The 144,179-nt window shown below is 32.8% G+C and overlaps 5 protein-coding genes and 2 long non-coding RNA genes across 9 annotated transcripts in view; 1 reads left to right on the plus strand and 6 right to left on the minus strand.

The window, feature by feature from the left end:
* LOC139482020 (fibropellin-3-like) overlaps positions 1 to 2,274 on the minus strand; it is a 10,186-nt gene extending 7,912 nt beyond the window's left edge. Inside the window, exon 1 of the mRNA XM_071265655.1 lies at positions 1,733 to 2,274. Within this exon, the coding sequence (XP_071121756.1) occupies positions 1,733 to 1,853 (121 nt within the window). The 5' untranslated portion in view covers positions 1,854 to 2,274. The remainder of the gene's footprint in view (positions 1 to 1,732) is intronic.
* Positions 2,275 to 13,596: 11,322 nt separating this feature from the next.
* On the minus strand, positions 13,597 to 21,203 carry LOC139483346 (tenascin-like). The gene is made up of 8 exons (XM_071267369.1): positions 21,094 to 21,203; positions 20,079 to 20,326; positions 19,463 to 19,520; positions 18,488 to 18,523; positions 17,613 to 17,711; positions 15,960 to 16,058; positions 14,225 to 14,317; positions 13,597 to 13,613 (listed from the first exon to the last, which is right to left on the minus strand). The coding sequence occupies exons 1-8, from the start codon at positions 21,131 to 21,133 to the stop codon at positions 13,597 to 13,599; spliced, it is 690 nt and encodes a 229-aa protein (XP_071123470.1). The 5' UTR covers positions 21,134 to 21,203.
* Positions 21,204 to 28,201: 6,998 nt separating this feature from the next.
* On the minus strand, positions 28,202 to 49,575 carry LOC139482021 (uncharacterized). The gene is made up of 6 exons (XM_071265656.1): positions 49,522 to 49,575; positions 34,207 to 34,221; positions 31,409 to 31,597; positions 30,320 to 30,424; positions 29,763 to 29,880; positions 28,202 to 28,371 (listed from the first exon to the last, which is right to left on the minus strand). The coding sequence occupies exons 2-6, from the start codon at positions 34,208 to 34,210 to the stop codon at positions 28,317 to 28,319; spliced, it is 471 nt and encodes a 156-aa protein (XP_071121757.1). The 5' UTR covers positions 34,211 to 34,221; positions 49,522 to 49,575; the 3' UTR covers positions 28,202 to 28,316.
* A 767-nt stretch (positions 49,576 to 50,342) lies between these two features.
* On the minus strand, positions 50,343 to 59,281 carry LOC139482022 (uncharacterized). 2 transcript variants are annotated; one of them, XM_071265659.1, is made up of 5 exons: positions 59,159 to 59,281; positions 54,794 to 54,979; positions 52,896 to 53,000; positions 51,762 to 51,879; positions 50,343 to 50,486 (listed from the first exon to the last, which is right to left on the minus strand). In XM_071265659.1, the coding sequence occupies exons 1-5, from the start codon at positions 59,163 to 59,165 to the stop codon at positions 50,435 to 50,437; spliced, it is 468 nt and encodes a 155-aa protein (XP_071121760.1). In that variant the 5' UTR covers positions 59,166 to 59,281; the 3' UTR covers positions 50,343 to 50,434. The 2 variants fall into 2 exon arrangements, with proteins under 2 accessions (XP_071121760.1, XP_071121758.1); XM_071265657.1 differs by having other exon boundaries at positions 59,138 to 59,272.
* A 2,965-nt stretch (positions 59,282 to 62,246) lies between these two features.
* LOC139482023 (WD repeat-containing protein 76-like) lies at positions 62,247 to 82,672 on the plus strand. The gene is made up of 15 exons (XM_071265660.1): positions 62,247 to 62,424; positions 66,464 to 66,646; positions 67,131 to 67,211; positions 68,784 to 68,860; positions 70,557 to 70,674; positions 71,526 to 71,618; positions 71,877 to 72,025; positions 72,365 to 72,518; positions 73,419 to 73,583; positions 74,424 to 74,554; positions 75,616 to 75,717; positions 76,289 to 76,441; positions 77,189 to 77,239; positions 78,125 to 78,227; positions 78,817 to 82,672. The coding sequence occupies exons 1-15, from the start codon at positions 62,341 to 62,343 to the stop codon at positions 78,964 to 78,966; spliced, it is 1,794 nt and encodes a 597-aa protein (XP_071121761.1). The 5' UTR covers positions 62,247 to 62,340; the 3' UTR covers positions 78,967 to 82,672.
* Positions 82,673 to 85,901: 3,229 nt separating this feature from the next.
* On the minus strand, positions 85,902 to 98,452 carry LOC139482024 (uncharacterized). Of its 2 annotated transcripts, XR_011654751.1 has the most exons (3): positions 98,339 to 98,452; positions 86,902 to 88,380; positions 85,902 to 85,938 (listed from the first exon to the last, which is right to left on the minus strand). It is a non-coding gene; the product is annotated as an uncharacterized lncRNA (long non-coding RNA). The 2 variants fall into 2 exon arrangements; XR_011654750.1 differs by lacking the exon at positions 85,902 to 85,938 and having other exon boundaries at positions 86,894 to 88,380.
* Positions 98,453 to 135,359: 36,907 nt separating this feature from the next.
* On the minus strand, positions 135,360 to 139,550 carry LOC139483595 (uncharacterized). Its single transcript, XR_011655042.1, has 3 exons — positions 139,504 to 139,550; positions 137,181 to 137,345; positions 135,360 to 135,801 (listed from the first exon to the last, which is right to left on the minus strand). It is a non-coding gene; the product is annotated as an uncharacterized lncRNA (long non-coding RNA).
* Positions 139,551 to 144,179: the final 4,629 nt, after the last annotated feature.

A 144,179-nucleotide genomic window follows, 5' to 3' on the forward strand; every position in this document is an offset into this window, starting at 1 on the left:
AATATTTTTGCAAATTATGATTAGTTTTGGTTGTTTTTAATTTTTTGAAATTTCAAGGGGAGGTAACTCTAAAACGGTGCATTTTCTGAAGGATTCTACATGAAATTTTCCTATTTTGTATTTAAGCCGGAAAAAACGTACGGTGACCCTATCTTTCCTTTTGAAATTCTCAAAGCATTGTCTGAAAGCTATCTTTTCCTCAAGTATTTAACAATTCTATGATTTTGTTTAGTTTCTAATCACAAAATGTTGTTTTTTCTTGTATAATCCATACAAAATGTGTTATTTTGTCACTTCCTGTAGCTTGAGAAAATGCACGGTGACCTATCATTTTTATTATATTTTTCAACATATATCAATAGATACTACGTTTTGGCAAAGTATGAACAAATTCTATCATTTTTATTTTAGACTCCCATACCACCTTAAGGTTATTATTTGTATTCATGATGAATATCTGCACTGAGAAACAAAGCTAATTACATAAACTTAAAACTGACTGATGAACCATAAAAAGACCAAGGTCAAATAACCCATTTTGGACAGCAGGTTCACCATACACCATTCCATAAACCAACTGTAGGAGATATATTACTTGTGTCTGTGATACAATAATGATAAACCCTAACCAATGAACCACGAAAATGAGGCAAAGGTTAACAATTCCTGCCAGACAAACCTGAAAACCATGCAATCACGACCACTTCACATTGTCAATTTAGATATAATATAAGTTCAAGGAAAGATTAAACATGCCAGTTTGACGGTACACTTTTTAATCATTCAACCTATCAAATTTACAGACCCATTGCATATAGTATATGAGAAATAAACTACTCCATAAACACAAAACTGCTTACAATTATATAAAACACCAAATACAGATGATCTAGTGTTTATTAGATCTAAACATCAAACCGAATTTTCAAAATAATACATTGACCAATCAACGTGGAAAGTAAAGTCGAAGGTAGATGAAATTAAAGTCGGACAACATTCCCTATTCCGAATAAAATTCATGCAAACGTTACCGTAATGATTGGTCAATGTCAAAATCAAAGCAACATTTTAAAAATTAAATATACCTTAAAAATGATCTGATGTAAAAAATGTGTTTATCCTTTTACTCGTAATTAACTGAATTAACTATGAAAATAAACCCATCATAGATACCAGGACTAAATTTTATATATACCCCAGACGCGGGTTTCGTCTACAAAAGACTCATCAGTGACGCTCGAATCCAAAAAATTTAATGATGTCAAGTATATAAAACATCTAAAATTGAGAAAGGAAATGGGGAATGTGTCAAAGCGAAAACAACCCGACAATAGAGCAGACAAAAGCTGAAGGCTACAAATTGGTCCTCAATGTAGCGAGAAACTCCCGCACCCGGAAGCGTCCTTCAGCTGGCCCCTTAAAAATATGTATAGTATTTCAGTTATAATGTAATTCAAACTAAACTCCGAATTATACACAAAAGCTAAAACTAAAAATCATACAAGACTAACAAAGGCAAGAGGCTCCCTACTTGTGACAGGCGCAAAATAAAGTACTTCGCATTCATAAAATTAATATACGACACCGTTGCCGCCAGTTAGTTATCACAAGCGTATGTCTCCATTTTTGCTACTTTTTAAAAGGCGAGAAACAAATTTAAATGTTGTTAATATTGTATTGATTGTAATTAAAGAAAAAAAGGGTTAATGATTTAGTTGGTTTCCATGCTCACCTGAAACACATGTGTGACCTGTGTATCCGTTGTTGCATGTGCATGTAAATCCTATCTGTGTATATTGACAAGTACCATGACCATTGCAGGGATCGGGTGAACAATCTAAATATAAGGTCATCCATTAGTTTGATAAACATTTAACTGAAATACCGTTTTCGGCGTTGCGGAGTTATATGCATTTGTTTATCGATTGAAGATTAGACTGTTAAGTCATGTAAATTTTTAAAATGATATTGGATTTATTTAGTACTAAGATCCGTGTTTGTAGATATAAAGACTTCAAGTTACAAATGTAATTAACCCAATCACGTAGTAGGAACTAATCATCACTTTTGAAATTGACTTATCAGATTTTCACTGCGGGTATAAAATATTTGTACTTTCATTATTTGCTTTGAACTTTTTTAGTACGAAACAAAACAAAATTTATTTTAATGAATACATCGATATTCACAATTATGAACACTCTGTAACTATGCATCTAATCATTTAAGTATACGTTACGTATTTCGCTACAACCTAGAAATCTTCTTCAATCAAACTTACGCTGTGCACCTAAAAGAGTACAACCTGGATGTATTGTTTAAATAAAGGAGCTTTGGACGTTTTAATCATTATTGGTCTAATAACCATTACAACAAATGTTGATAGAAATATTCAAATGTTAATGACTTGCAATATTAGATAGAAACTACACTGATTACGTTAGTATGTATAATAATTTTAATCATCAATAGGATGTATGATCAATATAAAATCTATATCTTTTGATAAATACTTTATAACGCAGAATTGACAAAACTTGATTATTTGGTCATTTTTTTTATATTTAGCTATAATTTTAAGTATAGAGTAATATTTTCTTACTATTATTACAACTTGTTCCTGTATAACCAGCATTGCAACTACATAAGTAACCAGTTATACTGTTAAAACAACTCCCATGTCCGTTGCAAGGGTCTGGTAAGCAATCTACACACATTTAAATAGTAAGATAGGTAAGCCCATGAATATGATAAATAAAACTTAATACAATTTCGTGCGTTCGCAGTCCTTAAAACAAGGTATTTGATAAAACTGGAAATCAACATCAAGTTTAGAAAACCTGTATTACTCCCTATCGTTATATTTCATGATGTTAGTTGATTATTGTTTTCATTTTATGTAAATATCATTTTTTCATCTGAAATGATTTTCGTATATGTCACACTTAAAAACATGTTTCTATAGACAAACATTGGTTACTTGGGATCGTGTTTGTTCAATCTTTATTTTTATATGTTAAGTTTTCTACACTTTTGTTTGTCTCTTGTTCAATTTCATTTTGGATTTCAGTATTCCGTTGGTATCGTCAGTCTCTCTGTAAGTAAAGAGTCAGTAGGAATTTATTATTACTTTGTAATCCTATTACCAACCATAATACTGACTATTTATATAAATTGTTTAATTCTAACTCGTCTAAACATCAACCCAACAATGTTAGATCTGTAAATTTGCTTTCGCAAATTTTTTGTTCTTCCCTCGCCGGGATTCGAACCCATGCTACTGAGATATCGTGACACCTAATCGCCTGCACTGTAGCAGTCCCGCTAGACCACACGACCACCTGGGCTCTCAAAAAAGAGCTTTCGCTGGCCATGTGTTACCTTTCCACGTCAGTTTTAATCTAGCGGCGTACTGCAGTACATGATATATAAGGCATGGAGATGTTATGGTTACAGATCAGCTAAATTATCTATAGTAAAGGATCCTACAAATTAATGTAATATACAGTCACAGAAAATAATTATATTTATAAGTACGTCTGAGTCAGTGACAACTCTACAACAGATGTATCCATCGGATCTATATATAGATATAAAAGTCTATAAAAAAAGACTAACCAGCATATTTACTATGTACCGGATCGTCTAGAATAGGCGATACTATGCAGATAAGGACAAAATTATATCAGTCTAAAGATTTGCACAAGGGTACTGATATAAGATGTTATAATACGAAAATGTTGTTATTAAATCGTGTTGACAAATATTTCGGCTCAACAAATGGCCTTCTTCAAGTGTCACAAGTTTTAACATCTTATATCAGTACCGGTGTGCAAATCTTTAGACTGATATATATATAGATATATATATATATATATATATATATTAAAAATTAAATACACAAAAAGAGTTTTAAAAGCAGCATTGTCTAGCGCTTTCATCCATCTTGGGACTTTTCAAGACTATGAACGTCATTATGGGGAACACGACGTTATTGTTCATGTAACTACTAAGCATTAAGCTTGGCGTCAAACACTTTTATGAATTTTCACTCTAGTTCTTTACGGTATTCTTCTGTTGGTTCCGTACATTTGAAGAACGGGAAAAACTTGAATTTTCCTCCCGCACAAATGTCTAAATGTTCGCTCAACGGAATTTGTCTGTACTCGGGTTGCCGTATTTGCTGTTTACGGATCCTGACTCGTTCACACACACTATTGCCTGTTTGACCTATGTAATTTTCTTTACAGAGACAATTATAATTACTTAGAAATCGTTAGTACGAAATATTTCAATAAACAGCTGCGCCATGAGCGCATGATACGCCCGACGTCTTGTGTGGAAGTTTTATGCAATACTCATAAATAGTTTCTGAGAAAGTTTTAAGCAATAACCATATATTGTTTTTGAGACACGGCGAGACATGTGAAACCCCCAACCCTGATTTTTTTTTACAAAAAACTAAATATCACTAAAATTCAATTTTGAATCAAAACCAAAAAGTATACAGATCTTTAGATTAATAAAACAAAAAAGTGTGTAAAGTTTTAAGCAATAATCATAAATTATTTTTGAGATACGGTGCAACATGTAAAAAAACCCTCCCCTGTTTAACAAAATACTCAATAACTCCAAAATAAAGTTTTGAATCATCACCAAAAAGTATACAGATCTTTAGATTAATATAACAAAGACGTGTGTAAAGTTTTAAGCAATAATCATCAAATGTTTTTGAGATACGGCACAACATGTAAAAAAAAACTCCACCTTTTTTTACAAAATACTCAATAACTCAAAAATGAAATTTTGAATCATCTCCAAAAAGTATAAAGATCTTTAGATTAATATAACAAAGACATGTGTAAAGTTTTAAGTAATAATCAGAAATCGTTTTTGAGATACGGTGCGACATGTGTAAAATACACACCCCTGTTTTAGTTACAAAGTGCCGTTACTCAAAAAGTTTTAATCTTATTTTTACCAAAAAGTATACAGATCATTTGAAATTTGGATAAGTCGTTCTCAAGTTACGGTGGGACATGTTTACGCCGGACAGACGGACGGACGAACGAACGGACGGACGGGCGGACGGACACCGGACATTTGTATACCATAATACGTCCCGTCAAAATTTTGACGGGCGTATAAAAACGGTAGGAAATTTACAGTAAACGCAAACATGACTTGCAAATCAGAAAATTTACTCCATTGTATAACATGTGTCAACTGTAAAGAAAATTATATAGGTCAAACAGGAAATAGTGTGTGTGAACAAGATGGATGAAAGCGCTAGACAATGCTGCTATTAAAAATAATTCTGTACAACCGCTTGAAAAGAAACCTTTATTGTATATATTTCGTGTACATGCATCAAAATGAGTGGAAGCAGATCAAAAAGTGGGGAAAATTCAGAAAAAGTCCTTACGGAAATATCAGGTAAAATGACAATGTTAATTTCTAAATTGATGTGATGGCAGGATCATTCCAGGAAATCGGAACTTTATTACGAACACAAGGTTAGACCTTTGAAAACATATTTGATATTACAAGGAAAACAAGCGAAAATAAAAGTCTACAAGACGGACAAATTGCTTTACCACTACTGCGTGAAATGAATGAAATTCAAGCAGATATAGAAGCCAGTCGTCAAAAGGAACTTATTGCTACCTTGTGGAATAGATCTCTCAACGGAAGAAAACAATCTTTTTGGAACATGATGAGATGCAAACATATTTCTGTGATCTACCAAGAATGGAGATCGAAGGAAAATCCAATACTACCGGAGAAATTTCTTAATCGCGAAATCGAAGGTGATGCCAAGAAGAGACTGAAATCCGTGCAAACCTAGCATTATCGCGATTGGATGCAGAAATTTCACTACTACAGACCAGAATGCAGAGATACGAGGAGAAAAACTAAGCTTCGTAAAAACAATTATAAAAGTACAATCAGAAAAATTAAAAAATTGGTGGAAGAATACTCAGAATCATTTACGGATTATGAAATTGCTTATTTGTGTGACTTTACTCCGAAAGAAGCTAACTTCTATGGATTACCAAAAATACACAAAAGCAATACAATTCAAACAGCTGTAAAACATCACAATAGAAAGTACATTGAATCTCCCAAAACTAACTATCTTAAACGGAGACCAATAGTTGCTGGCCCTGAATCAACAACTCAGAGAATGAGTCACTTTGTGGATCTAATATTAAAAAAGTTATGTCCGCTAATACCAAGTTACGTCAGAGATGATATAGACTTTTTGAAGTATATACCTGAAAAAGTTACGAAAAATACACTCCTTACTACATTTGATGTTACCAGCTTGTATACAAAAATACCGCACGATCTAGGAACAACGGCAATAAAATATTGGGTTGCAATAAACCGAGAAATTGTCAACGGCAGATTCGATACGGAATTCATTGTAAAAGCTTTGAAAATCATCCTTGAGGGAAATATTTTTTTATTTCGATGGTGAATACTACAAACAAATTAAAGGAACTGCAATGGGAACAAATGTTGCGCCTACCTATGCCAATTTTGCTATAGCTTACTTAGAAAAAATATTATGCGAAAAAGTTGGCCAGATATTTGGCCAGGAATTCAAAACTTATGTTTATGAACAGTGGAAAAGATTTTTTGACGATCGTTTTATATTATGGAATAAATCAACAGACGACTTAGAAAAATCCATGAAATTCTTAACTCATTGCATCCGTCAATAAAATTCACTATTGAAAGTAGTAACTTGGAACTCCCATTTCTAGACATTTTGATTAAACTCTCCAATAATAAAATCATTACGGATATTTATTACAAGAAGACAGATACACACCAGTATTTATATTTTGAATCATGCCACCCATCACATACAAAAAGAAACATTCCATATTGTATGGCAAGACGAGTATGTTCAATTGTATTTGATAAAACTCTTCGCAAAAAAAGGTTAGAAGAACTGAAGATGTGTCTCTTACAACAGAAATATCCATTAAAACTTATAGATGAAAGTATTGAGAGGACAAATAAAATGTCTACAAATCAACTTAGAATACCGAAGGAACAGACAACCGATGAAGATGTCCTCCCGTTTGTGACTACTCATGATCCGCCATTACCAAATGCCTTCAAGTTTATAAAATCGAATTTTCCGATTTTACATCAAAGTGAAATAATGAAAAATTTGGTAAAAGAAGAATCGATCATTTATAGTAGAAGACAACCGAAAAATTTGAAACGCCATCTGACAAAAGTATAGTTGAAAACTTATCATCCGTACAAATTTGTGGCGATTCACGCTGTAGAATATGTTCCAGAGACAATTATAATTACTTAGAAATCGGTAGTACGAAATATTTCAAAAACGGTAGGAAATTTACAGTAAACGCAAACATGACAGAAATCAGAAAATTTACTCTATTGTATAACATGTGTCAACTGTAACGAAAATTACATACTAGGTCAAACAGGAAATAGTGTGTGTGAACGGGTGAGGATCCGTAAACAGCAAAGTGTTTGACGCCAAGCTTAATGCTTTGTAGTTACATGAACAATAACGTCACGTCATACTACTTATATGTTACGAAAACAATGACGTTACGTCATAATACTAATGTGTTCCCCATAACGACGTTCATAGTCTTGAAAGTCCCAAGATGGATGAAAGCGCTAGGCAATGCTGCTTTTAAAACTCTTTTTGTGTATTTAATTTTTAATATATACTTCTGTACACTGCTTGAAAATAAACCTTTTTTGTATACATATATATGTGTGTGTTACTGAATGTTTATAAGGTTCACAACATTACTTTTTTACTTTTTTCTTTTTTGTATTATGAATATTGTATCTTTATTATTGTACACAAACCACTGTAATAGTCTTTGAGCAAAACGAAAATGTTGAGATATGAAAACTTGCATTTGTAAGTAAATCAACGTTAGAAGATTTTTTTTTTTAAATAAATAAGAATAAATAACTCCCATTCAAAACAAGTTTAAACGAATCAGACTATTTGTTACCCTTTTTGTTTGAAAACTGTCTCTTACTTTTTAAATACTTACGATCAGTCACTGAATATAATTAAACATATAAAAATTAACTTATGTTTCATTAAATTCTTAATTTAGGCTAAACAAAATGCAGGTACTACTTCTATTACTATATAATTAAACAAAAACAATAAATGACAAAATTATTTCGAAATTCTAATGGAATTGTCGATATATATGCCTGAATAGCAATGTGTAAATATTTCTGGTGAGAAAAAATATGTTAAAGAAATCTAAACAGAAAAGTTCACATTTGTTTTTTGGCTTTTTGTTATTTCCTGCGAATACTGCCAGACTGGTAACTTTTTTGTTCTGCATGGGTTTATTCTTCTTAATATGTCGTTTTCGTTTTGTCTTTGTAAGTTTAATTGTTTTCAGCATAAACGAAGATACGGGTTTTTGTCTATTGAATGATATTTATGGGCTTTTTAGAACTAACGACTATGGATTATGTATTACTCATGAAATTCTTTGATAATGTCTGCTCGAATAACAATGAAAAGTATCAAATATCTATAAAGATAAAATATTTACAAAATAGACGGAAAAGATTGAGAGGACTGCAAATATTTCCTGTTAAATTAATAATATTTTGGAAACCATAACTATAATCTATTCCGAAAAAAGAAAATATTGAAGAAAGAATTATAGTAGCTTATAACTTAAAATATGTTATACCATACCTTGGTCGTCGCAGAAAAAAAAAGTTTTTGTTTCTAGTTGATAAAAAGGAAAAAGGCTTATTGGAAATTATATATCTGCTATTTCTTCAAAAATAAAAAATTAAATACTCTACATACCTTTTTCGCAATTCGTTCCTTCATAACCAGTATTGCAAATACAGCTATATCCGCTTCTACTATTGTAACACTTTCCGTGTCCATTGCATTGATTTGATAAACAATCTGCATATTGAAATGTGCACATCAGTTTCGTTCATTTATCAATATTATAGTGAATATCACATGTATCATGTAACATAAAAATACAGTAATTCCTTAAAAGTGTTGTTGTCAAATTGTACAGTTTTGACTAACCGGTTACTCGTATAATTGTTCGACCGATTAACCGGTTAACCGGTACTTTATTTAAGCTTATGTTTGAAGGCCTTATCTATAGTACCCTACAAAAGTACGTTTTTACAATACGAGGAATTGAAGTTTGTCCTTTGGCATTATAAAGCTTGTTTGTGATGATTCCGGGCAAAGTTTGACTTTTGATAATCCAAAACACTCTATCAACTATGGCGTTTGTACTAACTTCAGATTACAAAAAACAAAACACAACTTCTTGATCTTGTCGAATTAAAAATGTGTGAAACCGATAATTCTTTCATTTTCTCTTGATGTCTCAGAAAATAATGTGGAGTGTTTAAATTTAAGATGATAAAGTCTGTTACTCGTACCATCTAGAATACAATAATTGAATTTCCGTAGATTTGCATTTCACATTTTTATTTAAGTTTATAGTATAACAAAGCCTTGCACGATAGAGGTTGGACATTCAGATATATGTCTACGTAGTGCCGATATTAGATCAAAAATAATACGATGAAGTAAAATGTAAGATTTAATCAGATTACTGATTTGAATTACTGTTAAAAAACATGCATACTAATTATTTAATGATTTCAATACACATTTATATCAAATCTATTCAAATTGAAAAAAAGTCCGGTTAACCGGTTAGCATGTTTTGGTATTTGGTATTCGGTCCTTCCGATGATTAACCGGTCAACCGGTTAACCGTTGACAATACTACATAAAAGATATTAACAGCACGTTCACAGATGAAAGCGGATAGTTTCTAATGTAACTAAAATCTCGTACCCTTTTCCAAAATGTGACATACTGAACTAGTCTTATTACGGGATTTGTAATAACATGAGCAACACAATTAACGCCACATGTGGAGCAGGATCTGCGTACCTTTCAGGTGCAACTGAGATTACTCCCAGTTTTTTGGTTGAATTCGTATTGCTTAGTTTTCAGTTTATGAGTTTTCAGTTTATGATGTTGTGTTTTTTGTATTATTGATAGGGTTTTTTTTCTTTTTAATTCATGGCGTTGTTATTTTCGACATATGAGTTTAAATGCCCTCTGTTGTCATTCGCCCTTCTTTTAAACGGTTTCATATCCAAGGACTTAACTTCTTTTGCAAATGGCAAAGCCTGAAAGAATTTTAAGTCCTCCATGTACTCTATTAGGCTCTATAAACCCTCAAATTGAAGCGTAATTGGTGAGTCTATTGTAGACGGAGAACATACATAACCTTCGATAATCTAGTATTATATTTCTGTAATTTTAGAGTTATATAGCAACAATTGGAAAAATAGGAGACAATGTACTTATAATAAACATTTCCATCATCAACCATTTGAAAACCATCGAAAAATTTAAGGACTATTTTCTATCATAGATAGAGCTAAAGTGGACATATCTAACTGAAAAGAACTAAGAATAAAATTAACGTAAGAATTGTTTCATGGTAATCATACTAGATCTTTTTAGCTTTTATGTTTATATGCTTAACCAGACAAAAAAAAATATTTGTAAACCCTAACAACTCTTCAATGCAAATTATATTTTTTTATTCTGTATCCATGAATTTGTTATTTGTTTGAAAAATGTTTTATTGGTACCTTAAACAAAAAAACAAAGAAGTTTTGGTTTGAACAAAAATATTAGCAAAACTATATTGGCACTTACGATTTATGACTGAAAAAAAGACAACACAGAAGTTTAACAATATTCGTTTCAGAAAACAAAATATATTCATAATACCATCATATGCATTGGTTTTACATTGAATTACTGTTAACCTGTTAATGGTAACACAGTTAAATTTGAATACGTGTATGACCGTAGAAATCAAAACCAGTGGTGGTCCTTAAAAACAGAATGTAAAAGGAAGATAGAATGCCTGTTTGAAAAGGTTAACAATCATGATCATTGTATTTCCAAAAATGATTATAACTTGGTTACACGAAACACATCTATTACATTATCATGATTATCGTCAAACAAAATATCACAGAAATATGAATACAATCAAATCAAACTATTGTGTTTCTGAAAAAAGTTTAAATATGAGATTTTACCAAGAAGATATTAACATCAAGCAAGAGGTTGCCAAGTTCTAATATATTTTACAACAGAAATTCGAACATGTCCATTTTACGATATAGCCACGGAATTTTCGGTAATTCACTGTAAATTTTGCATATCAAATATGTTGACATTATTTTGTTGTACTATTTTTCGTTAGTATACACGAGAACATAACGCTTTTTACGTACATAATAATGCAGTATAAATACTACCAATATTAATTTTTTTTCACCGTATTAATAACAATGATATTATATTTTATAACAGGGCTATGAATCAATCAAATTAAGGTCATCACTCAAGAAATTTTACGGTCGCCATTATGAGCTGATTGGCCATTATGATCATATCTGATATTCTGCCTCAGGCATAATAACCTTCCATCATTACCGACCTAAACAAAGAAATAACACGACGGGTGCCGTTAACGGTGCAGGAAATGTTTACCCTTCCGGAACACTTGATTATATTACCGATTTTTAGTGGAGTTCGTGTTGTTTCTTAATTATTAATTATAACTGTTGATGTACATGTCCTTTGGTTTTTGAGTCTTTGTTTATTCCTTGCTTTTTATTGTTATTGTCTTATTATAATAATGAATTGTGAATCAAATGAATTTCATCCAATGTACTCAAACGGATAGTAGCTAAGAGTGTCATTATTTTTTTTTTTTTTTCTAATCTATATGGCGGATGTTTTACAAAAGTTAATTTAGTATCAATATAACCATTATAACTTTAAAGTTTACTCATTTTTTCTAGAGGTTATTGATGTGTAAACCGGGCGATTTACTCACAAACTGAATAAAAGTCCGAATTTGCTGAAAATCCCGGAATTCCTGCATGCATGTACATCGCGCATGAATAGACCATTGAAGGCTACGAAAGTTGTTTTAGAAAATGGTTTATCGAAGTGTAATCCAAGAGAAAAAATCTAATTGACCAATCCAATGGAAGTACTTATAGATATGCAAATCATATAAGAATTATCACGGTTTAATTTCCTTAATGAGTTCAGAGGTTTTTTGACGTTTTTCACCTGAATTGGATTTTGATAAAATTGTAGCTACTAACCGTTTAAATATAAATTTCGTATAAGTCTAAAGCGAAAAAGTTCATAGTGTTTGAAAATGTCATCGACATTACAGTACACAACTACCATTTATCTAACTAGTGTGTCTTACATTTTTTCTTTATCGCCATGATGGATTAAGCCTTTAACCTACACTAACCTTTGTTTAATGTGATTGTATTTACCTTGAGCACAATTCTTTCCACTATAACCAGCATAACATGTACACGTATACCCTGATGGACTATTACTACATGTTCCATGGCTATTACAGGGGTCAATAATGCAGTCTAGGTTAAGGAAAGAAAATGATTAAAAGTGGTCCTGTATTTCAAATTTAATAAATGTCTCTATTTTTTTCATTTAAATTATGCTTATATTGAATATCAAAATGGTACTTTAAAGATTTACATGTTCAATAAATTCTTGTCATTAAAACTTTCAAACTTGGCCCAATTGGCCGTGTGATTTAAGCTCGCAAGCATAATATGACGAATTCAAACCCTCTTCAACATACACCACAAAGGCAAGCAAATATGGTTATGATATAAGTCAATCTTGAGTGTTAATTCATTTTTTGGTACATTTAAAATATGTAGTTACTAATGGGTACACATAGATTAATAATTTTCAAATAAGATTTTAGTTTTCCAATGGCTCCTTATTTCTAATGATTTCTGTTATATTAATAAATACATAACATGTATGTTTCAGAAGAATCCGTTATTTTGATTGGATAAAAACGATTGTGACTCATACTAAAAGTCAACTTTATAGCCCAAGGAAATTTAATATACATGATGACACGTGATATCAAAACTAGGTGCAAAGGTTTTTTAAAGAAATAAATGATCTATATCAATTTTTTCATGATCATAGCAATAAAATATAATTAAAAGTTTTGAATGCTTCTTTCAGTAATTTCAAAGGATTGTTAAAGCGTTGACCGTGTGCGCGTTTTTAGAATGAACCACTTTCGGGCTTCATACAAAATGTCCTTGGGTTAACACTTTTTCACCCCAATAAATTTACAAAAAGAAGCATTCTATTCTTAATGAGGAACATGTCGTTTATGACAATGAATACTTTCGTACCATTAATATTAGTGTTCTAAATAATGAAAATAATATCGTATTGTATAAAATATCAAATGCATAAGCGTGTATTTATTACAAAAGTAAGGAATACATATAGATATTTTTGTCGTTTGTGTTACATTCAATTTTAATAACCGTTTAAATAAACATCTGGTGAACCAAAATGGTTAACTGTAAAATGTTGATGTTTTTCAACATTATTATATTTTGTCAATGTTTGCAAAACTGAGACATGATTATTCTTATTAATTTAGATTGTATATGTTACTTACAATCATTCACTGAAAATAAAAAAAGAGAAATGAGTTATATTATATTACTTAAGTGTCTAAATTGAACTAGAAAAAAATATATGTATGTTATGATTCAGATTAAAATCAGTTAGATTGTTCACGGATAATACTTTTTTGTTTTTGTATAAAGCTTTTTAAAAACAAATGAAACCTTGACTTTGCCTTTAACTTTCAAATTGTGTTCTTTCATAATAAAGCATACAATGGTTTTACATATTTTAAGACAAAGAAATTCAATGTCAAACAGCTAATGTTGATCTAAGAAGAACATCTGGTGTGACAATTTGTTTTGTTTTCGATCATGCATAGTTATCAAAGGTACCAGGATTATAGTTTTGTACGCCAGACGCGCGTTTCGTCTAAATTAGACCCATCAGTGACGCTCATATCAATATATTGATAAAGCCAAACAAGTACAAAGTTGAAGAGCATAGAGGATCCAAAATTACAAAAAGTTGTGCTAAATAAGGCTATGGTAATTTATGCCTGGGATAAGAAAATCCTTAGTATTACGGAAAAGTTTTGTAAACAGGAAATTAATAAAATGACCACATTATTGATATTCAAAAACTTTTTAAATGATTTTATTAATAACTTACTTTCACAATGCTGACCTGTATAACCAGATTCACAAGTACATGAACCATTCGTGCAATTTCCATGTTGACAGGTTACTCCATGACAAGGATATTCTATACATTCAAGATAAATTACGTTTCAAATATCTATTTTTATCTGATGAAAGGATAAGAAATATGGTAATAGATCTGACAATGGCAATTAATTTGTATTGTGTAATGTATTATCGATTTGCAAATGTAAATTTACTTTTTTTAATCTAAAAATGCCATTACGGACCTCACTGTGCATATGGTACATTGAAAAAGAAATATTCCTTTCTTTCACTTGAATTTCTGTTTTACTGTGTACGCTCCTTATATATCGCTTTATTCGTATATAATTTAAGCAATTGAGTCTTATTCCTGAGTGTGTTTTCTTGACTGATTATAGGTTCTTATGACAGGTGATATGTATTGCCAAAACTATCGAAGCATCTGTCAATTTATGTTTTTGAGTTTAATATGACGTCCGGGTTTTTTTTCTGAACATATTTTGTTTTGAGACTAGCCGGTGCCAATCTTCGGGTGCGAGTTTTTTTTATTCTCGCTGTGTTGAAGACCACTTGATGGCCTTTGTCTGTTTTCTTATCTTTGGTGGGGTAATTGTTTCTTTGACACATCACTTATTTTCATTTTTTCAATATAACAAAAATAATAGTAGTCGACGAACTGTTGAACAGCATAAATTTAGCTTTTTGATCAGTAAAAAATATTGTCAAACAAATAGCAAAAAATTTACATAAAAATAGCATAACGATATCACCTCTCAGTTTTTACATTAATTAATTAATTTCTCTTTATTGACTATCTCGCACAATAATATTATTTTAGAAGATAGAATTCATAGACCTAAAATTTTATTAAAGGTATGTTATAAATGAAGTTTCGTTTACTGGAAAGGTGATATTCCTATTATATCAAAGTTTAGTTAGCTATAAAAACAAGGTTTGATCATTAGTTTTCTTCATAAGAAAATTCCTTTACCAAATCAGGTGTATAACAGTTGTTATCCATTCGTTTGATATGTTTGAGCTTTTGATTTTGCCATTTGCTGAGTCATTTTCGTTTAGAATTTTATAACCAGATTCACAAGTACATGAACCTTGAGTGAAATTTCCAAGTTGACAGGTTACTCCATGACAAGAATATTCTCTACATATTTTATAGCATCTCCTATGATTTGAAGGCACGTTGTATCAATGGCAATGCATTTTGGTCCTCAATGCTCTTCGACTTCTTACTTCATTTTTATTTGGGCTTTTTATCTGTTTTTTTTTTATTCGAGCCTCAGACGTCTTTTTCAGACGAAACGTGGGAGTGGTGCAGATACACAATTGTATTCGTGGTATCTATGATGAGTTTCTATACATTGCAAATTTGATTAATTAAAAATTTCAGTTTGTAACCCGGATTTGTTTTCTCTCAATCGATTTATGACTTTCGAACATCGATATACTACTGTTGTCTTTATTTACATTTATTATTTCACAAAGTATGTGACGAGAACATAGATATTAATAAATGCCTTTTCAAAATCTAAAGAACTATCGGTAATCTCAATGTTCGTACACCAAAATTAAAAAGATGTTACGTCGTTAGTTCAATTTCGATTGTTTAGAACGTTTCAAACTAATCACAACTTTTTGGTGTACCCTTTTTAAAATATCACCATGAATGCATATATTCTGAAACGGTGAATTGGTATGTATCTTACCATGTTCACAATGGTGTCCATAATAGCCATCTGGACATATGCAGTTACCTTCACTACATTGTCTACCATTATAGCATGTCACATGATGACAAGGATCATCTGTTAAGAAAATTACAGTTTTTTATCCAAAACGGAACCATTTTATTCTCTAATCTTATAGATTATCGTTTGTATTCTTAACGACATTGATGTTATTGTATGAGCCGGACAATCACGAGATTTTAATCAGTACAATTTTGAGGGAAAGTAAACAGTTTAAAGTTTTTTTATACATGACTGAAAAAAATCGGAAAACAGAAACCCTTCGTCCATCAAAAAAATTTAACTATTTTTATATTTGATTTCTTTTCTTTCCTGTCGTTGCTCATAATTGAACCAGTAACAAAATGTGTTATTTCCAACTTATTTTTTTTACAGTTTGCTCATATTTTGCGCTGTTACATAATTGTCCCAAGTTGATTGATTACACACATGTTTAACCTTTCTCCAGTCTATATTCAACTGTCCTTGAAATAGTCAGGAACCTGTTATTCTGTGGCTGTTCTCTTTCATATCGATTCTTTTAGTTTATAATTATGCAGAAAATAGATACTCTGTACGTTTGGTTTGCGTCACATTTTGTAGCCTTCGTAACTGGGGATAAGTTTTCGAGATTTCTTATTGTTGAAGGCCGTATTGTGACCAATGATTTCTTAAAATCTAGACGACACTCCCTCTACATTATTTATTTCAGAAAAGATAAACAGTATGAAAAAACCCAGAATTCATTTGTACACATTTTTTTTTTTAATTTATTTACTCTATAAAACAACAATGCAAACTAGTTTCATATCTAACAGAGAGAAAGCAAACTGTCTATGAAGAATGTATGGATAGATGGCTATAACAATAAAAACCTAAAAACCAAACACTTCTTAACTTCTTAAAATGGTGTAACTAGCCTACCCTTTAATGAATGGAAGCAGTTAGTTAATTGTTACTTGTTACTAGTGAATGTATATTATAAGCGAGAACAAAATAATAATCAACACACTACGGTGCGTTTTTTATTTCGTAGTTGTATCAGAATGTAGGGCGGGACATGTCGAGTGTCACTGAAAATTGAAAAATATGGGTATGATGGGACATACATTTGTATATCTTATAAAACACCTGGCCATATCCCGTTCATTTTCGTGTCTCTGTGACTTTTTAATGAGTAGAGATCGTGGTACTTATTCTACAACATTGATCAAAACTAATATCCTTTTGCTACTGGGCGTGTCTGGTAAGCATCAATGTAAATATAACGGAATTTGATGAGACTATCATCTAAGTGAGAGGGTTAGCGCTATAAAACCAGGTTTAATCCACCATTTTCTACATTTCAAAATCCCTGTACTAAGTCAGGAATATGACCGTTCTTGTCCATTCGTTTTTGATGCGTTTTGTTATTTGATTTTGCCATGTAATTATGGACTTTCCGAATTGATTTTCCTCTAAGTTCAGTATTTTTGCGATCTTACTTTTTGGTAAATAACCTATATAGTCAACGTTTTATGGTTATACACAAATCGATGGTTTCTAAGTTAGAATGTTTAAAGGATTGCGCATTTACAGTAACGTGAACTGCGTATTTTTCAAATTGTCGTATTTTTTGTTATTATAACATACGTTTTCCACAGTAATGTCCGTAATAACCATGTACGCAAACGCAATAATTATTGTGACAATATCCACCATTATTACAAAACCAATTTCCATTGCATTTAGCTATCAATTAAAGTCAAGAATTTGTTATAAATTATTTGTATGGTACTGACAAATTATTTGTATAAATAACAAGGACAAACACGTTTAAAACATGCACTAACGTTGTTATAATTATTCTTAAACATGATTTTTACTATACAGGAAAAGACTGAAATATTTGTTTGGACACACCAATATAGGTGTTGCAATCTCATATTAATATAGCGCATTTTGGCGAAACAAAAAGTCTTGTAGTTCAATAAAATATCGGTGAACATTACGTCGATAAGTTAAACAGCGAGTAGATGATATGAAAAATTATTACAAAAAAAAATCAAAGGAAAAATGCACAAAATAGCGATAATTACACTTATTGTTTGTATTAGTATGTGCATGTGTGTTGTCATACTAATATTCTAGACTCAAAACCAAAGGATTAAACCCCAGATTCAAAAAATTAACATAATCTTGTTAAAATCTTGAAGATTGTAATTAACACACATTTCGTTCAATGCGTTCACGTTGAAAATGTTTTGATAACATTCCTGTGAAGTCTTACCGCTAAAAAACAAAATCACTTAGCATAAACATTTGTCTATGTGTTGTAAGATTTTGACATCTGTTATAAAAAAAAATACGGCAATTAATAAACTGGTAATATGTATGTAATTTTCTTTTTAAAAAATCATAAAGTATATACTTGGACAATAACAGGAGTGATCTGAATATAATTTCATTGATTATGTTGGTACATTACCGTAATTTGGTAGTTTGACAATGAAAGTGTATGTTCTTACCATCCACAAGAAACCTTTTAAATTTTACTGGATCATCTGTAAATAATAAGACATATAGCATTATCAAGGGGTACAATCAAAATCACGTGATGGATATACACACACCGGATGTAACAGTCAGCAGACCGCTTGAAAGGTAAGTAGTCGTATTTACTTGTTTATATCAATAAAATTTAATAAATAAGGTAGTGCACCGAATGTCGGATACTATCTTGTTTTGAAATACACAATTATCCTTTCTGGAAAGCGTGCAGTTAATGCTAACACTTCGACACAGTACCGATATTTCACCAGATAACTGTGTCGAAGTGTTTGCAATAACTGCACGCTTTCTAGCAAAAACAATTGTGTATTTTAAAACTACAAACTATCCGACATTCGGTGTGCCAACTTATTAATAAAAATTTAATTGATATAATCAAGAAAGTGCAACTACTTACCTTTCAAGCGGCGAGTTCAACTGTAACTTCCGGTGTGTGTATATCCATCACGTGATTTTGATTGTACCCCTTGATTATATGGAAGTCTGAATCAAATCATACATTGCTGTTCAAAATAAATGTTATATTTTTTTTTGTCGTTTACAAACATAATGTGTATGCTAAACTTTTTTGTAAAAAAAAACAAATCAATGTTTTATTAAATACAGTTTAGTTAAGATATGTCTCCGAATTTTTTATTTGCATTGACATCTATTTTCATTGAGGTCTACGGAGCAGTCCTTTTTACTTTCTTTTTTTTGTCATGACAAGAGGTATTTGGAGGCAAAAATATCTTTAGCTGTATAATAATCACCGGTATAGATAAAAACAGGGAATTTTGTCAGATCGTTAAAAGAAAACCTGACTTAGGATCTACATTTATTCAAATCGATATCCATCTTTCGAAGATAAAAATAAAGCTTTCCTGATGTTTACGACAATTTTTCAATTCTGTTATTGAGATTTTCTGAAAGGCGATTTAATAAGCACTTACAGCAACAGTTGTGTAAACAAGTACCATCTTTTCTTTGGACCCATATTTCAAAAGTCTCCTAAAACATAAAAGCATACAGATTATATATATCTTCTCATGACTATACTTTCTTCAATTTTAAAACTTATGAGACACCTTGTAAAAGGATAATTGGGTTTACCATATCATTCAATATCAGGTCGAATCAGCTACCGATACCTATAGTATATGTCACATATTGTTTCCGATTGTAAATATTCATCTTATATCTTCCCTCCCTCGTCATGAGTACCACTACTTTATAGTGTGGTGTAAAAGCCAGGTTGGGTCCCAATGAGACAACTCTCAAAGTCACGATTTGTAAAAACATAAACCATTACAGGTTAAAGTACGGTCTTCAACACGGAGCCGTGGCTCACACCGAACAGCAAGCTATAAAGGGTCAACACAATTACTAGTGAAAAACCATTAAAACTGGAAAACCAACGGTCTAACCTTAAAAAAAAGAGAGAGGGAGAAATGAGAAACACTTTTGAACCACATTAACAAACTACAACTAATGAAGATCAGATTCCTGACATGTGCAAAAATTGTATATATTCAAAGGCTTTAGACCCCGTTATATTTCTTTACTTACCATAGTTGTATTCTCAGTGAAGTTGACTGTTATTAGATATTCATTTTTAAAAATCTTGGTCCTTCCAGTGAACTCTAAGTCTTTGGGTGAGACAATACAGCCATTGGTCATATCACTTGTTGTCCAGTATTCCAAACAGGCATTATTCTGTCTTTGGGAATCGTTTGGAATAAACATGCATGATTGGAAAACCGCTTCAGACAAACAAAGCATTGCTATGTAGAAAAATACCACTGTACTCCATTTCACTAGATGCAAGTATGTTTAACGAGAATGACATGACAATTAATTGAATAGAATATTGCAATTGTGATAACTATTAATGTATAACATAATTGATTACATGATAATGGGAACCTCTCTGTATTTATGCTAAAATGTTAATAACAAAGGACAAACATTTCATTCATTTGTTTGACGTATGATAATCTTTTCATTTAAGAAATGTACTAACTCATCAACTAAATGAGTCAAATGCATCGTGGACTCTTTTTCAACGCTGCTGAAACCGGGGGATTGTTTGAATGACCTTTACAACCTATTTTCCGGTAGTTGCATAGTTCTATGTATTTTATAATTTGTACTCATCTTTTCGTTTGCATTTACATTGTATTACCTGTATGTATAATTGGTGCTCATGTAGCTCAGTTACTTTGTCTGAGTTTGTTGAGGAAAGTTCCTTAACTGTGTATCTATATATAAACATATAAAGTTCACATTGGAATTATTCGTGTAAAAAGTAAAATAAAAACTGACCATGCTTATATCTTACTATTATGGTTATGTGTATGTGTGTCATACAAATATTTGATGTACAAATTGAGTGTAAAATCAATAACCACAAAATTCTAGTTGTTCCTCTACGAATGTTTTTCAAGATAACAATAGTTTCTCCACAACATTGACAGTTTATATTTTCAATGTGAATTATGACTTTCAAAAAACGAATTTAATTCGATACTAATAACAATCATGATCAAAACCATTATCATATATATTCTCTGGCATAACTTACGAATACGGTTGTTGAATAGATTTGCTAGAATTAATTCCATTCTTAATTATGCAAGCATTTGTTATAACATTTACACAAGAAAGGTCAAAATTACTAAATCGTTATCTTCACATTGTACTATAAATTTCTAAATTCATTATCTCAAGTACAGTTTATCTTGTAGAATAAGTGTCATAAACAAGTGTTACTATTTAAAACTCATCAATCCAAATCAACAGACATAATGTCGGTATTATCAATAAAACCTCAAAAAGTGTGATTATTCGTCACTCTTTTTGGCATCAGTTATATCTGAGTACGAAATACGAGTCTATTAGACTCCTTTGATGGTTCTAGTTATTTTACATTCAAGAGCATATTTTAATGGCACCATTTTATAGACTGTTATATATACAGAAAATATATATGTATCCATACAAGTGTACAAAATAACACCAATATTAAAAAAGAATCATTAAATATAAATAAAAAATACATTCGTTAATATTTGGATAACAGATATCATTCATCAACGTGCTGATTCTGATTCACGGTGGGTAAGGTTGTCCTGCGAGAAAACGTTCTGTGCTGGTGATTCGATCCTGACGGGTGCTGGTGATCGATGTAAAAATGTAAGCAAAGACAAAAATGATGATTTTTGACGTTTTCTCTCATAAAAAAAAGTAAAATCACAAAAATACTGAACTTTTGGCTGACAAAATGGAAGGAAACAGTTGAGATTTTTCAATTTTGTTTCTTGTGGGTACGTAGGCAAACCATTAAACAGTCGACCCTCTTAACTGTTTCAGTAAGCGTAACACAAAAGTGCTCATTTTCAGAAAATCTAGAAATGAACAAAATAAAACAAAAATGCTCATTGAGTCCGCTTTCTATACTCAAATGCAAACGACAAAATTATATTGTGAAAAACCAGTACAATTAAGTAAAATTTAGCATTTTCTCAGTTTATTCATGTCCTGATACTGTGTTGGTGGGTCCTGTCATTGTGCTGGTGAGTCCTGATACGGTGCTGGTGATTTTGAGTAAAAAGTGTGTCATATTTGAAACAAATGTTACAAAATCAATAAAATTTGGCTGATAATTGTATTCAATCGGAGCTGTGACTCCTACTTTTACTTTTGTGCATCCTTTGGCTGTTTTATAAGCGTTTTCGAATAATCTTTACTTATATTACATAAATAGGCAACATCTTCCGTCCAATATCAGATGAAAATAAATATAATTAAAATAGTTTTATTTAAGATATTAATTGCCCTTGAATTGATGAATCTCTACATAATATGATAACTTAAGGATGTACTTTTGGTAAGGTGAGGTTTTGGAATTTGTGTCAAATGTTTGGACTCCTTGGTGTTTTTCCATACAATACAATGTAAAATATTTTGCCCCATAACACCCATTTATTTTTTCTTATAAGACTTAATAGCTCATGAAAGGTCATTTACCAAAGTTTTAGAAGATTCTTGATTTTCTATTTATTGTTTTGAGACCCAAATGATATCAATGCAAATATAAGGTAAAAGTCCGAGTCAGCCTTTTCCCGCCATATTTTAAATCTCAAATATCTGGAAAAGGAGGTCCATGAGCAATGAATATGTTTAGCTTATCTTTATCCTTAATTGATGCTCTACCAGCTTAAAGTATCAATTTTAATTTCTTAATTTCTTAATTTTTACCTAACCTCACCTAAGTACAGCCTTAAACAGTTTTAAAAGGTTCATAGAATAAAGTGACATTTATAAGAGGGGTCTTATATTGACATTCAGGTTTGACTGGTTTATTTTAGTTAAATATGTGTTCCACCCACCCCTCGCAACTCCATCCAACCAACTCCTCCTCCTTCCCTCCTTCATTGGTACAGTGGTGTAACAACACCACAATTTATCACATTAAATAATAACATTAAGACACAAATTAATGAACAACGCATACTCGCAGCTACTGAAAGCTAGTTCAAAGCCGCATTTTCAACTAATACCGGTAGATAAACCAAGTTCTCTTAGATGAAAAAATCTCAATCGTACCGATCATAAAGTTCATATTTTAATGTTTGATAAAGCAGAACTTTAAAAGTGTACAGTGAATCTTGTGCTCACAACAGTTATTTCATAACTATGTATAAACAAGACATTATAAAGACATTTGAAAGATAACAAGAAGTATTTTACAGTTAATGATCACCATGATCACGAAGGGATGGAAATTGCATGGAATCTAACATAAGATAAGAAGAAATTGATAGTATGTTTTGGCAAAAGACTTTAAATCTTCTAAACAGTTTTCTTCTTGCCGTAAATGGATGAATTTTCAACAATATCTCAATAACTTTGTTGGAACCAACAGAACAAAGGTGACATATAGTTGTTGATTTCTGTGTTATTTTTCTTGCGGAGATTTGTCATATTGGCAATCATAAGCACATCTTCTTTTTTATATTTTAATCAATTTTCCATGGAGTCTGATGTACCTTTTAGCTTAAACCCTGGTGAGCCATGTTAATCGTCAGTAGTCTGTTGCAACCATCGCATGTAAATTGTCATATTTCCATTTTTTTTTCTGATTTATTTAACCCAATTCATACGTGTTGGGATTATTATCCTAGTAACCGGTGTTACCAAGTGTATATATTGAACATAAGTTATAAAAATTCAACAATACTATATCTATTGTGTGTGTCAGTTTGTTAAGGCAAAACAAAACTACAAAAATTTCGAAAACAAGAGAGATTTTTTTTTAAATGTCATTATTATCTGTCTAATTCAAGAGCTATGCTTAGAATTAACTTCAGATGATAGGGACTTCACACCCAAGTGACCCTGCTGTCTTTCAAAATTATATTCATATAAATATATAAACTGAGACTACTATATATAACACAGAGATTGGTCACTATTGATTTATCGTATAATGTGAGTCTCCTTATAGTCAGCTACGTTATTTTAACGTAGTTTCATATTTAACCGTAGCAGACGACAAATATCACCACCTTATCACTCAGACAACTATCTGTGTTATAGTAGTCTCATATATGATTAAACAAACTTGGTATATTTGCATTTTAAATTATTTGTTGTTTAAATATAAGATGCAAAAGAAACCATTTAAATAAAACACCTACATCTAACTTTCAAAACCGATAACCGTTAAAAATCAAAGTACTGATGTACTGAACATCGGATGACCGCATGTTGTTGTGAATGGTTCGACAATCATCGGATGTTCAGTACATCAGTACTTTGATTTTTAACGGTTATCGGTTTTGAAAGTTAGATGTAGGTGTTTTATATAGTTGGTTTCTTTTGCATCTTATATTCTTGTATAATTATACTCAATTGGTAGTATGAAGCTACGAGATATTTTAATTTTTGAAATTAAAAGCATGTTTAACAAACCCGATTTCTGCCAACGGTTGATGCAAACAAGTATAAATTCAACTGAAAAAAAACGTACACAAAAATTGATTTTAATATGCATATCTGACCCTCCCTCTCCCTATCCGGCAACAGTTATTTTGTTTCCGCGGGGGGCGGGGGTAAAAATGGGCTATCATTTTATCGCATTTTACTTCCAAGGCGTTTTTGAGTTGATTGTTTTGTCCTGAAAACACATATTAAATGAAAAAAAAGTTTGATATACATGGCTTAAGATTCGATTTTTTACAAATATATATACAAAGTACACATTTTAGCTGCTGAAGACATATGATTCAAACGCGCAGAAACACGGCTAAGATTCATTTGGTTGAATGAAAAGAAAATTATCTACAGTTTCGTATAAATTTGTCAGAGAAACAATATTCAGGAAGCTTAGATTACACTTAATTTATTACCTAAACTCATCTAAGAGGTGTTCAGGCTCACCTAAATCTGACTGTTTGCCTTGATCAACTTTGTTTGTGTCTGATTCGTACAAAACATTCTAAATCCCGAAGCATTTAAGCGCCCGGCCCAAGTCAGGAGACTCTTGGCTTTGTAAGTCTTGTATTTGTTTTTTTTTTTTAATTTCAGTTCATTAAAATATTAATAAATGATAACAGCTTTTTAAATCATTCTAAATGAGAAAAACAGAAAACAGTTAATTGAAAAAATATGGGTTATTTTTTTCATTATAACAATAAACAGAGTCACAAAAATATCAATTTTAGGAAAACAGATTACAGCTAGTTATAGTCAATTATTGTTAACCATCAATGATCTTGAATATTTGCCACTTTTGACTTGATTTTGACACAGAACCAGGACATAGGAGCACAGAACCAGGACCGTTTTTCAATCAGCAGCACAGCGTCAGGACAATTTCGTTTAGCGAACTTACACAACTTATGCAATAAAATATTGTTGTAATATGCCATGCACAGTACTAATGACGTATGAGAGAAAAAATAAGCAACGAAACGGTTTTTTTATTGCCATTGTGATACAATGTAATCAAACCCACAAGCACAGAATCAGGACCCACCAGCACCCGCCAGGACTGAATCACCAGCACAGAACGTTCTCTCGCAGGACAACCTTACCCGCCATGTGATTTATCTAAAAATAATTATTAACCTAAATCAAATAAAAACACTAATCACACTTTGTTCTTAAAGTTCACATGAATGAAGTAATACAACGGGGGCTGTGTATTTATCCAACTTCTATTATTATCACTCCCCAATTTGATCTACTCCCTTTTAGTTGATCTCATTTGGTGCTAACTATCTTCTATGTTGGTCAATGCTGCGAAAGTGAGACAGAGGGACCTCAAAGGACAAGGTACACTAAGGGCCGTATTTGGCCCCCTATTTTGTCAAAAAATCATTTTCATCTTATAAATGAACTGAGCATCATAAAATATCTTAATATATTTGTTCTTCAATACCACATGCCCAATTTGTCTTCTAGTATGGCAGAAACCTGATTTTGGGTTACTAAAGTGTGTTGATAACGTCAAAAGATAGAAAAATGTCCATTTGTGGACTGCAATCCTTCGTTTTTAAAGGCCTCCGCCAACGTGAGCCACAGTAATAATTAGTGATAAAGATGGCATACAAACGAGGTTTTCCGAATATGAAAAGAAATCATTGGCTCACGTTGACGGAGGTGCTCGAAAATTAAAAAAATCTCTCGTAAAAAAAAAACAATTTGTGTCAAAATAGTAGAATTGGATCGAAATCGGAGAAAGAGCTGAAAATATCCGCATTCGGCTGTTACGACAAGAAACCCTCAACTAAAGCAAGAATACTTCGATAGGTGCTCAAGGTTTTAAGTTGTATGATTTTGCCATCATTCAGTTTCAAATTGTATTTTTTTCTTATCTTTATATCAAGGTGGAGTGTGTTTTATCGATTTAAATCAACACCTTATACATAGTGAAAACATATGCACACGGCACACACGATAAACAGGCGTTTTGCAAGTGTCACCCTCATAAAATAAAGCGAAAAATGTTTGAATATTTTTTCTTCTTTTTTGGGTTCTTTAGAATAATGTGTAAATTCGGGACAAGATACCTTTGGTCGAGTCTGTAATTGCATACGACTTTGCAAAAGACCACCGCCGAAAAGAACAAGGTAATTCTGTTTAATATTAACGTGAATCTTTTTTGTTTCGAGTACACATCGTCTCATATAATCGGACCCAAATATGAGGGTTGAAAAATCCCTAGACTGTCCCTCAGGTATCTTTCGTCCCTTTTTTTGATGTAATTATTATAGGGCAAAGGTTAATCATTATGTTTATGATGTCATGAGTTCGATATAAATTCAATTTTGGATAAACACTTTTTTCGTATGTCATGTTTATTTATTTATTTATCTGCTAATTTTTTTAGGAGAAAAGGGGGGGGTTGTTTGTTGAAAGTGAACACCAAGCTATTTTCATCTATAGTCGCACAGAGATTAATCTAAAAAAGCTCATTTAATTAGACGACAAAATACTATTAGAAAAATACAACATCAACATAAATCATAAATGAAAAAGGTTGTTGCTATGCAGTTATTACGGTTGCTAGGTAGTTTTTTAGCGAGCGAAAAAAACAAGCCAAACAAATTGTAAGATTTGTACATTTGTCCTAAAAGTACCTAGCAATAGAAACATAGCTTTGGTTAACATATTATTGTTTACATGAACCATGAACATATACCAAAGTCTACTGTTGCTTAATATACATTACTGTTGCTAAGGGCCATATTGGTGGTTAAGGTGTTGATAAATACTCGTTCAATTAATATAGATAAACAAAACATTACTGCTTTAAATTTCCATATATGTATTTTACAATTATACATTTTGATTCATATGGAAAATACGTTTTTTGTTAGATAGGTTAAAAATAGCATATTATTGGCAGGTTTCAAATCTGTTGCTAGTCACCCAAAGAAAATGCCATTTTTTTAAGCTTCTATACCTAGTCTATTGAAATTATAAAATTTAATGTCTTTCAAGAGGGGGCCAAAAATGGCCCTTATTGTACCTTGTCCTTTTAACCGGGAGGAAGGTCTGGTTTACATTCAAAGTCATTACGATGGCCGTTCTCTTTGAATGACTGTTCTGACTCATTTGCATACTGTTTACCACATTAACACTGTAGAAGATGTGATTTATTTGTAGTCTTGTAGCAGGTGTAGGTAATATTGGTGTTTGGTGCCAGTCGAGAGATCGCTAAAAGTCATGTCATTAATAAACATAGAAAACAACAACGATATAGTATGATTTCTGATAAGACAACCATCAAATCATTGCCCGATTGATATAGATGTAAGCTGCCTCATGTCATTGAATTTTTTTTTTAAATTAGCAACACCTGAATATAGTATACTAGTTAACTTATATGTACCAATATGAAAATCGTGAAATAATTCAAAGAAAAAAATAGATTAATGTATAAATCAGCAGCAAAACACAAATATTATTGAAACCAAGACAATCAGATAGTAACAGGTTTTCTGTCGTTAACAATGTACATACACAATTTGTGGAGTTAATTACGTTTTTTAACCATCCAAAAACCTGATACAGTAGTAGAAACAGCATAGTGCAATATAACAAACTAAAATCAATTGCCAAGGATAGATAATAAAGCTCCCAATCAATGGATGTAGAATCTAGATAATAATAATATAGAACAGTGTGTCAAACAATTTTAATTTTAATTTTTGCATTTGTGTAACTTACAACATGAAATTAAATATTTGAAATGTTGAATAAGGTCCTTTATGCAAATGTTCCTTTCTTTATCTTTTAATAATAGTTTCGTTTCGAACGAAAGGAACATTCTGTGTTGTACCAGGTTCTCCTGAAATATACAAATTATATAAATATAAAAAAAATAAAAGCTTGGAAACACTCTTTTGGTAAAGAGTACCAGTTGTGATAAAACCCCTTTTTGTAACATGGTTTGAAAAAGAATTATATGGTAGATATGCTATTGGGTAGTATTCAAATACTTTAAAGTATCTTGGTCTCATGCCAAAGTCTATGTCAGAGTATCGATATGGATAATATATGTTTTATATCAATACGACAACCACTTATCCGACCAAATGACATCGTAGTGTCACCATAAGTCTACAATTATTAGCAAGCGTCCATACAATATCTTCAGCTACTTGTATCCATGATTCCATTATCTAAAACTTGAGTAAAATATTTCCGTGTGCGATGGATCATCAATTTTACTTAAGCATACATTTCAAATTTCAAATTGACGTCTCCCAAAAATGGGTTGAATGGGGTCATTGAGTGCAAAAAATAAGTTTTCTTTTACGATAGGGTTGTTGTATATCAAATGAAAAGTCATGATGTGTACATTTGAAATATCAAATTATCAACCTCCAAAAATTGGTTGGATGGTGAATTTAAGTGCAAAAATCAAACTTTTTAGAACATGGCGTTGTCGCATATCAAATGAAAGCTCATCTACCCTGTGTTACATATATCATACTTCCGATCTAAAAAAATGAAGGAGGATGAGGTCATTAAGTGAAAAAAAGCGAAATGTTTCAGAAGGTATGCTTGTCGTATATCAAACGAAAGGTCGTACAAAGTACATTAGGAAAACATCACTTTTACAGGAAAGACCTTTCAATTGTTTTACAAACAATTGAGATACTAGTTTATACGTGTTTCTCGTTTCTCGTTTTTTTTTATATATAATTAAGACCGTTGTTTTTCCCGTTTGAATGGTTTTACACTTAGTCTAGTAATTTTGGGGCCCTTTATAGCTTGTTGTTCGGTGTGAGCCAATGCTCCGTGTTGAAGGTCGTAGATTGGCCTATAATAGTTTACTTTTAGAAATTGTTATTTGGATGGAGAGTTGTCTCATTGGCACTCATACCACATCTTCCTATATGTATTTAGATTTACATCAATATGTTCGTGCATGCGTTGTGTTTCCCTTTTAACTGCTACTTTCTATACAGCTGAACAAACCAATATATAATCCTCTTTCTTTTTCGAAAAAGTAAAAATATAAATCTCTTTCAATTAATAAATAAGATGATGCATGGCTTTTATATTCAAGTCAGAGCTACAGCTCTGTATCCTCTTGCAAGTAAATCAATGTGTATGTTGTATAGTTGTCCTATCTCTATTTTAAACATGTTAATTATCTGATTATTATACCATTAAAATCCGACGTACAATACACTATATATAAAAAGATATAATGCATTAAATTATACACACCCTCCATCAAAGGTTTCCGAACCAACCATCACTTTTCCTTTACATATTCTGTATGATCGCCCATTTATCAAATCATTGTTAAGTTGTACTGTGCAGTCTTCCGTTGAGTATGTGATATCTGCAATATTTGTTATGAAATCTAAATGTTTGTATGATAACCTTCTACAAATAGTTATGGAATTGTTTTAAATTGCCAGTTATTTAATTTGTTCTTGATCTGCTATACGTGCATTAAAGAATGTTTTGTGTAAAGTTGATTAACAATCAATATTGCATTTTGGTTTTGTTTTGAGTGTATGTGTTTGCTCCAACTAGCAGTACAACCTTAAAAAGTTTGTTCTATAAAAATGGTATCCATTTGAATATTTCACCTTCGATTAGGAATGTTTGGTGATGTTACTTGTACTGGGTCAACAATGTTTATACGTATATCTCGATAATTATATTCACTGTTCACAACGACCCATTTACGACTAATATATTTATGCTGTGCCGCTAAAAGACCAACCAAACTGTTTAAGTGTTATTTTTACTATTAATATACAATGTTTACATACCTTTGTCCTGACAGCAACGAATGTTCTCGCCATATCCAATAGTATACTCAAAGCCACTCATAAAGCTGTTTCCTGGACATTCAAAATATCCTTTCAAATTATAAACTACAACAAATAGTAAACAAATTAATGTAATTAAAGGGGCGGCTTTAGCTGTCAAATGTATGTTCACCAATTTGGCTCAAATTCTTAAATTGTATTTATAACATACACAAGGTCATGTTTTTCTCTGACTGTTTATGACGTCTTCACACTAAACCCATTGAATGTTGGATGTGTACGGATTGATAGTTTAGTCTTAGATGGATGATTTTTTTATTAATTGTTAGTGGCTTTGAACTAGCTTTCAGATAACTGCGAGTACTCTCAGATCTGTTCCTAGTGTATTTTTGTTGTCGGGATGTACAAGTACCGGGCCACGTCTACTTGTAATTTTGTCCATCACCCTGTAATTCAGTGTTTGTCGTTTATCTATGTGTTACATATTTGTTTTTCGTTCATTTTTGTATACAAATAAGGCCGTTAGTTTTCTCGTTTGAATTGTTTTACATTGTCATATCGGGTCCTTTTATAGCTGACTATGCGGTATGGGCTTTGCTCATTGTTGAAGGCCGTACGGTGACCTATAGTTGTTCATGTCTGTGTCATTTTGGTCTCTTGTGGACATTTGTCTTATTGGCAATCATACCACATCTTCTTTTTTATATTAAACGTTCAAAATAATCAATTCACGATGGGTCGATTATATGTATCAAGATTTTGTGTTTATTTTTCTCTAGACGCCTTCTAATTAAGTATCGATGTGACCTCCGGGGATCTATTCATACCTTTTACGGCAAAATTGAACCAAACTACATTTCATTATTTCACTAGCATTTATGTTTGAGGAATTCACTGTTCTTCCAAAAAGTATAAGTACTGGTTTTCAAAAGTTTTGTTCAAATCCCATTCTCCCTAAAAGCCTATTATAACATTCTTCTTGTCTTCAGTTGTCGTCTGTCTGGGTAATATAATTTTTCATTTTTTTTTAAATTGTGTATCCAGCTCGTAGATGTTTTACTGTTGTAACTTACTTTTATCTATACTTACATATAGTTTGGCATTTTACATTTCTTCCTGGTCCTGGTTTACAGGTGTATCTGATGGGATTAATAGATATTAACTTGTCATGAACTTCTCCGTCCGGACAGAACATCACATATTTGAATGGATTTCTTGAATAACTTCCACCTTCTGTGACGCAGAGTAAGCCCAGCATCAACAATGCTAATATTAAACCTACAAGTAGGAATAAAATACTGGAGTATTTTAAAATTAAATAAAGAGCTGTCAACGATCCATATGGAAACCTAATGATATTAAACCTGATTTTATGCAATGTTTCAACAGGCGTATTTGGTGTTGAGAATTAAGTTTGATTGCATTACCTCGAACAAAAATAGAAGGTCTTAATTGTTAATTTGTTTCAGAGAAACTATATCCGTTGCATAGCTATGGTTAACGATGTATAGTACTTTCATATCAAATACCTTACTGTGTTGTATCTATGTGGAGTTTCACAATCGAATTGCTCCTGAACAATACTGCCTTAAAACGACTTTTGTTAATGTGTAATGAAACTTGACAAAGCTGCTTTCTGTTGAACTTTCTATGCAAGTGCATATGTTTGGTGTACGTCTGGTGAGATTCAAATTTATGTGATATGATGACAAGAGCCGCCGATTAGGTTTTTTTTTTGTTTCTTTACATTCTGGGAATTTATATTTATATACAGTCAGGGGATGCCAAATTTCTTCTTTTGGTTGTTTTAAGATCACGGACGTTTCCATGATATTTGAAAGCGGATAAATCGGGGCGTAGAATACAATCTTTTTTCGGACCTTTTTTTGGCTAAAAAACGTAAAATAATTGTGAAATGCACTAATGTAACGGTTCCTGACTTGGAGCATGTATATTTTATAGTTAAAGTGCCAGGGTTTGATATTTTTTATGCCGAATTCTCTCCATTAAATGTCTATGGTACATGTATATTAAAATGATTAGATGGATCTTAAAAGCAGTAGACCAATAACGAGAAATTCCAAATTCTAGGGTATAAGGCGTTAATTTACATTTCAATATCCCTAGACCAGAATTTTATGAACGGGAGGCGTAATTCCAGTTGCCCTGATATAGGGTCCATTGGGAAGGTCAGAAGCGCCTTGATTTCAGCAATTTAACATCAAATTATCAAGTCTTTTTAACAGACCCCATGATAGACAAATTGGTGAAAATAGTTTCTAAATTATGTATTGATTAACATGAGGAAATCATATATTTGGAAGAAGTTTTAAATTCAGTTAAAAGGTTAAATGAAATTGGCATGACAAATGAAAAATAAATCTTTAACGACAGCTTTTTCAGAACTTTTGATATATATAATATATATATATATATCTACTTGTTTTTTTTAAACTCACTGTTTTGGTCTTCTGAAAAATGATGTTTGTGCTGTATTTAGACCCCTTTTCCAATAAATTTGTTTGACATGCACACGTATAAAACTTGCGGTTTTTATCCAACTCAATCATATGTTTGAACGTTGTTTTCAGTTTTAATTAGTAGATATAAAAAGATGTGGTATAAGTGCTAATGAGACATCTCGCCATCAATTTATAAAAGTAAACCATTATAGGTAAAAGTACGGTCTTCAGCACGGAGCCTTAGCGTATACCGAACAGCCAGCTATATAAAGTGCCCCAAAATATTACTAGACTAAGTGTAAAACCATTCAAACGGGAAACCCAACGGTCTTATGTACATACGAAACGAGAACCGATAAACACTTATGAAACACACCAACAAACGACAACTACTAAACATCAGAGGTCGATTTCACAAAAAAACTTACGACTAAGATTGATCGTAAGCATACTGATTTGTTCTTGATTTAAGACCAAAAATTACAAGCCGATTTTCATGGTGAGTTAAGGAGGTAGACCTAGGTTAAGGGAAATAACTTTTAAAATCATCAGTACGTTTGTGTCAACCATTTTTAAAAATATATTCTAAGCTTCTATGTTACATAGATTATTTTCAATCTGTTTCAGGTAAATGCTTAAAATACATTGATGAACTTGACTTTTACAAACGTACTGATGATTTAAAGAGTTATCTCCCTGAACTAAAGAGGATGTCCACATAAAAACTGACAAGCTCAAAAGTTATCAACCAACGAAAAAAAGTGTATGACAACTGACATTTTACAGTACAGGCATTTCCTGAAGAAAAGATAGTGTAAAACCTAGTTTGCAACTACCCTAACATCCTTCTATAAAAGACATTGGTTTGTTTTAAAGATATAATATTAGGAAAAATTGCATACCAGGTGTTTTATTAAATAAATGCATCTTTTTTTGTTCATGTAATTTGGATATTAAATCGAGGTGAAAACCATTACGAAATCTTAAAATCTTTTAAAACAAGAATGATTTAAATTAAAATGTTAAGTTAAGAAATAAATGCGTAACATGGGTTTCCCTTCTCTTCAGGCTAAATTGACGAGTTTGACTTAAAGAGAATTGTATCTTTGAACTGAGCAATCATCAAACAAAATATGAACTATTGTAGAATATTTTAAACCTTGGTTTGAAAGTTTTTAAAGGGGAGGCAAGCTTAAGCGTATGCGAGTCCTTTTTTATGTACTTTTTGACATTTTCGGCTGGTTGCGATTCATGTCTCATAAACTTCTGCAAATTAATATCTTAACTTTAAGTCATATAGCCTGAATAGTTTTTTAATTTCTCAGCAGAAAATTCAGCATTGCCCAGTGTAACCAACACAAAAATTGTAAACTTTGTAGAATGTTTATAAAGTAATAAATAAATGATATTAATCGACGAACTTACCCATTGCTAGTATTACTGAAACAAGAATAGCTGTTAGAAGTGTCCGAATTGCCTTCTTTGTATACCAAGTGGAAACAAAGTGCAGTCACTATTTAAACAAACCAACCAGACAGACAGAAAATAACTGGTTGTTTACAAATCATAAGCAAGATTAAATGTTAAGCACTTTGCACATTCATGCACATCATGTAATTACAAATAAATCTTTTCACCAGCATTTTGGTAGCAATTATATTTTTCCATTAACATTGAAGGATATTATCGTTAATCGTTGTAGTATTGTCCACGTTTTAGCCATGTTCATTCGATAATGCAACATATGTGTGCTTAAAGGTACATTTGTACTGAATTACAAGGTAGAAAATTACTTCAATATAAATTTGGTTTTTACTGCATTAAACTAGTTTACAATTACGCAATAATAGCAAAAAATTACAAACCACATAGTATAATACAATATATATATATCATACTTTGTGGTTTGTAATTTTTTACCATGATAGCGTAATTATTCAACTAGTTCACAATTACGCTATCATGTAAACTTCAATAAAACTGGAAGTTACACAAGGGGACCAGGAAAATAAGAATATATTGCATCACTTACGACAACCTTTAAATTGACCAGTGACTTTTTTATTTATTACTGACCAGCCACAACGAGATAATCCAACGAGTTTTTAAGGGTTCATATGAAGTGTGGACCTAAATGTTCTTTATCTTTAAATATAACGCTTATTCTGTAAAATCCTCAATAAACAATTTTGTAAAATTCTTCTATCATTAAATGATTTCTTAATTCTGTACATGCATGGTTCTTGTCTGTGTCTACACTGTTGTATTAAATTATTATTTTATTTTCTGTTGTTATTCTTTATAATTTTGCAAACTTTTTTGTTAAATTTTCACATTCGACAGTATCCGTTATTCTGCAACTCCCTTTGAGATCTTATTATATGTGACAATAAATTAATGTCCTTCTCTCTCTGATTTTCGCTTTCTCTCAAGACATTGCACGGTCTTTGAAGCACGGTGTATTTTCCAGAAGATACATCGTGTAAAACATTTACAAGGAAACCAAACCTACGGAGATTGAGATATAACTTAAAAACAGATGTACAAATTAATGTTTAATATGCCTACCAAAATAACCCCCCCCCCCCCCCCAAAAAAAAAGAAAACATAACAAAAAACAAAAAAGAATACAATCGCACACAGGCTGAGACATGACTCGTAAATGTTTGTTTTGTTATTTAGTTCATCCACACAAATGAGGGAAAGGGGGGGGCGGGATCGGAACTCCGGGATCGGGTATTTTCAAATACGGGATTTCGGAATTAATCTTTTCGGGATCCGGGAATTCTTTTTTCGAATTTTGGGATGGCGGGATTTATTTTAAATTACTTTAAATTCGGGACCTCTGGATTTCATTTTTAAAAGTCCGGGATTTCGGAATCAGGACCCCTCCTTTTTTTTTAGTAGGTATATTGTAGTAGTATGATATAGAGATGATCGATATAATCTCGTTCTCGACCTTCAAGTTTTATGGGTGAAATAGAATTGAGAACACTCAGTTCTATTCTATATTTGAGATGCTACTTTCAGGGTACATTTTAATTTTTTATTCGGTTAATTTTTACCCATATATATATATATATATATAGAACAATTTCCTTTGAGGAGACAACCATACGAATCAATACTAGTAAGAAAATTCTTTTAAGGATCCACTGAATGTTCTTTTATTAGGATAATATTCCATGTATAACTCTTTAAACCATTAACTATTTATACATGTATCTATTAAAAAGATTTGTGTTCTATTTTTAACATCGAAACTTTCAACAAAATTGCGGACGCGAAAGAAAATACCATTAGAAAAAAACAAACACGTCAGAATACAAAATGTAGCAATGGATTACTGATCGTGAAACATCATTTTTGTTTATTTTTCATTTGTTATAGTCTAAAAACTGTTGTATGAATATTAAATTATTGTTCCGACCGTAAAGAAGGTTAAAATTTTAAATGTATTATAGTTTAGTGTCATCTATATGACTGACTGACAGCAGCGGATAATTTATGACCAGTATTAATTTATGTGGTTCATTTCCTTTTCGCTACTTTGAAAATATTTTTAATTGTTCCGAATGGTGTGATAATTTTCAAAATAGGGGATATCTAGTCTTACCGTACAAGACTAAGTTTAGTATTAATGTCCCAAACTTGCACCCCATTCTGCTTATTTCCTGCTACACGATGTCTTTTCCTAGTGAATATAGCATGTATAGGGTTTTTGTATGGACAGTTTTGACATACTACGTATAGAACACAGGGGTGGATCCAGGATTTTGCAAAGTGGGGCGAAGTTTTTTTAATTCGCCGAGCGGAGCGAGCCGAACAAATTTTGGGACATTTTTTTGGCTAAAAATCATAAAATAAGTGTAAAATGCACTTTTTAAACGGTTCTTGACGTGGGGCATGTATATTTAATAGTTGCTGTTAAGTGTAAGAGTTTGACATTTTTGATGTTGTATTCTCCCCTTAAATTGTCTATCATAAAATTATAGTATGGGTCAAAAGCTATGAACTGATATATTTGATGTGGGACTTGTCAGTAAAAACTAGACATTGAAAATTCTCGCTTGTTGTATGTTAAGTTAGCATAAACTCACAGATTTCATGTTGTAAACAAGATACACGCCGCGCTATTCGATGAATTTTACAATACGAACGACACGAGTTAAAAAAGACAAACAAGCATATTTTATACAAATGTTTGGTTGATATGTTTTACCCAACACAATTGAAAATTAACCAAAGGCTACGAATGAGTCTGAAATGACAACGAATTTATAAATGACGGTCGACAAATGGAGACATAAAGGCCACACCAGCAGGCAGGTTGCAGTCTGATCTTGATAAAAGTATTCGATATATCAGTTCATGCAAACCCCCGTCCCGAAAAAAATACGCCCGTTTTTTATTCATTATGTTCATTTAATGCTATATTATTCTGTTGAAAATTTTCGTTTCTATTAGCCAAAAAGTGGACAAGATTATTGTTTTCAATCTAAATACGGCCAGACTCTCAGATCTCAGACTGCCTCCTCAAACAATGGCGCGAACCTTGCACTTTAAATCTATCCAGAGCTTATACTGACTGGGGATAATTATTCAGCTATGTTATTTTAAGATAGGCGCGGGCGTTTGGGGTTAAACATAATTTCGTAGGTAGATAATATTAATGTGGAACTTCATGAGATTATAATAAAGTATAATATTTTTTGGTTGAATTGTGAAATAAAAGTCAATACGTTCTTGCTCACTCCTTTGTCGCTTTGAAGGTGTCATGATTTTTCATGCTCAGAATTGCAAATGTGTTCCTGTAATTTAAATTTCAAAATGACTGAGTGACGTTTTTTTCGACGAACTGGTCAACTCAACCATACCGAATCACTCTACTGTGATGCGACTGCCATATAAGTGAGAGGTTTAGCGCTATAAAGCCAGGTTCAATCCATCATTTTCTACATTTGAAAATGACTGTACCAAGTCGGGAATATGACAGTTGTTGTCCATTCGTTTGATGTGTTTTATCATTTGAATTTGCCATTTGATTAGGGACATTCCTTTTTGAATTTTCCTCGGAGGTCAATATTTTGTAGTTTTACTTTTGAAATAATCAGTAAATACTGGCGAAAAAAAATCTGTATATGAAAAGAATTGTCTCATAAAAATTAAATACACCGGGAAATGGCAAAGTTTACGAAGTCTAGTCTAAGTCCAAGCAAAAAGGGGGGCGTACGCCTTCATGCCCCCCTCTGTATCCGTCACTACACGCAGTTACTGACAGCTTGTTCAAAGCCAATAACAACTAATAAAAAAATCAAGCATCTAAGACTAAATTCTTACCAAGATTTCTGTAAATCAGTGTTGATTGAGACCCACTGGAAAGAAATGCACCACTATTATTCTGTGTAACAGATTGTCATTGTTGCGTCAACCAGATTGATTTCTTGTTTTACTTCATTTGAATTTTAAAAGTGTAAGAAAATTGATTTCTTGTCCAAAAATACCGTGTGTTGCACTTGTAAACATTTCTTCCTGTTTGTAAAACATGCTAAATTTTTATAATTACATGATTGTGTAAATTTACATTCAAACATTAGATGAATTGCATTTATTTCAAACGTTCCAGAAAACATGCTCATATTCGAATAAGCTGACAATAATTCAAGTGAAACAGGGATGGGGATATACAAAGTACTGTAAAAGAAAAGTTAGAGTATCTATACTAATAAACGAGAAGACCTAATTGTGTGTGTCGCTTCTCTTCCTTCTACAATGAATTAATCATCATGCCTCTGTGTTCTATATAGGTATAGTCGCATTGGTCATCTTTTCTTATGATTATTCAGTTTGTGTTATTTTGGGAGGAAAACGAAAATAAAGGTGTCAAACCACCAATTAAAAATCTCTATCTGTTCAACCGAATCTTGCAATTTTCACAGCTATCTAAATATTTTACCTTAAGTTTAACTTCAAGGAAACCAGGTATATCCTGAATTGTACATGTATCACCTTTCTACATGCCAATTTTCAACCAATGTTTAAAGTCTTATATGAAATTTCTGATCTTGAAAACACAGGTACTACCAAAATAGCTCCCTGTTTTCTTGAAATCTTAAATTAGTGTACTATGTAGCGCATTAATCCTGAATTTTTAACGCAAACTCATAAACAAGTGAATTTCGACTCAAAATGGTCTAAATATATTTCCCTTTCACCAAAAGTTTCATTTCTGCATATTTGTTGGTTAGTTTAAGTAAACAATGACATCAAAAGTACTATTTTGTGTCAGAGTTTAATATACTGTCGAGACCGCACTGTTTTTCCTCATCACAATTATGTAGAAATAGTGGTGAGCAACAGTGATCAACAGTTTTCACACTTGTTTTAACTGGTCGGCAGATATCCAAACTCAAACACCTGATTTTTGTTTTGAAGGTCGTCTTCATGACTTTTCATATTCATTTTCAAAATCCTGTAGCATTTCTTCAATTTTAGCAAACAAGTTCATTCTCCTAGAAGATACATACTTTCCGTCAGATTTACCGTTGTCCCATTGAAAAATCGCCGGTTGAAATTTTAACATTGCAAAATCTGGTCAAAGGGACGTTATTCGTACAAAACGTCGCAATATTTCGCGGAATCCGCTTGACGGCGTTCATTTACTGTTACTTGACCTTAAAGGTACATTTTTCTGCGTTACAAGGATGAAAATAACTTCATATAAATTTGGTTTTTACTGCATTTAACTCGTTTACAATTACGCAATCATAGCAAAAAAATTGCAAACAACATACTATACAACATGTACAATGTATATTTATCACATATGTTGTACTAATATGTACGTTTTTGCATGGCCAATGATAACCGGACGTGAGGGTTGGTTATTTGCCCTCGGGACGAATATCGATAGAAGAAATATTTGAAAATTGATGAATTTATTTATATTTGGATATTTTCGACCGTTACTGTTTAGTCCGTTTGGCGTGGATCGGTATCGATACATCCCGTCATAGTGTTTTTTGGCTAAAGGTCGTTCTTTTTTTGTTGTTTTGTTTTTGCTTATGTGCTTTATCAATTGAGTGTATATAGCTACTTGTCATTTGTATTTCTTTGTCGACAGTTTGTTTGTGTAGTGATTAATTTGTATAACACAATGTTGACTACTTCACCCCACTTTTTAAAATTATTACCTAAAATGTATATAAAAATAAGAAAATGTGGTGTGAATATAAATAAGACAAATCTCCAATTAGACCAAACAATAAAGAAATTAACAACAATAGGTCACCGTACGATATACAGTAATAAAAAAGCACATTACACATAGTCGACAACAAAGGTCCCGAAATAAAAAAATGTTGAACATTTCAAACCAAAAAACTAGCAGCAAGATATATATAGAACATAATGAACGTGAAACGAACATGATATACAGCAACAAACCGACAACAACTGAATTGCATGCTCCTGACTTGGAACAGGCACAAACATAAAATGGCGGGGTTAAACTAGTTTAAAAGGGTCAACACTCCTCTAACCTGGGACAGTACAACAACAAGAGAATTAATTGGTGCCTGCACTAAACAAATTTTGCCGGAAATATGGAGGTTTTTGGTGATTTAGTTTAAACATAATTATTGTATTGTCTAAATATACAATAAGATTGGATACAAGTTATAACAACTTATGATAATCCTCTCCATATAAGTACAATATACAAAATTTCAAGATGACAGCAATTATATATTTCAGTACAATATGAAAAATATATAAAATAAATATATTATGTTTAAACAGTATAACAGTTGGATACGAGTACATTTTAAGATACAGCAATATTAATCAAAGAACCTTTTTGTATGGCGTATATAACTATGTACATTTCTGAAAAGGATTGTGTTTTGTTCAACAGTAATTTCGTCTGTTACAAATAAAATATGTTCTATGGAGATATCAGCTAAGTGTTGAATGTTTTTAAGGAGCTGATTTCTAAAGTGTATGTAGAGTGGACATTTTTGGTGTAAAAAAAAGTGCAAAGTATTATATAAACAATCTGTATACCGAGATGAGTTTAATCCTCAATTGCCAGAACTGGTCCGATCAAATTAGTTATGATAATCCTATATAATATAGATTAATTGACCGCGCTGAAGTACGTCCATTATTCATAGTTCATTATTCAAAATTCAATAATGAATAATGAAATAGTTCACCATTCACTATTCAATGTTTAAAAAATGAATAATGAAGTAGTTTATGTTTCATTATTCAACTTGAAGCGGTGATAAGTGAAATAAAAAAATTAAAAAAACAGACTGTGACACTATAGCAATATCCCGTTTTTCTATATTCGTCTTTTTGGTGTTAACTAACAAATATTCAAATTAATATCAGCAAAAATAAATAAAAACACTCTTTGAATTTTAATTTGATATATTTATTTAGTTCCTACTTTTTTCGGAGGATAAACTAGTGGGTTTTCCTAACTATTTTTAACAGAAATTCCTTGGTTCCTAAATACTAAAACATATTTGTTTCCAAAACTGAAATACGTATACTCTACGTAGTCTTTTTTTTTTAATTTTCACTTGACCTTTGCTATTCTTCATCCTTTAATAAATTATAGATGAAACAAATCCATTGTGCCGCAATGACCATTACAGGGGTAACGGAGGACCTAAATGCCAAAATACGCGTGAAAATTATGAAATAGCAAATTTTGAATAATAAAATGGATATTTTGAATAATAGAATGGACTGCTGCCACCCTTAATTATAGATATACCTTATACCTCATTCGAAAGCTTATTACGAGAGGAACAAAATGTATACTAGTCAACATGTTCCGCAACGCAAATTAGAGGAGAAACGAAGGACCTTAATATCGAAATACACTTGCATATGAAGAAATAGCTTATTTTTAATAATGGAATGGACTGTTGCAACCCTTCAGTCCCTAATCAAGGCAAAATTTATGCACCAAATCAAAGCTTATTGATAGAGGAATAAACTGAGAATAAACGATATGTGCCGCAATGACCATTAGTGGGATTACGGGGGACCTAAATACCAAAATACGCGTGAAAATAAGAAATAGTCAAATTTGAATAAGGAAATGGATATTTTGAATAATGGAATGGACTGCTAGGACCCTTCAGCCCTTAATTACAGATCTACCGTATACCTCATTTGGAAGCTTATAGATGCGATGGAAACCCAGTTAGCACTATCGTCGGGAGAGCAGCGGAAGGAATTGTTACCTGTATGCATATGAGTTAATGTTAGGGATGAAGTTGTTGGTTTCCAGGTTCACCAATGCCATCTCGTAGGTCTTGGGTTCCTTGAGTTGCAGTGGGGGTTGAACCGGGTAAAGATTTGGCTATCGTTTCCAGAAACTATGAAGGGAAACCCAAGCTTGGGGTTGATGTTATTAGCAATTTGCTGCAACCATGTGTTATCCATTTATATATGGTACACCATTGTCACATATTTTTGCTTCCACTCTTCGATACCATCATACTTCTCAGCTGTTTAATTACCTTCACCACGATCGCGTAGATTTCGGCAGAGCTGCTTGCAAAGAGGAGTTACTTGTAGGTGAATTTAATCCATTTTTTTTACTTTTTGTACACGACACGACGTTTATCTTCTGACCATCGGATTCAAACTGCAGGATTCTGTCGGAAATCACAAGTGCAAATGCCTCGGTGTTTGCAGGTACTTTGCGCTCGAACTCGATCAGGATCTGAATGGCTGGGGTTCCTCTGTGTTCAGATATTCGTCATAGTTCCATAAAGACATCTTCGGGCTGATCCATTCTTGATCTTATATATACCTCATAGAACTCATTTACTCGTTTCACAAAGAATCGTACGACAATCTTAGATCGTACGTCGGTCGTAAGTCAAATCGTAAGTTTTTGACCGTTTCATAAACAATCGTAAGTAGAATTTTATCGCAAGTTTGATCGTAAACTTACGAGTATTAACAGGCAGTCGTAAGTCAAATCGTAGTGATTTAACCTGTCGACAATTTGTAAAAATCAACAACAATACATTATCTTAAAGAAAAATAAGTGTCATTGGATCATTAGAATACATGTATTTATGTTATATTGTCCCAATCATAAGTAACTGAAAATTTAAATTTCCTAAAATAATCGTATTTTCCAGTACATTTGACTTTTTTTCCTTTAACTTAACCCAATAGTCCAAATATTTGACCATAAAACATAGAAGTGAGTACGCTAGCACAGCACTATATATATACGGAGCCCGGATAGGGAGAGGGATCGGTACGTCGTGTCACGGTGCTTGTACTAACTGTGTACTAAATACTCAGCAAAAAAAAGAAAATTATAAAAGCTTATTTGCTAGTTCTACAACATTTATCACTCATGTTTTACACGGACTTTATGAAGATAACAATAAATACATAGATATGTCAAGTCACTTAGATATTAAATTACAATCCTAGTTATGACCCCTTCCCACCCTTTTTCCCCATCTATCAATGCATGTACTGCGGTTATACACTACAGCGGAGGACGATGTTCTTTTTTGATAGACATTTTTGAATATATATTACGATTATTTTAAAACAAATAACAGTCCAAAACAAAAATTGAGAAAACAATCATTTATAAATACATTAATGTATTGGTATTAATCCATAGTTTCAATGTAATTTACTAATAGACCACTTTCGAGTTCATCCGTCACCGGAAAAAACTCGTCAATTATACGCGCCTTTATGACGTCATTTACCAGATAGAGGGGGTCGCCTGTATCCCTGCACTATTTACGTTCATCAAGCGTCTTCGTGATCGTCATTGTGCAGGATAAACTAGAAATAATGGTTGTTCTGTAGGTACTTAATGACAATTCCCTAATGACATCAATGCTGATTGTCAATTTTGATAATTCAATTTGTCGTATAACTCGTACAATATAGAATTATAGTTTTCCAACCATTCGCTCAACATTGGAATGGAAGTGACGACGCCCCTAAACGCACAAATGACGTTCACTAAAACCAGAGTTTTTGACGGAAATGCATCGAACTCGAAAGTTGTCTATTACACAGTTGTCATGCGCTCTATCAGGTTCGCGTTTTTTAGGTATAAAATGTATGCTTCAACCCCGTACTCAATACCTGCTTGGATCTTTCTAATATATGTAGGTTTGAAAACTATCTTAATTCACTTTGCCATTATGGGATTGTTTATGTCTATTAATATACTTATCAAATTTCATTTTCAAATTAAGAATATTGTAAGAGTCCTAAATTTTCCAATCCTAAATATGTTTAATTTATTCATTCTTAATTTTATTTTCTTTAGGTGACGAGATTCTTATTTTTAAGTATTCAAGTGGATGGAAGGAAACATTAGAATTTCTTTGATTTTTCAAGTTCCCACCTTGATGAAAGAAAATAAATTCAACTATCTTTCAAATACAAACAAAAAATCCTTCACTCCATTTCAGCTTCAGATAAATATACTCTCCTCGAAGTCAATATCTTGTTGAAAGTTAGAATTTGGGATCTTAAAGTCATAATAAACGAGTGAAAAATAATGTTATTCCAACTCTTGAACTAATGCATACAAACGTCATAAACTTACTAGTCTTATGTGCACGATTTTATCATTTTTTTCGCATAAATTTCGTATAATCGTCATTTTTTTTTTCAATCGGTCAGTGTTGTTGTGAAAATATGGCAGGTAATTAAAGTTCGTGTTTTGAAGCCGAAGTTTAAATATAAACGATTGTCACCTGTTTGTCAACAATCAACAAAAAGCATGAATATTGAGCATGTATTTAACATGTACAATCAGATAATAGTTTATTTTAAGGACATTCATGCGTATTGCGATCACCGGATTTTTACGAGATGGGTCACACTGAGGCACTTTGCATACGGAAAATATGTCGGGGAATTGCTTCCTGGAAGGAAGCAATGAAAATAAAGTAAACTTCTTTTAAATATGAACAAATTAAAGAATTTACTTAAGAAAAAAGTATATGCACATAATGAAAACTATCCATTCAGTTATAAAAAAAAAAGCATATGCATTATTTTTTTTAATTTGAGGTTTCTTAAGACTTTTTAAGAAATGAGCCCGAGCGAAATTATTTTCTCTGTGTCAAAATATTACAATTTTTTATTGTATAGGCAGCGCACGGTAGGTTGTCTCTTGAGTATGCATCTCCACGTAAAAAATAGTGTGTTCATTGTATACAGAATTGCTAAAATATTTTGAAAACATTTCATTGCCTACCCCCCCCCCCCCCCCCCCTTCCCGATTACAAGTGCAAACTTTTTGGCATTTGTTTTTATATTCTAATTTGAGCATTTTCGAATTAAACGGATGCTAGCAGATACATGTGGTAAATATACTAAACTAGAAGAAAAATGTCAAAGATAGAGAAACGTGGCGTTAAACATCAGCAATAAATCAAAATCAATACTATATCATAAAGAATACAAAAGAAAACACAAAAAAAAAAACAATTGCACACAGGCTGAGACATGACTCGTAAATGTTTGTTTTGTTATTTAGTTCATCCAGAATGAGGGAAAGGGGGGGGGGGGGGGGGGATCGGAACTCCGGGATCGGGTATTTTTGAATACGGGATTTCGGAATTAATCTTTTCGGGATCCGGGAATTCTTTTTTTAGAATTTCGGGATGGCGGGATTTATTTTAAATTACTTTAAATTCGGGACCTCTGGATTTCATTTTTTAAAGTCCGGGATTTCGAAATCAGGACCCCTCCAGTGGCGTAGCTAGGTCATTTTAATGTGTACGCCCGAACCTCGGCAAAGGGTATGATCACCCACAAGATACCATTTCTGTCATAAATAAACTTCTCAATAGCAACATACTTTGGAAACTAAATGTTTTAGTTTTTCTGTTTAATTTATTCGATGTGTCAATTCGGAATCTTATTTAGAGAAAACGTCTAAACTGTGTGCAAATTTCGTTCATGAACATGAAATAATCGATTTTCAGAGATGTCCAGGTGCAGTATTACAATTCGTAAAGGGTTTTCTCGAACCCTGGTTCTAGCCTGCGATGTCTTCCCGCAAAAATTGAATTTATTCATCATTCCATTTAATTCTATATGATTTTAAAATAATCAAATATTTTCTTTAGATATGTTTTCCTGGATCCGGCTCTAATATTAAAGTATTACCAAGTTTTATGACAATCTATAATCTTAAAACAATCCTGGACCCAATCTAATTAAAATATTGATCTCTGATTACGTTTTACTACATGTTATTCTGAAAGTTAAACTAATTGTTTAAAACTGCAAAAATGAACGAAAAAAATCAACTTTCAAAATTGTGCTTCTGAAATTAATCATTAAAAAGCTGCTGCCAAAAATTTATAAAATTCGATGAAATGTATTTGACGTGCAACAAACTTTAACCCCAGACGTAACTAGTAGTTGTTAACTGCAAAATGAAATTTCCTTTTTCCATAAAATACGGGACAATTACATGTTATCATAATGCTCTGGATACTCGTTTTGATAATAAACAGTTTCTGTCCATATTCTGTTAAATTTCTCGAAGGTTTGACGAAGTTCTTGATATTTAAAAAAAACCATAAACCACATACAACTTTTTTTAATTTTGGGTCCTAAATGCTCTTCAACTTTGTACTTGTTTGGTTTATAACTATTTTCATCTGAGCGTCACTGAAGAGTCTTATGTAAACGGAACGCGCGTCTGTCGTATTAAATTATAATCCTTTGATAACTGAACCTAAATATTGAATCCACGAACAAAATTTGGAGCAGGATCGGCTTACCCTTCTAGAGCACCTGAGATCACCCCTAGTTTTTGGTGGGGTTCGTGTTGCTTATTCTTTAGTTTTCTATGTTGTGCCACGTGTACTATTGTTTGTCTGTTTGTATTTTTCATTTTTAGCCATGGCGTTGTCAGTTTATTTTCGATTTATGAGTTTGACTGTCCCTCTGGTATCTTTCGTCCCTCTTTTATGATCGCTATGTCTCGTTTTCGCGACATATAAAAGTGTCACAGGTTCGACAAAAATGCAAGCCACATATCGAATCTTAGTAGATAATGAATTGTTTTCAACATAAGGAAAATGAGTAAATTTCACAGTCTGACAGAAAATGGAAAAATATATAATTTGATACCATTTTGTTGAAAAGTAACTTTCGTCATTTTTATTCGCAATTACATGCCATCTAGGAAAAAATTACAAGGCTATAAATGGCTTTTAACCAGTTCTTTGTATTCTATTTAATATTTATATAAAAATATGCTTTTTTTTTTTTATCAAAATTCAAGTGTACGCCCGGGCGTTTTGACGTAAACGTAGCTACGCGCCTGCCCTCCTATTTTTTTAGTAGGTATATAGTAGTAGTATGATATAGAGATGATCGATATAATCTCGTTCTCGACCTTCAAGTTTTATGGGTGAAATAGAATTGAGACCAGTTCTATTCTATATTTGAGATGCTACTTTCAGGGTACATTTTTATTTTTTATTCGGTTAATTTTTACCTATATATATATATCATTTTTATATAGAACACTTTCCTTTGAGGAGACAACCATACGAATCAATACTAGTAGGACAATTCTTTTAAGGATCCACTGAATGTTCTTTTATTAGGATAATAAACCATAAGCTATTTATACATGTATCTATTAAAAAGATTTGTGTTCTATTTTTAACATCGAAACTTTCAACAAAATTGCGGACGTGAAAGAAAACACCATTAGAAAAAAACAAACACGTCAGAATACAAAATGTAGCGATGGATTAATGATCGTGAAACATCATTTTTGTTTATTTTTCATTTGTTATAGTCTAAAAACTGTTGTATGAATATTAAATTATTGTTCCGACCGTAAAGAAGGTTAAAAATTTAAATGTATTATAGTTTAGTGTCATCTATATGACTGACTGAAAATATTTTTAATTGTTCCGAATGGTGTGATAATTTTCAAAATAGGGGATATCTAGTCTTACCGTACAAGACTAAGTTTAGTATTAATGTCCCAAACTTGCCCCCCCCCCCCCCCATTCTGCTTATTTCCTGCTACACGATGTCTTTTCCCAGTGAACATAGGGTTTTTGTATGGACAGTTTTGACATACTACATATAGAATACAGGGGCGGATCCAGGATTTTGCAAAGTAGGGCGAAGTTTTTTAAATTCGCCGAGCGGAGCGAGTCGAACAAATTTTGTGACCTTTTTTTGGCTAAAAAACATAAAATAAGTGTAAAATGCACTTTTAAACGGTTCTTGACGTGGGGCATGTATATTTAATAGTTGCTGTTCAGTGTAAGAGTTGGACATTTTTGATGTTGTATTCTCCCCATAAATTGTCTATCATAAAATTATAGTATGGGTCAAAAGCTATGAACTGATATATTTGATGTGGGACTTGTCAGTAAAAAATAGACATGGAAAATTCTCGCTTGTTGTGTTAAGTAAGCATAAACTCACAGATTTCTTGTTGTAAACAAGATACACGCCGCGCTATTCGATGAATTTTACAATACGAGCGACACGAGATAAAAAAGACAAACAAGCAATTTTTATACAAATGTTTGGTTGATATGTTTTACCCAACACAATTGAAAATTAACCAAAGGCTATGAATGAGTCTGAAACGACAACAAATTTGTGAATGACGGTCGACAAATGGAGACATTAAAGGCCACACCAGCAGGCAGGTTGCAGTCTGATCTTGATAAAAGTATTCGTTATATCAGTTCATGCAAACCCCCGTCCCGAAAAAAATACGCCCGTTTTTTATTTATTATGTTCATTTAATGCTATATTATTCTGTTGGAAATTTTCGTTTCTATTAGCCAAAAAGTGGACAAGATTATTGTTTTCAATCTAAATACGGCCAGACTCTCAGATCTTAGACTGCCTCCTCAAACAATGGCTCGAACCTTGCACTTTAAATCTATCCAGAGCTTATACTGACTGGGGATAATTATTCAGCTATGTTATTTTAAGATAGGCGCGGGCGTTTGGGATTAAACATAATTTCGTAGGTAAATAATATTAATGTGGAACTTTTTCCATGAGATTATAATAGAGTATAACTTTTTTTGGTTGAATTGTGAAATAAAAGTCAATACGTTCTTGCTCACTCCTTTGTCGCTTTGAAGGTGTCATGATTTTTTATGCTCAGAATTGCAAATGTGTTCCTGTAATTTAAATTTCAAAATGACTGAGTGACGTTTGTTCGACGAACTGGTCAACTCAACCATACCGAATCACTCTACTGTGATGCGACTGCCATATAAGTGAGAGGTTTAGCGCTATAAAACCAGGTTCAATCCATCATTTTCTACATTTGAAAATGCCTGTACCAAGTCAGGAATATGACAGTTGTTGTCCATTCGTTTGATGTGTTTTATCATTTGAATTTGCCATTTGATTAGGGACTTTCCGTTTTGAACTTTCCTTGGAGTTCAGTATTTTGTAGTTTTACTTTTGAAATAATCAGTAAATACTGGCGAAAAAAAATCTGTATATGAAAAGAAATGTCTCATAAAAATTAAAACACGGGAAATGGCAAAGTTTACGAAGTCTAGTCTAAGTCCAAGCAAAAAGGGGGGCGTACGCCCTCATGCCCCCCTATGTATCCGCCACTACACGCAGTTACTGACAGCTTGTTCAAAGCCAATAACAACTAATAAAAAAATCAAGCATCTAAGACTAAATTCTTACCAAGATTTCTGTAAATCAGTGTTGATTGAGACCCACAGGAAGGAAATGCACCACTATTATTCTGTGTAACAGATTGTCATTGTTGCGTCAACCAGATTGATTTCTTGTTTTACTTCATTTGAATTTTAAAAGTGTAAGAAAATTGATTTCTTGTCCAAAAATACCGTGTGTTGCACTTATAAACATTTCTTCCTGTTTTAAAACATGCTAAATGTTTATAATTACATGATTGTGTAAATTTACATTCAAACATTAGATGAATTGCATTTATTTCAAACATTCCAGAAAACATGCTCATATTCGAATAAGCTGACGATAATTCAAGTGAAACAGGGATTGGGATATACAAAGTACTGTAAAAGAAAAGTTAGAGTATCTATACTAATAAACGAGAAGACCTAATTGTGTGTGTCGCTTCGCTTCCTTCTACAATGAATTAATCATCATGCCTCTGTGTTCTATATAGGTATAGTCGCATTTGTCATCTTTTCTTATGATTATTCAGTTTGTGTTATTTTGGGAGGAAAACGAAAATAAATGTGTCAAACCACCAATTAAAAATCCCTATCTGTTCAACCGAATCTTGCAATTTTCACAGCTATCTAAATATTTTACCTTAAGTTTAACTTCAAGGAAACCAGGTATATCCTGAATTGTACATGTATCACCTTTCTACATGCCAATTTTCAACCAATGTTTAAAGTCTTATATGAAATTTCTGATCTTGAAAACACAGGTACTACCAAAATAACTCTTAAATTAGTGTACTATGAAGCGCATTAATCCTGAATTTTTAACGCAAACTCATAGACAAGTGAATTTAATTGTTTTATTTCATTTGCATAGATGAATAAAAAAGAACTACAGTTTGTACGATCAAACTATTTTGGTGTGGTAGAATTTTTTTTTTCTTTTAATACTTTCTTTTTGGGCGAAATGAGCACTCCGTGTTGTACCAGGTTTTCCTGAAATATATATGTATCAAAAATTATATTCATGTTTACCATGTTTAATTTTTTTTAAATGGAAATTACTAAAACCTGAGGCCAGAGAACCTTCCACATGTGGAATTGGAACTAACACCCTCAAGTGTTGACAGGCTATCTACACAGTAGTTCGACTAATTTTTCATTTCTGAGGGGGGATAGGAGGGGTCCTGATTCCGAAATCCCGGACTTAAAAAACGAAATCCCGAGGTCCCGAATTTAAATAAAGTAAATCCCTACGTCCCGAAATCCGAAAAAAAGGATTCCCGGATCCTGAAAGGGTCAATCCCGAAATCCCAAGCTTAAAAACACCCGATCCCGGAGTCCCGATAAAGGTCCTATCCCCCCTCATTTCTTATGAGGTATTTAAATATGTACATTTAATATTCACCAGACAATACCGACTACTAAGACCTTGTAACACATATGACAAGCAAATGTATATTTAAGGTTGTATGTAAGTGTTGTACTTGAGATTCATATAAATATTTTCGTGCATGTTTTGTGTTTATCTATTACAGTCCAATCAGCTGAAATTCTAATATGTAGTAATCTGTTCTTATACAAAAAAAATCTCTTCCAATATTGAGGGGGAGGACAGGGGGGTACCCTTCTCCCTTCTCCCACTCCTCTTCTCCTTTCTCCTACTCCCGTTCTCCTTTCTCCCATTAGAATAAAACATCTCCTTTTGAGATATTTTTTCTTGAAATATTAGAAATTTTTTTAAAAGGAGAGATATTTTATTTTTTCTCCTTTCTCCAACTTTTTCTCCTTTCTCCCAGCCTTCCTCTCCTTTCTCCTACCCCCTTTCTCCTTTCTCCCACCCCTCTCTCCTTTCTCTTACCCCCTTTTTCCCTGTCTCCCCTACCCCTGTCCTCCTCCTCAATATTGCAATCAGATGATGCATTTTATATCCCATGGCCAGTAACTGATGACGTTTGTATACTAGTATCATCTTGTATGTTTATATTGTATATTTGTCATACCTTTATTTCTAAACATGTTAATTATCTTTAAAATGATAACACTAAAATTGTTCGTGCTGTTGTTTTTTGTTTTTTTTTCATTTTTTTTGTTTTTTTTTTCATTTGTATTTTATAAATTATCTCATAAATGTATGATATTTAGTTTATTATGTAAATAACTACTTGTTTTCTTTTTGTACGCAAAGTCTTCATATACATGGAGGAAATAAAGATTTATTCATTCATTCATTCATACATAAAACGATATAATGCATTAAATCATACACACCCGCCATCTAAGGTTTTCGAACCAACCATCACTTTTCCTTTAGATATTCTGTATGATCGCCCATTTATCAAATCATTGTTAAGTTGTACTGTGCAGTCTTCCTTTGAGTATGTGATATCTGCAATATTTGTTATAAAATCTAAATGTTTGTAATATGATAACCTTCTACAAATACTTATGAAATTGTTTGAGAATACGACAGTTCTTTTCTTGACCTTTTATACGTGCATTTAGCCGACCGAGGGGGTTTTTATAGCCAGTGAAGATCGTTAAAAAGAACATAATCGTACGTGCATTTAAGAGGTCTCATTGTTGGGGGTTCCAATCCCAGATCCCGCTTACTGTTTTGTCAGATTCCCGTATCCCACTTTATACTATGTACGTAAGCAATTCTCATTTTTTTGTCATTTCCCGGGTCCCGCTAGACCTGTTTTCCTGTTTTCACGACACAACGATTTGACTTTCACGTGTCACGCTTACAAAAAATCGGTAATCCCGCATCACGCATAGACCCCGATGAGACCTACATTTAAGTGCGTAAAGCTGACTAACCATCTATTGTGACAGATATTTGACATAAATATTGGACATAGCTGATGTTACAAATATTATTTTCATGTTCAGTTTTTAGTTCAAGTAAACTTCACGTTGGTCAAACTAACTTTCTTTGGTCAAATAACTTTCTGATAGAACAAATACTACTTAAATCTTTGTTTGAAAGTAAAAGATGAACAAACAAGTCATAAACTTCGGACAATGGTTGACATGGTCAACTTACGTCAATAATTTAACTTTGATAAACTATAGGGCACAAACTAGTACCAAAGTCATTAAGTGATTGCTATATAAGTAGAAATTCTGCTTTGAGACGTTCCATTTGTTTTAGTTTTCTATTCCTGTGTGTGCTTCTACTTGAAGAATTACCTTTGCTCGATAACAAAAGGCTTTCATTTGAATATTTCACATTCGGTTAGGAATGTTTGGTGATGTCACTTGTACTCGGTCAACAATGTTCACATGTATATCTCGAATATCATATATTCAATTTTCACAACGACCCATTTACGACCATTGTATTTATGTTGTGCCGCTAAAATGTGTTATTTTCACTATTAATTTAGAATGTTTATATACCTTTGTCCTGACAGCAACGAATGTTCTCACCATATCCAATAGTATACTCAAAGCCACTCATAAAGCCTTTTGCTGGACATTCAAAATATCCTTTCAAATTATAAACTACAACAAATAGTAAACAAATTAATGTTATTAAAGGGGGATTAGCTGTCAATTTTTTTTGTGATTTATAACATACATGTACCATGTGTACTAAAAAGTACAAAAATAAATATTTTACAATTCATTTCGTGTTTATTCTAGTCAAGACGCCATCTAATTAACTATCGAGGTGACCTCCGATCACTATTTAACCCTATATAAACGCAAATATAGATATAACTAGATAACGAACTTTATGCAGGAACTTCTTAGGAAGAAAGATAAAAAGTTAGCAATATCCTTTAACTCTACTTTCCGCTATATAGATGATGTTCTTTCACTAAACAATTCAAAATTTGGTGACTATGTGGAACGCATCTATCCAATCGAACTAGAGATAAAGGATACTACAGATACAGTTAAGTCGGCTTCATATCTTGACTTACATCTAGAAATTGACAATGAGGGTAGGTTGAAAACAAAACTTTACGACAAAAGAGATGATTTCAGCTTTCCAATTGTGAACTTTCCATTTCTATGTAGCAACATTCCAGCAGCACCTGCATACGGGGTATATATCTCCCAATTGATACGATATTCCCGTGCTTGCATTTCCTATCATGATTTTCTTGATAGAGGGTTGCTGCTTACAATGAAGCTATTAAACCAAGAGTTCCAAATGGTGAAGTTGAAATCATCCCTTCGTAAATTTTACGGACGCCATCACGAGTTGGTTGACCGTTATGGAATAACCGTTTCACAAATGATATCGGATATGTTCCTTACGTCGTAACTACAATCCCCTTCCCTTTCATGACCTACCAAATTAGACTATTTACCGGATTTGTAATCACATAAGCAACACGACGGGTGCCACATGTGGAGCAGGATCTGCTTACTCTTCCGGAGCACCTGAGATCACCCCTAGTTTTTGGTGGGATTCGTGTTGTTTATTCTTTAGTTTTCTATGTTGTGTCGTGTGTACTATTGTTTTTCTGTTTGTCTTTTTCTTTTTTAGCCATGGCGTTGTCAGTTTGTTTTAGATTTATGAGTTTGACTGTCCCTTTGGTATCTTTCGTCCCTCTTCTAGGTCTTTTTGATTTCATATCATAGATTAAAAATCATCGTTTTTACCTATATAAGAAAGAGTTTTTGTGGATCGAATTAGGAAAACATATGGTTTACTTTCGTTTAACTTTCAATGTTGACATTCTTATCTTTTAGCATGTTTAGTAACTGAACACGCATAATTCATGCGTAACCTATCTCTAGCTAAGGGGTTACATTGAAGGTCACATGACTACGATTTCAATGAGGTCAAATTATTCGCTTGCAAGTGAATTGTTCACCAGCAATGTTTCTTAGCCTTTTTTACAAACTGGCTGCATGCTATTTATTATTATTTATTTCATTTTATCACTTGCACAAATGATTGAAACAAAAATCATAAATTAATTTCTTTGTTTATCTCGTTGCTAAAGCCCCTTAAAAATGTGATGGAATAGAAACAATTGTTAGTTAAATTTTCGAAAGCGTTTGATTTTTTTCCTTCGAAAAAGACAAAAAGTTCTGACTTTTGTTTTGTGTGTTTGAGGAGTTTTATTTCTATAGAATATTTCTCATTTTTGAATTCAGTGTTGGTTCTGTTATTATGCTTTTCAAAATTTGTACAAATCCCATTCTCCCTAAAAGCCTATTATAACATTCTTCTTGTCTTCAGTTGTCGTCTGTCTGGGTAATATATTTTTTTTCTTTTTTTTTAAATTGTGTATCCAGCTCGTAGATGTTTTACTGTTGTAACTTACTTTACTTACATATAGTTTGACATTTTACATTCCTTCCTGGTCCTGGTTTACAGGTGTATCTGATGGGATTAGATAATAACTTGTCATGGACTTCTCCGTCCGGACAGAACATCACATATCTGAATGGATTTTTTGAATACTTTCCACCTTCTGTGACGCAGAGTAAGCCCAGCATCAAAATTGCTAATATTAAACCTACAAGTAGGAATAAAATACTGGAGTATTTTAAAAGTAAATAGAAGAGCTGTCAACGATCTATATGGAAACCTAATAATATTAAACCTGATGTTATGCAATGTTTCAACAGGCGTATTTGGTGTTGAGAATTAAGTTTGATTGCATTAACTCGTTTTTGAGAACAGCATGCTTGAGAACAAAATAGAAGGTCTTAATTGTTAATTTGTTTCAGAGAAACTATATCCGTTGCATAGCTATGGTTAACGATGCATAGTATTTTCAGATCATCAGGGCCGTAAATTACATAGAGGCATGTAGGCAGTTGCCTCCTATTGCAAACCGAGAAAAAAAAGAAAAAATGAAGAAAAAAACACTGAAAAAAACCCAAACAAATGGTTAAAATCATGCTTTATTTTAATAGTACTGATTGTTACTCTTACGTCTATTAAAGAGGTTGGGTAAAAATATTCGATAGAGCAAGCATTAGAAAGCAATGTCACGCAATTAAAACATGGAACAGGTGAACAATGACGGAAAGCAGATTGTGTATAGTCTCTCTATGCAACACATACATCTACATAGAAGTCACAATGTTGCAATATTGAATGCATATATAAGTGCTAAAGAGATTGGATTCGACCAGGCACAGAAAAATCCCTTTAGCATTTGACAAAGCCTAACCGAATAAAACTTTCAGTGTAAACAAACTGTGGTACGCTGTAATAATTTGAATTTGATAATTAAAGTTTTGTTAAGTATGCGTTTTCATTTTAAGGTTTGAAAATTGTGTCTCTGAAATGAAGTAAAATAGCTCCATTTGGACAGCCAAAAAACCTGATAAACCATAAAAAAAAATTATTCAACTTCAGGGGGCATTTCATATAAGTACGCAAATTGGTTTCCTAAAACTTAGTAATAATAGCTTTTGAAAAGTCATAAAGCAGGACAAAGGATAAAAAAATCTTACTTTACCCGCACACGTTATCTAACTTTGAATAATAAATATTTTCAATACATTCCATGCGCTTATTTATTGAAATATTACATAAATTTAACAAGAGGTGAATTCTTGGGAAGTACATTAATTGCATATTCTGCATAAAAAGGTCCACAACATTTTTATATAATTAGGGAAGGCAATTTACGGCCCTGATCATATACCTTACTGTGTACTGTTGTATTAATGTAGAGTTTCACAATCGAATTGCGCCCGAACAATATACTGCCTTAAAACGACTTTTGTTAATGTGTATTGAAACTTGACAAAGCCGCTTTCTGTTGAACTTTCGATTGAAGTGCATATTTTTGGTGTACATCTGGCGAGATTTTAACTTAAATTTCATGAAAATAAGTTCATGTTACTGGAAAGGAGGTACTTGGGTATACATTAAAAAAGTCACAAAAGACTTATTTATTTTATCAATGAATTGACACATTTGTTGATATGTTCATTTTTTTCATTTTCATGACAACGTATTATTCTCTTTCAAAACAAATTTACGTGATATGATGACAAGAGCCGACGATTAGTTTTTGTTTTTCTTTCTTTACATTCTGGGAATTTATATTTACATACAGTCAGGGGTTGTCAAATTTCTTCTTTTGGTTGTTTTAAGATCAGGGGCGTTTCCAGGATATTTGAAAGCGTATAAATCGGGGCGTAGAATACAGTCTTTTTTGGGACCTCTTTTTGGCTAAAAAACATAAAATAATTGTGAAATGCACTAATGTCACGGTTCCTGACTTGGAGTATGTATATGTTATAGTTAAAGTGTCAGGGTTTGATATTTTTTATGCCGAATTCTCTCCATTAGTTGTCTATGGTATATCAAAATGATTGGATGGATCTTAACAGCAGTAGACCAATAACGAGAAATTCCAAATTCTAGGGTATAAGGCGTTAATTTACATTTCAATATCCCTAGGCAAGGATTTTATAAACGGAAGGCGTAATTCCAGTTGCTCTGATATAGAGTCCACGGGGAAGGTCAAAAGCTCCTAAATTTCAACAATGTAATTAACATCAAATTATGACTTTTTTTAATAGACTCCATGATAGACATATTGGTGAAAACAGTCACTAAATTATGTATTGATTAACATGTGGAAATCAAATATTTGGAAGAAGTTGTAAATTCAGTTAAAATGTTATATGAAATGGGCATGATCTGAACTTTTGATTTATATATCTACCTGTTTTTTTAAATATACATATTCACTGTTTTGGTCTTTTGGAAAATGGTGTTTGTGCTGTATTTAGACCCCTTTACCAATAAATTTGTTTTGCATGCACCCGTATAAAAATTGCAGTTTTTTATCCAACGCAATCATATGTTTGAACGTTGTTTTCAATTGAGTAGATATAAAAAGATATGGTATGAGTGCCAATGAGACAACTCTCCATCCAAGTCACAATTCATAAAAGTGAACCATTATAGGTTAAGGAAAGGTCTTCAGTACGGAGCCTTGGTTTATACCGAACAGCCAGCTATAAAGTGTCCCAAAAAATTACTAGACAAAGTGTAAAACCATTCAGACGGGAAAAACCAACGGTCTAATCTATATAAAAAACGTAAAACGAGAAACACTTATAAACCACATCAACAAACTACTGAAGATCAGATTCCTGACTTAGGAAAGGTGCAAACAGTTGCAGCGGGTTTAAACGTTTTAATGGTACCAAACATTCACCCTTATGTGAAACAATAGTGTAAACATTGTATATTTAAAATACCCCGTTATAGATAGTTAAATCTGGCCCCTTCCAATGCAAGGCGAGAAAAAAACATAACCAAATTCAGACAATTTTGCTGAAAATGCAACCCCGTTTGTCGGAACATACCCGGTATCATATAAGTATATATAGCGAGTACCCCCCCCCCCCCCCCCCCCCCCCCAGACCCGTGTAGATGTAGAATAGCCATTGGGGAAGTGTCACACAAAACAACCATTTCATGTATAGATTTATATTGTTGAAAAAAGGTGTCCAAGTCACCCATTGGATGGGGGAATCAGTATAAAAAGAAATCAGAGTATATGTTTAAGTAATGAATATGATAAATTGCCATATTCAATACAATATTAGCAGATTACGATATTTAAAAAAAAAATTGAAAAGGTACGCCATTACGCCCTTACCTGGACCCACCCCTGACGATTATAAAATATATTTACGGCATAAAACAAACTTACAAAGTGTTACAATAATTTCAATAGACTGACAATTCATTTAGTTTTGTCTCACTTGTTCTAGTTAAAAAACGTAACAATTTTCTCTGTTGAGTTCTGGAAAATATTTAAAGTTTAAAGTAAATGTGTTTGCTTTCCATTTGATATTGTGTTGACCAACTGACCAAGGTAAAACGCCTTTTTGTATCTACCAGGACATGTTAAAACAAAGCAGTCACTAAAAAAGTGAAAAAAAGTCAAAATATATAATTTTCGAGATATGATTAATTTAATATTTGATTGAATTTGTCTTGTATTTAAAATAATCTATACATAATTGTGCCTTTCAAACATACAACTTATGCGTTATGATAATAATAATAGAAGGTTTTTCCTCATGGGGGGGGGGGGGGGGCTCGGATGTCTTCCTTCATCTTGGATTTTGAAGTTACAGATTAGTCTAGATCTGTAATGAAACGTGCAAATTTCTAGAGTGGTACGTAATTCACGTGTAAGACTTTTGATGTAAATAAAGAAAATTATGTGTTTTATCATATTTACCACTGTAATTTTTAAATAAACACCAAGTTTGTTTTGATTCATTTTTTTCAACTTTGCCAAATAAGGGGAGATAACATAGATAAAAGGAGGGATAACTGGGATAAAGTGTTTTATAATAGAAATTATGAAAAAAAAACTATGGATTGACTTTAATTGTTCAGTTTCAGATTTACCTTGGTATACAACAGGGACTTTCTATACTAACGGGACTGGTCACTTATAACAATTTATATTAAAAACTAATAATAATTATATCATTACAATGTACTGTGAAATACGCAAATAACTACTAGCTTCGTATATCAGAGATACGAAACTAAGTTTATTGTTGAGTGGTAGCTTTAAACAGGCGGCTTAGTAATCAGTCAAAATCAATAGAGACGAGTCCAGTTAGCATAGAAAGTCCCTGGATACAATAAAACTGAAAAAAACCTGAAAAAAACTTACCTTTGTGGTTTTTGTAATTACCAGACATTTTGATTCTGTTAGAAAACACTTTAGCACAAGTCTCCAAGAAATAAATGAATAGCCAGAATAGAAATAATTGTAGTTTTTAAATGTTGGCTATTAATTTGATGAACTTGATTATTCATGTGTTGACTTTAAAATTAATCATGCAAAGGCTTGACTTTTATGTTATAATTAACATTGTAAGACTTGAATATCTAAATTGGAAAGATTAAAGATTAAAGAAATGTAAATTAACTATCTAACAGGAATGCAGTTGCTAACCTTACTCCTGAATTACAAACTATATATAAAATAGAAGACGTGGCACGATTGCCAATGAGACAACTCTCCACAAGAGACCAAAAGGACATTAACAACTATAGGTCACCGTAAGGCCTTTAATGCATGTTTTGATAATATAATTATAACTGAAATATTACTGAACATAAATTACCGTTCTTGACATAGCACACATATTTTGACACTTGCGCACACCATATATATATACATTCATATTAGGTTTAAAGTCTGGGGTATGACACTTGTTTTCCATTCGTTTGATGTGATTGACCTTTTGATAACTTTTCACCGAGTTTGTGTCAAGACATTTCACAGTTTTACGTGTACAACACTCTGTAACATGAACTGAATACTAAATTTAGGGATAACTTCTCGTACGAATTCATTTTGACCTTTCGGCTTTAGGTCGGTTAATCAAAACATGTATGCAGTTTGTCCTACAAATTTGTATTATATATCCATAATATATTATATCATGTCAAGGTATAGATTGGCTTGTCCTGTGTGTATTATTTAAAAAATAAATGCATTTAGAATAGCGGACAACAGATTAAGTCTTTTTTTTTTAATTCGTGTCATACATGTCAATTAAAGTATCGAATCTGTTAATATTGCCAACATCTGTTTTCTAAAGCGTAGTTACTTCTAAACTAGCCGTATTTCTTTAAATTTTAAAAATTGGTAGATTTGCGGTCATACTATAGTACTTGTTGGTATCCTTAAATCGAGCACACATAATTAAGCCACCTTGCAAATTTACAAATTGTTTTCTTCATCAAGATGTGTTGTGATTGCCATTGAGAAAACTGAAATGAAGAAAAATAATGCCATTCTATTTATCAATAATCTAAACAGTAAATGAAAAATTAATAAAGAAATATCATGATACACTGAAAAACCCGACAACCACTGAATTACTGCCCATCCTTCTGACTTAGGACTAGATCGCACTTACAAAATGTAACGGTGTTAAACTTAAAACGTGTTAGTGTTTGGTTATCCTCCTTTCAGAATGATATAAAAGTTAGGAGAAGTGGTATGTTCTCCAATTAGATAGACACATCTCCACAAAAGACCAAAAGACAACGTCACGGCGCGGAGTTACCAACTTAGGTCACCGTACAGTCTTCAACAATGAGCAAAACCCACAACGCAATGTCACGAAATAACGAATAAAAAACACAAGAAAAACTAGAAAAACTAACGTTTTTTATACAAAAATAATAAACAAAAAAAATATATGTGAAACAGCAACAAACGACATCCACTGAATTATAGGTTCGTGACAGGCACATTTTACTGTGCGTCTTGGTGTGTGTTTTCTTCTACATTGGCTAGAGAGTTTATTAAACATATTACAATAATAGATTAATTGCGATATACTTTATGTATGTAATGATTTGGCAGTTAAACTATTTTTTAAATTAGGTTATAATATTGAACGGAGACCGTGTGGTTCCTCGTTTTGTGGCACATTTTATATATCGTATTAATGTTAAACTACTAATAATCTGAATAATCATAAAACAGAATTTGATTAAAATTTGAGTATTCAAAAGAGGGGAAAAAACACCGGGCAGTTCTTACAACATTCTTTTTCTCTAAAAATTACAAAATCTTCCAAAAACAAAACTGATGTATATAATAATATAAATGTATGATAATTCAAATGTATAAAGGTTAGACGTATATCATATTTAATTTATGCAGTGGGGTGCACGGTCACCGGACGTACATACATTGTAACACCTCTAGGTTGGAAATCATATGTCAATGATACAGAAATCAATAAAAAAAAATCCATATATATATATTTTACCAGTTATAGTTTTTTTTTCAGTTTGAATTAAGAAATGTGTCATTCTTTTTCCAATACAAAAGATTAACCTTGTGGGTATGCAAATACATATTTTTTTTTAACAATTAACTCAGTGTTATCAGAGTCCCAATCGGTGTTGATCCTTTTATTTAGATGTTTGAAATAAAGTGACCATGGTGACAAAATCCTGTTAGATTTTCAGCTGGAAATTCTTGTTAACTTTCTTTTTGTTACTCAAAATCAAATTTAAATCTATTATATCTCACTGAAAGTTCCGGAATCCGCAAAAATCATTTAGTTAATTATAGCTATACATTAAATGACTCGCCGGAATAATTTGTTTATTAAAGTGTCACATATTGAGTGCAATAAAAAGAATTCACACAGTCACATAATAAAGTACACATGTATAGTAAGACACTATTCACATCCTTGGTTTATTAAATCTATCTTTTTCTTATAGTAACATTTGTTTACCAGACATTTATTTTGAAGAAGATATTTAATTTTATATTTTGATTTTGAAATAATTTCAACAAAATTTCTAACGTGAAAGGCTACTGTCCTGGCAGATTTTTTTACCTTTAAAAGATGAAAAAAAATATTAAACCATAAATTTTTAGAATAAATATTCCATAAACTTTATAATCGTACAAAAATATTATGCCAGACAGTTGTTTTGGAGAAAATATTTCATTTATAAGTAAACTTTTCTCGGCAATTTCAGCCATTTTTTTCATAATATTAAACTGTCCTGGCAGATTTTTTTTTAACTTAGTTATTTTTTATTTTTATTTTCTTTTACAGATAATATAAGTAAATATCCTGTTCTTTATTATACAATTTACATTTTAACAATATGTTGAGTAAAACGAAAGTTACAGATAAAAACGTATCGAAAATAACTGTCCTGGTTTTATCTGTCCTGTTCATAGACCTTCCCTGTGTGAGGTGTTCCTTTCTGGGGATATTGATACGAAAGAAGAAGACGAAATAATGTTCCGAATAAATTCCGAAAGTACTGGCGGGAACTGTTTCATAACAATTTTTTGACGCGGTTTGTAGAGAAAACATCAACAACATGCCAACCTCTAGGAATTTTTCAATGAAGAAAAGAAAAGCTGCAACATTATCTCCTCCCGTCGTTATTTCAAAGCGGAGCAAGGTGAGCTCAAAATAACATATTTAATTGTACCAAGGATTTGTATAGTAAGACTATACAAAATTTTCCTTGATCAGGTCAGGAATAACCACCAATTGGTGGATTATACCTCAATTGACGTATAATCCACCAATTGAGGTATATTGGTATAGACCAATTGACGTATAATGCAATTTTTTTGTAATAAAATGCTAGTGTGAGAAAGGAGCATGATTTTGCAACTTGCAACATATAATTTTTATGACCCTTATAATTTGAGTCCTCCGAAAGTTTCAGTTTTGTCAAAGCCTGCTGCATCTCTTGAGAATGCATGTGTACAACAATTCTTTTGTTGAAACATTTGTCCAGTCTGGGTGCTTAAAATATCAGTACATCAGAAGGGTGATTTTCACCCTCAGTGTTCCAGCTAGGTTTTCAAAAGGGCAGGGTGTCAATCCTGAAAAAGGGCATTTAACGCGCGATATGATAATATGAAAAGGGCATATTTTAATAAAAGATGTTAATCAAACATTTGTGTTTATTCGTTGAATCACAGGTTATACAAGAACAACATCTTTAGCCCATATAGAACTCTATCTTTCTACTTTTAAGGCTGAAAAACTTGTCAAGCAGCTTGTCACACAAGTTTTTTTATCATTGCTTGGCACAGTTGAACTTTATATGCAGTATGTTTTGAAAGGAGATCTGTTTCATACTGTTTCTATGGTCTACCACATTTTACCAGTTTCACCTTTCTACCCCTGCTGTGCTTGATAGCAATACAGCACAAAACAGCTGTGCTCAGGAAATTCACAATTTTAGGATATAAAGCAACAGTGAAAAATAGTATCAAAAATAAAGAATACAGAAAAAGATGACCAAGGCACCCTACCAACACTGCTACTAAGACCCTCTTTAACTTTTCCCATAACTCAAAATAAATACCTAAACATATATATTCTTAAGCAAGAAGTATGGAGACACATTTTAGAATATGTAAATGGGTTACTCAATGCTAGGAAAAAAATCAGATTGAGTTATCTTTCTTTATTCGGGTGTGCTCCTTCTTTGGAGGATTATAAACAGTACGTAAATATGATGTAAATATGATCACAATATGGCGGCCGATTTTGTTATTTTCGTATCAAAAATGAAGGCAGTCAATCGCAAATACGTCTGAATTTTCTGTTTATTTTACAGAAAACAAGTAAAACAATGTCTTCAACGAGTTTATAATGGTTTTCCAACTTTCTGTCATTACGTTTCTTCCATGAAACTACGGTAAACATCGCAAATTGTGCCCAAGTTGTTGTATGCACATTTCTTCAAAGATAATTGCCGACTGACCGATTCTATTTGAACGAATTAATGTTGATGATCATTAATGACCCATCCGATAAACGGATTACCTATAACAACAGATTATGACACCAGTTGTAACCATTGATTAGCTTGGGGTGGTAAACAAAGTCATAATCTTTTCCCCAGGTAAAATTTAGTAATTAGCGTATCATATCAATACGCAAATTAATATGCAAAAGGCAGGGCGCCCTGGAAACTGTAAAAAGGGCACAGGGCGCCACTCGGAAAAGGGCGGGCGCCGCGCCCTCTGAAAACGGCCTAGCTGGAACACTGACCCTCTCACACACATCTCTGGTACCCAGACTGGAGTTTAAACTAGAATGGGTACTTTGGGGGCCTCAGTTGGTCAAAGTTGTCCCCTACTTTGACCTGGAGATCAATCTTCTGATATCTCTCTGGTTTGTCGTGTTTCCACCGAGTGGCCCGGTGTTTCTTTCCGAGTACTTCGGCTTCCTCCACCATAATAACAGACTTCCCTGTGTCCTACACTCTCCCTTGGGGCGGTGTTGGGTGGGGATTGTTCTGGTGGTAGGATAATATTGTAAAGGACACATCTCCATTAATCCTTAGGGAGTGTACATGGATCCGCTGTACCCTTGCAGTCAATCAAGGGGTGCGTCTAAATTGGTGGAATCTCGAAGTACATATATACATACATACATACATTGACAGGTGATTACAGGTAAATTTGCCAATCAAGAATTGACAAGATAACAATAGAAGAAACTACAAATACAATTATTGATTAAATTCAATATGTTATGTCACTATACTAAACTAGGAATGTTTGACAAGTTTTCATACCATAATATGGTTTTAAGAAAACAATGCTCCATTTTGGTAAAATAATTTGTTTTGAAAAACAAAAAAAAATACACCAATTGGTCTATATCTTTATATGTCAATTGGTGGATTATACGTCAATTGAGGAATAATCCACCAATTGGTGGTTATTCCTGACCTGTTGATTGTACTAGTATTAATTTTGCAGTAGTTTTCTTTATATGTTTAATGCCTATGGTTGGCAAATTTTCTGAAATACCATCATTACCTGCTTCAGTGCTAGTTTATTAGTTTGATCCTTGGTAATCTTTCAACGGAATAATCTAAATCTAGCAACCAATTCATTTTAGAAAACTGTCTAACCAAAAGTTGCTACTATCATGACATGACCTAGTCCAAATAATTATGACGTCTGGCAAGGCTATTTTAATTTTTTTTCTGGGACACCTTCCTACGACGCCATAACGCTGAAGCCATGTTTTACGTCTGGAGTTTGAGAGCAAATTTTGGGGGGAACTTTTGACACCTAATAATTTTTGACATGAAATTTTCATTGCCGGTTAGAAATTTTTACGTAGTTACAAAGCAGTCTGCACGGTTAGCTACATATACTAGTCCATTAAAACTTCATTCGGACTAGTAAGTTTTTGCAAAACTTTGTTTGGACAATTAAGAAAAATGTCAGAATATTGGTCTTCAGACTAGTAGTTGAAAAAGTTTTTGGCGCAGATTGACAAAGTCCTACCTTTTTTGTGCTTATTGATGTAAAATATATCCAGAAATATCCAAAAGAAAAGATAAAATAAGCTACGAAATTCCATTTGAGGTGGGCAAATATTTATTTTGTTTCAAGATGTATATGTTTTCCCACAACATGCACAATTAACAAAGAAACATCTTGAAACAAAATAAATATTTGCCCACCTCAAATGGAATCGTAGCTTATTTTATCTTTTCTCAAATGTTAAAATTCTAATGCTGTTGTTACATCACAATAAGAAAGGGTTGTTTGAAATATAAAATGAACAGCAAAGATTTGGGAAATTGGATATCAAACATTTTTTAGATACATCAGGCCATAAAAAAGAATAGGTTAGTTTGCCCAAACGCTACCTACCCAGAAAAAAGCTGCCTACTCAAATTCTTTTATTGTCCTGATTTAAAGAAGTTTCTTTTTAATCAGATAGGCATGAAGACTTATAAACACCCGATACTTCAATTTCTCTTTTTGAAAAAAAAAAAAGAAAATGCCTACCTACCTACCCACGGTCTCAACCTTTGGGTAGGGTTTGGGCAAACCAAAATATTTTTAATTGTGGCCTCATGTACATGGACATGATCTATGAAGTAGCAAAAGCTCCTTAATTTCACTTGAGAAGCATTTCTGGCATACAAATACTGATATAAAGGCACAGCCTGTCAAATGAAAGACCAATATTCCAACATTTTCCTTCTGTGTCCAAACAAAATTTTGCAAATACTTTCTTTAACTAAGAAGATGCGGTATAATTGTCAATGATACAACTCTTCACAAGAGACCAAATGACACAGAATGTCTTCTTTTTTATATTGGTTAAAAGCTCATTAGAGCTTATGTTGTCTCTGTTTGTTTACTTTGCCGACTCTAAATGAAATTTATGTACATTTTCAAAATGTATTTATTTATTATTATTTATAGAATACATGTAGTAAGTCGGCATAAAATTTTACTAGTCTGGATAATCAGACTAGTGACTAATGGTGCAGACTGACAAGCTAAAGCTATTAAAATATTCGGCCATTCAAATCTCTTGTAGATGATGTCAAATGGTTGTATTTCTTATTGGAAGTCAAATGGTTGTGTATCTTATTTTCTAATAAAAGATATTTTAATATACATGATATACACGTAGTACAATAGCTATACTTGACATTGCAGACAGAAGAAGATGCCACAAAACCAAAGAAGCTGGAACCAAAAGATTATAGAAAGAGACTTATTCCTAGAACCACTAAAATTTTGGAGGTGAAAACAGAAGAGAAAATCTCAGTGAAGGAAGAAAATATTTCTGAGATTCCAGCTCCATTAGCTGTCCATGCTGGTGAAAATGGCATTGATAATGTAAGTTAGACTAAATCTACAACTGAAAGGGGATCTTTGATATTAATTAACCATATTCAAATACATTGTATAAACTGTATGCATGATATGTACTTATGAACTTACTTTATATATATATATATATATATATATAGCAAATTTGCATTGTTTTAGATGGTCTTTATCTGAATAAATGTATATCTCCACATTTTATTTGTTAATCAGTATCTTGGAAACATAAGTCATTCAGTAACATTAATTTAACACATGTACAGTCATGACAGTTCAGAAGTTGTAATTTCATAATTTACATGATTTATATAATTTTTAAGAAGCATTGCTATTTGAATCCCTACGTGCTCTTGGGAAATTTTAAAGAAAATTGTAGTTCATAAACACGTACATGTAAATTATGTTTTCATACAAAAAAATTTAACATGCAATCACTTTTATTTTGTTCTTTCTTTTTTTAAGGATAGACTTTTATTTTCTATATTGATTTTAGGGAGTAAGCAGTTATGAACAACTTCGATTAAAGAATCTACAGGATAATGCTGACTTTTTTGCCAAATTGGGTATAACAGAGGTATATCTTAAACAGTTTTCTAAGCAAACTAATTTCTTAATATTTTCTGTATAAAATGTATAAACATGCATGATATATTAATCTGATGATAAAAGATCTATGTTTTTTGGACTTCCATCAATTTATGATTTTGATATGAGAGGATACGAGGAGATCCCGACCACCAACATTCTTTCTTTGTCATGTACATACAAACTAACACAGCCCATATTCTAAACATACATGACTTGTAGACTTCCCTAGTCTGCACCAAAATCTTTTCCAAAAGTCAAAAAGACCAATACTCAGACATTTTCCCTAAGCTGTGGTCACACCTTACCGGATAGCACAAATGGACGCCTAAAGGATGAAAAAAAATGTCCGTTGACAAATTTGTTATCCGTTGAGAGTCTGTTGATGTGCTGATCATGACCAAAAAAACGGATGCGTAACAAATGCATTGGCATTTCTGTCGCAAAATTTTCATTGGCATTTATCCGTTTCAGATCTGTTCATCATCTGTTTTATTCGTTAAACGTCCAGTAGAAGTCCGTTTCACATTTGTTTAACATCCGTTTTATATCTGTTAAACGTCCAGTAGAAGTCCGAGGTGAATTTGTCTACCAGACCTCAAGCCGATGTATAAGAAATAGTAACAGATATAAAATGGAAACTAAACAGAGGCCTACCGAACGTTCAACGGACACTTCATCCCTTGGACGTCAAGGTTTTGAACATGCTCAAAATTTGTTGAACGGATGTCGACGGATAAAACGTACGCTAAACGGACATGAAACAGATATGGACTGACGTCTAACGGACATAAAAAAGGAAAAAGTTATCCCTTCAGCATCCGTTTGAGCTATCTGTTAAGGTGTGACTGAGGCTTTATGCATGTTATGTCTCTAACCAAAGTGTTGCAAAATTGAAATTAAATTTACTAGTCAGAATAATATTTATCTAATCTAGGGCATAGGATGATGTAGTCTGCTTCAATTTGTATACTGAAACCTGTTTCTCCACTCAATTTCAAATCAATAATATTTGCAATCTCTACATGCATTTTTATAGTTTACAACAATGGTATTAAATAATACATTGTGAATTTGAAAACGAAAAATTCTGTCTATCATAAAAATTATGAAAATGGAAATTATGTAATGGCAAAATGAAATGCTTCAAACATTAAACATGTTAAAGACAATGTTTATAGTACTTGATTGATTGCTTATAATCCAGACGCAAAAGAGGGACGAAAGATACGTCAACTTCATAAATCAAAAAAATAAACTGACAATGCCATGGCTAAAAATGAAAAAGACAAGCAGACAAACAATAGTACACATGCCACAACATAGAAAACTAAAGAATAATTAACATGAACCCCACCAAAAATGTTACATTTATTTTACAGGATGAATAAACGTGCGTTAGATTGCTACATAGCCAAATTATATAATATGGCTAATGAAATATATATTTATTCATACTATTCCTAACAGTTAGAATGTCTTCATTTAATGGATCCGGATATCTGTACATGTGTAATGAATTTTCTATACATGTATATAGTTAACTTTTTTTTTGTTGTAGATGAAAACAGATATAAAACAGTCACTGAAGCCCTCTAAAACAACTCAGCTTAAATCTAAGCCAGTGAAAAAGGAAAAGTATGATTTATAATTTATATTAATCTGACATGGCGATATGTAGTATGAATGATCAGTAACATAGCTCAGCATTTAATTTACATACATCATGTACATGAAAATTTTATTTTATTTTTTCATGATTCTTGTTATACGACCGCCAAAAAAATTTAGGATCGTATAATGGTATGATGTCGTTGTATGGTCGTCATCCGAAGACACATCTGGTTTCCAGACAATAACTTTACTTAAGTGAATGGATCTCTGAAATTTTTTTAAGAAGGTTCAATACCACACAAGGTAGGTTGGGAATGATTTTAGGGATGATGGTCCCAACCATGTAGGAAATAGGGGCCAAAAATGGGCCAAAAACGAGCATTTTTCTAGTTCCAGGATAATAACTTGTGTATAAGTATTTTGATTGCTCTGCAATCATACCAAAATGTTTAGTATCAAAGGAAGAATGGTTGGGATTCATTTTGGGGTTATGGTGCCAACAGTTATGGAATTAAGAGCCAAAACAAGCATTTTTGTAGTTTCTGAACAATTTCTTGTGTGTGAGTGTATGGATCTGTCTGATATTGTACCATAAGGTTCCATATCGCAAAGGGAAGTCTGGGATTAAGTTTGGGGGTAATTGCCCCAAACATGCCGGAATAAGGGCCAAAAAGGGCCAAAAACAAGCATGTTTCTAGTTTCCAGACAATAACTTGTGTTTAAGTGAATGGATCTCTTTGAAATTGTACTACAAGGTTCCATGCATACTACTAAGGCTTGAATTGAGTTTGGGGTCATTGCTCCAAGGAGGGATTCAAGAAGTTAGAAGGGGGGGGAGGGTATTTTTCCCCAATTTTTTTAAGAGGTTCATATTTTTTTTTTGAAAGGTTTCAAGAAGAAAGAAGAAACCTTCACTTGCACAGTATTGCACAATAGTTTTGTAAGATCTTCGATCAGAAACCTATATTATGTCAATGATTTGATCACAATAAAAATTCAGACAGTATATCAAGCTTGATTATTGTGTCCAAATTTGCCCCAACTGTTCAGGATTCGACCTCTGCGGTTGTATCAGGTTGCGCTCAGTGAAGCAATTTATTGTTATCTTAATTTTTAGATAAGATGGTACATGTAGCTAGATTATCAGCAAAACATGAAAAAATAAAGTTGTGTTAATCGCGGGTCTAAATCATTTTTTTTTTAAATATAGGAATTAGCTATTTTTTTCTATAAATAAACTTTATCCCATACTTAATAGAAAAATTAAATAGAAATATGGGGTCACAAATCATTTAAGCTTACAATCTGCCTTCCAAAGAAACATGCATTTTTATAAAGGTATTTTTTTCTGTTGAACTAATAGGAGAAAAAAAAAGTAATATCAAAATAAAAAACGAAACTAATACACATCGTGTAGAACGCCACATGGGGGTGTCGGCTATGTTTGAAACGGTGGCAATTTCATAGTGTAGAAAATTATCAAAGTAAGTTCAAGTATCAAAATTTCTTTTTTTAGAATTCTTAGTACCATATTATAATGTATTGCACGGAAGGAACTTCAAAAAAAAAAACGCTATATGGGATCGCAAGTTATGTTTATGTAATTTTTCTAAATTTGCACCAATTTTTTTAGTGGAGTACCTTACTGTTTATGAATGTTGATTAGCTGTAGAATAACAATGATAAATTTAAATTTGTAATGATTATTTTTTTGTTTTAGGACAAAAGCTCCACCAGAGACAAGAAGGGCTAGTTTAAGAATAGCCAAAATGGATCCAGATGGTGCTCCTTTGCCAGAGGATTTTTTTAAACAACCATTTGAACCTGTGGAAGAACATGTAATTATATCAGTCACTTTTTCACTGTTTCACATATGACAAACTTTAATTAAGTGATTTAATGAATAAACATGTATAACACTACTGCAGAACTGAGGTTTTGAGTTCGAATCCCGCTTGTGCTAGTGCACTCTACTCTAATCTTAATTGACAAAGATTGTAAGTTTTCCTATCCAAGGTTGTGGCTTTCTCTGGGCACTCCGGCTACATCCATCAATAAAAACTGGCTGCCATGAGATAGCCCCAAAAAGCGGTTGTTAAAACATATAAAAATAAAAATAAAATCAATCACTATTGCAGAATAAAAGATTGAAGAAGGGAGACATTTCTTTTTATAAACATCTATGATTTGAATTAAATATTTTCAAAAACAATTTTTTTCATGCTCTCCTGTTATAGGATGTTCACTACTCTTGTCATCAAGCTTGCAACTTTTGTCGCAAAAACAAGACATAGGGATCCTACATTCCGTCAGCCATGGCAGCAGCCACAAATATTCTCTCTGTGGTTGGAGCTCTTTGAAATTTTAATAACTTTCTTAAATTATTCTTAATTATCCAAACTCGGACAGAAGCTTGTTTATGATCATAAAATAGTATCCAGAAGTAAATTACTAAAAAGTAATCCTGTTTATACGTATTTTACTTATAAATGGACTTAGTTTTTCCACTAGTTAACATTACATTCACTTTGTGGTTACAGTTTTTAAAATTTCATTAACTTTCATAAACTATGCTTGACAGAGAAAATATTCATTTCTGTGTTTTTCTTCAATGACAAAACACTGTCATGACTGTGATACTCTAGTGTAAAGAGGGAATTGTGAAAAAAATGTGTATCTTGACTTGTAGTTCAAAGTATGGAGACATGGCATAAAGAAAAAAATATTGCCACTAGAGAAAACGAAAGAAAGTAAAGAAGAGAAAATTAATTATTTTGATAGGGTATGTAAAACTTTTATAAAAGGCAATGGCAATGAAAAGTAAATATGCAAAAATAAAAAAAAATGGACTTCAATATTTTTTAATTACCTATCAAATATTTAGAAAGAAAACACATTTTCATCTTAATTATACATGTATTATGAAAATAAGAAAGACTAGAGTAGCACAATGTTTTGTCAAGAAAAACACCGGAAGAAATATTTTGACTTTTAGCATGTGTAGATTAAACAAATAATTTCATAAGAATTTGTTTTCCAGCCAAGAAAACCATCAGGAACACTAGAAATGGCAGAATATCTTGGATTTAATAGTTCTGATTCAGAACATGATGACTTGCTGTCTAAAATGAAAGGCTGTTTTAAATGTAAGATTGAGAAATCAACAGAGGACCAAACATCATTTGATAGGTAAGAACAGGGATATATTACAATTGTACCATTACTTATCAACTGCTAAACATGTTATAGAATGCTGCTCAGAACATTTTTAATTATTAGACAAAGATCTGTGAAAGGTTTTTTTTTATATCAAAATTATAGAAAGAAAGTAAGTCATACATATTATCATGATTAAATATACAAAAAAAGATCTCTAAAAAGAAAACACCATATAAATATATAGTCAACAAATAAACTTCTTCAAATAAATATGTAGTGGCTATTTAAAAAAGAATGTCTTTTGGAAAGATATGTTTAATAGAAGTTTAGTGAATATCATTTGAATTTATAAAGCTATTTTATTTTCAGTTATGTGAAGAACTTGAGTAAACTGAAGATAAACATGGAAAGAGTGGCAAAGGTTGTGCCAAACAGAGTATTCTCACTTGACATCCATCCCACCAACTCCAAACTAATAACAGCAGCAGGTGACAAGTGGGGTTTCTTAGGAATCTGGGATGTGGTGAGTTCATATGATTAACATTAGGTATACTGTGGATTCATTTATTTTTAATGGTAATAACTTTGGATTTAGGAAAAATTGTATTTCCGTAGATATTTGATTTTATGGTCTTGCAAAAGTCTGCATCCAAGTTCAAGAAAATTGTCAACTTTGTCTAATGTTATAAAATTTAGTAATACTAAGGCTTTTCTACCTCAGGCATAGATTACTTTAGCTGTATTTGGCAAAACTTTTAGGAATTTTGGTTCTCAATGCTCTTCAACTTCGTACTTTATTTGGCCTTTTTAACCTTTTTGGAATCGAGCGTCACTAATGAGTCTTTTGTAGACGAAACGCGCGTCTGGCGTATATACTAAATTTAGTCCTGGTATCTATGGTGAGTTTATTTAGTGGTTCACCTAAACCCATATGACATCTTTGAAATAAATGAAAAAAAATGAACCCACAATAATTCATGGAGATAGCAACTCTACAGTAGTTATTAGCAGTCTTGCAGAACAAGATTGCAGCAACCTTGCAACACATAATTAAAAAACCAACAAAACCTGAACATCACAGGGAGGCTATTCAGCCAAAGGCATAATCAGATGTATATATCTAATCATATCTGTTTCATTCTTATTTTGACCATTTTCATTTTGTGCTAAAAAAAGAGTTTTGTGGGTACAGGTTAACCACGAATTCAAAAAACTCTACATTAGAGAATCAAAAAGGATCAAAATTAATCTTGCAAATCCTAAGGCAATACATGTTCATGAGACCACATCAGACACCAAACATCCAACCTTGTGTGGTTACTTCTCAAATGCAAGAAAGGAAATTAAGCAACTCAGGTTCTTGTATCTATTGAATATTTAACTACTGAAACTGATTATAATCCAACTTATTTTGTAATTTCAGACGGCAGGAAGAGAGTTCCAGACAGATGGCGTTGTTGTGTATGTACCACATTCTCGACCAATCAATTGCCTAAAATTCTCACTACATAAACCAAATCAGTTGTATTCCTGTAGTTATGATGGAACAGTAAGATGTTGGGATCTACAGAAAGGGGTCTTTCAGGAGGTTTGTTCTTTTTAAAAAGAAGATGGAAAAATCTTGTCATGTTTTGAAATTATATATTTCTAGTAATTTTCTGGCCTATTATACATGGAACCTTGTTTTTTTAATAATTTGCACAATTTTATTTTTAAACACCTTATATAGAAAAAAGAAGATGTGGTATGATTACTAATGAGACAACTCTCCACAAGAGACCAAATGGCACAGAAATTAACAGTTATAGGTCACCTTATAGCCTTCAACAATGAGCAAAGCCCATACAGCCTGGTCGGATACCATTTTATTCTCACATGTATATATCATAGCACCAAAGTATTTTGAGAATTTTTTTGCTGAACTAGTATATATTGATAAAGAATGGTTTTTCACTAAAAATTAAATAGGACTTTACTCAAGACTGATACCAAAATTTTCTGATAGGTGCTGATTGTTTTAGTGATTTTGGTGAGGTTAGTGTTGCTCAGTCTTAAGTTTTTATCCTAAAGATAACTCAGTCCATCCGTATGTTGTAGGGAGTAAGAAATGTTTACATTGGCCATGAACATGATGAAGCCACTTCCTGTTTGTAAATTGTTGTTCAACTGCAGCTTGATGATGTTCAGTGGTAGCAAGTAAGCAATTTTTACATTCACTGTCCAGCCGTTTCCTGTGTGCTGTGAGTTAGAAATTGTACATCGAAAATTCATGTCAAAGTTGTCTTGCCTTCAATGAAGTAGAATGATCAATATAAATACTTCAGCATACATTCAACCTCAGGCAATTACACTGTGTGACACAGGTCCATATATTGGATTAATCTATGTTTTCTTAACAGAGTTGTAATGAACATGTTCAAATATTTAGGGGCTCAGAACGATGATTTATTCCACACCTGATGAGGTACTGTTGAAGAGTTTTGACTTTATGACAGCAGATACATTACTAGTGGCCCAACAAGATGGTTGTATTGCTTTGGTAGACACCAGGACTTCTAGGTAAATACACATATAAAAATGATTAATCGTACTGAAATTATGTAACAATATTTCTACATAATGGTATTTCTTCCAGCATTTGTTTCTCCTTCCCTGTTTCAAAAAATAACAATATTATGAGAGAAAAATCTGTGACCAAATTCTGTTTATTTCTTTCTTTTCACTGATATAAGATGTGGTATGAGTGCCAATGAGACAACTCTTCATCCAAGTCACAGTTTGTAAAAGTAAACCATTATAGGTCTAAGTACACTCTTTTGTCTACAAAAGGTTCTTGATAGTCTGAAATTGAAATCATACCACATATTTAAGGTGGTACCCAACACCTAAACTAAAATTAATTTGGTTCGTTTAATTTTCTTCAAATCTTGACAAAATATTTACTTTGACCCTTTGATAAAAATATAAAAATTTTAAAAAATTGAACCAACCGTTTAATCAGAAAAATTACACTGGTTATATAACAGTTTGGCAAACACTTATTTTGATCATTGAAAAGCTTAATATTCCCTTAACAACACAACGTCTTTAAAACAATCTGATGATTTTACAGAGTTATCTCCCTGTAGTGTTAGGTACCACCTTAAATCAATAGAAATATTTCAAAAAATGTGATTTAGAAATTTGTTAGATCCTATTTAATGTATATGTTAAACAATATTATTATTATAGAATGATATTCTCTGATTTTCTTTTTACAAATTGGTGTGCATGTTGTACCATACATGTACTTCTCTGACTCAAGAAAATTATTGTATTGAAAATAACACAAGATGCAGGAGATGTTTGAATCAGTCTTTTCTACCTACCACTTTACAAAGGGAAATAATTCAATTCACACTATTTTCTTAATTTGAGATTTCAGTTTTCAAATTTAAAACAATCTTCACATTATTTTTCATTTATGTTCCATGCATATGGACTCCTCTGAGTTTATAATACACTCTGCATGTTTTTCCTTGTTGGGAATAAATAATTGGTTACTAGCTGTGTAAAGTAACTTTTATTATACTACATATAAAATAGAAATTTTTTCACTCTGAATTATTTTATCATTTTAGAAGTACTGCAGAAAACTTGTACCAATTACACCAGAAATCTCTACGTTCTGTCAGCGTACATCCTGTCCAGGATAACATATTTTGTACCAGTAGTACAGACACGTAAGTATACTTAAAAATTATGGGTGAAAATTACTTAAATATGAAAAAAGAAGATGTGGTATGATTGCCAATGAGACAACTCTCCACAAGAGACCAAAATGGCACAAAAATTAACAACTAAAGGTAATTGAACAGCCTTCAACAATGAGCAAAGGCCGTACCGCATAGTCGGCTATAAAAGGCCCAGAAAAATGACAATGTAAAAGTATTCGAACGAGAAAACTTATGGCCTTATTTATGTACAAAAAATAAATGTTGTCCTTTATCAGGCAACAAATAATTAAATCTACATTATAACTGTGCTAGTTTTATATGCAATTTGTTAGTTATTCCTACCTTTACCCCTTCACTAAGTAGTTTGATAAAAACCTATTTTGCTGGTAGATGAATAGAACATTTATCATGTTTATCATAGAACCCAAACAGCTTTTTGGTCTATGATTTCAAATATATTTAAAAAAACAAAAAGAAACCATGGGAAAACTTTTTATTTTCTTAATTAAGTCAAACACAAAGGTACAAATGTATTGTATATTGTTGTTAAACTGCAAATTTCATGGTATATTTTTAGCACTGTTTGTATATGGGATTTGAGGAAGCTGAAAGAGAAAGGAAAAAGCCAATCTTTAGATGAATTAAGTCATGATAAATCAATAAACAGTGCGTACTTCTCACCAGTGACAGGAAAGTACATTCTATCAACATCTCTTGATGACAGAATAAGGTATGTAAATACTAGTACCAAACTATATCAGTATTATTGATCTTATTGTTATCATTGTTCTTATTGGTTCCCAGGGATCCTTAGGCGTGGGTCTCATTGGGGTCTAAGTGTGTCGCGGGATTGCCAATTTTTTGTAAGCGTGACGCGTGAAAGTCAAAATATTGTGTCGTGAAAACAGGAAATGAGGTCTAGTGGGACCCGTGAAATGACAAAAAAAATGAGAATTGCTTACGTACATAGTGTAAGCGGGATACCGGAATCTGACAAAACAGTAAGGGGGATCCGGGATCAGAACCCCCCAATGAGAACCCCTTAGGCCTCATGATTTGGAACCCAACTGACTACATTTTTTCCTTGTAAAAGTTGAGATATGTAGGTCTTATTAAAACCAAAAAACAATAAAATAGTGCGCAGTACTTCATGTTTTGGAAATTTCTTAATTAACAACCGGTTTCTTAGTTCTGTCTGTCTTCTATTAACTCGGTTCTGCTCCACAACCTGGGGTTTAACGAATTGCAATTCTAGAATTTGAATGTTGAAGTCTGTTAAAACTCAACTCCATAAATAAATCGTTGTCTACTAAGTCTAGATGAGGGTTCTACTCCATTTATAAATTGTTGTTGGGTGATATTTTTTTTTCGTGTTAAATTATAATCTATTATCATTTTACATTCTCAAATGAAGGTCAATAGTTTGAATTTTTTTATGGCATTAACAATTAATCAGAACTATTTTTGTACATTTCAGAATATTTAACAGTGAAAATCTCTCTAGTTGTAAAAAAGAACACAGCATTGTGTAAGTTTGTTATACTTGGATGTGTTGTCTTTAGATATACAAAAGGTTTATAAACCAAACAACTTTTTCCATTAAATTTGATTTAAGAGATATACTGTACATGATGTTCGACTTACAAATATTCTTTGGTGTAAGATTTTGTGTGATTTAAAAAGTTTCAGGCACATGATGTTATATTTTCCTCCTTTTAAAGAATTACCGTATTTATTCTATTTAAAGCCCCCCTTCTAATTAACGCCCCCCGAACGGAAAGCGTGCATTCAGAACTTTTGACTTCTAATAAACGCCCCCATTTTGTAGTTAAAAAAATAAAATTGAAACTTATCCATTACAATATTGCTAAGACATCGACCCGGTCACTCAGAAACATGAAACGGAAAATCAATAATGCCCATGTTTTAATCCACTCTGATAATCCAACACAGTGTGAACAAGTTCCAAAAATAGATCTGTCAGTTACACAGTACGCTGTTGAAATTATGTTCCATTGATGTGCACACTTGTTCATTCGAAAATTTAAACAAATTATTTGATGAGGTCACATTCCTGATAAACGCTATTTATAGATTATGGAGACAATAAGAAACATGTGTATGTTACTATAGTCTGTTTCAACAAAATTCAGGTAAAGGTCAATGAAGTAAGGTACGAAATTTGTTTCTCTAATTGACGCCCCCCTTTCGGAAATTGTCTGGACTCTTCGCCCCCGGGGCGTTTATTAGAATAAATACGGTATGCTTAATTTGAATCATCAATTTGTAATGACATAATTTAAGATAGAGAGGAAAAAAACCCAGTATAGACCTTGTATAACAAGGAAATTTAAAAAAGAACAGGAGTGTATTAGACTGTAAATGTTTAAGAATCCTTAATGTTACATTGCAGACATGATAATCATACAGGCAGATGGCTGACAGGTTTTAGAGCTAATTGGCACCCTACAAGAGAAGACCTGTTTACTGTGGGCAGCATGTCAAGACCAAGACAGGTAGAAAATAAAAAAAAATTGTTTAGTCTGCAGCATTATTCACAGAAAGGAAACATAGAGAACCTACATTACAACAATGTTGAGTATCATTTGGAAAATACTGTAAAGTTTTTTCTTCATTTACACTACTAAGATAATATGGTTCAATGTGCAAGCCAGCATGATGTCAAAATGAAGAATTCAAGAATTCAACTGTATCTACACCTTAGAAGGACAATGGTGTTCTTAAAAATGACAGCCTGCCATGCCCTTTTGTTTTCCACATAAATAATATTACAAATTTAAAGTTGGGGTCGAATCTGATACTGATACCAATAATAATAGTATTTGTTACATGTCTCCGTTTTAAGTACCTCTGCAGCAAGAAAACCAAGACAGACTCAAACAGAAGGGTTTTGATGCACCTAACAATTAACAAGAACAAAACTTAATCAGATGACATTATATATAGCATAATTACTGTAATTCAATCATAAAACCACAATGTCTTTTTTTTTTATGATAAATGGAAAGTTATCTACAAACACATGACGAATTATACAAATTTTGATTCAGTGAATTTCATTTTAAATTAATATATATTTTGTAGATTGATGTATATGGTGTTAATGGCAGAAAGGTGTTAGCAATGAAAGACGAAGAATACCTTGGATCTGTATGTTCATTAACTGTACTTGGACGTAACCAGGACGTTATGGTTGGAGCTAACTCCAGTGGAAAGTTACATGTATTTAAATAATGATGAAAGCTTGTTAAATTACACGGGTTAACTGTTATTTTTCATATACACAAGTTATATTTTACAAGTTCTACAATCTGTTTAATACATAATGCATATTACTGAAGATGATTCTAAAGTTATGATTTTTTTAACAGGAAAAATAAGTCAACTTGTTCAACAAACTGGTTTACTGCTTCAAACATTTTCTAAAATAGGAACCAGCTATTTAAATATAATGTGTAATCTAAAAGTAGCAGTTCTTTTTGGTGAAATGAGACTTGAAACAAAGAATACTTGTAATCTTACTGTTCTGTGTACTTTTTATGGTATAAGGGATTATACTTCAGGGTGATAATTATAATAAGGGATCATAGATATTTTCACATGTGGAAGCTCCAAGCATGCTTGGAGCTATTTACATAGACTCTTCTCAGCTGTTTATGTGACAATGATTATCACAATTAGTGATTACTTTCCTTTTTATAGAAGTGGTTTTAGATTCGATTGACATCTTAATGGATCATGATAATTATTGTCACATAAACTGCTGAGAAGAGCCTGCTTAAAAAGCTCTGAACATCCTCTGTGAATGCTCAGAGCTTAATCATCAGAATAAATCTATGATCCCTATAGGTAAATGCATGCCAGTTTCTCCTCAAATTTCTTATGTTAAAGATTTTGCACAATAATACTTTTATTCCTCTGGTAGGATAACATTGATAGTAAACCAGTTTGTTCAACAAGTTGAATTACCTCCCCTGTCAGAAATTAGAAGAAGTAGAATTAACTTTAAAGTTATAGAGATAGGTTATATCTTAATTATTACTTACAGTGTTATTTTATATACCTTTGAGTTCAAGAAGCTATATTTTCTTGAGTGAATATTTCATTATGAAAATGGACAGTTCACTAATATTGAGGTTTTCATGTTACTTGGTTTTGTAAAATAGAATGTTGTTTTCATTTCATATTTTCAAACATTGTTCCATTTGTGTTTGTTTATCAAAACCATTTTGAAATATAAGTTATAAAAACATTGTATAAGTAGATTTTTATGCCCCACCTACGATAGTAGAAGGGCATTATGTTTTCTGGTCTGTGCGACCGTCTGTCCCGCTTCAGGTTAAAGTTTTTGGTCAAGGTAGTTTTTGATGAAGTTGAAGTCCAATCAACTTGAAACTTAGTACAAATGTTCCCTATGATATGATCTTTCTAATTTTAATGCCTAATTATATTTTTTACCCATTTTCACAGTCCATTGAACATGTAAAATGATAGTGCGAGTGGGGCATCCGTGTACTTTGGACACATTCTTGTTTTATTATCAAAGCAGTTACACATTCACTGTTATTATACCATTTATAAAGAGTTATTTCATAGAGGTTCAAATTTGCATTTAATAATGAAAGGACCAGGTTATCAAAATTTTCAGAGAAGAGACCTCTAAACATGCTAAAAGAAACCAATTTTCTTGTAGAATGGTAGGTCTTCATCTTATGTAATTTAAAAATGAAAAGTCATCTCCCAATGCAAAAAGGACAGATCCCTGACCTCAGACCCACACTAAATTGAACCCCTGTGATATGGTATGAGAAAAAAATCATTTATGTGACAGGATCATGCATGATAAAACAAAGAAGCCAGTTATTTTATCTATGTATATAATACTGTAAATTCAGAAATTATTGTGTGCATTTATAATTGCAATTTTGTCATTTTAGACTAAAATGCAATTAAAATGTTTGCGATTTTGAGAAAAATCCTGTTCGAATTATTCATATAAAAAATTTGAAAATGCAAGTTTTAATTATTGCAATTATAACCCTGGCCTGTCGCATACATTGCAATAATTTCTGAATTTACAGTTAACATCAATGTCTTTAAAATTTTTATGTGTAAATGTCAGAGTATATAATGTGTTCATATGAAAACAGAAAAGATTATTCTGTTGAAATGGTGCTATGTGTGCTCAAAACACCAAATCCAGTTATTTTATTGGTTGAATTTAAGTACAATAAGCATATTCTAAATGTTTATGACTGCAAAGCCAGAGCATATCAAGTCAGTTCCTGGATTGATCTGTAGATTGTAACTACATCTTTTGATTTTGACAGATAGGGCTTTTTGAATTAAAATTTCATATTCATTACATGCACCAAGTTTATAGTGGCTACCAAAAGTCCAGCACTGATTAGTTTTTCATAGTTGAATTATTTTAGTAGTTAGAATCTCACACCAAATTGTATTCTGAAAATATTTCTAATGAAGGGACAAACAAGTTTGAAATACTGTTTGTGAGTACTTTATACCACATATAGTTGGGTTTTTTATGCCCCACCTACGATAGTAGAGGGGCATTATGTTTTCTGGTCTGTGCCTCCGTTTGTCGTTCTTCTGTTCGTTCGTTCCTCCGACTTGAGGTTAAAGTTTTTGGTCAAGGTAGTTTTTGATGAAGTTGAAGTCCAATCCACTTGAAACTTAGTACACATATTCCCCATGATATGATCTTTCTAATATTAATGCCAAATTATAGTTTTGACCCCAATTTCATTGTCAACTGAACATAGAAAATGAAAGTGCGAAGTTCAGGTTAAAGTTTTTGGTCAAGGTAGTTTTTGATGAAGTTAGAGTCACAACTACTTGAAACTTAGTACACATGTTCCCTATGATATGATCTTTCTAATTTTAATTCCAAATTAAAGTTTTGACCCCAATTCCACGGTCCACTGAACATGGAAAATTATAGTGCGAGTGGGGCATCCGTGTACTATGGACACATTCTTGTTTTTCATGCAAAAGTGTTTTTATCTTTTTTAGTAATCTGTGTATTGGTTAAAACTCCTGCAATATATCATAAATCTGCATTGCTTAAATTTTCAGAAATATAATATTGATACAATACCATTTCTGCAGACTTTAGGTATATTGTATTGTACATGTGTATACATATTTCATTTTAAGAGGTTTTATTTTCTCAGGGAAAATTTTATATGTGAATATTTTTATTTTGTTTTATGTGTATATTGCTTATAAAAGAGAGCCAAGATAAAAAGAGATAATCATTTAGTATGGAGGTAGAAATCTCTCAAGATCATCAAATCAATCAATAAATTCCAATTCATATATGTTAGCAATGAGTTTATTTCGTAGAACATTTCATTCACTTATCACTGTTGAAGAATTGTGCTATATTGAGAGAACATTAGAAGTTGGAAAAATGTTTGAAAAGATATTTTTTGCTAATTTTGCAAAGATGATAGCAACAAAAGATTATGTTTCAAATTGTGAATTTTAATGCAAAATTACATATTATGTGTGGTTGAAATATACATTGCATTTAAAAACACTATTGAAAGTACTTTGTAAATGTAGAAGTACAATATGTGTAACTAAATTACACTGATGACCCTCAATTTTCAGTAATTTTCTGCTCAAAATAATTTATATTTAGAAAGAGTAATTTAATTTGATTATTTGAGAGTTTATGGAGACAAATAGAACTACACAAATTTGTTCAATCTTACCATAAGCACAACCACACTTGTAGAACTGAATACAAACAATTTATTTCAATGGTATTTTTAAATATGGTGTACATTTATTAAACTTAGTATCAATTGAACATGTTATTATGATAGATCTGAGCTATGTTTATTTTGATAATAAGTAGTGATAGCACGATGCAATTACAGTTATAAGAAGAAGAAAAAACATTCCAACATCATACTGACTTAATTATTATTTCTTTGCACATGATATTCCAGAATATGCTTTTCTTTTCAAAAATGTCATGATAAATGCATGAAATGCATTTGCTAGCTAACCGCTTTAATGAGAGGTTGGCACAGGAGTTAATTCATTCTTCTCTGATTTAAAAGAACAGCATTATGATTTGAATGAAAGATTACAAAAAAAAAGAATCATGTAACTAAGAATATCAGAAGACTCTTGTAAAACTGCAAATTTGAAATTACTCTTCAATATGTATGACATATTTGCCACCAGAATTTAAGAAAGCAACGGCCTTAATTATTTGAATAAAGCTTTATATTCAGAAGGTAGAAGACCTGGATGTTTCATATCTTGTATGCAGATACTTTATGTTGCAAAGTGTCTGTCAACCAATTGTCCTTTGTCTTTGACTCCATTTTCATGGTTTAGCTACTGCTTGAAAATTAATTTTAAGTTTTTTTGTCATGTGAATTTCTCACTTGCTTTTAGTAATTGGTTAAATATATTTGGTATATTGGTTCCTTACTGTGTATACGTGTCCTTCAGACAGAGTTTAAGACCTTGACCTCATTTCATGGATCAGTGATCAAGGTTAAAGTTGCATGATTACGTCTTTCTCAAATACCAAAAGCAATTTGGTATATGGAATGGTTGTACATGTAATAGGGACATCTTGCAGCTTTCATCTTAACTTTACCTCATTTTATGTTTCATAGGTCGATGTAAAGTTTTTGTGCTTTAGTACGATTTTCAAGTACTATAAGTAAATACTATAAGCAATGAGAACTAAATTTGGTGTATGGAATGATTGTTGGAGGAACAAGATTGCCCAGCAGGTATAAATTGCCCTTGACATCATGAAGTCATTGGTCAATTGTTGTGTATTTAGGTCCGTTTTTCATTGTGTGGCAGGTAAAATCTGACCTTGGCCTCAATTGGGTCCCTTTTTCAGTTTCCAAATTCAAGCAACAGATCAACTAAGCTGGGTGTATGGAAAAGTGCACATGTCTCTGGCAGGATTTTTTCTGACGAACTTATTGTCCTGGATATTTAAAAATATTAAGTTCATGTGATACTTGTAGTTTAACCGTTATCTTTAGGACTTTCAACCTGAAATAAATGGTCAGTAAAGCATGCTAGACATGTCAGTGTATGCAGTCTTGTTTTTATACGACCATTTTTTTTTATTTTGGGTCGTATAATGCTATCATGTCGTCATCTGCGTCCAAAGATGCATTTAGTTTCCAGACATTGACTAGTTTTAGTGAATGGATGGATCTCTATAAATTTTTACCAGAATGTTCAATACCACTAACGGAAGGTTGGGATTGATATTGGGGGTTATGGTCCCAATATTTTAGGAATTGGGTTTTATACGATCGCAAAAATTGAAAATTTTTTGGTCGTATATTGGTATCACGTTGGCGTGGTCGTTGTCAGTTGTCTTCTTCTGAAGACATTTGGTTTTCGCAATCTAACTTTAGTAAAAGTAAATAGAAATCTATGAAATTTAAACACAAGGTTTATGACCATAAAAGGAAGGTTGGGATTGATTTTGGGTGTTTTGGTCCCAACAGTTAAGGAATTGGGGGCCAAAAGGGGTCCAAATAAGCATTTTTCTTGGTTTTCGCACAATAACTTTAGTATAAGTAAACAGAAATCTATGAAATTTTAACATAAGGTCTATGACCACAAGAGGAAGGTTGGGATTGATTTTGGGAGATTTAGTCCCAACAGTTTAGGAATTAGGGGCAAAAAAACAGGTCCCAAATAAGCATTTTCTTGGTTTTTGCACAATAACTTTAATATTAGTTTATAGAAATCTATGAAATTTTAACACAAGGTTTATGACCACAAAAGGAAGGTTTGGATTGATTTTGGGAGTTTTGGTCCCAACTAATTAGGGGCCAAAAGGGTCCAAAATAAATCTTTGTTTGATTTCATCAAAAAATGAATTATTGGGGTTCTTTGATATGCAAAATATAACCGTGTATTCAGATTCTTAATGTGTGGTTCTGTTTTCAAATTGGTCTACATTAAGGTCCAAAGGGTCCAAAATTAAACTTAGCTTGATTTAAACAAAAATTGAATTCTTGGGGTACTTTGATATGCTGAATCTGAACATGTACTTAGAATGTTGATTATGGGCCCAGTTTTCAAGTTGGTCCAAATTGGGGTCCAACATTATTATATTAAGTAGTGTGCAATAGCAAGAGATTTACAATTGCACAGTATTGCGCAATAGCAAAAAATCTTCAGTGTTGTAGGCCGTACAGTGACATTTAGTTGTGAACCTTGTCCGTTTGATAACATTTGTCGCATTGCATGCAATCATACTACATCTTATTTAAAAACATGTGTTTACGTCGAAAAATGCATAGTACTTGATATCAAACGTATCAACATATTGTTGATGATTTCCTGAATCTCTATGCATGGTCTATCGCCAAAACAAATGCGGAGAATATGAAAATTTCGTATGACGTATAGAGATAGTAGAATATAGAGGTTGGTTATAAGAGACGAAAGATACCAAAGGAACATTGAAACACACAAGTCGAAAATAAACTGAAAAAGCGACTGCAATAAACCGACAGCACAGAAGACTGAGCAACACGAACCCCATGAAAAAGGTTACTGTGAACCAACTCATTTTTGCGACTTTCGTGAGTGAAAAAATATCCCGAATATCAATCGTCGCGAATATGTAAAACTTGGATTTTTTCTTTACATAACTTCACCAAGTAAATTTGAGAATCGTGAACTTTAATCGCCGCGAAATGGACTAGAAAGGGCTAAACGCGAAATAAAGTATCCGCTAAACTGAATAAGTTGGTTTACAGTATCTGGTCAGCAGATCCTACTCCATGTGTGACACAACAGTGCTCCTCATGCAAATACAAACCCAGAGATAACTAAAGTCTGAATTCTGAAGGTCATATTTGATGAAAAGCTATAGGATGGGATTACATTTATGACAATTGGAACAAAACTGTATATATCTGAAACAGATATTAAATTACTGTCAACCAACTTGTGATGTCGTTCGTAACATTGTCGAAGCATATGGTCAATATAATACTTCAAAGATCGAAGGGATGCTTTCATCATTTAGAATTCTCAGTGAACACTTGATTCATCGAGGAATTAATTCACATTGCACTATTTAAACCAAATTTGACATGTCACTTGAAAAAAAACTATACCATCTGTTCTTATCATTGGCTTTATTTTGATGGAAATGAAAACATTTAGGCACTGGCTACGGTTACATGGAAATGTAACAATAATAAAAATATTATTGTTACATTGGAGACTAAATGCCGGAATGCAAAGTCGGGTAAGGAACCGATTAATTACGAATGTAACAATAATTACTGAGGCTACGGTTACATTGCGTTATTGTTACATGAAAAACAGCAATATACGATGGGTCTATTAAAATGTACTAGATAATAAAAACTGAAGACATTTATTTTATATTTACAATACATACAATTATTAAATATAAATTCTTTAATTATTTATTTGCAATGGCATTTTCGACATATCCAGTAAGTGGTTTTTGGAGCATTTCTAAGTCCGACACATTTTTGGTGAAACTACTCCAAGCAGCCATCACACACCAGTGATGCCGCACTGTGAACGTCCGTATCACATACTGTACAGTTCCATTCTGCGATATTCCGTTTTAATGATAAGGCAACCTTTAATGTTTCACTCTAGCAATGTTTATATTCTCATCTAATATTTTGATTGGAAGCATGTGCTGTAGTTTTATGTCATCTTTCAGTATGGTCACATTGCCGTCCATTACTGATGTAAGGTTCACCTCGGATTTAAGTATCCAACTTAGCTAAAGTAGTATCTTTAGAACACCAAAACGTGACCATTTATACGTAAAAAAAACCCAATTCAAACACCATTTGTTAATCGATAATATTTATTATTTATCATTATTACAAGTATTATTTCGTACATAAGCAAGATTAAGGCAACAAAACTATAGAAGATTTAAGTTTAATAAATCGAGCGTACATTGCTGTTTTTCATGTAACAATAACGCAATGTAACCGTAGCCTCAATAATTATTGTTACATTCGTGATGAATCGGTTCCTTATCCGACTTTGCATTCCGGCATTTAGTCTCCAATGTAACAATAATATTTTTATTATTGTTACATTTCCATGTAACCGTAGCCAGTGCCAAACATTTATGACTTGATATGATAGCTTTGTTAGTTTGCTACCATTTTACTGTTGTTAACCAAAAGTCTTCTTGCGAAATTATCATACTTTGAAGAACCAATCTAATTATATATATCAGAGAGATCTCAAGTTGCGTGATCGTACTAATCCAAGTAGAAAGCGAAGACAGAGATCTCTGCATTTATTACATTGTCAGAGAATGTGCGATGCTTTGAAGAGTTCCATTTATCCCCATTCGTATGGGTGATAACTTTAATTTTTTTTTCCGAAGCACATTTCTATGAAAGTCAGGAATGTATACACGACGAGGAGACAAACTCGCGCTAAAGTAATATGAACGTTAGTTTCAGTTCCTAAGTACACATTTATGAAAAAAATTAACAATTATACAGTCACGTATTTTATGAAATAATATAAATGCCGAATATATGATATCTGGGCTGATGAAACCTTCTAGATACATTCATTTGTTTCGATAATTTTTAAAACGCAACCTCCTTTCATCTCATGCGTGACTTCGAGGTATACACATATCTTTTTTTCGTTTATAATTGATCAAATTTTCTACACAATTTCATGTGACTTGATCAATTACAACTGTACTTCACGCATTGTTTCACAAACTTGAAACATATTCCCTTAGACGAGGAAACAGAGAATTATACAATTACCAGTCAAGCCGTAATATACTCTACAGGAGAAAATACTAGTTCCTTTTTTGCGAAACAATTACCGAATGATCATATTAATTTTTTTTAAACAGTATTAGAAATAAAGATCATATTCATTTTCTAATATATAAAGCATTTGGCTTTTAAGAAGCCACCCGTCGTTTATTAATGTATCCATCACTTGTTCCTTATCACTTTCTGATCCTTCCATCTTAGCAAGAACCTGTCTTACGGCGGTAGAACTAACATTGTCAAGTTCGTCTGGTATAAGGCAAAATTGTTTATGTTTTACATTGCCCGAATCTTTATCTTTTTCATATCTTTCGAGAATTCTGGCTGTTTCTACCTTCCTCCCTATACACACAGTTATGTGCTTGAATTCTTTGTGCCATTTAGCATGCCCAGATTTGTTCATTGCTCTATCTGCTCCGACTATAACAGCAACATGCAGATCTTCTAAATCCCGAGATTGGCTTTTCATTTCTAATATTGTCTTTTCACCACATTCCCCAGCGGAACCAACTGGTCGGTGATATGGTGCTAACCAATCTCTTTGTTCACAGCAAGCTAGCTCGCAAAGTTTTATTCTGTGTTTTGCTTTCATGCATTTAGCTCCTGTTTTCCTTGATTTTGTTTGTACATATCCATCCGGCGCTACGGCTAGTCTTCCAGCCACAACTTGGTAGTTGGTATTTGATTCAAGCCACTGTTTTCCCAATACCATGGCCATAACATGTCTACTGTGCGGAGGATTAAAGGCACCCCCCAAACACAATATAACTTTCTGTTTCGTTCCCGCTTCGGCCATTTATCTCTCGCTCTGAAATACAAGTAATTAAATGAAATAGGACACTGCAAATTAAGTAGTGATAAAAAATTCAATCAATCTAATTAAAATATTGATCTCTGATTTCGTTATACTCGCTTGTAGTAATTAGATTGAGAAGTCAATTTATATGTTGATTTTCACATTTTTAATTGTCCTGTGTATACCATTTATAGTTTGTGTTATTTTGTACAAAAAGGTTACCCACGGATTGACAAGGGTCATCACTGGATTTCTCTCTGGCAGGTAACCCCACGGATTGACTAGGGTCATCACTAGATTTTTCTCTGGCTTTGTAATAAAACCAAAGTCGCATTAGAGGGGACCCGGGCCCCCCTTTTGTGGGAAAAATTTGGTTGATTATATAGGGAATCACTAAAGCATGACCTGAGCGGACCCCTCTTAGGCAAGCAGTGCCCCCCTTTTTGAATATTTCTGGATCCACCATTGATTAACCCTTTTTAAAGATTTGGGGTTTATAAGGCTATATTGGATGTAAGAAATACACAGCAACGTCCGATCGGCAGAGGGGACTTGATATCTAATTTTGTAAGGAGTTGAACACTATCTCTTCTCGTTACATTATACATTTTAAGAATAACTATCTGTGGGATACGTAGAGAACGTGCAGCAAAGACAAATTATATCTCTATCTATAAATATACTTTCTTTTTACTCTACATCTAGGGAAATTCAAATCATCCGGCCCTCGTGCCTTGCAGAAACTTTAAATTATATTTACTCTTAAATATTTATATGAAATATTGGTGTCTTCCCATTTATCCAACTTTTTAAAATAAGGTATTCTCATCTAGCCAACTTTTTATTTTTGATAATTATTGGGTTGATGGTTTAGTAATAATAAGGTGTCTTTCTAAAATTTGACAGTAAATTTGTTCCTGTATGTTTTTATATTAGTATAGTGTTATTAACTGGCTGCTTCTGTATTGACACTGGTATTGATTCAAGGTTTGTTGTATTGGCCTCCAGACACGTACATGCATGAACACTTGATAAATATGAGTTATTTGAAAAGAGAAATTGCACAAATTTAAAGGACATTTATATAAAACAGAATTTACAAATAATTTAATAAAAACAGCTTGTGTTTATCTTTTAAAACAAAAAAAGTTATGTATATCTGTCGAATGGAAAAATACGTCTATAAATCTGAATTTTGAGCAATTATATTAAATGTCAACCTCATTTCACTCAAAAAAGTACCACATGAAGGTATATTTTTTTAATTCCATATTTGATTTAATCAAACAAAAAAATAGCTTATATGCAAATTGTTAGCAAAATATTAATATGGGATCAAAACTGTATCGTATGCCCTTATACAAGATTCGTACTAATCTCATATAGATGCTTCAGAATACACAGGTTGAAACAGAAATTCGACTCATCCAGTACACCACAGGGGGTGAAGGATAGACTTCAGCATGGACAAATCAACGTTTATCATATACTTATAGCAAATAACATACAAGTTTTACAGTATGATAACAGCATTGCAATTACGTGAATTCTATATTTTTCCGAAATGGTGTTTAGCGGGCTGATATGTATAGATTATTACATGGCATTTTTCATATCAGACCCTTTATCGGCCCAAGGTTATGATATTAGCCCAAGAGCCGCAGGCTCGAGGTCTAATATCATGAACGAGGGCCGATAAAGGGTCTGATATGAAAAATGAAATGTAATTATCTTTTTATCATATACTTCAGCAGAAGAAATACATTAAAATTTAATTTTGTTTATCTTTGCATTTTCAGATAATATTTACAGACAACCAAAAAAAATCTTATTAATAACTTTAATTGTTTTTATTGCATACTATTACAAGCATTCATTGATCTTTTCGCAATAATTATCGTGTTCTTCAATAATATTGTCAACTCATTTATGTCTTTCAAAACAAGTTTAACTTAATTAATTTTTGCTCCTCAACCATTTTTGTAAAAGTCTTATCACGTACTTGCGGTTTTCGCGTTCTGTTGTCGTTTTCATACAAATTTCCGGAAATGCACAAAGTTGCATGTGATAAACGTCACGGAAATTAACGGAAAGGCATGTGATAACGTACCGGAAGCAGTCAATAAAGGCACCTTTATCAGCCCGCTATTGAAATTCCAAGGAATCTGGTCAATAAACCTAGTAAACCTTTCATAGCCTTATGATATTTTCAAATGTTATTGAACTGTAAAATTTAAGTAATATTTTATACAAGTATATGATAAGAAAAAAATATCACATGCCTTTCCGTAACGTTATCGCATGGCATTCCGGCGATATTATGTAAAATAATAAAGAAAAAAAAAGGAAAAAAAAGGGTCCAATTAAATGCATTTTTAAGCATATTAATTTAGAAAGTTACTTTGTTAAAAAAAAGTTGACTTTTCCGACAGTGCTCATTATGTATATTGTTAAATTATGTTTTTGTCGATTCGTCCATACTAAAACATTTTTCTTCTCTTTTGAGGCATATGATAGAAAGATTTCATATCGAATGTACTAAATTTGGGGTCCGACGTCCGTGAACTTTTCACTCTTTGAACTTCTATTTGTGAACCACGCAAATGGATCAAAATACGAATTATTTTTCTCCATTGTTGAAGTATATGATAAAAAGATCATAACATGTCATTTTTCATATTTGATGTATTATCAGCATTCGGTCTATATCAGCCCTCGAGCCTTCTTCGGCTGATATTGAACCTAGGGCTGATAATACATTGGATATGAAAAATGCCATGTTATAATCTGACAATATCACTACACTGATGCAATATCCCACCTACTTAAACTAGGATGAAGATCTACTTAACATTCCTTTAGTATGTGCTATGGATTTGTTATGTTCGGTCTTTGTGTAGTAAAACGTATTCAACTTATATTTTGTCCTATTTGGATCATTTGATCAGAAGAACAGAAAAAAAATATACGAAGAGGATATGTTACACAAAAAAAAGCTCCCTTTTACACAAAAAAAAGATCCATCTCATTGACAAATCTTCATGAATAAAATTGCAACCTATTTTTTTTTTTTTTTTTATCCAATTCACATTTTAATTAACAGTTAAAAAACTTTAAAATACTTTCAAATGATTTATATTACATTAACTAAAAGGTCAGTTGCACATTTTAACATGCTTTGCTAGATAATACTACAGAAAATTTATATTAATCCGGGTATAATTTTCAGTCTTATTTTTCATCTGTCATTCAACCTAAACTCTAATTATAAACCCTTTGTTCTTGATTACCTTTGATCTTATCTATCCAACTTTTTTTTTACCTGTACTACCTATAATTCTAAAAAGTTGGATAAATGAGAATGAACCGAAATATTTGCCACAGGACGTACGTTGATAAATAATGTAAATGTTGCGATCCCGCTGATATCAAAATACAGTATGAATGATAAGAAATGTATATAATTTTATATCACACAATGACTGTCGACTCGAGGTTATCTCGTGCGGGAGTGTATTTATCCTTTTGAATATTGTAATATTTTAATGTTTTGTAAATATTGACCTCTAGTTAGTTTGGCTTTATAACTGTTTGTTTTGTGTACAGAGAAAATTAATGACGCAAGGCTAATTTGACAAGTTGCTAGTTTATTATCTGCAGTTAAAGTTGAACTGTCAGATGTGATTAAGACCAGAAACGATGTCCTGGTGTGTAGGATAATAAAATTAGTTATGCCTATTTGTTTGTCTAGAGATGAAGTAATTAAACTCTATGATAAGGTCAGTTGGTCAAGAGACTGGCAGATTGGGTATCAGCTGTGATACTGTAAGGATTTTGTGTATTCCTTGAGCATTTTAAGTCTTGAATCAGTTAGATTCTGGAGGACTTGTATTTAAAGTTAATATGTGAAAACTTTGTAGTAAACTGTCAATAAGTCGGAAGTAATGTACATTTGTTAATAAACTTGTATATATAAATATCGTATTATTTAGTGACTGGGAATTTACCACAGGATATATTGTCGTGCCATAGATGGCTATGTCCGTCCGTCTGTGTCGGTGTTGACCTTCCCCTCGATCACGTTACATTTTTTGGTGGCAGTGGTGGGATATTATCTTAACATGGATTAATTATATTCAGTGGATTTATATCAATATTCCGATAATTTTGTGTGAGAGGACTATAGCAAATGGAATAAAATATATTTCTTGTGCTTAAATAAAGTGACTGTTATTATACTGTTATACAATGGATAAACGTGATTCTTCGGATAGAGAAATCTATTTCGGAGGTGCAAGACCTAAAGTATCAATGGATACAGGAATAGGATTAAGTTCAACTGTGTTATCAACTTCAACAGCTAGAATGATAGAAACCCAAAGAGAAATTAAGCGTTTAACTAAAGAGTATGAAACTCTTCAGGATGAAATTTCAAGTGCTCCGACCCCGAAAAGATCATCAATTCCATCTGTGTTCCAATCTTCTCGTAATCAAGGATCGAATTCACATAAGCCTTTGGGATCTGAAAAGCCAGTTGTCCGACCCTCTAAATACGATGGTTCTGTTTCTTGGGAAGATTATAAAATTCAGTTTGAAATGATATCCGAATTAAATTGTTGGACGGATAATCAGAAAGCAATGTTTCTTGCGACAAGTCTAAGTGGGAATGCGCAAAGTGTTTTAGCCGATATTGATCCGATAAAGCGTAAAGATTATCAATCAATATGTTCAGCATTAACAAGTAGATTTGGAACCGAAAATAGAACAGAGCTTTTCCGTGTGCAGCTTAAGAATATCCGTAAAAGAAGAGATCAAGAATTGCCAGAATTGGCGCAACATATCAAGAAACTTAGCCGTAAAGCATATCCCAAAGCTCAACAGGAACTACAGGAGATGTTGAGCCGAGATCATTTCATTGATGCATTAGATGACGCGGATACACGGTTGCGTATACATCAAGCTCACCCAAAGACACTCGATGATGCAGTTAAGTTGGCTGTTGAGCTTGAGGCTTTTTATATTGCGGATAAACAAAGGGACAAACCTTCAAGTGTTCGAAATTTTTCTATTTCGGAAAATTCAGAAGTGTCTGGTCAAATTAAAACACTGACTGATGTGGTAGAAGAACTTCGACGTGAGCTTCAGTTTCTGAAGAGCGATATGAGTCAACAGAGACGCGGATTTAACAATAATAACAACAAACCGGGAAAAAGAGGATGTTGGACTTGTGGAGAGACAGGCCATATTAGAAGAAATTGTCCTAAACATGACAAAAGTAATTAACACAAATTATCAACAAAAAGACAGAGTGAGAACCGGTCGTGTAGCGAGTGGCGATGGAGGAATGTATATTTCTGGTAAATTTCAAGGTAAAAGCATTCAATGTTTAGTAGATACAGGTGCAAATGTGACAATTTTGAACAGTAAGGTATACGATTCTCTGTCTGATGGAAACAAATTCGTGTTGCGTCCAACACATACAAACATGAAACTTGCAGATGGAAAACCTGTTAAAGTAAGAGGAATAGGTCAAATGAACGTTCAAATCGGAAGGACATTTCTCAAACACGATGTGTGGGTAGCGGATATAGATGCAGATATAAGCTGTATAATCGGTTACGACTTCATGAAACAAAATATGTGTTGCATTGATGTGGCTAACAATACAATGACTGTTAACAAAGAACATATATCGTGTGCAGTATTAAATACACAAGGTGTGCGATGTTGTCGGGTTGCTGTGTCAGAGACAACAGTTATTCCGCCGGGTGTCGAACAGATTATTCCGGGGAAAGTTATTGATATTGGTTATGCTCCAGGTTGTAGTATGTTAGTAGCTTCAGATAAATTTGTGGAGAAACATCAGCTCATGTTGGCTAAAGCAGTAGTGAATTCGTCATCAGATGTTGTTCCGATGCGAGTATTGAACGCGACAGATAAGTCTGTTAAAGTATACGCAAATTCAATTGCTGCGACATGTGAAGCAGTAACCATACTTAATGAGTCAGTATGTCCTCAAGAACTGTCAACAGAAGATATTCCTGAACATTTATCTAGTTTATATACAAGCTCATGTGGACATTTAAATGAAAACCAGAGAGAAAGACTCAGAGCCTTACTTTTGATGAATCAGAGTGTATTTGCCAAAGATAAGTGGGATATAGGACGTACCGATGTTGTAACGCATAAAATCAATACTCAAAATACAGACCCCATTCGTCAAAAACCGCGCCGATTGCCATTTGCTCAAAGATCAGAACTAGCTTCTCAGATTGATAACATGTTGCGCAGTGACATCATTGAACCGTCCGAGAGCCCATGGTCATCACCCCTAGTCCTTGTAAGAAAGAAAGATGGTTCTACGCGGATATGTTTGGACTATCGCAAGCTCAATGATATCACAAAGAAAGATTCATTTCCGGTTTCTCGTATAGATGATAAACTAGATGCGTTGTCCGGAGCAGAATGGTTCCATGTACTTGATCTTCAAAGTGGTTATTTTCAAGTAAAATGTGATGAAAACGACCGTGAGAAAACTGCCTTTGTGACAGAAAATGGCCTATATCAATTTAAAGTGATGCCAATGGGTCTTTGTAACGCACCTGCAACGTTTGAGAGACTAATGAACAAAGTTTTGAAAGGTTTATCATGGCAAACTTGCTTGGTATACTTAGATGATATTATTGTCTTTGGAACGGAATTTGAATCTACACTACAGAGACTTCAGGAAGTGTTTGACCGTTTGAGTATGGCAGGGTTAAAACTAAATCCAAAGAAATGTACCTTGTTTCAAAAGAGTGTTAACTACCTGGGACATGTTGTTTCTAAAGATGGTGTTCGCGCTGACCCGTCAAAGACTGAGGCCATTAGTAATTGGCCTAGACCGACAACAGTAAAAGAAGTAAGGGCTTTTCTTGGAATATGCTCGTATTACCGACGATTTATCTTTGATTTTGCAAAATATGCACGACCATTGAATAAGCTTACTGAGAAGCAGACATTGTTTGAATGGACAGATCTATGCGAAGAAGCATTCAACATTATGAAATCAAAACTTTCTAGTCCGCCGATTTTAGCGTATCCGGATCCGTCTGGTTTGGAGTTTATACTTGACACTGACTGTAGTAATTCTGCGCTAGGTACAGTGATTTCGCAAATTCAAAATGGCCATGAAAAGGTTATTGCGTATTACAGTCGAGCGTTATCTAAATCCGAAATTAATTACTGTACTACAAGAAAGGAACTTCTTGCGGTGATTAGCAGCATCAAACACTTTCATTGCTATCTTTATGGAAGAAAATTTACTGTTCGAACTGATCATAGTTCATTGCGCTGGATTACTAAATTCAAGGATATAGAGGGGCAATTGGCGCGATGGTTAGAAGTATTAGGAACCTACGACTTTGAAATTGTGCATAGGCCTGGATTAAAACATTCAAATGCAGATAGTTTATCGAGAAGGCCGTGTTTAGATTGTTCACACTGTGAAAAAGTAGAATTGAAATATGGTGTATCTAGTACACAGTGTAATGTTATTAGCGATAATAAATCTAATGTGTCAAATTCAAATAGTTGGATTAATGGTTTATCTGATAGTGAAATAAAATGTGCACAACGGGAGGTTAGTTATCAATTTGATGGAGAATAGTGATCATAAACCTACTTGGCATAAAATCTGTTCGGAAAGCGTTGTTGTGAAGGCATTATGGTCACAATGGAAACGACTTGAAATACGAAGCGACATCTTATACAGGAGATGGGAAGACGACACAGGAAAGAAAATTTCGTGGCAACTAGTGGTTCCAGATAGTTTTAAAACGAACATTCTAACAAACCTACATGATGCCGTAACAGCTGGACATTTGTGAATTAACAAAACGTTAGGACGAATAAGAGAACGATTTTATTGGCCAGGCGTTGGGGAAGATGTCAAAGAATGGTGCCGTCGATGTCATCAATGTGGTTCACGTAAAAGACCTCATAAAATATTAAGAGCGCCAATGAAAACATATAATGTGGGAGCTGTTATGGAAAGAGTTGCTATGGACACAATGGGACCATTACCGCTCTCTGAACGGAATAACAGATACGTACTAGTTATCCAGGATTATTTTTCGAAATGGGTAGAGGCATACGCATTGCCTGATCAGGAAGCAGAAACTATAGCGCAAGTGTTTGTTGAACAATTTGTAACGCATTATGGTGTACCAATGCAGATTCACACGGACCAAGGTACAAACTTTGAATCAAGACTATTCCGTGAACTGTGTAAACTCCTAGGAGTGGATAAAACGAGAACAACTGCACTTCATCCACAATCTGATGGGATGGTGGAACGTTACAACGCAACGATGGAAGCAATGCTAGCTACATGCGTAAATAAAGATCAGAAGAACTGGGATGTTCTACTTCCATTACAGATGATGGCATATCGTAGCGCGGAACATGACACGACTAAATACTCACCGAATGTGATGTTATTCGGGCGTGATGTAAGACATCAAATTAACTTGTTATACGGAACTGTTAGTAATAATGAGAATTTTGATAATCTCCCGGATTATGTGATGCAAATAAGAACATATTTAGACAATGTACATGAATTTGCGCGAGAAAACATTAATAATGCCAGTGATAAACAGAAATGGTATTATGACTATAAAGTTAATTTTAAACCGTATTCTGTTGGAGACGCCGTATGGTTACACGATCCAAAGAGAAAAGTTGGGATTAGTCCTAAACTATAGTGTAATTGGGATGGACCTTATCTTATTATAAACAGTATTAGTGACTTAGTATACCACATTCAAAAGTTAGAATCGTCAAAACCAAAAGTTGTTCATTACAACAGACTTAAACCATATCATGGAGATTTTGACAATTGGCTAATTAAAACTGTAATTCAAAGAGACACCGAGTCTCACGCTACCGCAATTGAAGAAAATAACATTGAGTCTGACATTGAATTGAGTGAAAATGAACAGTGCGATATGTCTTATTTTCCAACGGACAATATTGAATACGGTCGTGGTCATCGTGTGAAACGTCCAACCAACAGATATGTACCTGATTAAAACTTTGTTGAAAGTATGAACATTTAAAATTGAAATGAACATTGAATGTTTTCATAATTATGATTGAGTTATTTGATTTATTTTATTGTTAAAATGTTGAAATTATTTTTTGATATATTTTGATTTTCGTATATTTTTATTGCGTATTTTTGTTTTATTTTTGAAAAGTAGTCTCCCATACTTTGATAAGTTAAAGTTATTTTTGTTTACATGTGAGACACATGTTTTTCAAAGAAGGAGGCAATGTAATATTTTAATGTTTTGTAAATATTGACCTCTAGTTAGTTTGGCTTTATAACTGTTTATTTGTGTACAGAGAAAATTAATGACGCAAGGCTAATTTGACAAGTTGCTAGTTTATTATCTGCAGTTAAAGTTGAACTGTCAGATGTGATTAAGACCAGAAACGATGTCCTGGTGTGTAGGATAATAAAATTAGTTATGCCTATTTGTTTGTCTAGAGATGAAGTAATTAAACTCTATGATAAGGTCAGTTGGTCAAGAGACTGGCAGATTGGGTATCAGCTGTGATACTGTAAGGATGTTGTGTATTCCTTGAGCATTTTAAGTCTTGAATCAGTTAGATTCTGGAGGACTTGTATTTAAAGTTAATATGTGAAAACTTTGTAGTAAACTGTCAATAAGTCGGAAGTAATGTACATTTGTTAATAAACTTGTATATATAAATATCGTATTATTTAGTGACTGGAAATTTACCACAGGATATATTGTCGTGCCATAGATGGCTATGTCCGTCCGTCTGTGTCGGTGTTGACCTTCCCCTCGATCACGTTACAATATGCATACAGACTATATATTATCTACATATAGTTGAAAGCCCCAATCCTTGTTAAAACATTTGCTTCAAGATATTACTTTACAAAAAGTGTACTTACTGTTCGAAACTGTTTGTGCTTGATGGATTACAGACCATAATCATGTCAGAGTCAATATTTACAGGTAGTCGATTTCACCATTGCTAGCAATCATGTGTAGTACTATTTATAAATAAGGCATACGGAAAATCCATTCTATTTTTAGTGCGGGTATACATATAATATTGATTAATCATATTTACACATTTATAAATCAAAACAGCTTTTAAATTTATGCAATCTCGCCCCTGAAATGAGTAGTATCTGAGCAGCAAAATAAGGACTAAGGAGATTGTTTTAAACAGTTGACGACCTGATGTTTGGGTGTCCAATTAGATCTTGTAGATATATAAAAACAAAATTATCACTTTTCACACCTCTCTGATTAATTTACCTGTAGTTAAACGTCACTCGGGTCACTTGTATCCTGAATCGTGTATGTTACATCTTTTACATGCGAATTTTCAATCGGTGGTGAAACATAAGGTTCACGAAGTCACTCCTTAAAATATAGTACTCGGGTCACCTAAAAATATTTATAAAGTATATAATGTAACAATTTGTAAGTTTTTGATTAAAAATGATTAATAAGTGAGGAATCAGAAAAATAACTTAGTGAATTGGTAAATGGGCAATGGCTAGCGTTACGTAGTTTGAAGGACCAATTTGACCACGAATGGTATTATGAACACAGTAATATGTTCAAACTATACAATTTTGTGTGAATTGTGTACAAGCCATAACATCGCCCTAAAAGTTACAGAAATAATAAAAGGACATGAGTGTGAGGAGATACAGCTAGTATTAGTATTGTTTACACAGCGTCACGTCTTCAATCAGATATAAACCTTAACTATCCTGAGATGTCAGAATGTGTAAAAAACATTAAATTGTCTGCTTTCTATAAAGACAATGAATATATGTATTTTTTTCTATTCTTGATTTCATCGAATAATTATTATTGGCTTTCTTGTTATTTTCAGATAATTAAAGATGCTCAGAAAAGCAAAACAAAAAAATGTACATGAAATATAATAAAGAAAATCTCGAAAAGGTCACCAAATCCATAAAAGATGGAGTTTACATAGTTACAGAAAAGCCAGTTAGATACTTGGGGTTCCAAAAACTACCAATATTGACCATGTTAGTGGACGGATTGACTTAAATGCAAAAACTGTGAGGAAACCTGTTATTCCAATTGAAATGGAATATGTTATAGCACGAACAGTGGTTGATGCTGCCAATAAAGGTTTCAGGATCACGAAAAACAACTGCAAATTAAAATTTCCAGATTATCCAAAGTTCAAAAGATTGAGACACCTTTTAAGAGGGGAATCCTAGGAGATGACTGGTGGTGAGGTTTTAGATCTCGCCATCATAAAATAGCTTTGAGAAAACCCGAAAAGCTTAGCACTTCCCGCTCAAGGCTGCTGAATCGGGTTATAGTTACAAAATATTTTGAGGATCTTGAAAAGGTCATAACTTATAATAATCTGAAAGCTGCTCACATATGGAAGATGGACGAAACAGGCAAACAATTTAAGCACTACAAACAAATGTTTGTGCTCGTTAATGTACCCGAAATGACCCAGACCGAACAAGCAATTCGCGGGAAAATGTAACAATACTGCTGAAGGAAACGTAATGCCTCCAATGTGTGTTGCAACAGGAAAGACCATAATATCGGCTCAGTCCTTTTGTTCTTTTGATGCCCCAATTAACACGGCTTTGGTCTTATCAAGAACGTGTTTTTATGTGTGATATGCTTGGTGAACTATGATTCAAAGATGTATTTTTAGTAGTGTACAGTTTTTAACTAACCGGTTACTCGGATAATTGTTGGACCGATTAACTGGTTAAGCGGTAGTTTGAAAGTTTATGTTTGAAGGATTTATATATATATAGTATCCTACACATTTACGTTTATATAATACGATGAATTGAAGTTTCTCCCTTGGTATTATTAGACCGGTTGTCGAAGTTTGACCTTTAGTAACCCAATACCAGGCCTCCATATAAGTTGCGCAATAAAAACAATGGAAAACCCAATGCAATTGACTATTGCAGCGTTCAAAAACCCAATTCATGCAGAGAAAAACGCATCTATATGTCAAACCATGCGTTCTCAACCCTTATAGTCGCTGTCGAGTGCGTTAATGGCTTTACAATGACATTATCAATAAAAAATACCCTATTACCAAAACTGACTCTGATATTGTGAGTGATATGATTGAAACATATTCTGACGCGCACTTCACGCTACCAAATGATGACACAATTTTATTCAACATAATTTACCATGCATCGAAAAATGAAATGCCAACAACCAATGTCAATGGATTGTTAGACTTACAAAAGAAAAACGGACATGAATGCAACTATTCAAACTTAAGCTGGGACACTATTTCAGAAATTCAGTCAGTCATTATTGCCAAAACACATACCATGCATTGTTATAGAAAATGATATTAAAGCATCATCGATATACGCAGTAATCTTGGATGAGAGCACTGATATAGGGATAGACAAAAGACTGTCTAGTTGTGTCCGATACGTTAAAAATGCTGAACCTATCACAACTTTTCTAAGTAATATACATTTAAAAGATGGCTGTGCTATCCCAATAGTAATTTGTGTTCGATGAATTTTCTAATTTCGCTTGAAAATTTGTTTCTTTAGCCACTGAGGGTGCAGCAAAAATGATGGGGCATAAAACTGGGGTTGGTGTTCAGATGCTGATCAAATATGCACCATATTGTCTACAAATGCATTGTGTGTGGTACACCGACTCAACCTGGTTTGTAATGACTCCATTAAGGAAAAGGACTTTTTGGTTAAATTAAGAGACACACACATTCACATAATATATTCAGTCTTATTACTGCATCATGAGACTAATCGTGTTTTCGCCTTAAAAATATCCAGTCATTATTAAATGAAACATTACTTTCAGTTAAAGATCCCATTCAGTAAGGTGGTTTGGCCTAAAACATGCAGTTGAAGCTGTTTTTGAATCTGACTTCCCAATTGTAGCCACGTTATCCTTTGCAGCTGAAAATCACCTATCACTAAGTGATTGCATAAAAAATTCAGTTCCTACAAAGTTGTAGTAGTAACAGCTTTTATGTTAGACGTTCACACAGAGCTAAGCATATTTAGCTGTAGCTTCCAAAAAGAAAGAAAAAAAGGGGTCGTTTAGTGAAATTCGTTCCTTGATTGAAGGAACCATTGCAAATATTGAAACTATGAAAGTGCTGATGGTGAAGCTTTATTAGAAATGCAAAAAATGATTGAAACTTCCGGAGATGAGAAAATGCTAAAAGTATCATCAACCATGGACTATGTAAACAATAGGAGATGATTATGCGAAAAGCATGCCAAAGTTTTCCGTCACCTGTTCCAATTCCAATACTGCGTATGACCCTAGGCAATGGATAAGTCCAGCTTGAAGAAATACATGCTTCACAAAATCTAGTACTTAGGAATAACGATTATGACAGCGTCCAGCTGGATACATTAAATACAGAACTTGAGAATGTTGAGGGCGCCACTGAAGTCATCACTTTGAAAAGGTCGATTACAAATTCAAATCACTGGAACATTGATGAAGATCATATTTGGTTAAGCGACGGCTTGTTCCGAGAAAAAGAAACAAGAGAGCATGTGTCGCTCACCTTGGTCTATATGTATATTGAATTTTGGATTTATCGATTTTGGAGCGTCAAAGATATATGTACTGGTTTCCAGTCTAGGTAAGCTATTCTATATAGTCGGCCATCTTAAATGTCTATAATGTCTCATTTACCAAACCAGTACACAAGCTTCAAACGGCGGAAAATACAAATTCCGCCATTATGTAATATTTCATTTACTACCGATGTTCTGATCGTTAAATTTTACGTTAGCAAAATATAGAAAGAGGATAGGCATCAACATTCACAGATCTCTACAACAAATTATAAAAAACAATTGCAAATAACAGTGGACTAGAAGCAGAAACTGACAAAAAATCGGCTTGGGGCATTGATACAAGTCTCCATATATAGCATATAGAATTAAAGCAAGATTGGGCTGAATGTTCTGTATCCAGAATGACAAGACAGGAGGCTCTTGTTCACTACAAAGAATTGTCCTGTATTTTTATTTTTTCTAAATCTCATGATTTTCTTGTCTGGTATCCCCTTTGCAGGTTACTACCAAATTACATTGCTTGTATAACAAGCTACACCAATTTGCACACCCTTTTGTGAGTTCAACATTGAAATATTACCTACTATTATGTAGAAAAAATCTTTAAAAGTTTGGTTTAAACCAAAAAATCTGTGACAGGAGTGCAGTCAATCCGTTATTATATCCTAAAATGGGTAAATAACTCTATATGTTAATATAAGCCTCGTTTATTTAGCTTCTAGTGTTAGACATAATCACCATGTGTCAGATAGAGGTCTTGAATATTGAAGATGCTCATTTGTTAGATTTTCATGAGCTCCAACCTTAATAACATTGATTGACAGATTGGAGATGTTACTCAGGGATGACCAATTTATAAATCGTACATTTTCGTAAGAATACAGCGTAGTGTGCATAAAATAATCACTTTGGAAGTCCCATAATGATAATTAAGATTAAATTTAAGATAAACAATTGCAAGCAGCAACCTGTCAGATGCATTTAATCAATTGATTGATTGATTGTTGGTTGCTTAACGTCCAGTGGCAAATATTTCATGCATATTCAGGACGAGAACAAGTTCACAATAAATACAATAGGTAGGTTAATACAATAGAGGCCATTTGGGATGATGGTCGGAGAAATTTGGACTGCCACCGGAAAAAGAGGGTATATTGGATAGGGACAGAAATTTTGCCTTGCAACAGGCCACCTACGGACCCCTCAAAGAGTTGTTGCAAGGGTTCTTAACGTGCAAAGAGCGTGGCACTCTCTTTACACGAGACATCGGATTTAACGTCCCCCTTCTGACCGGACGTGACTGCGAACTTAATACATCCCGCACAGCCAAACGGACGCCCCACTTCGGCAAGCGTTTTACTGCCGGTCGGGAGAAGACCAAGTGACCATATTTCTATACCCCAGTCACCCTTGGGGACCTCTTGAACCTCATCTTGATATCTATTAAAAGTAAATATTAAGCATCGACAATTTATGACATGAGTAAAGTTTGGTTCAACCATTGACTCATTTTAGAAAGACATTTGGTGACAATAGCCAGGAAAATGGTAGTAAACATAGAATAGTTTTGAAAACTCAAACACATGGTACTGTTGTAAAACCACTAGAGCTAATGACATACACATTTAAGGAATTTCTAAGAGTGAAGTGGAACAAGATAAGTCTGAAAGTTATTTTTAATGAATTACTTATGTCAAACATACAGTTGCCTTAGAAATTTAAAAACAAAGGCAGATACGGAGATTAATGAACAGATTGAAACAGATAATTATAAAAACCCTACTGAAGCAAATGTAGTGGAAGAACAGGGTCAAGATGTGAAATATTTTTTCGCGTATCCATTAGGGGTACGGCAGGAGAATCTATTATTTTGTTTGGGAAATACACATGATACAGGAATTACATTTAATTTGTAATCCCACTTTGTGGAAGTCTTGAGAAACAATTGAAAAGCGAAAGGGACGAAGATAAGACAATTAAAAAATTAACACAAGCAAATGTAAGCTTAAAAGGAACTATATGGAAACATGACCTCCAATACAACTTGGAATGATATCATGTTTAAATTTCGCGAATTTTACGTCTTTCATCTTATCTTTTTCTTTACATTTCGTCAGTCTCTTGTTTGTATTATCTTTCGTATAAGCTTTGTCCGTTTGACCTTTTGTGTTTCTCAGATATATTTGACGTGGCACTGTACTTAAACAACTCGCTCTTGTGTTATTGATCTATTATAACCTTCATTTTTTGCTAATGCTTTGCCTGTATGCCCTTTTGTGATTCTTTTATTATTCATAATGATTTGGCTGTGTTTTAGAAGAAAGACACGATAAGTATATAGACAAGAGAGGGACGAAAGATACCAAAGGGACAGTCAAACTCATCAATCTAAAAATAAACTGACAACACCATGGCTAAAAATGAAAAAGACAAACAAACAACAGCACACATGACACAACATAGAAAACTAAAGAATAAACAACACGAACCCCACCAAAAAACTAGGGGTGATCTCAGGTGCTCTGGAAGGGTAAGCAGATCCTGCTCCACATGTGGCACCCGTCGTGTTGCTTATGTGATAACAAATCCGGTAAATAGTCTAATTCGGTAGGTCACATTCATGAAAGGGAAGGGGGTTGTAGTTACGACGTAAGGAACACATCCGATATCATTTGTGAAACGGTTATTCCATAACGGTCAACCAACTCGTGATGGCGTCCGTAAAATTTACGAAGGGATGATTTCAACTTCACCATTTGGAACTCTTGGTTTAATAGCTTCCTTGTGAGCAGCAACCCTCTATCAAGAAAATCATGATAGGAAATGCAAGCACGGGAATATCGACAACCGACAAGAAGGACAAGTAAACTTCTAATTTACATTCTGCAGAGAATATGCTTAAAGAAGACAAAATTATGTTCAAAATATATATATTTAACTGTGTTGCGTTTACATTTTTACGTCAAACGAACGATTCTACGTTATCATATATTATCTAATTATTCCTTCCAACTCCAAAACTTTTAATCGTTTATGGAATGAATTGCATGTGACTGTCATAACAGTGAGAAGTTTAGATAGCTTTAAAACCAGGTTCAACCCACCATTTTCTACATAGGAATATGCCTGTACCAAGTAAGGATTATGACAGTTGTTATCCATTCGTTTGATGTGTTTGAGCTTTGCCTTGATTAGGGACTTTCCGTTCCTTAATTTTCCTCGGAGTTCAGTATTTTTGTGATTTTACTTTTAACACAAACATAAATAAAATTTGAAACTAAAGCAGCAATGTATGAGGTTGTTAATTTTGATATAAGCCTGTTTGTACTTGTTTGTTAAATATTTGGTTAATTTTATTATGATTTAGATACATACGGTACTTGTACATCCTGATATTACTGTTAATGACCATCCTATATGTATTGTCTATGTGCCTTTTAGTGTCACTTCGATACATATGACGTGGCTCTGTGCTTGTTCATCCCGTTATTGTGCTATTGTAAAACGTGTTTCTTGCTTGTCTTTCGTTTTTGCTGTCCTTTGTGACATATATGACGTGGCTCAGTACCTATACATCCTGTCATTGTACTATGGTAAATTTGTGTCTCGTCTTCAATTTTTACTATTGCACTTGGTCGATATGCCATTTTGTGCTTCTTTTTCTACATATTTGTGTGTGTTTGGATTGTAACACAATATTGTCTGTTTATTTCTTACATTTTTCCTATTATATTTGTTTGGTTTGCTTTCACATCGTTGTCAATGTGATGAAATTTGATGCAAATGTGATACAAGTGAGAGGTTTAACTAGCTATAAATCCATAAATAAATGCATGTATCAAGTCAGCTATATGACAGTTGTTATTCATTCTTTTGATGTGTCTGATTGTGATTTTTCCAATTGATAAGGGACTTTTCGTTTTGAATTTTCCTCGCAGTTTAGTTTTTTTGTGATTTTCTTTCATAAACAGCTTATTTTCAATCAACAGCTGATTTTCTTTTTCTTTTTATATCGTTGATTGATTGATTGATGGTTGTTAAACGTGCAGTAACAAATTTGTAATGCATGTTCAAAGAACAAGTAATAATATATACAAACGGTCGGTCATGTTATAATAGTCCTCCTGAAAAGGATTCTCGTCTGTAAGAAATGCATGATTTTATGATATGGTGTATTTCATTGGATTCTATGTATTTCACATATTTTTCAGGAATATACTCTGATGAAATATTAACTGCATGACCAAACGGTTTTTATCTTTTAAGTATATATAAGCAGTCGCTGTGTTTTGATCTCAGATTCTATAGACCTATAGATCGATTATCGACTAAAGCTGGAATTTTGCAGCTATACATTTTGGCTTGAGCAGCATTTTAAGATTTATTAATGATCTGAAAGAAACAGTAAATGATAAAAATAAAATATATATAGCGTTACATACAAGGATATGCAGTGGTATTTTAACTCTTATGCTCGACATCGGCAAAAATATATAGACGGGTAGTTGATGTAGAATATTGTTCTGTTTACATTTGTCTTAGGTGCCTTTTTTTACTTAATAAATAATACTATAATAAGATATGAATAAACAAATCTTTACATGATCAACAAAAGATATTAGTGTAGAATTACCGGTAATAATGTAGAGTTAAAGTTTGTTTGTGATTAATAAGAAATGGTTCATACATAAAAGTAAAGAGGTGGTATGATTGACTATGAGATAAAAATTCACAAGAGATCAAATGACACAGAAATTAACAACTAAAGGTCAGCGTAAGGCCTTCATAATTGAGCTAATAAAAGCCCATGCATGAATCACATAACAAGGCATATAGTCTTGTATCGTTGGGATACTGTATCTTCTTTAAATTAAAATATCCATAAACTCACACAACCAGGGAGTTCACTAAGGTTTATAAACTAGTAAATTCCTGGACTTTTGTCGTATATACAAGGATTAACAGTGTATACGACAGACGGACATTGTAAAACAAACTTTCCGTCAAAAGTATTGTCGTACAGGAGAGGTCAAAGAATGACAACGTTGTGTCAGATGTGGTTGCAAACGAACAATATAAATCATATTAGTGAATTATGTGCACCGAAAAGTTTATAAATAACATTTGAAGCGAGACGCCAGCATCCCGGCATTGTTTGGATAACACGTTTTGTTCAAGGACATACAATTCGCTATGTACCGTGAGTTATTTATGACTTGTTAACAATTTATATTCGAAAATCATTCTCATTTTGAAGAAAACTTTTCATATATATATTAATTATCAATATGGCTGATAATGAAGCTGAAGTGGTCGCTGAGGCAATAATTTCTACGGAACGCATAATTAACACTAATCTGCCGTTTCCACAGAAATTGGATTTTCGAGGAAACATTGCTACAAATTGGAAACGTTTTAAACGAATGTGGACTAACTATGAAATTGCAACAGGATTAGAGAAGCAAGAGGGCAAAACAAGAACTGCTACGTTCTTAACTTGCATTGGCGCAGATGCGCTAGAAATTTTTGATGGATTCGTGTTTGCGAACGAAGTTGAAACTAATGATATAGATGCCGTTATTGAGAAATTTGAGAACTTTTGCATTGGTAAAACGAACGAAACTTATGAGAGATATTGTTTCAACAAACGAGACCAAGAGCAAGGTGAAAACATTGATACATATGTTGCTGCATTACGCACATTAGTCAAAACATGTAATTATGGCACAATAGAGGAAAGCTTAATTCGAGACAGAATAGTAATTGGCCTACGTGAAAATTCAACAAGAAAGAAGTTGTTACAAGATGCGAAACTGACTTTAAATCGGTGTGTAGACGTTTGCCGAGCAAATGAGAAAACTAGCATCCAAATGAAGGACATTTCACAAGAAGAGGTCCAGTATGTAAAGAGACGGGATCAGAAACCGAGAAAAAACTTTACTCCGAGACCGCAAACCGATAAGAAGTTTGATGATTGCAAGTATTGTGGAAGACAACACGTGCAGAAAAGAGAAGCATGTCCAGCATGGGGCAAGTATGTGGAAAATGTGGCAAGTCAAATCATTTCAAAATCAAATGTGAATCCGGAAGAGCGACTCCGAGTGCAAACAAGCCGAATTTTAGACAAAAGAACAAAAGAACCGTACACAACATCGAACAATCCGATGATGAAAATATGTCTGATGAAGAATATATGTTCATTGTTGAAGACGTAAATACCGTTGGACTAAAAAGAATAAATGCAATTATGAATGTTCAAAACAAGCAAGTTAAGTTCCAACTCGACTGTGGATCGACCGTCAATGTTCTTCCGACAAAAGACTACAAGAAAATATTCAATGATAAAGAACTTGTGCAATTAAAACCGTCAAATCAGACACTTGTTATGTTCAACAAGACCGAAACTAAACCTGCTGGAAAGAGGAAAATCACAATAGTCAATCCGAAGAATAAGAAATGGTACAATTTAGAATTCGTAGTTGTATCTGGAAATGTACAGCCGATTCTAGGATCTGAAGCGATTCAGAGGATGAAATTAATTACTGTGAACAAAGTTAATATTCACAATGACAATATTTCGAAAGTAGATGATAAAACTGAAAATCAAAGAACTGATAGCACTGTAAGTGTTGTATCAAAACAGATGCTTGAAAAGCAATATCCAGATGTGTTTAAGGGAGAAGGAAAGCTACCCGGAAAACTGAAGTTAGACATTGATGAAACCGTTAAGCCAGTCAAGCTCGCTACACGGAAAGTGCCAGTTGCACTTAGAGACAAAATAAAAAATGAACTCGATACTTTGATTGAAAAAGATATTATTTCACAAGTTGATGTTCCGACCGATTGGATATCGTCGATGGTTGTTGTTACGAAATCGTCCGGGAAAATAAGACTTTGTATAGACCCGAAACCACTGAATGAAGCGTTGAAAAGGAATCATTACCCGACTCCGACGATCGACGACTTGTTACCAGATTTAGAAAAAGCAAGATGGTTCTCAGTAGCAGATGCAAAAAACGGATTTTGGCATGTGCAGTTAGAGGAAGAGACTAGTTACTTGACAACTTTCGGAACTCCGTGGGGACGATACCGATGGAAGAGAATGCCGTTCGGTATATCGCCAGCGCCCGAGGAATTCCAGCGTAGAATGGATGAAGCGCTCGAGGGATTAAAAGGCGTGAAAGTTATTCATGATGATATCTTGATATATGGTTGCGGAACCAACGACAAGGACGCACAAGAAGATCACGATAAGAACCTGATAGGGTTAATGGATCGTTGTAGACAGAAAGGTTTGAAACTAAATAAAGACAAACTGAAACTAAGATTACAGGAAGTTAGCTATCTTGGTCATAGAATTACCGCTGAAGGACTGAAAATAGACTCCGAAAAAGTGAAAGCTATTACGGAAATGCCGATACCTGAGGACCGACAAGCAGTTCAGAGACTTTTGGGCATGGTGAACTATGTACAGAAGTTTGCACCATGTTTATCCGAAATCACCGCTCCACTTAGACAATTGCTTAAGTCCGAAAATGATTTCAAATGGGATCCTCACGTACACGGACTATCATTTGATCAGCTAAGAACCGTATTGTCAAATACACCGGTACTTAGATACTTTGATGAAAAGAAAGAAGTCATTTTGCAGTGTGATGCATCGAAATCAGGACTGGGTGCTTGCTTGTTGCAGGAGGGACAACCAGTATGTTATGCGTCGAGAGCATTAACACCAACAGAAGAAAACTATGCTCAAATTGAAAAAGAATTACTAGCAGTAGTTTTTGGAATGGAAAAATTTGAAACATACACATATGGAAGAAAAATCGTCGTCGAATCAGATCATAAACCGCTTGAGATTATATGTAAGAAAGTTTTGCTTTCCGCTCCGAAACGACTACAAAGAATGTTGTTACGCTTACAAAAGTTTGAATATGTTGTTGTTTTCAAACCAGGTATTGAAATGTACATGGCAGATACATTGAGTAGAGCATACATTAACAAAGAACTAAGTGGACAAGATAAAAGATCGGAAACCGAGAAGGAAGTTGAAACTGTGAATGCGATTCAATTCTTACCGATCACCGCCGAAAGGTGTAAAACACTACAATCAGCTACCGCAGAAGATGAAGAACTTCAAATTCTTTCGAAAGTTATAAAGAAAGGATGGCCGATTAACAAGGATGCCGTAGATATAAAGATACAGAAGTATTTTCCGTTTCGAGAAGAACTTACAATTCAGAATGGATTGATTTTCAAAAGTGATAGGGTTGTAGTGCCGAATAGTGCAAGAGCAGATCTGACAGAAAAAGCACATTCTAGTCACATAGGAATACAAGGATGCTTACGACGAGCAAGAGAATGTTTATATTGGCCGAATATGAACTCGGACATTGAAAGTTATATTAAAACATGTGAAACTTGCAATGCATTCAACATGGAACAACAGAAAGAAAGTCTGCACAGTCATGAACTCTGTACAAGACCATGGGAGAAAATTGCTTGCGATCTCTTTGAGTTTAATCAACAAGACTATTTGATGACAATTGATTACTATTCCGACTACTTTGAAATTGACAGATTAAATAACAAGAAAGGAAAAGAAGTAATTGGAATCTTGAAGAAACATCTTGCGAGATATGGACTACCTGATTGCGTATTTTCAGACAATGGACCGCCGTTCAACAGTCACGAGTTTAGACATTTCTCAAATCAGTATGAATTTACGCATACAACAAGTTCACCGAGATTTCCACAATCAAACGGAAAAGTTGAAAACGCTATCAAAACAGCGAAAAGGTTAATGGTGAAATCTCATAAGGATGCGAAAGACCCGTATTTAGCATTGTTAGATTGGAGAAATACACCATCTGAAGGCTTGGATAGTTCTCCGTCACAACGCATGTTTGGAAGAAGAGGAAGAACGCTATTACCGTCGGCGTCAAGATTATTGAAGCCAGACATTCAAACAGATGTTGTAGGAAACAAGAGGATTCAAAAGGAGAAACAGCGTAACTATTACAATCGTAGTGCTAAAGATAAGACCGAACTAGCGAAAGGAGATATAGTGCGAATTAAACCGTTCAAAAATGGAAAAGAATGGACAAAAGCAAAGGTTGATGAGAAATGTAATATAAGATCGTACAATGTGACCACCGAAGATGGCAGCACTTATCGGAGAAATCGTAGACATTTGGTATTAACTAAAGAGCCGATGATTGAACAGTCAGAATTAGATCTACCAACTCAAACATCCGCAGATAGTACTGACAATCACGCACAACCGATCGCCATCGATAATCAAGTAGACGACAAAGTGATTGAACACCAAGAACTAAAACCAACTATCAGAACCTCAGAACGTATTCGTAGTAGACCGAAACATCTTCAGGACTATGTATGTACAGTAGTGCGTTGAATGGACTTTGTAAATATGTGCCTGTTTGATTTTTTTTTTTAGTTTGAATTAGATTAGGGTTTTGATATTGTGAATTTATAATGGACTTATAAAAGTAGGGTTTCTAGTGATGGACTGTAAATATGTTCTGTAGTAAAAGTTAATTAATACTTTAAATGGCACAATCGCGAGTTAAGATCAGTTTAAAGAAATTTTGAGAACAAGAACTTTAAAGATTTTTTCTTAAGAAAGGGGATGTAACGATATGTATATGTTTATGATGCGCTCCATAGATTAGCACTGACACTGATGACGTTGTACACGTACATGATGTAACTGTTTGGAATTATACTTGTGTGCCTAAACTATTGTTTGTACTTCTTATGGCCCTCATATCGTAGGAATAACGATACATTACCCTATTCGACACTTTGGGGAGACAATGGGTTTACTCTGATGAGACAGTCCCCCGATGTCATAGACAAAACCAGATATAGTCAACATGTAGTCTTTGTAAAAAGCAGATACCTTGAGAGAATAACAAAGTAAGAACCTTTTAAAAATGTTTAGCTTGCTTTTGGTGTGAGCCAAGGCTTCGTGTTGAAGACCGTATCTTGACTTATAATGGTTTACTTTTAGAAATTGTGAATTGAATGGATAGTTTTTCATTGGCACTCATACCACATCTTCTTGTATCTAGAAAATGAGAACATTATCGTATTTAATTTGCCATTCTATATATACATACAGACAGAATCTCGAAGGGTGACATAGTGTATACGAGTATATAATTATGGTGACTACATTCTTCCGACTGTCAGTAAAACTCTTGCCAAACTTTGGGTGTTGGTTCCACTTTTTGGGATGTACAAGTACGCAGCCACTTTCAACCTGAATAAGGACGTTTAACCCTCTGTAGTTATGTAGGTGTCCCGTTATGAGGCAAACTTCTGTCTCTTCAATAACCTCGATTTCGTATTCCTTCATCCGGACAGCCTTTACTACACCACTTACCTGTTGCAGTCATGTTTCACCAATAAGCGTCCTTGAATTGGAAGAAATATTTAAGAAACCATCAATGGAACCAACAAACGCATAAACAATTTTGTTTGGTCGACACATTACTACCCCATTTTTTAGACTAAATCTTTGAAATTTCAAATGTAAAATTAATATGATTAAGGTGTTTAAAGTATCTCGACTAATAATTCATCTAAAACTACATCTAAAAATGAAATTATCCACAGGATCAAACGCAAGAAGACAAAATATTGATAAGTATAGGCGAGAAGGATATGTTTTTGGCGGTAATTTGAAAGCATGCAGGTAGCAAGGTGTGCTGGCTGTGTGTTGGCATTTATCAAGCGTTCTTGTGGAATGATAATAAATATGACCGAGGGAGCAGCCATTTAACTTTAAAAAAGAGGGGAAGGGGTGTCATGAGTCAGAAAAGTGCAAACAAAATTCATTTATTTAGTTTATTTAGTTTTTAAACGCTATCAAACAAAGACACTTACTATTCATCTAAATGATTATAGTTAGGAAATTAATGAAAAAATGATGTATACATTCATAATTGGTACAACCAAAGTATGCCTTGGAGCTTGGTTAATGGTATTTGAAACTCCAAAGAGCACCTTTTATGCTGTACAAAATAGGTTTCTTAGTAAATATTCGACTTGATCTAAACCGACATCATAAATGATCATTAAAGACGTCATAAGCACACCAAGTGTGCACAATGGAATCATAATTTTATGAATAACTGAAGACAAAATATGGAAGTTGATATTGTATCTGAAGGTACAATCTGTGTATAAAGTAAATTATATAACTTCCTGATTTAATTGTAATAACTCTTTGATTATAATGACCAATATGGTATCCGAGATTTTGTATAATTAAGGGAGATATATCTGTACTTTGTTCAAAATATTATACAAGCATTGGATTTTTCTTAAAATACAAATGCATCTCAATTAAATATTGGAGTTACTTAGCAATCACTTTCACACAAAGATTTTTTTATAATTTAACAAAACAGCTGTTATACATGTTATAAGGAATGTATTGGTGTATAAACTGTACCAAATAAACTCACCATTGATACCAGGACTAAATTAAGTATATACGCCAGACGCGCGTTTCGTCTACAAAAGACTCATCACTGAGTCACTCACAAACATATCATGTAAGGACTTTTATTAGTAAGTGCGTAACTTGCTCCAGTTTATACACCAATAAATTCCTCTAAAAAGACAATTAACCCTACAACATGTATAATGAATGAATCACGAAGATATGTACTGGCTTTAAAATAAAATTCGATTTGTTCATGTAAGAAAATGTAAGATGTTAACATGGAAAAGTTTCAAAATCACTGAACTTACATTATCTCAATTTATAGTTATTATTTACCAAAATATGACTTCTATATAACTATTTTTTTAAATTCTAAATTTCCTTTTAATTTTTAGAAATCAATATTAAGCAAATCAGACAAATGTACACTTATAAAAATAGAACTGTCAAGGTGGTAAAGATAAGGCCAGACATCATTATCTTCTGAAGAAAAGAGAAGGACATCTTCAGTAGCAGAAACATGATATTTTAAAAATTGGAAGATAAACCAGGGAATTATTTTTAAAGATTTTAGATCTGTGTTGAAATATATATGGCCAATGTGATCGCAAATGACAGAACTATTCATCAGTTACCAATTGACGAAGATATTTCCATAAATAGGTCATATTTCAAGTGAAGATTTTAAAACACCATCCTATTTGATAATATTTAGCACATTAACTGATAATAATTATACTTATTTCTTCAACTCTTTACTACAATTTACGTTGTATTCATTCTATAATTTAAAGGGTGCTCAATATGTTTTCATAAATAGCTAGACTTGTATTTAAAGAACTTTTTGTTTTGATTGTCTTATTACACATGTAACGATGATGTCAATTTTACTTGTAGAGATGAAAGGAGAAAATACTATAAACATTGTTCAAAGACCAAAATAAAAACCGAGGAAGATACATGTCATTCATAATTGACGCTATGAATCAAAATAAGACCATGCCTCCATATTTTTTATATGTAGGAAAGTATGTTCTGGAATAAGGAAGCTGGAAGAAAATTTAGGGTGTCATTGTACATGGCGTTGACATATAGGTTTTTTTCATGCCTGCCAATGGTCCCATGGTAGCAACTTAACCGTTAGTGTTCTGATACACACCTGCATGTGATAGAGACACTACCATCAAGCTTATATCTCCAAAAAGACACTTGTGCAGGACAAAATAAAAATAGGTATGCAAATATTAGATAAACGCATATTCGTTCTTAATCATGCCCCTCCTTATTACTATTACATCATGTATATCTATCTCTAACAATTCTTGTTCTCATTCTTCCGTTTTATTTTCTTATTTAGGATATAATTTAATTTTGACCTGGGTCTAACAATCCCATTATATTTTCTTCGACATATTACTTTGATATATAGCCAAATATTGTTCTATGACCTTAATTGTTGACCATAAATGTCAAATAAATGAATATAAATAAGTCAATTATCAAACCATATATTAGTTAAACCATGAAGTACACAGTAGTTATGTGATCCATTTCTTATCTCATATTACACATTTATTAAATATCAAAATTCCTTTTCATCTATTTACAGATTTGTATTAGTTTTTTTTATGCCTCCTGGTTGAACTTGGGAATTTTTGAAAAAGTGAAGGTGTCATTTTCAATGGTTGGCCATACTCACGAGGATATTGACCAAGTATTCTCAAGGTAATTTTTTAAGTTGAAAATTTGATAAAATTATTCCACATTTGACAGGTACAACAAATTCTAAATGAATACCAACCAAAGACACTGTACTGTTGAGGCATGAAATGTCTTCTATAAGAAATACCAACTTATGTCCAAGATTATTTTGTCCATAGCGCCGTTAAAGGAAGAAGTTTTAACCAATTTATCGAACACAGTTCGTGACAGACCAAAAGAAATGCGCAGCTTAAAAAAGGCTTCACATCATACCTTATGATCATCACTGAAGAGACATGTATTGTCGAAATGCGCATCTGGTGCAGAAAAAATGGTACCGTTAATATTACTACCACTGGGTCGATGACTCTGCTGGTGGACTGTTAGTCCCCGAGGGTATCACCAGCCCAGTAGCCAGTACTCCGGTACTGGCATGAAAATACGGATTTTTTGTGTTATTAAATGCTGTTACAAAATGTTAAAAATTATTAAAAGTTAAGGAATGTATCTCCCTCATGCAAAGCTCTGATTCCTTTCACGTATTTGGCTATACGTTTTGGAAATTTTGGATTATGGCTCTTCATCTTTTATATAAGCTTTGGATTTTACATATTTTGGCCACGAACATCACTGAAGAGACATGTATTGTCGAAATGCGCATCTGGTGCAGAAAAATTGGTATCGTTAATGTTATTATGGAGAAAGATCAAGAGTCGCTAGAAGATCTTACTATTAAATAGGTGATTGGAGAAGCGAAGAAGAAATCCTCTGAATTATTGCAAATGTTGGTTTGTATAATGCTGCCAAAAGAAAGTCTTCAAACATTGCTCAAGCAAACATTCTTCCGTGGCTAGAAATGATACATGGCATGGTTTTGAAGTCAAGGTACCATGAGTTAATTTGCAGTCAAGGTACCATGACGTAAGCCAAATACAAAGAGTCATTAATATGTGTATGGCTGGTAACTTTTGCGACTAAAGTTTTAATATCATCAATATTAAGTGTTTAATACTTTTCAATAATTACAACATAAAAAAAGAAGATGTGGTATGATTACCTATGAGACCAAAATGACACAGATATTAACAACTTTAAGTCACCGTACGGCCTTTAACAATGAGGAAAGCCCATACCGCATAGTCAGCTAGGAAAGATCCCGAAATGACAATGTGAAACAATTCAAACGAAAACTACGGCCCAATTTAAGTACAAAAAAAAATGAACGAAACACAAATATGTAACACATATACACACGACAATCACTGAATAACAGGCTCTTGACTAGGAACAGGCACATGCATACAGAATGTTGAGGGTTTGTTTAACATGTTAGCGGGATCCCAAACCTCTCCCTAACCTTGAACAGTGGTATAACAGTACAACATCAGAAGAACGAACTAAAAAAAAAAACAGTTAAAAAGGCTTAACTCCTCAGATAGATAAAAAAAAACCCAAAAAAACAAGTGAACGTGGACGGGTAGTTGTACATCCCAACATATGTGAGAGTACTCGAAGTTAACTGACAACTAGTTCGAAGCCTCTTACAACTCATAAAAAAAAGATCACGAATCTTAGACTTAATGCATGTTTCTGTTAGGTGTAATACCACCAAATCATGGTACGTCACATCCGGTTGTATGAAAGTATGTTTAAAAAAAATATGACAGTTGTAGCTAATTAATCCATCCTACATTTTATTGCAGTAAAAACATTTCTGTGTCATAAACATGTCTTGGGATGTGTAGAGAAATTTTTGTAATCTTGAGGTTACATGGTGACTAAACCTTGTACACAGATAAAATAAGGGGATACATTTGATTGGTTAACTTCCAATGATGGTTATTTTCTTATATGCAATGACATGTTATGTGAAATTTTTTCAAAAGTACTGGACAGGATAAAACTTTACTCAGACCAAGTATTTCTTTATTTGAAACAAAGATAAATTCTGCACATTTTTTTGAAAAGTGCAAATTTAACAAAGACTTATAGGGGAAAATCAATGGTGTTATTAAACTTATTAAACATGCCTGTCTTAGTTCTAAAATACGTCCGCTGTGTTTTAAATAATGTGTTGAAGTAACATAATTGTTAGAAAATATATGAATATTGGGGCTTAGATTATGATAAGAAGTTCACACTTTTGTTAGTTTTTCCGTGTAATATGCTTTTTACTCCTTTTGTTTTGTTTTAACAAAAGCTGATATTTGCTTCAGACATACGTATTTAAAGAGAGTATTGGGTAAGGTTGTTCTACATCTGTCTATTTTTATACTCAAAAGACAAATGTGACTTTAAAGATATATGATCTTTACAATTTTGTAATTAAATATATGGACTGGCATCTTCTAAATGCAAATTGCAAACATCAGTGATTAGCAGATGTTAAAATGTTATTGAATTAGTAAGCACCAAATTAAATTCTACTGTTTATATTTTACGGAGGGAACCAACCTACGAGAGAGATGGGGTAAGCTTGGGTGACATGTTATCAATCTTTTTGTCTGAAACCGCTTAAAAAAAAAGTTTACACGATCTTCATTTTCATATCTATACCATAATTAAGTAATTATCGCTATGTTCTATTATTTAACGTGTACTTTTTGAAATGACCTGTAAATTTTCGGAATCTACATTTTTTTATATTATCTCTGTAGTCACCTGGCTATTGTTTTGGGGCTAAAAAATGGCAAAATCATAAGCCCTAACACATCAAACAGTTTGGAAACAACTGTCATAGTTATGACTTGGTAATCTTATCATTATGGAATTCAACATTCTCTGCATTTCCGCATAATATTTCAAATGGGTATTATCAAAACTGAAAGACTTCAGATGCATGCATATAAATAAAGTAAAAATCAAATATCATTTACTCACAACAGTATAAATTATCATAAATAATTACAATAGTGTAGGTATTCAGAACCTACATGTATTTTTATCCCGTAAATTACATCACTCAGTTCATACAGTTGATACGTGTTCAGTTCATGCAGTTAATACGTGTTGTTCGATGTTGGCGGTTGATTAAGTCTATTGTATGGTATCTATTTTTTTTAATGTAATTGCATGTTAAAGGAAATATGTGTTTATCACATGCCTTGCTTTTAGCCATTACAAAATTTAAAATCACAAAAATACTAAACTCCGTGGAAAATTCAATCGGAAAGTTCTTAATCACATGTCAAAATCAAATGACAAAACACATCAAACGAATGGACAACAACTGTCATTTTTCTGACTTTGTACAGGCATTTTCAAATGTAGAAAATGGTGGATTAAACCTTCTTTTAAAGCGCTATACCACTCACTTTTACGACAGTCTCATCAAATTCCGTTATATTTACAACGATGCGTGAACAAAACAGACACAATAAATAATATAGTCAAAATATGGATACAGCAGTCATCACTGTGTTTCTATCTGAAAACAAGCATTTTTACAAAAAAACACACAAGCATTTATCAAAGTTAAAACACATTCATTGATTCGCGTGTCGGACGTCAGAAAAATTATACGTCACATAGGAAAATCTTTTGTCAAAACCTTTAAAAAATCTTCGAATTTTTACAAAAAATAAGGATTTTCTTATCCAAGTCATAGATTGCCTTTGCAGTATTTGGCACAAATTTTTTGAATTTTCGATCCTCAATGCTCTTAAACTTTGCACTTGTTTGGCTTTATAAATATTTTGATATGAGCCTCACTAAGAATCTAAAAATGGTTAATACCACTACTCGATTAAAATAATTTTGACGTTTGTCGTTCAACGTATTTTCTAATTTAAAATAGAACTATAACATAATGGCATTTCATACAAGAATAACATAATGACGAGATCTTTTGAAGTACAGAGTCACGTTATAAAAACCAAAGAAACACAAAAAATCGCATATACAAAAACACACCAGCAAAAATGAAAGATAATATACAAACACATTCACGTCAAATGGATATTAAAGAAAACAATCCAAACAGTAAAAGTAACATTAATAATACACCTTATCGCTATTTGTCCGCCATCTTGGGTCAAAAGGTCGACCGGATGGAAGACCGCCAAATGTTTACGTTCTAGATAATGACAGCAGTGTCAGTGCTTGCTTTCAGCAAGAAATGTGACCAAATAAAGACAATTAATATCGATTATAAATATAAATACTGTTATTTATACAGTTTTAACCACACGTAAGTGTTTTTGGTTGAAAAGAGTTTGTTTTAAGGTAAAAACACAGACTTAAAATTCGGAGTTCCATTTTCATATTTGCCGATGTCTGGCGATGAGACTTGCTAGCATATTCTGGTGGCATTTTGATGATTTATTGGCGAACTGATATCTATCAACGGATCTTCATAATTATTGTTTTTACACGAAACACTAGACAGTAAACTATGTTTGCATATATTCAACGTGTTTTACTATAAGGCAACTTTTTGTACCCCCATTTAGAAGTTCCAACTGCAGTCATTGGACAAAAGTGAGTTCCATTGACACATGAACATACATACATTGCAGATCATGAAAGATCTAGTTAGAAGTTGCTAACAGTGGAGGACTTATTTGGAATTTTCACATCTTTTTAAAAAAAAATTTATCAAGGAACTTACATGTACATGGTGTTATTTGTTAAAAAAAATGGTTGTGAATAACTCCATAAGGAATAAAATAAGTAAATTCACAAAAAATACCTGTAGGCTGTACACGCAGGACTGCCAATTCTCACGCATTTAACTTAAGTGTGAGACTTGTACATGTTCATGATTTTTTGGTGTGATTTTCCATTGATCGTTTCAATTTTGGCCAAATCTCCAGCATTTGCTTCATGAAAAAGTTGACACAACTGTTACATGTACCAAAAGTTCCTGCTTGTATGACTGATGTTGCATGCATTTGATTATCAAATTTTAAACAGGGATGGACATGCAATGCTGCTGCACTAAAATGTGATTGCCTGATATTTCACAGTATAGTATATAGTTCTGTTTATAATCTGAACAAATATTCTAGGCAATAAGATCAATGAAAACATGAACAAGTGTCAGATAAAATACTATGCATATCCCCTGTACATGTGAACCCTGAATAACAATTATACATTGTACTGTACTGAAATTTCATATAATATTTTCCTAATTATGCTAATGCATGTATGATAAATAAAAAGAGTAAAAGTTTTCCTTGTTAAATCATTTTTTGCAAATGTAAAATCCTTAAAATTAGCTAACAAGATAATTTTCAACCAGCTCAAACCCTTTCAGGTATGCTCAAAATGCAGGATTTTGCATCCAAGATTTCAAAACTATTTTTTTTTTGGGAGTGGGGGTGCATGCCCCGAAACCCCTTAGCTGATTCGGGTCGCTTCACGACACTTACAAGTGTTGGACTAGTGGGAATTTTTCAGGACTAGTAAATTTAAATAAATACCAGCATTGACTAGTCCAGTGGACTAGAACGTACCCTCAAAAGTTTTGGTTTCAGACTGGTAATTTTCTTCACTCTGGTTAACATGTAATATACTATGGACTTACAAACCTAGTTTAAGGTATTAACCTGATTCAAATTCAAGGATAAGCTACGGTTTCAAAAGGAATTTAGAATTAAATTATAAGAAATGACTGTAATTTTTTTTCTGTCTATTCGAAATAACATAAAAAAGTTGATGCACACTGTTAAATAACCCGCTACACGTGTTATTGCGTTATTCAGTGTGCACCAAATTTTTTATGTTATTTCTTCATGGACAGAAAAAATAGAACAGTCATTCCTTAAATAAAATATTTTCTTCTTGCTGTTGGGCTCATCATGGCTAAAAATGACGCACCTTCAAAAAACCTTAGCAAGAACCCTGAGCTATAAAAGGCCCTGATAAGACAATATAAAACAATTTAAATGAGAAAACTAACGGCTTTATTTATGTAAAACAATGAACGAAAAACAAATATGTACTTGTAATTTTGGGGCCCTTTATAGCTTGTTGTTCGGTGTGAGCCAAGGCTCCAGGTTGAAGGCCATACAATGACTATAATGGTTTTTTGGATGGAGAGTTGTCCCATTGCCACTCACACCACATCTTCCTACATCTATGTAACATGTGTAACATATATACAAACAACAACGACTGAATTACAGGCTGAATCTTATAATAAATTGATTATTAAAAATAGACAAAACTATTTCACAGATAGCAGGATATAGTACATGTTTGTTTATACATGTACATGTATCACAAATACATTTTGAAATATAAAATTTTGAAGAGTATTTATAAATGGATTTTTATTTTACAACATGGCCTTTTGATATGAAATATCTTGAGATAAGAAAAGTACTCTTCAGTTGTCCAATGGTGTGATATATGTCAATTTTGAACTGTTACTGCTGTTCCCCTATAACAATATTGGAATAGAAGCCAGAGTTTGTTTTGTTTTAGAATTGCTGTACATGTTTTTTTTCGAGACTGTTTTAGGAGTCTATGTGGCATAGACTTTGCTCATTGCTGAAAGCCATTTGCTCACTTTCTTGTTTTTCTTTTTGTCATTTGTTCACTTGTGACATTTTTTTCTCATTTGCAATCATGCCACAACTTTTTTTATATGGCCGCACATTTCTTTTGGGGTACATGTACACTGTAGTATAATGGTATGATGTCGTCTTCGTTTGCTTCATTTGACCTCTGTGATCATATAAAGCTGCACCCTGTGGAGCACCTGGTTATATTTTAAATAAAAATGGGAGACAATAAATCAACATATTTTGCAACGATGACTTGGACAATTCAATAACAGAAAACACAAGTAAAGGAACAAGTATTATGCATTTATTTTTTTTAACATAAACATAAGTATTAGTAACTTACAATTAAGTTAATTAATATAAATACAATAATTAAAGAGGATACACTTTTCATTCCTTCTATACTTAAATATCAACTACATAATCCTCAGTTAACTTGATTAATAAATATTTTGATGAACAATTTAATAAACTATGAAAAAATACCATAACATAACATTTTCAAAAGGCTACATGCTGAGGCACAACACTGACATGTAAAGCAAAACATGAGACTTAAAATCCTTTCTCGCAATGCTTCTGGTACATGTAAATAAAAATGCTGAAGATTCATTTGGTTGTATTTATTGCCACATGAGATATATTTTTGAAAGTCCATTTAAATTTAATTCCTACATTTTGAAGTTATATCATGAAAAAATGATAACATGGGCATCATCTTGAAATATTAAGAAATTTTCTGCATTCATCTTCTTTCAAACCTCAAATTGGACGTTAACATGTTACTGTATATTTAATTAAAATTTTACTGTAAAGAAAATTTTTGTATTTTTGTAACTTCGTTTTTCAAACACAGGATCCCAGAGTTGTCTTCAAATTTCTGTGCTGTGCTGAAACAAATTGCCAATTGACTTATATAATAATAAAATTAATTTATATAAATAACAACAAATACAACAAGTAATACTATAACAAGTTCAATAATTGTCAATACTAACTAATCTTAATGAAACAGTCTGTTCAAAATAAAAGACTAAGCCATACTACAGAAAGTCTAAAGTAGTCCTGTCAGTAAACATGGTTACAGTTTCAGAGTCTGGATCCTGTTTTTTGGAATCATCATAGACAAAATTTCTCAAACAATTCCATATTTGAAGGTGTACACTCCACACTATGAAAATTCTTCTTGTGAAGAATCAGTGAACTTGGTTAAAGAATTTATAGAAAGTTAATTTTACCAATTATTCATCCTTCTTTCATTAATTTAACTAAAACATAGATGTTGTCTTTTATATGTTCTGTAACTGACTAATTTGAACCAGAAAAGGTATAAAAAAAATAGTGCTTCCTTTAATCTCCTACAAAAGGTTAACATTACGTATTAAAAAATTTGTTCTAGCACATGTAGTATGTTCCGATTACACAAACTAGAAATCAGACATGAAGTTTTGAAATTTTGCTTCTCATTTTACTGTTTCAGTATTCTACTTACTAAACAAAGTTTACCCCATAGCATACATTTCACATATAATATATGTATTAAGTTTAAGAATATATATTTCAGCAATTTTGGTGATGGGTATGTTTTGCATGCTTGTTCGATTCTGTTGACTTTTATTTAAGAAATTCAAAATGAGTAAACGTGCTTGTTGTGTTAATGATTGTCCAAATAATGGAGTAAAATTATTCAAATGGAGAGAACAATTCTGTGATTTTCATAACTGTAATTTCGGTACACCAAGATGTATATGTAGACCACCGTTTACACTATTCACATTTCCAAATGAAAAAAAATACTCTTACAACAGGAAAGTCTGGATAAAAAATGTAAACAGAAGTAGCGGAAATAAACTTTGGATCCCTACTGAAGATTCTCGTATTTGCTCAAAACACTTTGTAGATGGATTTCCTAATGACAATAACCCATATCCAACATTGTGTCTTGGTCATAACTCAGCTACTACAGTAACTTTTGCTAGACCACCACCAATTGATCGAGAAAATATAGATTTGACTCCACAAAAAAAAAGAAAAAAAAGAGTGTTTCTAATGAAACGGTCATAAATCAAGATCTTTTGATCGACACTGCAAAACACAACCTTGCAGACCATGTTAATAGTAATGTCATTAATGAAGTTGTCATTGATAAAGATTTGGAAATTAATACAGCCAATCAAAGCCATGCAGATCATGTTAATAATAATGACATTAATGAAATTGTCATTGATCAGGATTTGGAAATTAATACAGCAAATCAAAGCCATGCAGACCATGAATATTCGTCTGCTTGTCTTTCATGTGAAGAGAAATCTTGTACAATAGCTGCTTTAAGAAAGCAGATACGATCTTTGCAGTCAGATATAATCATACAAAAGAAATTGTCTTCAAACATTTCAAATAATTTCAGATGTGAAAATGTATTTAAATCAGATAAGTCGGTACGTTTTTACACTGGGATTCCATCTGTTGCCTCATTTAATGCCATGTTTCTAATTATTAAACCAAAAGTACAGACACTAAGATACTGGAAGGGACCTAAGCATTTTACATGCAATATCTTGAAAAGTAAAATCAGTAACAAACGTGGTCCTAAACAAAAGTTATCCGCTAAAGAAGAAATGACAATGGTTCTGATGAAGTTAAGGCTTGGTCTACTTAATGAGGACCTTGCAGACAGATTTGGAGTGTCTCAGTCGCATGTGTCATGCATTTTCAATACTTGGATAAAGGTTTTATCAAAGTTTTTAATTAGCTTAGTGTTCAATCCAAAAAAGGATATTGTTCGGGAAAACCTCCCCCCAACATTTAGAAACAAAACCTATAGTTCAGTGCGTCATATTATCGACTGTACAGAAGTCTATTTAGAAACACCGCATAATTTAGAAATGCAGAGTCAAACTTGGTCAGACTATAAACACCATCACACTGGCAAGTTTTTACTAAGCATCAATCCATCTGGTTTGATAAACTTTGTTTCTAAATGTTGGGGAGGTAGAACTAGTGATAAATATATCACAAATCATTGCGGATTCTTAGACATACTTGAACCACTGGATACAGTTATGGCGGACCGTGGTTTTCAAATTAGGGATGAGTTAACATTACATCAATCTTATCTTTTAGTTCCTCCAGGTAGGCGCGGGGCATGTCAAATGTCTAATCAGGAGGTCCAAAAAACTAAACAAATTGCAAATAGAAGAATCCACATAGAACAGGCCATAAGAAGAGTAAAATGTTTCAGAATTCTAAAACATGAACTACCCATAACACTGGTACCACATTTAGATGACATTGTTCAAACTTGTTGTGGCATTTGTAATCTATACCCCCCATTACCAAGGTATGAAGGCAACAACAAATGAATGCTTTCAGCACATGGTTCATGAGAATAAATTTGAGAATTTTAAAAACTTTAAAAATGGTTAATACATGCATCATACAAAATGCTTTCCACATACAGAAAAAAAGAAAGAAAATATTTGAATTTATATCTAATGAAGAAAATACTTTAGAAATGCGTTTCAGTCAAATGTTGAATAGTTTATTATAACTCTTGTAATCGAAAACTAATTTGTTGTTGCATTTAATATTGATTATTTCAAATCTGGTAATCAACATGCAGTTTTAATGCCTAAAGGTTTGACCCTTTCTCATTTCAAAATAAGTTTAGTATGATATATGGGAGATAACTCTTATTATTTAATAATTTAAATTCAATTGCCAAATTTAAAAAAATCAACATACCTATGAACTTAACTTGTTTCTCTACATTGAGCAACTTTGAAAGGAGCTCAGTTTTCAAATAAAACTGTTTGAAATATAAATCATGTTGAACATTTTTTTTGTCCAACATTTCTATTGAAAAAAGTAGTTAGTCTATATGACAATGAAGGTAACTCATTATTTTATAAAAAATATTTGAAGCTTTTTTAGACAAAATTGGTTCTTAAATTAACAATGTATATGTATTACATGTACAATGTCTTATTTGCAAACACTGATTGACATGAGTAATAATCTATCTTTACTATAGTCTATTATATTGATTCAGTTATTTTTCAACCAGTTATTTTTGTAACTATTTTTAGATTAACAACTCTTTTGTGAGAAATTACACAGTAATATTCTCCTTTGGAATTACTTTTAGCTAATGATCAAAATTTTGCTTCAATTATTGAACAGTTTTAGCATGGAACAATTTTCAAATATTGGTGAATCAAGTGGTCAACAAATATTATGAAAAAGAATGATAAAAATAAAATTATATTAGCAATAATATATTTTCTTTAATGTTATGAACTTGCTTAAAATATTCACTTTTTAAACATGAAAAAAAAAAACTGTTTTCTAAAAAGCATGAATCATGTGAAATGTAAAAATCTATTTACAAGTTACTGTTGTTTCTGCATGTTCTGTTATATTTTTTTTTATACTGAAGTTGTTTCCCTTTACAAAATTAATGCCTTAGATTTGGACCAAAGATTTAAATTATAGAGCACCCCATTTGAAGAGATTCTTCACTGGTGAAAAAAAAAACCCATTCAATATGATTTATATATATTAAAAACTGTATGCCAACACATTTTAATTTTTCTATATTATATACCTTGTATTATATTATAGCTATTCAATATGTATGAACATTTGTTAAGAATGTTAATATATGAGCTGCATTAGATAGAAATAAAATTGAGATTGGAAATTGGGACAACAACCTGACAAACGAGTAGAATACATAACTTTTTGAAAATTTAGTTTATATAAAAATATAATGAAAACAGACATTTTGTATTACCAGTAGATTGTTTAAACTAAGCTTTATATTCTATCTGGTGCTTCTCATACAGTACAATGTATTAATCACATAGATATTTTCAGTAGCAAGCTGTTAACCTGTTTTGTGTACAATCTGTAGCAAATTGAATACAGTTTTTATTTCAGATAAAAAAATCAAGCAAGAAATGTTGGAATGTGATAAATGAATCTTTTAACAATACGAAAGTAATTTTGGTGAAAAAAGAATATATCACAGAGCATTTTAAAATATAACAAGAATAATTAGCAAAATATGCTAATTTATTGAAATTTTACCTAGTTGGAAATTACATTTACTTTGAATTATATTGAAAAAATCTCACTTGTTATCCCCATATAATTAAAAAATATTGTATTTTACATATTTATACTATCTACAGTTAGGACAAAACCATGTCTTTTTCTTAGAATCAGTTTTTGTGAACTCAACACAAGGCAAATGAAACCACATTTCACATTTATCACATCCAACACTTCTTTCATTGTATTTAGAGACATTTTCAGATTCTTTTATTAAATTTTTACAAATAGGACAGAAATAAGATTGTGTGTCACATAAAGATGTTTCAACCTCCATTGATTCGGGTGACTGTTCTACAGAATTTAATTTAGGATTCAGTAGTTCTGGTAAAATACAATTAATAAAAAAATACTTTAAATTAGGAAATAATACATTATAAAATGTTTCCTCATCTAACACAATTCTTTGTTGTAAGTAACCATTTACAGTAAAAATAAATAAATCACACCATTTTCTGCCAGTTATGGCTATCTGACCTTGAACTTGCGTATAATAAGAATGCTTCTGTTTAACAGAAAATGTACAATTTTTATAAACAATATATCCTGGCAGATGACAGGAACAAAAACCACTACAGTCAGAACATAAAGGTACAACAGGGCATTTGATTTCTAACAAGCCATCACCACAACAAGAACAAGATACTAAGAGGTCCGGTGTGGCAGATAAAAAACAATTATTTTGGTCTACAAACATTCCACATTTTCTGAAAGACACATTTCTATGTTTTTTTTGGTATATTGAAATATAATTCTCAACAGCAATAGGTTCTGTTTCACGACCATGTTTTAAAGATTTAATATTCGGGTTAACACTTGTATATCCCATCACAATTTTAATTAAAGAATTACTATCAATAGAAGATTTAGATTTAATTGAGTTAACTTTAGTAAAAATTTGATAAAATTTAGATGCTGTAATACGTCCCTTTCTGAGTGAAAACCAATTACAATTATCATGTTGACCAACAGTGGATTTCTCAATAAAAAACACCTCATCATCTGTGACTGACTTGACTTAATCCACTTCGTCCCAAGGGGGACATAGGACGACTACAGTAGCTTTCCATCTTTTCCTGTCCTTGGCTAGTTTCTTTGCTTCACCCCATGTTTTTCCAATTTTCTGAAGATCAGATGTTAAATCTCTGCGCCATGTGGATTTTGGTCGCCCCCTTTTACGATGCCCTTGGGGATTCCAATCTAGTGCCTGTCTTGTTACATTTGTGTTGCTTTTACGTAAAGTGTGTCCAATCCATTTCCATCTTCTTGTTGTTATCGTTCTTTCTATTGGTTCTTGTCTTGTTCTTTTCCATAACTCTTTGTTGCTGATTGTGTTTGGCCACTTTATTCCAATGATGTTTCTAAGACTTGTAATGTTTTTGTTGATGCAGCTGTCAGTCTCCAAGTTTCTGAACCATAGAGAAGTATAGATTTTACGTTTGAGTTGAAGATCCTGATTTTGGTGTTCGATCTGAGAGCTTTGCTCCTCCAGACTGGTTTTAGGATAGCAAAGGCTTGTTGAGCTTTTCTTTTTCTGGATTGGATATCTTCATCTGTCCCACCTGATGTACTGATTACACTTCCAAGATATGTGAATTCACGGACATCTTCAATTTCAGCATCTCTCACTTTGGTTTTGTTAAGTTGGTTTGTGTTTACCCTCATGGATTTTGTCTTTTTTGCATTTATGTATAGTCCTACTTGTTTTGCAGTTGTTTCAAGGTTGGCTGCTTGCTTTTGTGAATCTTCATGGCGATTGGAAAGCTGACAGATATCGTCTGCAAAGTCCAGGTCTTCAAGGCATGACTGTAATGTCCATTTAATACCCAAAGGAGTATTGTATGATTTCCGACTCACCCAATCTATCACTATCAGAAAAAGGAGAGGGGAAAGTAAACATCCTTGTCTGACACCGGTTGATACAGGAAATGGATCTGTCAGAGTCTCTGCATGGCTCACTTGACATGTAAAACCGTCATAGAGCTGTTGGATGACGGATATGATTTTCTCGGGTATTCCATAATGTCTAAGAATGTTCCATAGTACTTGATGGTCTATACTATCAAAGGCCCTCTCGAAATCTACAAATGTTAAGTAAAGGGATGTCTGCCATTCAATGGTTTGTTCGATTATGATTCTTAATGTGGCAATTTGGTCAATACATGATCTCTCCTGTCTGAAACCGGCATGTTCGTCTCCTAGTAACTTATCAACTTCTTTCTTTAACCTCTGTAGGATGATGTGACATAGGACTTTACTAGGAATGGAAAGCAAAATAATTTCTCTCCAATTGCTACAGATTGATTTGTCGCCTTTCTTTGGTACTTTAATGAGGATTCCTTTACGCCAGTCATCAGGTATATGTTCGTCATTCCATATTTTGTTAAGTAGTTGGTGAAGTTTATCAATACAGATGTTATCCATTGCCTTTATAGCTTCAGGGGGTATGTTGTCGATCCCTCCTGCTTTTCCATTCTTTAGTTGTTTTATTGCAGCGTTGACCTCTGTTCTAGTTATATCTCCTGTCTTGATATTCAGGACCTGTCTCCCTTCAATGATAGGTGGGTCTGTTGGAGATGGTCTGTTCAGCACTTCTTCAAAATGATCTTTCCATCGTTTTAATTGATCTTCAATCTTCAATCTTTGTTAACACATTGCCATTTTTATCTTTGACTGAAGCACTTGAGTTTGATCTTCTTCCACTTAGTTGTTTTGTGGTGTTGCAGAGAGATTTTATGTCTCCTTTGCTACATGCAATTTCTGCTTCTTGTGCTAGTTGTTCAACATCTGTTAGTTTTGGTAAAAAATTTAAAAAATCATAACATGATGTCTGTGATTGAAATTTAGAAGTTATAAAATCCAATGTATAATTAGCAATATGTAAAATAGTGGGATCTTCTGTTTCTGGTTCTGCAGGATCTTCTGTTTCGGGTCCAGTGGGATCTTCTGTGGGACCTTCTGTTTCTTTATGATCTTTGGTAATTTCTTCTGTAAGTTGTTCATTAACATCATCTTTAGGTAATCCTGCATTAGAAATAATAGATAGTTTCATTAATTATTAACATGTTATTTGTATTTTTATTGAAAAATATCATAAATATTGAAGCACAAAAATTAGATTCTTGGGTTTCTTCGATATGTTAATTCAAATAGTGTACTAGATTTTTTTTATTTTTTGACCTGTGATTCTAATTGGTTTGCAATGTGGTCTAAAGTGTCCAATTCTTTATATGACCACAAAAACTAGTATATTGCTATCACATCATCATTGTTCCCCGTCGTCATCAGCTTCATTAGGAATTTAGGAGACACTTGATTTCTAGACAATATATAAGTATAGTTTATTAAAGTGAACTATTTGAAATTAAAAATCAAGGTTTTAAGCTACTGAAGAAAGTTGAGATTTTGGGGTTTATGGTCACAACAGTTTAGAAATTAAGGGTCTAAAAGGGGTCCAAATAAGTATTTTTCTACTTTCCAAACAACAACTTGTGAGTATATGTATGGATCTTTATGAACTTGTACCGCATTAGATCCATTGCAAAGAAGCAATGTCGGGGTTGATTTTTGGGGTTATGGCCCAAACTGTTTATGATTTGGGGTATTTTTGGCCCTATTTTTAAATTGGTTCACATTGAGGTCCAATGGATCCCAAATTAAACTTCATTCTATTTCAACAAAATTGAATGTATGGATTTCTTTGATATGCTGAGTATAACCATATACCGGTATTTAGATTTTTGATTTTTGTGCCCCTTTATCAAATTGGTCCACAATAAGGTCAAAAGAGTCCAAATTTAAGCTTTGTTTGATGTTTTCAAAAATTAATTTATTTGGGTTTTTGGCTATACCCAATCTAACTGTGTATTACGATTTTTAATTTTCAGTCCTGTTTCCATTTTTTTATACATTAAGGTCAAAGGGTCAAAAATCAAGCTTAGTTTGATTTTAAAGAAAATTGAATTCTTTAGGTTTTTCGACATGCTGGATGTAAACATGTATTTAACTTGTTGATTATGGGCCCAATATTCAAGTTTGACCAAATTTTGAGTCCTAAATTTTCACTTTGTTTGATTTAAACAAAAAATTGTAAATGTTGAGTTCTTTGATATCATGTATATTAAACCATAATAGATAATTTTTTTATTTTTTTTTTTAGTTCAATTTGAGTGTATTCATTCTGTGTCAGAAACCTTTGCTGTGTCAAATATTTAATCACAATCCATATTCTACCATATATTTGTGCAATAGAAAATATGCATTGCCATTCCACAGATTTATTGAATTATGCACCCCCTTTTCAAAAAGTCTGTATCCACCCTTTGCTTAAAAGATTTGCCTTTGCCACAACCAGCATATAATATTCAAAATTTCTAATGTTAACATCCAATATGTATTTTTTAATACCTTTTGCTTAAGATTTGTGTTTTGTTGCTTTGAATAAGTAACAATCATAAAAAAATACCTCTAAATATACAAGCATTTGGTAATATGCCTCTCATAGCAATAGCAAAACTGCTCAAAATTTCTCCCTTCTCTGTAGTTATAGGGTCAAACAATTTCCTACTATTGGGCATCAATGTTCTGGATTTGACTGTAATAAATGAAATAGTAAGTTAATTTTAAATCATAAATTAAGGTACAAATGTACTTACCTGACATATGTACTTTAAGATTTCAATCTCCTTGGTATTAGACTCGCCTTTAGTACATTTGTCAGGTAAGTATAATTTATTCATGAAATTTAAATTTGAGTTCAAATTATTGCATTTTAACACTGAATTGGGTACCCTTACTTGAAAGAGGTGGCTTAATATGTGTTTTTCTATTTTCATCATCAATGGTAATGTAGTCATTTAAGCTGCCAGTTAATAGGGGGCAAATGTAAGAAAAAACTTACTTTTATGATTAGTAGATTATCAGATCTTGATAGATATTTAACATATATATAAAATATGTATATATTCCTTGTTGAAGGCGGTGCAGTGACCTATAGTTGTTAATTTCTGTATCATTTGTTTTCTTCTGTACAGTATCTCTCATTGGCAATCATACCAATTTTTTTGTATATATAAGTTTATACATTTTTGTAAATAAACATTTAGGAGATAACTGTATTGTATTTTAAGCTCCGACGGCATCAATTGGGGATTTGATGGTCGCAAATTAAGTTTACTGGCGACGCGTTAGCGGAGACGGTAAACGGGTATTTGCGACCTTCAAATCCCCAATTGATTCCGTCGGAGCTTAAAATACAATATTGTTATCTCCATTCTAATGAAACTGACAGAAAATAACGTAAAAACATGTATTTAAAATCTGTCACATGCCGTCTGCGCTTGCGCGTAAGTCCCATAGCATCAATTGTCAATTGATGCCATGTAAATAAGTGACGTTATCCAATCAAAATGAACGTTACAAACGTTGTTGCATTAGAATGTTTGTTATAACTTCTATTCTAACAATGATAATCACTGCAATTGGTGTTTCATATATATATTTAAAAGAAAATTAACTGCATTTTTCTTCTTGAAATATGTTAAGGTTGGCTATGATATTTAATTCATATAAGGAACTTATGCATTCTTCTGTATATATTTGAATACATTATTTGTTTTTACAGATTACAAATGAGTATCAGTGAAGTTGAGTGAACAATATTGTTATGTTGTTTATTGTTCAACTATAAATGCTGTAAAACTGTAAATAAAGGCATTTTGATGAATCTGCTTGGTTATATATATATACACTGTATATGATAAAGGTTTTAAGAGTTACAAATGTATGCGGTTAATTTTTTCTTTACTCACTTTCTTGTGTATACCTGGTTGATACTGATTGATTTGCCGGACAAAATGTTTGAAATTTAACACAATACAAGTGCCCATAATATTTTTAACTAGAACATGTTTTGTTATTTGTCTTTGTATGTACAAATGTATGTGAATTGTTTAAGTAGTTACTGTGTTATCCAAGAAGATGTAAAACAAACCTGACTTTGATCTGTTTGATTTCTTTGAAGGCATGCTGGCGAGCAGTTTTGGTTGCATATCTTTTTTGGGAACTACCCAACTGCATGCTGATGATGTGCATGCCCCCATACCATATCTGTTGGATGACTCCAATTTGAAAAGCAAACTGGGAACATGATTGCATGTTTGTCCAAGTCTGAAATATCAATAAGTTGATCTTCAATGCTGATTAAATATACATGTATGAGAACTAAGAAATTGTCATATTGGTTATATTATTTATAAATAAGAGTTTTGACCTCACTTTCACGGTCCATTGAACAAAGAAATTGACAGTATGATTGGGGCATCATGATATCAATTCAGTGTTACTTTTGATACATTCTTGTTTTATTTTTATCATATTTGTTCTTTGTTGGTTGTTTGATTCATACATTGACTTTTAGTTTTCTAGTTCCAAATGGTCTACATTTGTCATTTGTGAGTCTTTATAATTTTGACTTGTTGTATTGGTTAAAATCATTGAGGAAGGCCATAGAACTTGTTCAATATATATAATTACTTCTACATCCATTCGTCTCCTGTGTATACAGCATATTCTTAACTTATTTTACGAATATAAAATACAGGCTTTAAAAAACCTACATGAGCAGATGTGTTATATATAATCAAAAAATACATAAATTCATAATAAAATAAGTTTTAAAAGCTGAAGGTGATGGGGAGATAAGTTAGGATGAAATTTGAAAAAAAATAGGCAGCACAGGAGCTTTTAGTAAAAAAAAGACAGGACCGAACAGAGTGAAAAATAAGAAGGCAGGACAGAGATTACAGCTAAAAAAAATTGCAGGACAAAATTTTTCATTCTAGCCCTCCACCCCATTAAAATCAAATGATAGCTCCCTTAAATATATACATTATATATACAGTCTACACAATGAAGTGTTAAATTTACAGGCCCAGAGCTTAATTTTTGAAAATTTTTAGTTATATTCTGTTGATATGATTTCTACATGCCCAAATTAAGAGCAATTTTACAAGCACCAGCTGCCTGGGTATCAAGAAGAGTGATGGCAGCATTAAAGGAGATATCTTATCTTTGTGTTCTTTTTTAAAAGGAGGGTGACTTTTCATGTCTTTGGATTGGGAATTAATTTATGTTATGGGTTTTTAAAAATAATAATATGAAATTCAGATGCCCCTTCACTTTCATAACTTATAATAATAAAATATATTACCCTGCAGTACAAGAACAGTATGCTCCTTTGATGCTGCCATCACTCTTCTTGATGCACACCCAAACATTATGCAAATCATTTCTTATCCGTTGTGATGGGCAGCATTTGGCTTTCAATAAACAAGTGTCCCTGTCCAGAGGGTGATAAAAAAACTTCCTGGAGCCAGCCACATGTAAAATATTCATACGATTTGCCAACTTTGTAATCCTTAAGCACCTGGCTTAAAGAGGCAATATCACCATGATCAATTAAATAAGTAGAAATGTCGGAAAGAAAAGTTGGAGGCCACTTTGAAATACCAGATTTCTCATCGAACCAGCCGCTATGTAATTTGAGGGGATCGGGTATATCACAGTAATATAAAATACGGTTATAACAATTAACATTGTCCAGCAATACTTCACTCTGTTTGGGTTTGACCGGCAAACCCAACTTGGCAGTAGAAAAACATAGAGCACCAAGCTCGTCTTTCGTCCCTTCTTTCGTTAGTCCCCTCATTGTTAAATAATGCTGTAAGTTGTCTGTTTTCCATGTTTTAAATTCTTCCAACGATGTAATTTGGTCACCAGGATCCATAGTAAAGTAAAATAAATAAACGAAAGTAGAAAAACTGACCGGCAGTACGTTTTTAACGGAAGCAGACGATAAAAAACAAGGACGTTACCAAGCAAAACATATACAATGGCCGCTTACGATACCGATTCCGAATCCGGTCGACCTTCGACGCGGGCCGCTTACGTTCAACTTTAAAGTAATAGCGATAAGGTGTATAGAACATAGACAAACGAAAGAACAATATAACACGTTGTTAAGATCACAAACAACGTCAGTACGCAGAATCTATACACCAAGGCCATCATGTATTATTTGCGAAGTTGATACGGAATATTTATCAACAAGGTCCTGGTACATTCCGATGAACTTTTTTTTAGGAAAAGGACGATACGTTCTTTGACATACCCCCGATTCATCAACTTTCTGCGCAGACAGTGGTGACGTTATACAAAGTCTGAGTAGGAGCTGCAAGCTCTTGAATATCGGATAAGTTGGGAAATGTATATCCCATATGCTGGTGAAGTTGGTATATTGCTGCTAAGGTGGGGGAAATTTATAACTTCAAAATTGTAATCGTCTCGTTTGTCATAGATTCTGGTACTGAGATGACTCTATGTCAAATTCGAGATATAAGGCAGTAACCATTTGATTTTCAGTTTTTGGAGAAAAAAATAATTTGTTTTTGACCCTGAGAAAAAAATAATTTGTTTTTGACCCTGAGAAAAAAATAATTTGTTTTTGACCCTGAGAAAAAAAAAAAATTGTTTCATCCTCAGCTGCCACTATATGTAATGCTAAAATTGAAAGAACAAAATTGTTTTCGACTTGTCGACAAAAAAATAGAAAATCAAATGGATACTGCCTAAGTCTAAAAATAATGCGGAGGTAGCCGTGTCTGTTGTTTCTTAAATTTCTAGTTCTGGGGATAAATTCATGGAACTTTAATTCCGACTGGAGCGTTATATACAAGATTACACGATCGAAATGGATGGTCAGTCTAGAGTGTATTTGTTTTGATAAAAATATATTTTTTATAACACACAGCAGTCTTAATAACATCATTATCCAAAGTTTTATTGATTATTGTTCTGCTTCCATCTTAAGCAATCGAAGAACACAAATAATCCGATGACAGACGCGATAATAGCAGCTCCCATAATTCCCATGGTTTTTGCCGAGGTTCTGTTTTCATAAACACTTCTTAAAGATCTTTTATACACTGAAAGAAAACAACAAATTTATGATTTAATGGTTTTCTTGCATTTAAATAGTTTTAAGCACAAATATAATATGAATGTAAATTGTATGCAATGCATGAATGCATTTAGTTTGATAAATATTGTCGAAGTGGCGTCCGTTTGTCTGTGCAAGATATACGAGTAGGCAACCACGTCCAGTCAAAATGGGGACGACAAATATGCTTCCTGCGCGCTCTCTGCACGTTAAGAAACCAATCAACAAATCATTGAGGGGTCCGTTGACGGCTAGTTTCAAAACAAAACTTTATTTGCCTATCAAATACATCCTTAATTTTCAGTGCAGTACAAATGTCCCTGACCGTAACCAACTTTTTTTAAAATTTATTGTTAATTTGATCTCGTCCTGTACATACATGTTATGTTTGCCACTGGACAATAAGCAAGCAACCACTAATCAATGGATATTAAATATAGTGTTGTACTGAATAGTATTTTGAATTAATTTTAACCACATTTTAGAATTCCAAGTTATTCTCATGACTACTCATTTCATTTAGTTTGCATCATTTTTATATATGCATATTAATGTGTTAATCGCGTTTTTGTTCCGTTTCAGTCGTGTTCTATCATTTGGCTTGTGTTTTTGTCGGCATCTTTGTTTTGGTCGCAACCCTTTTATGAATCGCGTCAGACGCTAAACTGTGATTGTTGTTATGTACATGACACTTATACAAGATTCCGGTTTTTAGGAGTCTATGATTTAACGTGTATTATCAAAGGTTTAATATTGCACAATGAGGTACACAGAGTATCGCTTATAATTAGATTGCCTATTTTAATGAACAAAAAACCAATAGTTTTGAGATGTTCACTAATCGGGTTTTGACTCTTTGTCAGGTAATCCATTTTTTAAAATGCCAAAATGATTGTGATATATACGGAAAAATATGGACAGAAAAATGTCCTGCCTAATTTTCAATGGCTTGTTTCTTCTTTTAAAGAATTTGCAGACCGGGCGAGACCCTCATGGGTAGTCAAGGTCGTTAACAAATACCTCGTTCGTTGTAAAATTAATGGAAACGTCTGCATATGTTATGTTTATATATAGCCTGTCAAATTATTATTCTTTTAAAAATCTTATTATTTTGAAAGCGAACATCCTGTAGTTAAATATGTTATCTGTTCTTTGGTCAGGTTGTTGTCCCCATCCTCCATTTCCATTCTCAGTTTTGTCAAATTTGCAAATCAACAAACCAATTGATTTATTATAAGTAGAATTTTATTTACGTCAATAATTTTTAACAGACATTTTACTTTAATAAGAAAACAGACGACATTGATTGGACACGTTGAAAGTTAAAAATAAATGTTAAAATGTTTTTCTCTAAAATATACCTACTTGATGTACTCTTTCTATCTACTGTTAATTTTTCCTTAAGTTGTTCCACTTTTTGTTCCACGTCGATAACACTTGGGGAATCACATGGTTTATAACAATATGAAGATGCATCCTGCTGCACTGGCGTAGAACACATTCGAACGCATGTCATATTGCTTCTATCAACTTCAATGATTTGTATGAAATAAATGTTAATGTTAATTGAAAACATAGTACGTTGTAAGAATATAGTTTTTCACACAAGTTAACAATTTTGCCTGCTTGTTGAATGCAAAATGTAAACTAACTAATATGGCCGCCATGACTATAAATTGGAAAAATGTAAGTTTTTGTCTATTATCTTGAAAAAGTAAAATCACAAAAATACTGAACTCCGAGGAAAATTAAAGACGGAAAGTCCCTTATCAATTTGCAAAATAAAAAGCTCAAACACATCAAACGAATGCATGGAAAACAAATGTCATATTCCTGACTTGGTACAGGTACTTTTGTATGTAGAAAAATGGAGGATTGAACCTGGTTTTATAGCTAGCTAAAACCTCTTACTTGTATGAAAGTCGCATCAAATTCCACAAATTAAAGAAAAATTCTGACACGTTTTCGGAATGTTGAGATTTATCTTCCTACTATCTGTTAACCTCAAAACTGTCAAAAGACTTCTTATCTTGTTTTTTTTTCTTGTTCTATCGCTTTTTCTATATCTCAAATTTTATCTTTCAGTTTGTAATGTTCTATTTCATTTTCCGTGGACGTGAGTTTTGGTTGACAAGCGTCACCAAAAGGATTTGAAGGAAATTGGGACCAAGATATATTGTCAAAGAAATTTGTATTTTCTTCTGCTACTAGGCCATCTTGCTTTACTTTAGATTTTTTTTCTATCTTTTAAGTTTTGCGTTCACACTTTTTACCAATTTGCTTGCCAATTGAGAGGTCTGGGATACCATTACTCAGAACCTTTTCACCAGCGAAATTTTATTTACAACAAATTATTGTTCCCATATTTACGTCTTCCTATTCGAATTTAAAGGCATGTAACCACTTTTTGTGTTTTTTTTTTATGTATTTGTACACACGGCACATTTCCAACCCATTAATATTGACGTTTTTTTTTGCACAATCTAAGGTAAACGTTACGACGTCCTTATAAACAAAATGGCGTCGCAGCGTACACCAAAGAATATTACCTATGATTCATTAGATTCTGAAACGGGTAATACATTGCGTTATACGACTCATTAAAACTAGATTTTACTCTATACCCTGTCTTTTTCTGGTAAGTGTAAACTATGTTGAGAAACTTGAAATAGCTAATATGATCTGCAAGACAAGATCATGACATAGTCAAAATGGACTCCTTATTCAAGTGATTTGCCTTTAATTTACGATGTTGATGGGATATCATAGTTACGTATTTGGCATAGTATAAATGCACTTCAAACGTAATAATTGACTTCACTTTAACTGTTTGAATTCTTGCACCCATGATTTTAAAAACGCGAGTATGGTTACAACCTTTTTACCCGGTAGGCCTGGTATCATTCATGGTTTACCCTCCAGGGTAAAAGAGGAAATACATATATTGTTACTGATGTCTTCTTCAAAGTAGCAGTTAAACCCTGCTACAGTGGGATGTTAGGATAGGATTCACAAATACGAAGCCACGTCCGGTCAGAATTGAATGATTTAATCCTAGCCTCTTGTCATGAGAGTACCACGCTCGTTAAACGTCATGAAGCTATGCAACAGCTCTAATCTTCTTCTTAAAAGGCTCTGTTTTGGTTAAATGCGTATTTCTATTTGTATACATCTGATGAGTAAAGCCTTTTTCAACTGATATTTATAGTTCGTTTTAGTGTCGTACTGTTACATCACTGTCCCAGGTTAGGGGATGGGTTCACCTGTTCAACCCCGCCCCATTCTGTATTTATGTTCCTGTCCATGCAAAGTCAGAAGCCTGTAATGCAGTGGTTGTCGTTTGTTGATGTTTTACATATTTGTTTTTCGTACATTTTTTTGTACGAATTGTTTTACCTTAACTTTGTAATTTTTTAGGGGCTATGCGGTATGGGATTTAGTCATTATTTAAGGCCGTATGGTAACCTATAGCTGTTAATTGATGTGTCATTTTGTTCTCTTGTGGAGAAATGTGTAGAAGGCAATCATACCACTTCTTTTTTATATTCTGTTATACAAAACCTTCTACCAGTAATTGTTTTAATTGTAATACTTGTTTAATATATGATTTCGTCCTGATCATGTATGAAACATTTGTAACGACATTTAGAAACCTACAATGAATCACCAATGTCCTAAAAAAACTTACATCTAACAGATACAGACATACTTTCAGCTAGTAAAGGAGAGGCTACTGCAACAAAATAAGGATACAGTTACAAACAAAACAGAGTTGATCCTATTATACATATATCATGATACCATCCTTATTTCTAGTTTTAGTTCCGAATGACAATTAAATATCTACTATTTACAATATTGTTCATCGTAGAGAGATTTTGTATGTATGTTTTAAGTTATTATTCAGCATTAAAGTTGATGATACACTGGCACACTCTGATCCGGTTTAATTTCAATTAGCCCTTGCTTCATACTTTTTATTTTGATTATGTCTACTACCATCTGCTGAAAAACTCGGTTGCAAAACCTTGTTGTCCGTTTCATAGACCTAAATGCTTGAAATGCAGACGGTTTTTTAAAATATAAGACATGTGTTCAAAATTTTTATTTAAAAAATACAGAGGACTTAGTTATATATGCATGCATTACTTCAATATTTTTATCAACATCATATTGATCAGAAACTTGTCCCATTTAACTTGACAATTACCTTCGTAATGCGCGCTTGTTTGCAGTGGACTATATAGTATAGCTGGTAGTTCTGTTAAGTGTACGGCCTCCCACGTAGGACAACCCCGTGTGCTTTTTACATCAAGAATATTCAGCCAGCCAGTGTCGTTTGAGCATCCATTCCATATTGAGTTGATGTAAAATGATCGGACACGTGATGGTCTTTGATATCTGAAAACACTTATGACATGTATATCTTGCAAGTAAAGTTTTAATAGATATAGGAAGATGTGATTTGTGTGCCAATGAGACCCAATCCAAATCGCAAAATTTATAAAAGTAAACAAATATCATGTCTTCTCTGACTGTTCATGACGTTAAAATACTAAATCCCTGGGATGTTTTTTAGTTGATTTTAGTCTCTGATGCAGGATTGTTTATTATTAATTGATTTTGGCTTTTAACTAGCTGTCAGTAACTGCGAGTACTCTGAAATTGTATTTTCTTGTTAATTCGACCTGTTGATAATATTTTTTTATTTTTTATATTAATATGGATCTTGTCTATATACCAGCTTTGATTATTTGGAATATCTACTTATTTTCACTTCTTCGTACTACATTTGTATGAACATGCATTAAGATTATTCTCCTTAAATCTGTACAGGGAAATAATTTTAGCTAGCTCTAATGTATAGTTTTATTGTTGATATTCACCCCAATTTGTATCTAGTGTTAAATTATGTATTTATATGACAAAACTTTCTTAGAATATCCTGATTATTGGAAGAATTTTATACACATAAGTAGTAAACCTAAAACGACAAAGTTATTTTTCATTTACCTGTAGATATTATTAAAACCGTTTTTTTTCAAAAGTATTTCGCGGTGGTGTCTTGCCATGACTTTGTTTGGACTTGTTTCTTTGCTTTTTGGCCTTGAATGTTTGTCCCTAATATTTTATTAGCTGTGCATTTGTATTCAGGTATCGCAGATCAAATTTATTCGTTCATAGTGTGTTAATTTACGTTTTTTGATTGAGTTAAGCCTTCCAATTGATATTTTATCGTGTAGTTTTCTATATTGTGATGCTATGCTATTGTTTCAGAAAAAGGGAGAAGGTTTGGTACCATTAAAACATTTAATCCCGCTGCAAATGTTTGCACCTGTTCTGATGGACAGTAGTTGCCGTTTGTTTATGTAATTTATACGTGTTAATCATTATTTATATAGATTAGACCGTTGTTTTTCCCGTTTGAATGGTATTACACTAGTAATTTTGGAGTCTTTTATAGCTTTTTGTGGGGTGTGAGCCAAGGCTCCGTGTTGAAGGCCGTACATTGACCTATAATGGTTTACTTTTATAAATTGTTTTTTGGATGGAGTGTGGTCTCATTGGTACTCACACTACATCTTTCTATATCTACAGAACAAGGTACGGTCATCAACACGGAGCATCGGCTCACACCGAACAAGCTATTAAGGGCCCAAAAACTAACTATTCAAACGTTAAAAATAACGGTCCAATCAATATAATAAACGACGATATAATAAAAAAAAAAACCACGAACTACTGTAGTTTGCATGTTCAAACAACATAGCGAAATAACTATATTATGTTTTTTTATATACCGTTGAATAATTACGGCGAATATATCATACTTTTTTTAGTAACTACTCCATTGTTATGGTAAAACAATATTGTTTCCGATGCTGATCAAAAAGTAAAATCTCATAAATAACGAACTCCGAGGAAAAGTCCTTTAAAAAATGGCAAAAGCTCAAACACATCAAACGAAAGGATAACAACTGCCATATTCCCGACTAGGTACAGGCATTTTCATATGTAGAAAGACGCCCTTGAAACTTCATTCAAGTTAATGCAGATGTATAACATATATTAAGTTACATTTTGAATAAAAACAAAACTATTTTCCCGATGTTCAAATCTCATCATTCGATCAAAAAACGTAACAAAGGCAGAAGATATCGAAAGGGGGTCGTTAGGCAGACATCAATGAATATATTAATCTTTTTTGAAAAAAGAAACAAGAAGAATGTGTCCTCAGTACACGGATGCCCCATCCGCATTTTCATTTTCTATGTTCAATGGACCATGAAAATTGGAAATCTCTGATCTAGAATTAGAAGGATCAGATCATAAGGATCATGTGAACTAAGTTTCCAGTTGATTGGACATTAACTTCATCAAAAAGTACCTTGACCAAAAACTTTGACCTGAAGCGCATAAATTGAGCATAAAAACTGGATCTTTTCTCTTGTTTATTACATGTCAAGAAATATAATGGCATTTAAATCCATTAGTCTATATTTATCGAAGCGAGTCAAATTATATTGAATATGTATTTTTTAAATTTGATACAAATATTTTTATCATCCTTACCCGATTATGCTGAAGAAATTAATTGGAGCATTGGTAGAAGAGTTGTATAAATCAGCATAACTTGACTGTTTTAAGCGCGCAAGACTGAACCAGTTGGTTTTGTTGCTGCCTACTCCGTCAAACATGAAGTACGCAACCGCCTCGCCATTGTTATGTATTCGAACAAGGACCTAAAAAGAATGATTTTAAAAAATGTGAAAATACATCAATACATATATAAAAAGGGGCCCGAATTGACCATGTAAAACAATTCAAATGAGAAAACTAACGGCCTTATTTGTATAAAAAATGAACGAAAAATAAATATGTAACACATACACAAACGAAAACCACTGAATGTCAGGCTCCCGACTTGGGACAGGCACATACACATAATATGGTGGGGTTAAACATGTTAGCGGGATCCCTAACCTCGGGCAGTATAACAGTACAACATAAGAACGAACTATAAAAATCAGTTGAAAAGGCTTAACTCATCAGATGAGCAAAAATACAAGTGGACGTATATATTGCGATACTTGGTTATGTTTGGTTGTGAATTAATATTGATCGCACGAAGTTGTACATGTTGTAAAACAAGATACAGTTTCTTGCTGATGTCTTAATACTTGGACTTCAATGAGGTTTTAGACAAGAAACAAAACAGTACCTCTGTCCTTTAAATCTGTTTAGTTTAGTTTATAAGAGAAAACTCAGCCGCAGAAGACTGCGTAACAGGAGCATATTTATATACACAATATTAATTACAACATAGTTCAAAATACAAACAGAATACATTTTTAAATTATACATCTTCAGAAATAAGTTTGTGTTTATTACAGTTTTAAATTAGACAAGCATCTTTTCTACCTTTTGAATAAAAATTGACAGCTTAGACAGCACATTACTATTACTATATTTAAGCATGCCAAGTACTTTTTTTTCATTTGGATATTTTAAATAATATGGAGGTATGAACTTCCCCCTTAAATCCTTAACTTCACAGTTGGTACATTTACATATATAGTGGTATACATCTCCAAGACCAGCTTTACAGAGTGGACAAATCCTATCATTTCGTGGTACATTTCTCCATCTTCCTGTTTCGATGGGAAACTTTGTATTACATACCCTTAATTTACATATGTTTACTCTATGCCCCCGTCTTAATTTTCACAGATATGTTTCCAAGCAAAACTCTTCTTTAAAGTGTAGATAAAACTCCCCCCTTGATGAATTGTTTATATCTGAGAACCATTTTTGAATAAACTGGTCCTGGAGACGCTGCCTTACATTAATTTTAATATAATTATAATCAACTTGCTCCGGAAAATTATATAGTTCACAAAAGCCACAATCATTGAACACAGATTTTACATAGTTAAACCACTTAAAATTACTACCTTCATGCTCATGCATGTACCAAAGTAACTTATAAAGTTTACCCGATAGTTTTTTATCATTTGTTGCTAGCTTGTGCCAAAAACATACCATTTTTAACTTGATCTGCAGTTCAAGTGGAAATCTTCCAAGTTCCCCATATACCATAAAATTTGGCGTAGATGATCGCACACCCAAACTGCGCTTACAAAACTGTAGATGTAACTTTTCAGTATTATTTTTATTTTCAAACCCCCATATTTCCGAGGAATAGGTCAAAATAGGAACCACCAACGCATCAAATAATTTTAGCTGTAGATCAATCGGAAGTGAGATATTTTGTATCTTCTTGTAAAGAGCATAAAGTGCTTTTTGAGCTTGGTCTACCAATTTTTTACGAGCTTGAAAGAAATTTCCGTTGTAATTAAACAG

This window comes from Mytilus edulis, chromosome 7, assembly GCF_963676685.1.
Source record: "Mytilus edulis chromosome 7, xbMytEdul2.2, whole genome shotgun sequence".
NCBI classification, from domain to species: domain Eukaryota; kingdom Metazoa; phylum Mollusca; class Bivalvia; order Mytilida; family Mytilidae; genus Mytilus; species Mytilus edulis.

Bases quoted from the DNA above. Each gene is read 5' to 3' on its own strand.
- LOC139483346 (XM_071267369.1), bottom strand. From the start codon at position 21,133: ATGGAATTAATTCTAGCAAATCTATTCAACAACCGTATTC. The intron at 18,524-19,462 runs GTAAGTGCTTAT...TATTATTTACAG, and splicing joins TTGTTTACACAACTGTTGCT to ATGATCCAGTAAAATTTAAA. The intron at 17,712-18,487 runs GTAAGAACATAC...TTTAATTGATAG, and splicing joins TAAAAGGTTTCTTGTGGATG to CTAAATGCAATGGAAATTGG.
- LOC139482021 (XM_071265656.1), bottom strand. The intron at 30,425-31,408 runs GTAAGTATAGAT...TATTTGTTGTAG, and splicing joins TGTAAAATGCCAAACTATAT to TTTATAATTTGAAAGGATAT. The intron at 28,372-29,762 runs GTGTGTATAATT...TGTATATTTCAG, and splicing joins TCGGAAACCTTTGATGGAGG to GAGAACCTGGTACAACACAG.
- LOC139482022 (XM_071265657.1), bottom strand. From the start codon at position 59,165: ATGTCTGGTAATTACAAAAACCACAAAG. The intron at 53,001-54,793 runs GTAAGTAAAGTA...TATTTGTTGTAG, and splicing joins TGTAAAATGTCAAACTATAT to TTTATAATTTGAAAGGATAT. The intron at 51,880-52,895 runs GTATATAAACAT...CAAATATTGCAG, and splicing joins TCGTTGCTGTCAGGACAAAG to ATATCACATACTCAAAGGAA.
- LOC139482023 (XM_071265660.1), top strand. From the start codon at position 62,341: ATGCCAACCTCTAGGAATTTTTCAATGAAGAAAAGAAAAGCTGCAACA. The intron at 66,647-67,130 runs GTAAGTTAGACT...TATTGATTTTAG, and splicing joins GTGAAAATGGCATTGATAAT to GGAGTAAGCAGTTATGAACA. The intron at 72,519-73,418 runs GTGAGTTCATAT...TTGTAATTTCAG, and splicing joins TCTTAGGAATCTGGGATGTG to ACGGCAGGAAGAGAGTTCCA.